The 142,373-nt window shown below is 42.6% G+C and overlaps 5 protein-coding genes across 13 annotated transcripts; 3 read left to right on the forward strand and 2 right to left on the reverse strand.

The window, feature by feature from the left end:
- The first annotated feature begins 4,970 nt into the window (after positions 1–4,970).
- On the forward strand, positions 4,971–40,959 carry NEK9 (NIMA related kinase 9). 2 transcript variants are annotated; one of them, XM_068542328.1, is made up of 22 exons: positions 4,971–5,329; positions 7,522–7,699; positions 9,412–9,467; positions 10,015–10,085; positions 11,702–11,807; positions 13,467–13,598; positions 15,163–15,273; positions 16,363–16,427; positions 18,714–18,764; positions 19,220–19,412; positions 21,083–21,227; positions 21,876–22,076; positions 22,967–23,013; positions 24,198–24,353; positions 25,709–25,817; positions 26,324–26,485; positions 30,047–30,217; positions 30,939–30,998; positions 33,391–33,599; positions 34,512–34,673; positions 36,194–36,403; positions 38,434–40,959. In XM_068542328.1, exons 1-22 carry the CDS (start codon positions 5,111–5,113, stop codon positions 38,554–38,556), a joined length of 2,937 nt encoding a protein of 978 aa, XP_068398429.1. In that variant the 5' UTR covers positions 4,971–5,110; the 3' UTR covers positions 38,557–40,959. The 2 variants fall into 2 exon arrangements, with proteins under 2 accessions (XP_068398429.1, XP_068398436.1); XM_068542335.1 differs by having other exon boundaries at positions 34,512–34,625.
- Positions 40,960–43,752: 2,793 nt separating this feature from the next.
- ZC2HC1C (zinc finger C2HC-type containing 1C) lies at positions 43,753–52,101 on the reverse strand. 2 transcript variants are annotated; one of them, XM_068542343.1, is made up of 3 exons: positions 51,942–52,101; positions 49,673–51,020; positions 43,753–44,642 (listed from the first exon to the last, which is right to left on the reverse strand). In XM_068542343.1, the coding sequence occupies exons 2-3, from the start codon at positions 50,999–51,001 to the stop codon at positions 44,379–44,381; spliced, it is 1,593 nt and encodes a 530-aa protein (XP_068398444.1). In that variant the 5' UTR covers positions 51,002–51,020; positions 51,942–52,101; the 3' UTR covers positions 43,753–44,378. The 2 variants fall into 2 exon arrangements, with proteins under 2 accessions (XP_068398444.1, XP_068398445.1); XM_068542344.1 differs by lacking the exon at positions 51,942–52,101 and adding an exon at positions 51,871–51,934.
- Positions 52,102–52,135: 34 nt separating this feature from the next.
- On the forward strand, positions 52,136–66,862 carry ACYP1 (acylphosphatase 1). 2 transcript variants are annotated; one of them, XM_068542352.1, is made up of 3 exons: positions 52,136–52,413; positions 58,274–58,371; positions 65,783–66,862. In XM_068542352.1, exons 1-3 carry the CDS (start codon positions 52,251–52,253, stop codon positions 65,996–65,998), a joined length of 477 nt encoding a protein of 158 aa, XP_068398453.1. In that variant the 5' UTR covers positions 52,136–52,250; the 3' UTR covers positions 65,999–66,862. The 2 variants fall into 2 exon arrangements, with proteins under 2 accessions (XP_068398453.1, XP_068398459.1); XM_068542358.1 differs by lacking the exon at positions 52,136–52,413 and adding an exon at positions 57,662–57,866.
- Positions 66,863–67,702: 840 nt separating this feature from the next.
- MLH3 (mutL homolog 3) lies at positions 67,703–96,455 on the forward strand. 6 transcript variants are annotated; one of them, XM_068542369.1, is made up of 13 exons: positions 67,705–67,799; positions 69,170–72,521; positions 75,204–75,302; positions 76,004–76,089; positions 76,828–76,932; positions 77,892–77,964; positions 83,487–83,558; positions 84,843–84,954; positions 85,962–86,121; positions 92,810–92,833; positions 92,939–93,017; positions 94,934–95,085; positions 96,055–96,455. In XM_068542369.1, exons 2-13 carry the CDS (start codon positions 69,233–69,235, stop codon positions 96,175–96,177), a joined length of 4,374 nt encoding a protein of 1,457 aa, XP_068398470.1. In that variant the 5' UTR covers positions 67,705–67,799; positions 69,170–69,232; the 3' UTR covers positions 96,178–96,455. The 6 variants fall into 6 exon arrangements, 5 of the variants coding, with proteins under 5 accessions (XP_068398473.1, XP_068398481.1, XP_068398499.1 ...); XM_068542372.1 differs by lacking the exon at positions 83,487–83,558 and having other exon boundaries at positions 67,704–67,799; XM_068542380.1 differs by lacking the exon at positions 77,892–77,964 and having other exon boundaries at positions 67,704–67,799; positions 76,828–76,889; positions 83,458–83,558.
- Positions 96,456–105,649: 9,194 nt separating this feature from the next.
- Positions 105,650–112,149, reverse strand: EIF2B2 (eukaryotic translation initiation factor 2B subunit beta). Its single transcript, XM_068542412.1, has 8 exons — positions 111,929–112,149; positions 111,689–111,809; positions 111,400–111,548; positions 110,282–110,445; positions 109,224–109,319; positions 108,451–108,588; positions 107,332–107,398; positions 105,650–106,229 (listed from the first exon to the last, which is right to left on the reverse strand). The coding sequence occupies exons 1-8, from the start codon at positions 112,089–112,091 to the stop codon at positions 106,072–106,074; spliced, it is 1,056 nt and encodes a 351-aa protein (XP_068398513.1). The 5' UTR covers positions 112,092–112,149; the 3' UTR covers positions 105,650–106,071.
- Between the last annotated feature and the right edge of the window lie 30,224 nt (positions 112,150–142,373).

Here is a 142,373-nt window from a genome sequence, read left to right on the forward strand (position 1 = left end):
TAGGTTCTCATTAGTTATATATTGATATTTTATATATAGTAGTGTATACATGTCAATCCCAATCTCCCAATTTATCCCTTTCCCCCTTGGTAACCATAAGTTTGTTTTCTACATCTGTGACTCTATTTCCGTTTTGTAAATAGGTTCATTTGTACCTTTTTTTTTTTTAGATTCCACGTATAAGCGATATCATATGATACTTATCTTTCTCTGTCTGACTTACTTCACTCAGTATGACAATCTCAGGACTTCCCTGGTGGTCCAGTGGGTAAGACTGTGCTCCCAATGCAGGGGGCCCAGGTTTGATCCCTGGTCAGGGAACTAGATCCCACATGCATGCTGCAACTAAGAGTCCACATGCCGCAACTAAGACCTGGCGTGGCCTAAACAAATAAATAAATATTTTTTAAAGTATGACAATCTCTAGGTCCATCCATGTCACTGCAAATGGCATTATTTCGTTCTTTTTGATGGCTGAGTAATATTCCATTGTATATATGGTACCACATCTTCTTCATCCATTCATCTGTTGATGGACATTTAGGTTGCTTCCATGTCCTGGTTATTGTAAATATTGTGAAATTAATTTTAATAATACATTAAGTTTAATATATCCAAAATAGAATGTCAACAATGTCAATATAAAAATGTAAAAATGACAGAGATATCTAACAATCTTTGTTCCATATAAATTCTTTGAAATCTGGTTTGCATTTTACAGCTACAACACATCTTACTTCAGACTAGCCACAATTCAAGTGCTCAGTAGTTTCGTGTAGCTAGTGGCTACCACATTGGACAGTGAAGCTATAGACTTTGCTAAGTACTTTGGTGGTTTCTTTAATATTACCAGTAACTCTATGGCCCCTGGAAATCATCCATTCACAAGTGAGAACTTCTGCTATATAGCATCCTAATTATTCACTTGTTAAAATATAAAATGGAAATACTGTTTTTTACCGGAAGCACTTTAAAATCAGTTATACCTTTAAAATGGTGAGTATTTCTGGACTTATGAATATTCAAAAGTCAGATATTTAGTTTTGTTTATATCTAGTACAATGAAGTACTGAACTTGAGTTTCTGTTTTGTATTCTCTAAGATGGAACAGGACATTTGTTAAGCTTTTTATCTATGCATTATAACTAGAACATAATATCAGGCTAAACAAGTTATAGAAAACTGTCTAGTTCCATATTGCAAAGATGCCAGAAAAGTGAATTTTTAAGCTTTGGCTGAAACCTACTCAGCTTCTCTGAATGAAAGTCAGCACTTCTAGCTATAAGTAATTGTTTTTTCCATTCAACTCAAAATTCATTTATTGATCATCTGTTCTATTTAATGTGCTGAACCAAACTCTGGAGTAGACCCAGATAAATAAGCAATACCTATCCTCACTCAAAGTGCCTTCTCATTAATAGGAGGAGGTAGATGGAATGTCCTCTCTCCAGCATGATCTCCCTACTTTCTTTAGCCACCACTGACTTAACATTTTGGACATTCCTCCAGGAAGCCTTCACTAAGCCAGCTAGTTTGGCTTGGGAGGGTGCCCCTCCTAAATGCCTTTCTAGAAGATTGTACTTTCCTTATAATAGCACTTATGTACGGTTGTAATTGCCTGTTTATTTGTCTGTTATATGGATTGTAAGCTCCAGGAGAGTAGGAACCATGTTTATTTTGTTCTCTTGTAACCCAGCACCTGGCGCAAGTTGGTACTCAGTGTTTGTTGGATGAATGAATTGAAAGTTGAAACCTATCTGTACAATCTAAGAACCCCAGAATGAAACCAACAAAAATTTTAACAGGGGTTATCAGTCAGTCAGTCTTGCATTTTGGTTTAAAAAATGTTATATATGTATGAAATAATAACGACCTGATATTCTTTCAACAAATAATTTTTAGGCCTATAATATCAAGCACTTTTCTAGGCACTGATGATACATAGTTGTGAACAAGAGGGCAAAATCCAGCCTCTCATGGAGCTTATATTCCAATGAATGGAGATAATCAATAAAGTAAACAAACAAGACATCAATTTTATAGATAAACATTGTGAAGAAAATAAGGAGTGATGTGATCTGGTGGGAGAGCTGTGTTACTTTGCATCAGATTGGCTGTGAAAAAGAGATAGAGGTTTAGTTAAATACAAGCACAGCGTACATAGATCATCATGAAGTCTGGTACAATAATAGAAAAAATGGATCCAGATCAAGGAGGACAGAAGTCCCTTGTACCCTCCTATTCAGACCCGAAGTGGAAGGTTATGCAGAGTGTAGGATATCATACTTTAAAAGGAACATTGATGAACTCTAGAAAGGTCAGGGGAATGTGAGCTCATTAGCTCTCATACCCTTTACCCCATTCTAGCAATTCTCTTCCTCCTGTATTTGCTGTCACTATCCACCTAAAAACCTAGATGTGAGTCTCCCGGACTCAGATTTGCCTCACCAACCATATCCTAACTGAGCACAAAGTTCTAAATGTTCCTCAGATGGATTTCTTAAATCTGGGCCCCTTTTCCACTCTCAGTGATAGTACCTCAGCGCTTGTCTCCCGGCCTCCAGTCTTTGTCTTCCATATTGTCATGAGAGTTCTTTGTAAAGTATAGCTTTGGTCTATGTAAGGTGATCATATTGGTTTTTGTCTGTGCTGGGCACATGAGCAAAAGAAGACTTACTAATTATGCGGTGGGGGGGGGGGGAGGTATAAATTGGGACATCCCCCAGCAAATCAGGACATATAGTCACACAAATCATATACCCCCCTGCTTAAAAATCTCCAATATTTTCCATTGCCCACAGGAAAAGCCAAATTCTCTAAATAAACGTTTGAGGCCTTGTCTTCTGCTTCTACCCCACATATGCCATGGCCTCCGGCCACACTACCTTCTCTTAGCCCCCAAACGTCCTGCTCTCTGAAAGAGAGCTGGAGCCATGTTGCTGGGTTTGACTCCCAGCTCCCCTCACTACATATGTAACACAGAGCAGGTTACTTAACCCTTCTCTCTCAGTTCCTTCTGTAGAATGGGAGTACTATGAGGATTAAATGGGATTATACATAGAAAACCTTTATTTTTTTTTTAATATTTATTTATTTAGGCTGGGTCCGGGTCTTAGTTGCAGCATGTGGGATCTTTGTTGCAGCATGTTTTAGTTGTGGCATGCTGGATCTTTTTTAGTTGCAGCACGTGGGCTTCTTAGTTGCAGCATGCATGTGGCATCTAGTTCCCCCACCAGGGATTGAACCCAAGCCCCCTGCATTGTGAGCGGGGAGTTTTACCCACTGGACCACCAGGGAAGTCCCAAGAAAACCTTTAGCATAGTGCCAGGAACATAACAATAAATGTTAGTTGTTATCTCTGTAGGACATATTCCCACAATTTTATGATTAAAAAGTAACCTTGGGGCTTCCCTGGTGGTGCAGTGGTTAAGAATCCGCCTGCTAATGCAGGGGACACGGGTTCGAGCCCTGGTCCGGGAAGATCCCACATGCCTCGGAGCAACTAAGCCCGTGCGCCACAACTACTGAGACTGCGCTCTAGAGCCCGCGAGCCACAACTACTGAGCCCGCATGCCACAACTACTGAAGCCCACGCGCCTAGAGCCTGTGCGCTGCACACAACAAGAGAAGCCACTGTAATGAGAAGCCCGTGCAACACAACGAAGAGTAGCCTCCGCTCACCGCAACTAGAGAAAGCCCCGCGCACAGCAACGAAAACCCAATGCAGCCAAAATAAATAAATTAATTTAAAAAAAAAAAAAGTAACCTTGGAGATGTAAAGTTGCCCAAGGTCGCATAACTGATGGAACATGTTTTTCCACTGTATTGCAATTCTTTTAGTGACTTGAGGGCAGGGAGCACCTTTGCAGGTTCCCCACCTCCAAATACAGTATCTGGCACTTAGTGCTCAAAGAATGTTGCATGAGGTCAGTTGGTCAAAGATTTGGAAAGACACGTGGAAGGAGAATGTGAAATCTGGAAAGAGTGTCAGGAGAGTTGACTTAAAATATTCTTGAAGTTATGTGGAAGATGGAGGGACCCAGCGTAGTCCTGGGTAGTTCTGGAAGAAACAACTGGGGCCACTGATTGAGATGACAGGAGGCAAGTATTTCCGCTGGGTGGGGGGGGTGGGGGGGAAGGTATAAATTGAGGGGAAAAGGTATAAATTGCTTACTAAACAAAGAGCGCTGTGCGATGTTGGAAGGGACTGTTTCTCCCGTCACTGCCCTTGAGATAGGCCTGGCGCCCATATGAGACTGGATGACCTCTGGACATCGAAACTGTCTGAGCCTAGAGTCTGTCATACAGAGTGAAGTCAGAAAGAGAAAAACAAATACCAAATACCATATGCTAATGCATATATATATGGAATGTAAAAAAAAAAAAAATGGTACTGATGAAACTAGTGGCAGGGCAGGAATAAAGACGTAGACGTAGAGAATGGACTTGAGGACGTAGGAGGAGGGTAAGTAGCATGGACATATATACACAACCAAATGTAAAATAGATAGCTAGTGGGAAGCAGCTGCATAGCACAGGGAGATCAGTTGGGTGCTTTGCGACGATCTAGAGGTGGGGGATAGGGAGGGTGGGAGGGAGGATCAAGAGGGAGGGGACCTGGGGATGTATGTGTGCATGTGGCTGATTCACTTTGTTGTGCGACAGAGGCTAGCGCAGTATTGTGAAGCAGTTATACTCCAATGAAGATCTATTTAAAAAACCCAAAACTGTCTGGGGACCTGGCCAGCAATCAGGGGAGGGGTCTGCAGACCCGTCGATGACGCCCTTGCCCCCGCCAGAGCCACTGGACTCCACGCGGTCTCCACCAGGCGCCGCCAACCCCGCCCGAGGCCTCGCTTTCCCAGCCTGCCGGGAGGAAAAGCAGCCTTGCCGCTATGCTAAACGAGCGACCAGCGAAAGCGGAGGAAACCCCGCCGGGCCGGAAGCACCCAGAACTGCTTCCGGGTCAAGGGGGAAGGAGCCACCATGGACCCTGGCTGGGTGGCGGGGTGGCTGGGCTGACGGGGCCGCGGGCTGGCGTCTGAAGCGGGAGAGGCACAGCGCCGTCAGCGCCGCCCGGGACACGCAGGCGGGTCCCGCGGCCGCCGCCATGTCGGTGCTGGGAGAGTACGAGCGACACTGCGATTCCCTCAACTCGGACTTTGGGAGCGAGTCCGTGGGTGGCGGGGACTCGGGCCCGGGGCCCAGCGCTGGTCCGGGGCCCCGAGCCGGCGGCGGCGCGGCGGAGCAGGAGGAGCTGCATTACATCCCCATCCGCATCCTGGGCCGCGGCGCCTTCGGGGAGGCCACGCTGTACCGCCGCACCGAGGTAGCGGCCCCCGGCTCCGGCCGCCCCCACCCCGCCTGCGCGGCCCTGCTCTCCCTGCTCGTCGTCCTCGCTTAGTGTTAGGGCCCCGCAGGGTATTTGTCTCGGGGTCTTCATCACTCGTTCAACTCTCCACTAGGAGTTCGTTAGAGCATTGGTTTTACTGACTGGTCGTTTTTGTTTAAATCAGGCAACTGAGCAAGTCATTGAACCTTCTCTGAGCCTTAGTTTCCCCATCTGTAAATTGGAGTTAGTGATAGCTACGTACCTTAAACGTAATATTTATTTTTTAAGGTTATTTTGAGAATCGAACAAAGATACTTTGCAAACTGTAAATTAAAGTAGTTTATGAATGTGAGGTATTGTCAAAACTTCCTTCCTATTGTGCTGTACAGCTCTCCAGGGTCGAGGTGGAGAGGAGGGGATAGCTTCAAAATTCCCACATCCGTGGCAGCTCCCCTGCCTTTGCCATATCTTTATGTTCAGATATGAACACGCAGTTGGAGATTTTTCTTGAAGATCATGGGGAAGATTGTAACGTGTTAGTTTCTTCAGTGATTATCCAGCAGCGTTTATGCGTGGGAAATACTTTTTTATTTTGGTATATTCTAAGCCATTAGTTCTTAACTTTGGGAGGGCTAAGGACTCCTTTGAGAATCTAATGTAAACATGCCCTCCCCCCAGTCCACTACTGCACACATACAAGTCCTTTGAAGAGATTCGTGGATTACTGACCCTCAAGTTCAGAATGTATACTGATTAAAACCCTATAGTGGGGAGTCTACTTCCAAAAACTAATCATAACAGGGTTTGATCACTAAAGTCTTAAAACTAGTTTTAGAACAGGTAAGCATCAATGAGAACTTGCTGGGGTTGCTGAAGGTGATTGATCTATCAGTGATCTATCTGTCTGCAGTTCTGGTGTGTGTTCCAAGGTACTTTTAAGGCTAAAAGATGGAGGAGGAGAGAGGTGGTTGCAAGATTAATGTATAATGTTAGAGTTACTGTTAGTATTCTGTTTTCTTATTTGTACTCAAAATATGGGAATGAGGAGATGAGCTTTGGTATTCCTATTTTATAGTTAAAGAAACTAAGATAGTATATTTAAGGACTTGCCCGCTTAAATTAGAAGCAAATCCTGGGCTAGAATGGCGTTTCACATCTCCTTGTGCATGCCTTTCCATTATTATCATGTTGAACTTGATTACCAAGGTTCTTGTAAGTTTGATTGCGCTTTCCCTAAAATTGCACAGTATTATCCCTAACACCAAATGTTTATTACATCTGTGAATTTACAGGGGTATAATTAGAAGCAGCCCTTTCCCTCAAGAAGCGTGTATTTCATTGGGAAGACATGTTAGTCTTGTTAGTGACAAATAGCATTTAAGTTGTATGTGTATATAAGGGGAAAAGAATGGACAAATATTTTAGTGTGTGAGCTCTGAAAATTAAGGAAATGCCCAGTAGAAGGTTCATTGATCTTCCCCCAAAGTTTCAAAGGCCTAACGAAGCCATTCTAAAGGATAGGGAGGGTTATTTAGGTGGGGGTGCTCGCGGGCTGGGGAGCAGTATCTGTAAATAATTAGAGATATTATAAAACGGAGTGAATATTGGGAGCCACAGGTAAGTCTTCATGAATAGAGGAAAACGTGATAACATAAAAGTGACAGTAGAAACAGAGTTGCAGAATGGGACAGGGTGAGGAAACTGAACTCAGAGCCCTTAGACCTGGCTTATTCTTATCCAGAAAGGATAAATGAAAATCACTAGAGAAATCTAAATTTATAAAATTAGAGGCAATTTTAACGTTTCTATTTTACAAGAAACTGTGGTCAGCCATAGGTAACCATTTTCCTGTTCTCTTTCTCCAATACAATCCTCATCATGACTAGCAGTCTTTCATAATGTCCCTCAATGGAATCTTTGAGACCTACCTCCATCCCATATTTTTTACCTGGAATTGACATCATGTAAATTAAGTGTAGAAACAATGTAACAGCATCGTAATGCTTTCCCAGGCCTGCAGTAAATTATGTTGCTTGGTTGTATGCAGAACCTTTTAAAGTCTGTTCATGTTTAATGGAAAAAAAAGGAGTCAGTCTAGGAAGTCTTCTTTCTAGGCTTACAGATCTGGGTGTGGATTCATTCTCTGCCAGGCGCGAGGAAAACATGATAGCTCTATTACTGTGTTACAGGATGACTCATTGGTCGTGTGGAAGGAAGTTGATTTGACCCGACTGTCTGAGAAGGAACGTCGTGATGCCTTGAATGAGATTGTTATTCTGGCGCTGCTGCAGCATGACAACATTATTGCCTACTACAATCACTTCATGGACAACACCACCCTGCTGATTGAGCTGGAATATTGTAATGGTAAGGTAGAATTCAGTGGGACTTCCTCCAGTGAGACATTCTTGTGCTTATACTTACCTTAAGGGGGAGAGAAAAAGAAGATGCATATACAAAGAATAAGAACTTTAAATGGATTTCTAGAGTTTAAGAGAAATAGTTCAGGCCCTGGAGAGTTTTGAAATGATCTACAAAATGAGGGGAGGGATTTTTCCCCTGCATACTCAAATTCTCCTTTGTGATGATAATTCCATCTTCAAATTACTTGTTCAGTTGAATTTTACATTCATTTTTCAAGGTTTTTTTCCTTATGAAATGACATTAGTCAGGCATTAGAGACGTAGCATGGTTTGACACTTGATATAATATATAATGAAGTGACTTGATATATAATGAAATCTTGTAGGTAATATTTATTTATATTGACTTCAGCTAAAGCCATCCTATTGAAAAGTGGTTCAAAGATCATAGCTGACTGAAAATGAAAATGATTTCTTTGAACCCTTTTGCTTGTAAAATAGCAGTATAGCCTGTTTGTTAAGAAAATAGACGCTGAACCCATCTCCTAAGCTTCACTACTTTTTAGCTCTGTTATCTTGCATGAGCAACTTAACCTCTCTGTGCCTCAGCCTCCTTATCTTAAGTGCGCTTGTTGATAAGCAATAGTTACCTCCTAGGGTTGTTGTATGAAATGAATATGTAAAGCTCCTAGCATAGTACTTGATATGTAGCAAATTTTTGATAAATACTGTACAAGCTATTATCCTTATTACGTAAGAGAACCCCCAAAGCCCTTTCCTGAGCTGCATGCTAAAGAGGTCCCAGCATATTCTTGACTTAAATCTCTTAAGAGAAAGCTCCTAGACTTCTAACTTTCTTACTGGATTCTTGTGTACCATGATTGTTCCTTTGTTCAACCCTAAATGTATGAGATTATATTAGAAATTTTTGAAGTAGCAGAAGCCTCAAGTAGCTAACTTCCTTTGTGGTTAGGAGGAACTAGAACGAATGGTGTATTTATTGAAACTCTGAGTTACTAAATTGCAAGGGGAAAAAAGTTGTGAAACTGAACCAGGACTACAGTGTAAGTTACAGCTGCAGGTAGGAAATAAAATGAACCATCATCATTTGCAGTCTGTATTACTTGATAATGAAAGGGAGAAGCAAATTCAGACTTACTCTGCAGGAAGGAGTTAGTGAAGGGAGTAATGATTGGAAACAATCTAGAGTCTACCCTAAATTTTGGGAAACCTTTTCAGCGTGAAGTGGAAAGAAAAAGAAGTTGATGATATATACCTATATATACAAAACATCACATCACAGCTGTAACCCAAATGTTCTAATAGTCACACTGAGAGAGTTGTTACCAAAATATTGCAGATTCCCTTAAAAGGAGTTTTGGAAAAGAAAATCATCTGATTTTGAAGACTTTCAAAGTAATTTTATAAATTAGGGTACTATAGAAAGTGTCTTTACTCTCATCGTTTCTAAAAATGCTGTACTTCCCGTTTTCGTATTGAGTCTCTTCTGTTAGGGAGGGGAATCTCTGAAGACTATTTCAGATATAGTCCTTGACAGATGGGAAGAATTTTGTACCCATGTACCCAAGAGCTGAGAAAGAAGAAGGGGAATCTTTGAAGAGGAAGCAGAATCCTTCACTTACTGTGGCACCTGTTAAAATCCTAGGAGCGTTGATCTCTATTGAGCAATTCAAACCTGTTTCTTGTTTATTGCAGGAGGGAACCTATATGACAAAATCCTTCGTCAGAAGGACAAGTTGTTTGAGGAAGAGGTAATTCATATTTCTGTGGAAAGAAGCTAGAATTGTAATGTTGTGATTCTTGCATTCTAGTTCTGTATTTACTCTTACAACAATGAAGAGTGTTTTTTTCCTTTTATTCAGACTCCTTCCAGGCTCTGATTGATATTCATGAGAAGGGAAACCTCTAACAAGGAAGCTGTCTATAGCTGCTTCCTAAATGGTTTACCTCCACATCATGATTCTCTATGAGCTTTCTTTCCTGGTTCTATTACTGCATACTGGTATGCCCAGTTTTCTATACCTTTGCATTCTTCCTGGATTTCTTTCCACAAGTCTGCTTCATCATACTATATAACAATATTGGAACTATTTTATAATGATCTGCTTTTTTTTTTTTTTTTAAACCCCTTCCACTTTTCTTTGCCTACTCAACCTACAAGCAAGAAATGTCAAGTCATGTTGAATCATAACCTCTGGTTGCAGCTTCATTTGTTTTGTGTGTTCGAGTGTGTGTGTTTATTTATATGGTTTTTTTGGTTTGTTTCCAGTCCAAGTATAATTTATATTTTCTCTGCAGATGGTGGTATGGTACCTATTTCAGATTGTTTCAGCAGTGAGCTGTATCCATAAAGCTGGAATCCTTCATAGGTAATGAGTGAAAGAATGTGGGATGTATTCCTTTCCACCAATCCAACCCTCACCTTGGGTACCTCCCATCAGCACTATTATTTTCTTGATTAAGCAGTCAAGGCTTTTCCGTTGATATAATTTAGGAAGGAAACAGTGAGTAATGAGGGGCGTTATCTTCACTTCCTAAAGTTAAACTGTTTGTGATCTAGGAAGAACCTCCTCAATAACTAAGTACTGCTCAGTCATCTCTTTAAGAAGTATTTTAGAGGTGAGTTCATTAATTCATCAGTAAAGCCTAGAAAGCCACTATAAAAGTGGTATTAGATTGGTTGGAACTCATAGTAAATGTTTTCTCTGAGCAATAAAATGGGCAATTGTTTTTAATTTTATAATTAAGTCTTTTAATTTAAGTAAAAAGGGCTTCCCTGGTGGCTCAGCGGTTAAGAATCCGCCTGCCAATGCTGGGGACACGGGTTCAAGCCGTGGTCCGGGAAGATCCCACATGCCACGGAGCAACTAAGCCCGTGTGCCACAACTACTGAGCCTGCGCTCTGGAGCCCGTGAGCCACAACTGCTGAGCCCACGTGCCACAACTACTGAAGCCCATGCGCCTAGAGCCCGTGCTTCGCAACAAGAGAAGCCACCGCAATGAGAAGCCCGCACACCGCAACATAGAGTAGCCCTCGCTCACCACAACTAGAGAAAGCTCGCATGCAGCAACGAAGACACAATGCAGCCAAAAATAAATAAATAAATAAATAAATAATTTAAGTAAAAAGCTTACGCATTTTGTACAATTAAGTATGCAGTTTTACCAGAGCTTTGGCCAGGGGAAACAGCTTTCTATTCACTTCTAGCTATAGGAGAGAACCATTATAAGAACATTTCCACGTCATTATACCCTGCTTAAGTGAGTCATGGATCATTGTTAGAGATTAATGTTAATACACTAGCATTTCCCTTTTTATTGGTTTGTCCATGCAGTTACCATATATTTCTTGATAGCTGTCAAGTGGCTACAGTTGTGTATTGTTACTTTCCTTTTGACAAAGAATATTGTTCTGTTTTTTTCACATCTTTCAGTAAAGGAAGCCAGAGTATGAACTAGACACAGTTTATTTGTGTTACTTATGGTCAGTTCATGTTTAGAAAGATAGACAGTGATTTTATTTAGGTGACCTACATAGCCTAATCATTTTGCTGCTGGGATGTGCTATCTCTTCTGTTCTCTTGCCTTAACAAATTTGAAACTTTGGCACCAACCAAGTGTTAAAATTGCCTTGATAATCACTTATTTCAAGGCACAAGTGTTAATTGAAGAGGCACCTAGGGCACCATTTTTTTTTTTTTTTTGGTCTGACCCTCTCAACTTTTCCTAACGACTTCAGTGTTTTGAGGGACATGCCTGTGCTGCAAAGCCATGGAGGATGAAGTTAATTCTCTGCCTCCACTCCCCCAAGTCCCCTTCTCAATGTTAAAATGTATGAGAAAGTGATGACCACTCTTTGGGATCCCGTAACAGCCTGAGCAGTGGTAACACACTCTTTTTATTTTGTACTAATTTTGGGCGGGAAGGGGGATGAGATAAAATAGTTGAGTATATGGGTTTAACATACAGCATCTTTTTTTTTCAGAGATATAAAGACATTAAATATTTTTCTGACCAAAGCAAACCTGATAAAACTTGGAGATTATGGCCTAGCAAAGAAACTTAATTCTGAGTATTCCATGGCTGAGACAGTAAGTATGTGTTATCCTTGACTTGGTTGGTTTTGTTTTGTTTTGTTTTTTGGTGGCGCTGCGCGGCATTTGGGATCTTAAGCAAAGTCCTAACCACTGGACCGCCAGGGAATTCCCCCCCGACGTAGCTTTTTTCTTTTCCTTTCCTGCACTGTGAGATATAACTATACCCCCTAAATTTTGCACACTTTTCTCAATATTTTTGCAAGTTCTCCATACTTATAAAGCAAGTCTTCAGTAGTCTTTTTCCTGGACCCACTAACAGTCATTTACATGCTCAGGTGTTTTTTCAAGAGCCATTGTCCACATAACAGCTCTGACATCATTGCCCTTTCCAACACTGACTAGAGACTTTTCTAAAAGCAATAAAATACTTTACCATTTTTTCCAGCCTAGGATCTTTAGTAGATTTCACTTTATCTCTCATTTAATGTTTGTTTTTAGGGTGTTAGACATCTCTTGTGTTTCCTTTGAGTTTTTTCTGGTTCAGAAACCCTATATTACAAATAAAGGCTGATGCCCAGAGAACAATCTCATCTTTAATATGATACACACTCTGAACCGCAGAGCTCCCTTCTTACCTGATCCTATGAAAGACCATTTGTGAAGAGTAGACATAAGCTGATCTTTAAAGACAGTGATCTGACCCTTCTAGGACTTATAAAACCCAATTATTACTCTTCTGGTTTCACAATGCTTTGTCTTTAAAAGAACTTGAAAATGTAAATTAATAAAATTAATTTTGTCCTGATGATTATTTTTGATAATGTTGAGATGTGCCTGCAAGCAATCTAGAAACATCCAAGGATACTGATAGCCAAGGTTGGGAGTCGGCTTCAGGGACTCAGTTTGCTTGTATGACGGTGCCATATTGAGTTTCTGAGGAAGTAGTCATGTTGTTGCATGGATTTTTCTCATCAAGAGTAATCCGATAAAACCAAGATTTAACTTTTTTAAGCCAGTTAAATGCAAAGAAGGAACGATATGAAAATGTATAAATGCCATGTAAGCCATCTGAAAAACTGCTTTGCCTTGCTGATGAAAGATGGCTATCAGTTTTATTAGAATTTCCAGGGTACTCATTGTCTCTCATCTTGGGAGAGGCTGACCTCCATTCAGGGCATTTTTTTTCCTTCCAACACGTTCTTGAACTCAGAAGGTCTTTTTAAATTTGGAAGAAATTCACTAGCTGTGTTAGTATTACAAATGTTAAATTGAGCCATTTACAAAGTTTCACTACTTTGCATTTCAGTTAGAACTTTTTATCCGTTTATTCAATTATCATCTCCCCACTACCAGTTTTTTTTTTCCAATAGTGAACTTTTACCAAGTATGCTTTTTACAAAATCTGTGAAGTCTTCAGTGGGTCTTGAATGCCTGAATCCTCTGTGATCCAGGAATCACAGAGCTTTTCTGTCTCCCAAATTACCATAGGCCTTTACCACAGAGATTGTCCCTTTATAATTGGCCCAAGAGATCTGATATGAATAAGATTTCTCCTCATAGTGGCATCATCTCATAAAAACCATTTTGGGATATGCTGATGAATGTTTTGTAATGGTTATCACTAGTTCTAGGAAATTTAATTTAGTTGTTGAAATATTAATATAGTTACCTCAGAAAAGAAGTCATTTTTTGATTGCTTTCTTTGTTGTTCAGCTTGTGGGAACTCCATATTACATGTCTCCAGAGCTCTGCCAAGGAGTTAAATACAATTTCAAGTCTGATATCTGGGCAGTGGGCTGTGTCATTTTTGAACTGCTTACGCTAAAGAGAACGTTTGATGCTACAGTAAGTTGATGTATTATCCCTGCATTGTCCTTGCAAATGGTACAGCTTGGTTGAGAGAATCAACTTTATCTGTGAGCTTCTGATTTCTTGAACAGAAATCAGCTGTAGGAAAAATAACCAGTATTCAGGCACTGGCTTAGTAGTGTATTACTAAAATTCTATAGACAAGATTTATTTCCAACTTGAATTCCCCACTGAAATAATCATAATCAAGTAGTTTGAGCATGGTCCTTGAATCCGTTGACTGTAGTTTTAAAACTGGCTCTAGGATCGACTGTGTGATGCAGCAATTTAGATAAGCCATTTCATTTCTTACGCTTCAGCTACATCGTTTTATAAAAGCTAAGGCAAGTTATATAATACTCATTAAAGTGTTTTGATCTTTTTTTATGAAAAATTACACCCTGACTCTTACTAAAGATTGCTACTGTTTTATAAACAACAAATCCCTTTAAGTCTCTTTTCTTCTTAAGTAAAGCCCAGTATAAAGCAGTGCTTCTCAAACTTTAATATACATTGGAAATCACCTGGGCATCTTGTTAAAATGCAGACTCTGTTTTAGTGTATCTGGAGCGAGGCCTGAGATTCTGCATTTCTGACAGACTCCCAGATGATGCTGATGCTACTCGTCCATGGATCACAACCTGAGTAGCACAAGTGGATTCACATCCAATATCCTCTGCAAGCCAGATGTGAGAACTTAGGCAAATCACTTCATCTCTTTCATCCTCTATTTCATTAGCTATAACAAGGGAAAAAATACATATTCCTCTCATAGAGATGCTCTGCTAATGGATATGAAAATGCAAATGTAAGATAATGCAGAATTCTTTGGCCTTTTATGAGACCTGTTTATTTTTCTGAGTCCTGAAGTTTATTCTGATCTATCATCTAGTTCTCTTAAATAACATAGTGGAAGGAAAATGAGTTTTGGAGTCAGATAGACTTTGGTTGAAATTATGCCTCCATTTTTTACTATCCGTGTAGTCTTGGGCAAGTTACTTTACGTCTCTGAATTGGTAATGATAACCTTGCATGTTGTTTGCAAGGGTTAAAAAACATATGTGCAACTTATGTTTCTATTGGTCTCAGTAAAGGTGTGGTGGCACTGTTATAATAATTTCTTATCATTATGAACTTATTATTCATTGCCTTGTCTGTTACAGCAGAGTATCACCTGTATAACCATTATTAGGATATATAAATTAGGAGGCAAATTAGTTGGCAAAGGACATACTTAAAGCCAAGAAGCATAGCTAACCTTGCTTTCCTTTTTCTTAGGATTCAGTTGAAGGGTCAGATTATAATATACTCTGAGTATTATTCTATTGGTCACATAGTCATACCCCATGTTGGCCAGTTGGCTTCATTATCTGACAGCAGTAGTGCATCCCTAACCATTTCTTGCTGATGTATACCAACAGTTGTAAAAAGAAGTCAGACCCAATTCAGAACTATTGCCATTTCTTTATATGATAGTCACAGACATCTCAAAGCCCCTACTGGTAGATTATAATGTCACCTTTATATAACCAAGGACAATACAATAATCATTTTCTCATAGAACCCACTCAACTTGTGTGTGAAGATTGTACAAGGAATCCGGGCCATGGAAGTTGATTCTAGCCAGTACTCTTTGGAACTGATCCAAATGGTCCATGCATGCCTTGACCAGGTAAGCGTGACTTAACATATTGATTTCAGTTCAGTGCTTTCCCTTCCAGCCTCAGTGTTTGGAGTATGGCATAGATGAACCTGCACAAAACCACGTCCACTTCCCCAGGGTAGGATGTATTTGTGGCTATATCCGGGAGAATAGGCATTGGCAGTTCATGATAGTTGTGTGCTTCAGCCAACAAATTCTTCCTTTACTAATTTGCGAAATGAATTTACCATCTAAATTGTGCTCCATTTTTTATGATCAAGATTAATTTTTTAAAATTGATTTTATAAAATAATAGAGGTAATTTAGAATTCCTAATGTGCAGAATGTATACAGTTCTAAATGTCACAGTTGCCTTGCAGTGCAGTTCTAGGTCAGTATTATTCAAAGGTGGTCCAGGAGCCACAGGCATTAGAATCGCCAGGGGATGGGGGATTTTTACAAGAAGAAAATGAAGATTCCTGGGCCCCACTCCAGACTGACTGGATCAGAATCTCTGTGGATAAAGCCCAGAAATCTTTATTTGTAACAGGTACTCCAGGAGATTCTTATGTACTATGTATACTGAAATTTGAGAACCACTGCCCTAACAGTTAAAACAAGTGAGGAAGGTGCATTCTCATTCACATATAAGTGTTGATGATAGTGAGCATGAAGCATGGAATGTGACATAAGAAATAGGTTTTTTGAAACAGAAGGATGATATACAGTGATCTTTGAATAACAAACCTACAGCCTTCTAAGAGGAAGTAAATGTGTCTTTAGATCCCATTTTGCCCATTCCATTTATTTATTTATTTATTTATTTATTTATTTATTTATTTATCTAAATATTTATTTATTTATTTATTTTGGCTGCACCAGGTCTTCATTGTGACGTACGGGATCTTCATTGCGGCATGTGGGCTTAATTGGGGCACATGTACTCTTAGTTGCGGCATGCACACTTCTTAGTTGCAGCATGCATGCAGGATCTAGTTCCCCAACCAGGGATCAAACCCGGTCCCCTGCATTGGGAGCATGGAGTCTTACCCACTGGACCACCAGGAAGTCCCTTGCGCATTCCCTTTAAGTTAAAACTAACCCACTGATACTTTTTAGGATCCTGAGCAGAGACCCACTGCAGATGAACTTCTGGATCGCCCCCTTCTCAGGAAACGCAGAAGGTAAAGAACAAAGAAGTTGCTACATTTTCTTTCTGTAGATGGCTGACTGACTATTAGAAGCCTGACCAGAGTACTACAAAGAGAGGGTGGTGTTTCCTGACTTTGCCACTCTGCTGCTATTTTCTTCCAACATCTCTGCTTTCATTGCTTGATGTAGTTCCTGACTTTCACCTCCTTAACCTGTGCTACTTTGTTCTAAATTGATACTGATGAGACCCTAGAGCCCTTCACTCCTCCCCATCTTCTGTGAGTTCTAATCTAGAGTTTGGGCACTAGAGTGTAGTAATTAAGAGAGGAGGGCTCTGGACTCAGACATCCTTATGTTTGTATCTGAGTTGTGTCATTATCTTTGTCAAGTTATTTAACATCTCTGTCCCTTAGTTTTCTCTATAAAGTGAGGTAGGGTGAGGATTAAAGGAGGTAATGCATATAAAGTGCTCAGCCCAGGGCCTGGCACAAGGTGCTCAACAATTGTTGGATAGTAGTGTGGGTTTGGACCAGGCCTTTGCTTTTTAGTGCATTTGTTTAGATGGTAGATTGCAATTGGATGGGTCCTCTTCAGATACCTTTTGCCCGTTTCCTGTAGTCGAGGTTGATTGATTCCTGACAGGTTATTTCCTGAGGTTTATTTAGTGTTAAAGGTCTCTAGAGGTAGGAAGAAGGTCCTTTATCCCTCACTTTTTGTAGGAGGCTTCAAACCCTAACTCAAAGGAAGAGGTGTTCTTCATCCTTCTTAAATGCTCTAGTCTCTGTTTCATCCTATTATACTATTTTTGCCTAACAACCCTTCTTCCTCCTCTACCAATTCTTTGTTTTTGAGTCTTCCCAATATTCAAACATGCACTGTGCTCTTTTTCAAGTGTTGCCCTTAGATGCATTAAGTGTATACCTAATTCCATAATCTCTGCTGTTTGGTCAGTAACCTTTATTCTGTTGTATTAAATTAATCTTTTCTGGTTCTCCAGTTGATCTCCAGCCAGTGTTTTAGTGCATAGAATTATGTATAATACTCCAGATACAGCACTGTAACCTTCCATTTATGTTCTATTCGTATTCAGGCAATATCACCCTCTAGGGCTGGTTAAGCATATTCTAATTCTTTATCTGGCTTATTTTCCAACAATATAATCACTGTTTAAATCTCTTATTTAAATATTTCCATTGATAATGCAATTTTTATTGAGAGAGTTGGAGATTTACATGTAGTACTTTGTTAGAACTTTGTTCTTTGATGGAAAAACAGAAGACAAAGAGCTTTCCAGATAAAGCACAGACACAGGGAATTGTGGAAGTATTCAGGAAGCACTAAGTCCTGTTTGGCTAGAGGTTCTAGACCTGGCGTTCTCAATAGCAACACCTCAGGAACTTTAAAGAAAATGCTGATTCTTAAGCACCACCCCAGGTCTTCAGCTATAATTGATTTAGGCAGAATGAGAACCCTGAGTTAGAACATGGGAGCGGATACAGGGAAGGAAGGCTGGAAAGGTAGGCAGAGAATGTTGAATGCCAGATGAAGGAATCTGTGCTTTATTCAAGGAATAGTACGGAAGTGTTGGATATTTATGAGAGGGCAGTTCATGTGATGAGAGATGCGCCTTAGGAAGAGTTATTTAGCAGTACTAATATCAGTGTTAAATCAGTATAGGACTGATTAAAGTGGATTAAAACTGTGGTGAGACCAATTAGGTGCTACCACAGCCCAGTTGGGAAGTAAAGCTGCCCAGAACCAAGGTGGTGAGACTGGGAAGGAGACGTGAGTAAAAGGGCATTGTATAAGTAGAATCTATAAAACTTGAATATTGAAGAAAGGAAGACAGCTGAGTCCAAAACCACTGAAGTTTTAAACCTAGTTCACTGGGAGAATAGAGGGTGCCCGCTATAGAATTAGGAGAGTCAGAAAGAAAAGCTGTATTGGAAAAAGATAATGAGCTGAGCTTTAGAGATGTTGAGTTTAGGGAGTCAGTGAGCAGACTAAAGGAAGATGTCAGCAGGTTCCTAAAATGAACATCAGAGGTTCTCAAGGCTCTCTGGTCCGGCCTGGAACATTCCTCAGAGACAGAAAACAAATGGCCCCAGACTACTGGCCCCCTTGTATTTAATGAATTGTCTAATGCTAGGCCTATAGAACTGTTTCAGTTGTATCGAAGTACTTTCCTAAAAGTATTGTAACCTTGTGGGAGGCATATGGTTTATAGAAGATTAAGTCTGTGAAAGGTTTTAAAGAGACACTAGTGCAATATAGGAACCTATTATTTCTCTCATGTATCTTTGCTTTTCTTTTGGTAGAGAGATGGAGGAAAAAGTCACACTGCTTAATGCACCTACAAAGAGACCAAGGTAATGCTCAAGAGACTCTTGAAAAGTAATATATCTTAAATTACCACCAGGGGGTCTTTCCTTCTTGGGTCTGGACATTGTTTGATCCCAGTAAGAAGCCTTTGGCATCCTTTCAGAAGGCAACATCTGCTTAAATGTCAAATAGTCATGTCAGAGAAAAAGAAAGCTATAATTTTACCCTCATGCTAAAGTGGACATCATTATCATGATGAATGTTGAAAAGTTGAAAAGTGTAGGTGTTATGGATCAGACTGCTATCTGATCTGGCTGAGCTGTGATGAAGCCTTAAGGCAGGAATTGCAAAGCCTGCTATGATAGAGGGTTGAAATAAGTTGTCGAGAAAGAACATACTTTCTCATACCATAATTGGCAGTTCTCAGGGAAAAGACTGGAAGCATTTTTCTTTGATATAATTTTTATGTTAAATGTTCCTTTGTTCTGGGGGTTGTCGGCAGGTCAAGCACTGTGACTGAAGCACCCATTGCTGTGGTAACATCCCGAACCAGTGAAGTCTATGTTTGGGGTGGTGGGAAATCCACTCCCCAGAAACTGGATGTCATCAAGAGTGGCTGTAGTGCCCGGCAGGTGTGTGCAGGGAATACCCACTTTGCTGTGGTCACAGTGGAGAAGGAACTATACACCTGGGTGGTAAGTGAAAGCTACGTACTTTAGAACAGTGACGTGCGCCTCATTGTTTACTGGGCCCAGGATGTCTAAGAATTTTGTTGGTTGAACATGTGCTGCAGAAGTGGCAGCATGGGATGATGGGATGTAAGCTCTTTTGAGAGTAGGGATTTTGTCTTTTTAGTTCACTGATGTATCCCCAATGCCTGGTACATGTTAAGTCGCTTATAAATGTTTTTTGAATGAATGAATGAAAGAGAGAGAAAGAAGGAGAGAAAGAATTAAAAGGCTTGGACTCAGGAGATTGGATTGTCATTTACCACTGGGTGATTTCAGAAGGTCAGTTAATTACTCTGTTCTATTACCATGCATTTCAGAGCAACTCATACCTGTGAAATAGCTTTGTAAACAAATGAAGCAGTGTACCATGTCAGGAAAATTCTAAGACCTCCGTCAGTGATTGAAGGTGGAATATCTTGAGTAGAATTTTCCTTTGTTCACCTCTAGATTCTATCCTCTCTCTCACTTCGAACAAACTGCCTCTATTTGTTGTCTCTTTTCTTATCTCCCACTCATTCCTCATTCACCTACAGTGCAGCTTCTATCCCTCCACTCAATTGAAACTACTCTTGACAAAATGACCTATAAATTGTGAAAATAAAACAGATAGGTACACTTGAGTCTTTGCTTGATCTCCTGTAGTATTTGACATAGTTGGTCACTCCCTCCTTCTTGAAGCCTGGTCTTCCCTTGGCTTCCGCAAGAGCATGTTCTCTTGACTTTGCTCCTGTCTCTTCCGCTGTGCCTTCTCAGGCTCACTTCAGGCTGCTTTTTCTTTACCCGACCTTGTCTTACCTTAGGTTCTCGGTTCTTCCCACTCTTCCTCCTTCCTGCTCTTCCTCCTTCCTGAGGGAGCTCATTTTTTCCAGTAGTTTCAGATAACTTCTCCATGAGGACAGGCTTTATCCCCAGTGTGTGACAGAGTAGACACTCAACTATTGGATTGAGAGAAAGAATGAGTGATTTGGCCTCTGTTATAGAGTTTTAACTTGCTGTTATTTCCTAAAATCCTCTCACTTAAAGAACTAGTTTCTGGGGGGCTGCCAGAGGTGGATTGAAATTAGTGCCTTTAAAAACATTTGTGTAAGGACTTACAGTTGAGTTATTGAATGGGAAGAATTACTTATGTCTTTAAAACTGTTGAAAAGTCATGTAGGACTATTCTCAGTGCTTTATAGCAGCGTCTTTGATGTAACCAGATTCCTTATGATGGTTACGTATTTCAGGGAAACTGTGACCAAAATTTGTAAAACTTTTATAAGGATTTCCAAGAGGCTGTACTCCTGTAAAAAAACAATCAAATTAGACTGCATACAGAATTTTTTCATCATCACCCATAATTAAATAGACAGTTCACCTTAGACTTGAAGAAGAAAGACAAAATTGAGAATGGGTCCTTTTAAGGCCCGATGGATATCAGTCTGGATACTTTAAAAATCTTTATCTGTTGGCAGGGGTTTTTTACTATCTACCATTAAAAGGTTTAATCCTCTTACCTTTTTTTTTTTTCCCGTTTCTATATTTCCAACTGATTTTTTTCCTACTGTTTTTCTTAATAAGAAGTGATATTAAAGACTAGATTAAAGATTTGGCGTGAAAAGTTTAAAACTTCACAAGACCTATTTATTTCACAGAACATGCAAGGGGGTACTAAACTCCATGGTCAGCTGGGCCATGGAGACAAAGCCTCCTACCGACAGCCAAAGCACGTGGAAAAGTTGCAAGGCAAAGCTATCCATCAGGTGTCATGTGGCGATGATTTCACTGTCTGTGTAACAGGTAAGCCAGCAGCAGAAAGCACCCAGGTGCATTTAATGTGGGGTATTTTACTTAATTCTATGCAGTTTTAGTTGGGATTTTACAACAAAAGACAGTATCCAAAGAACCAAAGACAGTGAGCAAATATTATACACATTAATAACAACATGCCCAACTTGCTATAGCATTAGAGTAGTGATGAGCAAGGAGAAGGCAGATGGATAACAGAGAAGAGGTGGGATTAGGAGAAATATATCATATGTCCCAGTTGTGGGGGGAGCAGAAATAACCTCACTACCTAGCCAGGTGTAGATAACGCTGAATCAGGAATTGGGAGCTCAAATTTAGTTTGGGTCTTGCCATTACTCGCTTTATGATTCCTTGGTGCTTCCCTTTTTCTCTGTAAAATAGAGATGGCCCCGGTAAAATTTTAAGCCTCTTTAATATATCATCCCACCATTCTTTTTTTAACTGTTACTGTAACAGTACACATGACCCCCTAAATACCAACAACTCTAGGTTTGATAGACAGTCTATCAGATTTCTCTGATATAATCATCCCATGTGAGCTCATTGGCTGAGGTCATCCTCATTCCAGCCCTGCCCAGCTTTCTGATTAGACAAAATAAGTCATTCCTTTGATGGGTTCTGCTTTCCTTCCTTTCACAGATGAAGGTCAGCTCTATGCGTTTGGATCTGACTATTATGGCTGCATGGGCATGGACAAGATTGCTGGCCCTGAACTATTAGAACCCATGCAGCTGGACTTCTTCCTAAACAATCCAGTGGAGCAGGTCTCCTGTGGAGATAATCATGTGGTGGTTTTGACACGAAACAAAGAAGTCTACTCTTGGGGCTGTGGTGAATATGGTAGGTGTAGCCTTGACTCTGTCCACTTATTTCCAGGCGGACAACCTGACCTCATGCTTGTGTGCCTCTAAACACATCATGCAGCCTCTATTTAAGAAGTGTTAATTCAGTAAAAGAGAATCTTTTTTTTTTTTTTTTTTAATTTGTTTTTGGCTGCGTTGGGTCTTTGTTGCTGCGCGCGGGCTTTCTCTAGTTATGGCGAGTGGGGTCTACTCTTCGTTGCGGTGCGTGAGCTTCTGATTACGGTGGCTTCTCTTGTTGCAGAACACGGGCTCTAGGTGTGTAGGCTTCAGTAGTTGTGGCACATGGGCTCAGTAGTTGTGGCTCGCGGGCTCTAGAGTGCAGGCTCAGTAGTTGTGGCGCACGGGCTTAGTTGCTCCGTGGCATGTGGGATCTTCCCGGACCAGGGCTCAAACCCATGTCCCCTGCATTGGCAGGCAGATTCTTAACCACTGTGCCACCAGGGAAGTCCAGTAAAAGAGAATCTTATAGAATATTTTCATTGGGAAGGAAGCACTCATTTTATTTTATTTTTTAAGTTGAGAGGTATAGTAGATTTTATTTTATTTTCTTTTTTATTTATTTATTTATTTGGTTGCACCAGGTCTTAGATGCAGCAAGTGGGCTCCTTAGTTGCTGCTTGCCAGCTCCTTAGCTGCAACACGTGGGCTCCTTATTTGCAGCTCGCGGGCTCCTTAGTTGTAGCTCACCAGCTCCGTAGTTGTGGCATGCGAACTCCAAGTTGCAGCATGCACGTGGGATCTAGTTCCCTGACCAGGGATCCAACCCGGGCCCCCTGCATTGGGAGCGCAGAGTCTTATCCACTGCACCACCAGGGAAGTCCCTGGAAGCCCTCATTTTAATGATTTTCTTTCTTATGTGTGTCTCAGGAAGGCTGGGTTTGGATTCAGAAGAGGATTATTATACACCACAAAAGGTAAAATCAGAGGCAACTTCTTCCTAGAGCCTATCTAGGTCACACAGACTCCAGTAATATGTCCTCTTTACCTGACTCCTCATATCAAGGTGTTTATCCCTGAAATATTTCCTATCTGGGAGACTGACAATCCAGGATTCCTAATTTAGCACTATGTGGTCTTGTCATCTGACTAAATCATCAAAAGTTGCGAAAGAAGATGCAGCCACTGTGGACACTCTGGAGTCACATCTTGCTTGGGGATGAGCACTAAAATCAGAATGTATAATGAAGAAGTCACATCAAGCTAAACACACCCTGGATGGGAAATATTGGAAAGCAATAGAGTATCCCTTAACCCAGCACAGCCATTTCCCTTCCCCTTTCCACAGTTGGATACCAAATGAAGTAGTTGTTTGTATTTAGGGGTCATATTGTATGAAATGTAATATCTAATTCCTCTCAGTACTGCAAGAGCTGGCACTGTAAGAGCTGGCACGGGAGCTGAAACAAGCAGAGAGAGCACGGTCACATGCACCGTAGGACACAGGCTCACCCACTGTTCACTATTTACAATGTTTATTTACATTTTAAAAATTAACATATATCTGTGGGACCATTCTCAATCAATAGGATTCACAGCTATTCCTCTTCTCCTGAAAAGACTATAGGAGAAGGTTTGAGGTTTGAGTTTTCAGGTTTCACAGACATCCATCATGTCCCCCCACCATTCTTCAGCCCTGTCTAGTTAGCTGCAGAGGGATGTGAGCCTTCAGAAGTCTTGGCTGCTGCCTCAATCCTTGGTCACCTCACTTATTATATGACCAGACTGGCACCCCACAGGGCTACTGAGCTTCTTCTATAACTATCATGGGATCTCTGCATCTCAGAGGGCTAAATCAGTAATAGATTGAAGCTTCTCTTTTCCCAGTGTTTTCTGAGAAGTCTTCCTAAGTAGGACCTATTGCTAAAACTTTTAGCTGACCTGGAATTGCCTTCTTTTACTTTATTATAAAACTTGAGCTCCTTGTTGAAAACAGTAGCCTCTAAGCTGCTGGGCAAATCTGAAGAAAATAGAGCAACCTTTATTTCCTTGTAGTCATTCTGCTAAATGCAGAACATCATTTTTTAAAGAATTTGAGGGTTTTTCCCTAATACAAGTTATGTTTGGGAGATTTTTCTGATTTTTTTTTTTTTTCTTGCAGGTGGATGTTCCCAAGGCCTTGATTATTGTCGCAGTTCAATGTGGCTGTGATGGGACATTTCTGCTGACCCAGTCAGGCAAAGTGCTGGCCTGTGGACTCAATGAGTTCAACAAACTGGGTCTGAATCAGTGCATGTCTGGAATCATCAATCATGAAGTGAGTACCCCATTTGGTATCCTAAGTACATCATCAGAACTTCTCTAGGTTGGAATTTCTTTGGAAATGCTATTACTGGTTTGTGACCGTGGAATTTGACTTAAGAATAAAGTGACGATCTCACAGACCTTATGTCCAGTAAAGTAGCCAGCCACAAAAGTGTACATACTGTATGATGCCCATTATATGAAGTTTAAGAACAGGCAAAATTAACTTATGATGGCAAAAGTCAAAACAGTGGTTACTTCTGGGAAGAGGGGCATAGGTGTTAACAGAAAGGGTAGGAGGGATCCTAGGGTGATAGAAATGGTCTATATCTTGATCTGGATGGTAGTTTTACATTTATATACCTTTAGAAAAATGTATCAAGCTGTACGATATTGTATAGTACGTTATACCACAATAAGTAAAGTGACTACAAACAATCAGTGATGGAATTCAGATTCTACCTCATCACTGAAGTAGGTACAAGAAAATTAACATTATGAAAAGAAACATTTTTCCATGTATCACCTCTCTAGGGAGTTTTTATGATTACTCTCAAATCACTGATCCTATACAGGCTTATTAAATGTAATTACCATTCAACTCCTTCAAGAATGTCATAAATTCGCCACTGATATTAAGTACTAGTCCCCTCTTTGTGTTAGTATGATGAGTTTTTGTCATGTTCTAAAGAGTCATATTGAGACAAGTTTGCTGTCTCAATGGAAAAGATAAGAATTTTTAAGCAATCTCTAAAGTAGTGATTGTGAAATGGGAGAGTGCAAATTTGGAGCAGGTCTGGGGAGGGTGTCCATGTAGTTTGAAAAGGCATATTCAGAATTACCATTAATTGATTTGGGTTTTGTTGTAACATTGTGTTTGTTGTGAAATTTTAAACTTACATGGGAAGATTTATTTTTATGCTAATCTAAAGGGAACGTGGGTTTTAACAAGTTGAGAATGTTGTAGGTAAAATTAGATCACAGTAAACTGATGGGCTGGACAGAGTCTTCAGGATTTTAATTCCTTCCCCTGCTTTTGTTAGGTATGTCGATGTATAACCAAGACAAAAGTCAATGATTCTATCCTTATATAGATGCCTTCTGGGATGGAGAGTTCATGTTTTGCATACCCTAATTTAGGAATCTTAAAACTTTTGTGGTCAGAAAGTCCTGCCTCATACTAAATTCTCCGATTACATATTGAGCTTATTTCTTCTTTAATCTATTGGAGATGAAAAGCTACCTGGCACCTTCTTAATAACATGATTCGCTTGAAAGGCCTTTTGGTTACCACGACAACATTTTCAGCCTGTTTCCCCTCCATTTTTTACTTCATGAGTCTTTGCTTTGTGTTCTACCTTGTTTCAGGCATACCACGAAGTCCCCTACACAACCTCCTTTACCTTGGCCAAACAGTTGTCCTTTTATAAGATCCGTACAATTGCCCCAGGCAAGACTCACACTGCTGCTATTGATGGTGAGTTGATGTACGACTGTGTACACAGGCCTTAGTATTTCAGGTTCTTTTATTCTATCAAGTAGTAGCTCTTCTTAACTATATGTACATTCTCCTGATTTCCCCCCATCATCCAGTATTATCTTATTAACAAATTGGGCATTCGAATAAATGTTTTGTTGGTAATCATTGTAAGTATATAATCAATACATTCCTTAATGAGAATGCCATACCTATAATTTCTGGCAACTGCTATTTGTAATTAGCACCATCTATAAGTTTTCTAAGTTAAATAGTACCCATTTTCCACATTTAAAATAGAATATATAATATTGAGTCACTTCCTGGGTCTAATTGGTCATAGTTCTAGATGCCCTAGCTGCCCTAGGTCCAGGATTGTGTAGCTAGCTTTATATTTGTATACTCTAACAACCAGAAGCTAGTCTATGGGACTCTGCATTGTCTGCATTTTCCCTCTGTTTCATGACCCATTTGTACCTGGTTATTTATTTTTGCTTCTGTCTCAGAGCGAGGCCGGCTGCTGACCTTTGGCTGCAACAAGTGTGGACAGCTGGGTGTTGGAAATTATAAGAAGCGTCTAGGAATCAACCTGTTGGGGGGCCCCCTAGGTGGAAAGCAGGTGATCAGAGTCTCCTGCGGTGATGAGTTTACCATTGCTGCCACTGATGGTGAGTCTGTACATGTTATTTCAGGCTTTCTGGATAGATGGCTAAATTTTAATTTTTGCTTGCAAAAGAGGTGGACTGGTTATTTGTGTAGCTGGATCATATGTTTACTTTTTTATCTGTGTTAAATTGGTGGCCAATTTTTATGCCTGTGGAGCTTCATTAACTTTTCATGTGTCCAACATAGTGATTGCTGTAAAAAGGTCAGATTTCTAGAAAATGGCAAGTTAGTACTCTTAAATCCCTACTTTTTTTACTTTAACTTTTTTTGTACAATGTTTTAAGAATTATTAAATACTTATACATATACCTTGCCCAGTACCATGTTGGTTCCAATAAATGTTGGGTGGCTAGAGAGGAGAACAACATAATTTAACCTTGCTCCTTGGTTGGGGTCAGCTGCACTGCAGTGATGTCTTTAGGGACTGCTAAGGCTTGAAGGGCTATATACCATGTGTTTCTCAACTTTCTGAATTGGTCTAATGGAATTTTCTTCTCTCTTTCCTCTCAGCTATTTCTTCTCCTCAGCATCCTGCTCCTATCACCACTTCTTTTCTGCAGCTTCTGCTAGCCTTCACTCTCTTTCCTCTTTCTTGTGCTTTCATTTTTTCTTTTTTCTCTCTTCCTGTATCACCTTCTAAACTCTCTTGATTTTTGTAGCCACTTCTTTCTTGTGACTAGTGAACAACAAAAAAACATATTTCATCTTCTTATCTTTTGACTCATTTTGGCTTTTTTTGTTATTGCTCATGCTCTGGGATGTCTTTGTTTTCTTTCAGTCTGTGCCTGTCACTTACACAAGAGAGGTCCAGCGATAGTGTCAGATAAGTGATCTGTTACCATATTTAATTAAGTGAACCAGCCTTCAGAGTAGCACATTAACCTTCCCTGCTTGTCCCAAAACAAGTGGTTTTAGGGAACAGACTGGTTAGTTCAGGCTAGATAAATGGAAATGGTACCTAGAAAGACAGAATCAGGATGTCACTGAGGATTAAAAATAGTATAGCAAGTTCAGTAGCACTTTCTGACAGGGCCTCAGAGAGGTAATGTTTCTTCAGTATCTGTGTACTTCTCAAGTTAAACTTCAGAATGACGAGTATAGAGTTAGACTCTGTGTCTGGGCATATTACCTGTTGATAAATGTTCCTCTACTCCTCTGAACTGTACTTGATCACCTCATTCACATGGCAGACATAAACTGAGTGCCTGCTATGCTCCAGGTCCTCCTTTAGGCTCTGGGACTGTAGAAGTGAGTCTCAGTAAAGATAGAACCATCACATGATCCAGCAATTCCACTCCTGGGCATATATTCGAAGAAAAGGAAAACAGTAATTCGAAAAGATACATGCACCCCAGTATTCATAGCAGCACTATTTACAATAGCCAAGACATGGAAGCAACCTAAGTGTCCATCAACAGATGACTGGATAAAGAAGATGTGGTACATATATACAATGAATGGGATATTACCCAGCCATTACAAAGAATGAAATTCTGCCATTTGCAACAATGTGTATGGACCTAGAGGGTATTATGGTTAGTGAAATAAGTCAGAGGATGGCAAATACTCTATGTTATCACTTATATGTGGAATCTAAAAAATAAAACAAATGGATAAGTATGACAAAACAGAAACAGATGTACAGAGAGAGTGAGAACAAACTAGTAGTTACCAGTGGGGAAGAAGAAGTGGGGAGGGGCAAGATAGGGGTATGGGGTTAAAAGATACAAACTACTATGTATACCATAAATAAGCACCAAGAATATATTGAACAGCACAGGAAAATATAGCCATTATTTTATAATAACTTGAAATGGAATATAATCTATAAAAATATTGAATCACTATGTTGTATACCTGAAACTAATATAATATTATAAATCAACTATACTTCAATTTAAAAAAAAAAAAAGTGAGTTTCAGAAAGCCCCTGTCCTCAGGGAACTCACAGTCTAGTAGGGTAGGGGAGACATACGTATAAACAGATTAGTGCAGTCAGGTAGGTTCAGTGCCATGATTGTAGTATCCAAGTCTAAAGCCTGGAGTGTCCAGGGCTCAATCCTTCTCTCCCTTTCTTTTTTTTTTTTTTAATATTTATTTATTCATTTATTTGTTTGCACCAGGTCTTAGCTGCGGCAGGTGGGCTCCTTAGTTGCAGTTCCCGGGCTCCTTAGTTGCGGCATGTGAACTCTTAGTTGTGGCATGCATGTGGGATCTAGTTCCCTGACCAGGGATCACACCCGGGCCCCCTGCATTGGGAGCGCAGAGTCTTATCCACTGTGCCACCAGGGAAGTCCCTCTCCCTTTATTTTCTAAGTGAGCTTATTACCTTAAATCCTCCCTGAGCACTGATAGCTTTAATTACCGTACCTGACTTCTAGACTCACTGGTTCAACAGTCCCTTGATTTGGATGTCTAAAGATAAAGTGGCTTTATAGCCCGGTCTTCCCAGGTTGGTCCTGATTCATGCCTACTGTCCGGGCTTAATCATTAATAGCACCCCCTTTTCATTAAAAAATGCCCTGATTTGGATAAGAGGTAATGGGCATCTCAAACAAACTTACTGTATTCAAAATCAAATTTCCGATCTTCTGTTCAAACCTGTTCCTCCTGCAGCCTTCCTGTTTCAGAAAATGGCAGCTCTATCCTACACCCCACATCCCATCCATTAGCAAATTCAATAGATTATCTTCAGAATATATCCAACCACTTTTTACCATCTTCACTATTACAACTGATCTCCCTGCTTCCATCCTTGGGCCCCTGCAGTCAGTTCTCCTCATGGTAGCCTGGGGGATCCTTTTAAATACCTACTGTTCAGAATCTCTACTAGTTTCCTATCTCAAACAGTAAAAACCAAAGTCATTGGAATGGCCTGCATGACCCAGACTTCAGTCACCCCCTGACCTCTTCTGTGGCCACCGTCCCCTCCTTTACTTTGCTCCAGCTGCAGAGGACTTCTGTGTTGTGTTTGTGATACATACTTTGCACTTTGCTATTCCCTCTGCCTGGAAAGCTCTTCCCCTAAATATCCACCTGGTTCTCTCTCACTTCAATCAGGTCTCCGCTCAAGTATCAACAAGTACTTCTCTGACTACCCTGTCTAAAGTAATGATACCCTACTATTATTGTTTATTTCCACTTTTCTTTATTGTTTATCTTCCTTCTTAGCACTTAATGCTACCTGAAGTAATTTATTTATCAGTCTCTGCCCACTAGAATGTCAGTTCCACAAGGGCAGCAACTTTGTTTTGTTCTCTGCTCTCTTCCTAGCACTTCCAGCAGTGCCTGTCATGAAGTAGATGCCCAATAGTTATTTGAATGAATGACCAAAAATGTTGAATGAGTGAATGAATGGATAGCAGTATGTAGGAGCGGTGGTCATTTTTACCTGGGTGGCATCAGGAGTTGTTTAGGCTTTATATAGGGGAATAAATAGCTTTCCCTTGTTTTATACATGGTGGAAAATCTTTTTAGCTCCAGGGCATAAAGATGGGGAACCCAGAAGAGTTGGGAAGCCAGTGTTCTGTTCAATTGTCTGCTATTTAATTTTTTTTGTCTAGATAATCACATTTTTGCCTGGGGCAATGGTGGTAATGGTCGCCTGGCAATGACCCCCACAGAGAGACCACATGGCTCTGATATCTGCACTTCATGGCCTCGGCCTATCTTTGGATCTCTGCATCACGTCCCAGACTTATCTTGCCGAGGCTGGCACACCATTCTCATTGTTGGTAAGGGTTCCATATGTGTTGGTTAGGATGGCTTTGACAGAGGATAGACCCACATCTAAGTTACTGGTGGTCACATTCTGGCAAACAGAAGTGTCCTGAAGAAAAGAAGCTACTCGTGTAAGTCTTCATAATTGTCATTGATACCATATCTAGTGGTAGGAATAGAACATTGTCGTTTGCTGTCTTATGATAACTTCAGGCTCTGCCCCCCTCGCTGTAGAATTTACTTCTAGTAGTCCACTAATTAGTTTATCTGTGCTCATGCTTTTGTGAGAAACATACAGTACACCTTTAAAAAGAAACTAAATCATAACTGCTTTCTGCATAAAGATTCCTTTGTTATGAACAAATTATAAAGGTCTGTGTGAAGGTTTACAAGTTCATTCTTTAGGTCAGTGGTTCACAACCTTGGCTGCGCATTAGAATCCCTTGAGGAGTTTTTAGAAATCCCATTGTCCTGACCAATTAAATCAGAACCTCTGGGGTGGGACCTAGGCATTTCTACTTTCTAAAGCTTCCCAGGTGATTCCAAAGAATAGTTAAGGTGGAGAATTGCTACATAGTTGAATATAGTTAGAGTAGCTATTGGTGCTTGGCTTGTAATATTTATATCTGGTATGAGAGATAGCAGTTATCTCCTAGATTAACTCCCTGTCCTAGGCTGTCACTTTTCCTGTCTCTGGCTGTAAACAATGCTTACCTACTGAATATTTTTCCTCAGAGAAAGTATTGAATTCTAAGACCATCCGTTCGAATAGCAGTGGTTTATCCATCGGAACTGGTAAGTAGCAGTATCTCAGGTACCAGTGGTTTTCTGAGGTGTGAGTCTTTGGGTTGAATTCCATGCAGCCTCCCAAAAAAGGAAATAGGAAATATCTTTGGGAAATGAGGAATACAGTGATCAAGAGGGAAGGTCATAGTTTGGTAGATTTCACAGTAAGTTATGACTTTTACATTGCGGTCAGAGGGAGAGTACATCTTTGCCACCACACATGTGGGAGTAATTATGTGGCTTGCCCAACATTGTATTGTGACTTACGTACTGTTTCTTTTCTTACAATGCTAGGGGCTATGGGTTCTGTCTACCCTTTACTTCCATAGTGTTCCCAGGGGTATTCCAATCTATAGAAGTAGTCCTTCAGAATAAGCTCTTAGAATTAAAAGTTGGCTAAACTTTCAATGTAGTTGGGAAAGTCAGCCCAAACCTCTCTAATACTTTTCCTTTGGCTGCTTTCTTCATGGTTCTCTTATTTGGGGCCATGCTAGGAAATTGAATCTGTGTTCCTTTTGGTTTTCCATTTGCTAGAGTACCTGTAGTCTTTGATGTCTCAGAACTGGATTCTGATATTTTGTGCAATCAAAACAGATGAAGACCCAGAATGAAAGCAGACTAATCCTCCAAAAAGACAGTTGAAAATCTGATCTAGACTTGTTGAGCTCTAGTTTACACAAACACACATCATACCTTTTATTAGTTTCCTTTAGTAATCCATTGCTCAGCATCTGTTTGTGCATATTAATATCTGTCACAAGTGATAAAATACCTTTTTGCTAAGCACAGCTGTTATATTACAGCTCCGTTTTACTGGAACAGTATTTAAAGGAAAAACATAAGATTAAAAGCACATGTCCATTGTCTGGAAAATATAAACTCTGTAAGGGCAACGATTTTTGTCTTTTTTTATTCAATAATTTTATCCACATTGCCTAGAAGAATGCCTGGCAAATGGTAAATGCTCAATAAATATTTGTTGGTTGAATATGTTATAACCATCCAGTGGAATATTATATGTGTTAAAATGAACAACATGTACAAATATTTCCATAATGTGAAATGTAAAAAGCAAGTTGCAGCAGACTACATGCCTTTTTATAAAGTTCAAAAACAAGCAAAATAAATAGTATATTGCTTAAGGATACCTAAGTATGTGATAAAGTTTTTTTTTTTGCAAGAAGAAATGAAAAATACAAAATTAATCAGAGTAGTTATATGTAGGTAGGAGGCCAGAGAAGGAAGGAATTCACAAGGCAGATGGAGCAATACAGGTAATATTCTTGTTCAGCCCTGTCCCATAGCTCTTTCTGCAATAATGGAAATGTTCTATGTCTGTGCTGTCCAGTATAATAGCCACCAGCCACATGTGGCTGTTGAGTAGTTGAAAAGTGGCTCTTGCGACTGAGGAACTGAATTTTTCATTCTGTTTAAATTTAAATAACCACATTTGGCTAATGGCTACCGTATTGGAAACTAATTGTACTTTCATGTAGTAGATGCATGTATGGTTATTTTGTTAGGCATCAAACCTTACACATACGTTAAAAATAGTCTTAATGTGTATGTCAAATGTAACATAATTTTTAAAAGCCATTTAAAACAAAAAAGCAAGCTTGAAAGGTTATTTTGGCATCTACAGTTCTGCTGCTTCGGTAGGATCACAGTGTGGCATGGTCAGTCCTCAAGCCAGGTTAGCTGGTGATCATAAATAAGCTTTTACATTTAACTTTAGAATATACCACGCAATTTTTTTTTTTTTTTAGCTTTGGCAAATTACTTTCTTAGTTATATTTTTCTTTGGTCCATATTAAAACTCAGTTTCATTTCCTGACTGTACATCAACTCATCTTCATTAAATGTAACTTGGAATATGCTGCATGATATTTAAAGAACCAGCCATCATATTTTTTAAATTCTTACGAATAGTCATTAAAGAATTTAATGAATTTAATGGTTGAGGACTTCTCCATTCAGGTGTTTTCCCGGAAAGGGAGTTAATGGTGAGTTTATCTGGCAACTTTAAGAGGTGTTTGGCTCAAATGTGAAAAAGCTTTGTATATAAGATGAACCTCTATGAAGGATGTTGGAGTCTGGGTATATCTGTTAAGGCATGGATGCTGTGGTTGGGGTGAGTATTCAGTAATGCTGTAGAACATTGATAATCTGCTGTGGACATAAGGATAAGCAAGTTTGGAAAGTAGAAGTGAATATTGCTATAAAGATACTGATACACAGTACCTTGTATAAAACTAAAAATTTAGTCCCAAGTATCTGACTTACACTGTTGCTGTTCTGCTTCACGCAACTCTAGGAACCTCTCCAGGGGTCGGTGGGGCTATCAGATGGTAAATCTTGCTGCATAGCAAAGCTTTCTATTTCTGTGCTGTGTATCTGTCAGTGGTTCAGAGCTCTAGCCCAGGAGGTGGCAGCGGTGGCGGTAGGGGAGAAGAGGAGGACAGTCAGCAGGAATCTGAAACTCCTGATCCAAGTGGAGGCTTCCGAGGAACAATGGAAGCAGACCGAGGAATGGAAGGTTTAGTCAGTCCCACGGAGGCCGTGAGGATCGGTAGTGGGGCCAGCAGCTCCTGTCCTGGCTGGCTTCGAAAGGTAATTCCTTTGGTAGAGGTACCTCTGTAGGGACTAGAAAGGATCTGTTTCCCATGTCCTATCCAAGCGTTTTGCAGCAGGCATCTAGGTTTCTGATTTCTACCTGAACCGAAATCACCAAATCTCTAGTCCTTTTTCTTCCTGACAAGAAAAGATATAAGATGTGCTCATACCTGTATTACTTAAATGAATGGAAATTAATGCAACCTTCCTTGAAGGCAGTTTTTATAATGCATGCATGCAAAGATTAAGCTTCTAGATTTTGTACTGTGGTTCTTAGAAGTAGAATATTGGGGCAATTGGAATGCCTTATGGTAGAGAAATGCTTTAACAGTGGTTTCTATGAGTGATGGAATTACTGGTGATTTTTATCATCTCCCTTTGCCCATCTGTATTTTCACATTTTCTACAGTCAACATTTATAGTTAGAGAAATTTTAAATTTTTTATCCGCCCCCCCACCAAAGAGAGAACCTGTAGATTTAAACCTCCCTCTATAATAAGATTAAACTTGATAGCTACATAGGAATGTGAATGGAGGAAGCAGCACACAGTTCTATCTAAAGCTTTAGCCTCAGCCTTTAGCAACCTGGCAGTTGGCCTCACTGCCATCACCTTAGAGCTTCCCAACTTACTGAATAGCCTGTGTAGACTGAGTGTGTTAGAGAAACATGTCAGACACTCCAAAATGTTCTTGGATTTGAGTTTGAATTCGCTTCACTATTCACTCCTCAGAGGAAGGAAGGAATGGCAGGATGTTGACAGGTAGGGCGAGCTATGTTTTAACCACAACTGTCCTGCTCCACTAGAGGGTGCTGATGTCACGACAGAGTGAAAGCTATAGCAAGAAGAGAATTTGGGTGAAAGTAAATGGCTCAAACAGAACTGATGAGATTCTTTCTCTTATACATAGGAGCTGGAAAATGCAGAATTCATCCCTATGCCTGACAGCCCATCCCCCCTAAGTGCAGCTTTTTCAGAATCTGAGAAAGATACTCTGCCCTACGAAGAGCTACAAGGACTCAAGGTGGGCTCTGAAGCTCCTTTGGAACACAAGCCCCCAGCAGGAGCCTGGGTAACTGAGCTTTTGCCTTTAAATCACAACTAGGTAAACAGTGGCTGTAAGCTCTGCCCAGTTCTCCTGGCCTCACTGTCTTCCCCTCTAGCTTCATTGGTTTCCCAGCTGCCCAGCATCAACTCATACTGTCTGTTCAGTAGTGCTTAAAGCCTCTACGCAAGGCTAAACTGATTTCTGTGGAAAAGTATCTACCCTTTCACATTTCTGACAGGCCCGCATCTTTCTATACCAGATGATTGTCTTTCTTTTCTCTCTGCCTCAGAAGTACCAAAACTGAAATTCCAAAATTCAAATCCAATTTTTCATGACACTGCTGGGGTAGGTTGGAGGTTCTAAATGTAAGTAAGAAATAATACTTGTAGTCTGCTGGGGGAGCAATGCATGTATACCTAACTTTGGTAGAAATCAAATTGTGGTAAATATCTCAATAAAACTGTAAACCAGGGATCATCAAACTTTTTCTAAAGGGCTACATAGTAATTATTTTAGGCTATGCGGACCATACAGTCTCTTGCAACCATTCAATACTGATATCGTAGCACAAAAGCAGCCAAAAATAATGCATAATGAATGGGCATGCTTATGTTCCAATAAAACTTTATTTACAAAAACAAGCAGTAGGCTGGATTTGGCCCGTGGGCTATCATTTGTTGACCCTTCCTATAAACAAAGTACAGTAGAAGAAGGGAGAAAAATCCAGGCTAGGATAATTGAAAAGCTTCCCAGAAGAGGAAATAAAGCCTTTGAAACTTCAAGGTAAACATTTTAATTCCTCTGTCAGTTAGCCGTCTTGAATTGTTTTGGCGATCCTGTTTACTGAACACCTCTTAAATCTCTTCTAAAGTGTGATCCACTACATTTCATGAATATTGACCCTTTTGAATCATGGTGTCCTCACTGTGATCAGAAAGACTTGTTCCATCTGGGAAGATCCCGCATGCCGTGGAGCACATAGAGTAGAGTGTGCCACAACTACTGAGCCTGCGCTCTAGAGCCCGCGAGCCACAACTACTGAGCCTGTGTGCCGCAACTACTGAAGCCCGCACGTCTAGAGCCCATGCTCCGCAACAAGAGAAGCCACCGCAATGAGAAGCCCGCGCACCGCAACGAAGAGTAGCCCCCGCTTGCCACAACTAGAGAAAGCTCGCGTGCAAAAAAAAAAAAAAAAAAAAAGACTTGTTCCAAACCAAATTGTGCATTCTCTCACTTCAGCATTTTAAATCGGAAGATATCAGTGACTTTAAAATTTTTCACAAAGTTCTCCAAAATAGATGATTATTCTTTTACCTTACCGTAATGCAGACTGAGGCACTGAGAGTTCTCTTGCTCTGTTGTGTTAGAGCCAGGTTCTATTGTAATCCCAGCAGTTTTCTGTTTCTCTTCCATTTACTTCGTGTGTATGTGTTTTATATTGTTACTTTAAAAGTAAAATCTGGTAGCACTTAGAGGACATTTGGATTGGGGAGCTGTAGCATCCGGGCAGAACCTCCTATGACCCTTTTCTCCTGTCTCTCTAGCCACCTCGGCTGAACCCTGCAGGAACATGCGCTGGGAAGGGAACACCCTTGACTCCTACCTGTGCATGCAGCACTCTGCAGGTGGAGGTTGAGCGACTGCAGGGTCTGGTGTTGAAGTGTCTGGCTGAACAACAGAAGTTACAGCAAGAAAACCTTCAGATTTTTACCCAGCTACAGAAGCTGAACAAGAAATTAGAAGGAGGGCAGCAGGTGAGAGCATTAAAAGAATAATTGAATTTCTAATTCTGTTTTGAAGAATCACAGAAACAAAACACCAATGCCTGAAATAGGCTTACTTCTTTGCAAGTACTTACCTTTTGATGATGTAACGTTTGTAATTAATCCCAGATGCTTGGTCCTTCTTCAGGCACCTGGATTGAATCATTTCATCACCTAACTTCCATTGTATTTTTGTTACCTTTGTTTTTTCTTCTACTTATTATGAAAAACTTTAAACATTACAGTTCAGTGGACACCCATACATCCACCATCTAGGTTCAACCGTTGTTAACATGTTGCTGTAATTATTTCAAATGTGTCTGTGTCTGTGTATGTGTGTATGTTTAAAATATGTGTAGGTATTTATGTGTGTATTTGAAATATGAGTGTGTGTATGTGCGTGTATTTTTTTTCCTTTTTCTTTTTTTGCTAAACCATTTTCAAGTAAATTATGAAAGTCATGACATAGCCTCCCTAAATACTTTATTACACATATCTAAAGATAAAGATGTCATTCTTCTGGAGAACCACAGTACTATTATCACAGTTAACAAAAATAACACTAGTATTCTCAATTCTCATCTAGTACCCTGTTGATACTCAAATTTTCCCAGTTTTCCCATAAAAATGTCCTTTATAACTGTTTTTATTAGACCAGAAACCAGTCAAGAACCCCCTTTTACACTATTATGTTTCTCATTTCTTTTAATCTAGAACAATTCCCTCCATCACCACTCCTACCCCCCCTTTTTTTTTAACATTTTTAAATTATTTTATTCAGTGATCCATACTTCCCTCACTGATTTGAAAGATCACATTTAATATATTGTAAATATCCAAATACACACGGGTTCATTTTTAGGCTCTCTGTTGCTTTGAGCTATTTAATTAGTCCTATTTAAAATACTAGAGTTTTGAATGTCTTGATTCCCAGTAAGGAAAGTCCTGTGCTCCTTTTTGTTCTTTTCCGGGGTTACATTGGCTATTTTTGCACATTGCTTCTTCTATATGAATCTTAGAATTCCTCAAAAGTGAAGTTTCTCAAAACTCCCTTTGGTATTTATATTGGAATTTATTAGATTTGCTTTGAATTGTATCTTTATTTGAGTAGAGTTGACATGTCTGTAATGCTGAGTCTTCCCAGCCTTGAATAGTTATTTATTCAAGTCTTCCTTTATGTTCTTACATAAAGTTTTATCATTTCTTAGAAGTCTTGTGCATTTCTTTTTGGATTATTGTTGTTGTCATCTACCCCCGTTTTTTAAAAAAATTTCCATGGCATTGGTTTGTTGAAGAAACAGGGTCAGTTTAACAGAATGTCCTACATTCTGGATTTGCCTTATTTTCCTGAGACATTGCTTATCTTATTCTTCTGTCACCCTGTCATTTCTGTGAACTGGAAGTTAGACTTAAGGCTTGATTAGGTTCAAGTTAAACATTTTTGGTAAAAATACTTCACCAGTGATGCTGCTTGCGTCGTTTTTAAAGGGCCATAGTATTGCTCTATATAGAGTGAACTAGGTTAGGGAAATACTGTCAACCTTGGCTTTGCCATTTACCAGGTTTATGTGTTTGGACAAATTACTTTGTTTCTCTGAGCCCTGGTTCTCACCTGAAAGAAGAAAATAGTTGTTGTATGGTTGTTTTGAGGATTAAATGAAATAATGTCTATGAAAGTACTTTGGAAAGTAATATACACACTTGAAGTAAGCATGGAGTGATTGGCAGCTGTAGGAGGGAGGAGGATTGTTTTGCCTAGGGCTGTTTGAGTTCTAAAACTGAAGAGTTCTGCATCCCAGAAAATCCTGCAGTCCTGGGCAAATCACGACACTTGGTCACCCTACCTGCAACAAATGTACAAGTGTGGACTTTATCTAAGGTCCTATTATTAAGGTAGTAGTATGAGCTCCTCACAAAACCATGGCTACACATTCTTAGAGGTCGGCATTGAAAATCTAGTCCTGAAATGCTGTAACTAGGTGGCAATGTTGTTAACCTGGACCTGTGTTTTATCTGGACAGGTGGGGATGCATTCCAAAGGAACTCAGACAGCAAAGGAAGAGATGGAAATGGATCCAAAGCCTGATTTAGATTCAGATTCCTGGTGCCTCCTGGGAACAGACTCCTGTAGACCCAGCCTCTAGTCTCCTGAGCCTGTATAGCCTCCAGGAAACTGGAATCCAAAGACCTTCACAGCACACTTACTGAACGCAGAGAGCGCTTTCCTGGCTTCGTTCACTTGCAGACAAGGAGCGGGCGGCGGAGGCTCTGAAGCACTTTCCATGTACACTTGGAGAGTAGCATTGCCTATTAGATAGGATCTAGGAGTGGTTTTGTGTTGGAGAATGGAAGGGCCCCATGGCCCTGGCTTTGTCCTCAGTGACTGCCATAGCAACAGCAGCTCTGTACCTCATCTGGTGATCCCACCTTTGAAGAGGAGACACAATGCTTACCTTAATTTTGCTGGTAGCAGCTTACATCCCACTCACCATTTTCGCCATTAATTGGAAGCTGCCTTGGGAATTCAACACCAGGCATTGCACCTCTGGGTGGAGGAGGTTAAAGTGTAAAGCTGGAGTGGGCTGGAACCAGGTGTGGCCCATCCAGGGTCATCTGGAGAGTGGTGAAGTGTTCTAAGCCCTCTCAGGAGCCTTAGTCCAGGAAAGTATGTCTGGTGGAGTCAATCTCCGGCTTGTTTTCGGAAAGTTCAATTATTTTGTGCAGCTAAATGCTTGAGGAGGAGCAGTGGGCTTAGATTGCTTTTCCTCTGAGGGTTGAGTGAGACTTCTTCAGTGAGGAGTAGAGAAAGAAGGGTAGGTCCCTCCTCGTCACACAGCAGGAGTGTCAGGCTGTGGCCAACGCAGGGTGGGATTTCCTAGCTTTGGAAGATTCCTCTGAGAGATGAGGCATCTCATAGAGAATTGAGTCTGTGGGGCAGTAGGAATGGACTTCAGAGGAAACCGTGAGGGGAGGTCCTGCTTCAGCTGCCTCTACTCGGTGTCTTCGAGAGGGCCAAGAGTGACTGAGTCTTCTGCCCCTGAGAAGACTTCTTGTGCCTCTGCCTTCATGGCTCTTAGGGTTCTAATCTTGACATCAGCAGCCCCAACCACTCCCTTTCTGTATGTCTAGTCAGTATGTTTCCCCTTTTGGTGTTTTATGAAGCCATATCAGTGAATCTGTATCATCTTTCCTACTTGAGCGGCCCAAAGCCAGCCCCCAGACCAGGCAGTCCCTGAAGCCTAGCAGAACAGGAGGAGCCTGCCAAGTGAGAGGAATTTGGCTGAGAGCTCCCTTCCGATCCCCGTGTCTTCATGTCCTTGTAGACAGGAGCAAGCTAGCTTTCCCAGAGAGAGAAAGTGTCCTAGAAACGTTTGATGGCTTCACTTAAGGATGTGAGCATTGTGTTTCCACCTAGCCTTTAGTATTTTGAGTCACAGGAGCTGCCTTGATGAGTCTCATATTCTACCTCCCTAGAAAGAGCTAAATTAATTTTTGTTTCATTTTCCCCAACCAAAAAATGAATGTTTGATATCTATTTAATATTTTGGAAGGACCTGTGCAATGGAAATTTTGCCATTTCCCTAAACCTGGTGGTGTAAAGGCTGCTGCTCCGGGAAAACCCCTCAGCTGGGGATGGGCAACTCTATTCAATGGGATCTTCTTTGGTTTAATATTCCCATTGTTTTCTCAATTCTGGGAAGCCTAGTACAATGGTACTAATGTAATCACTGAAGCCTTTTCTTAAAATAAGGGAAGGGGCCAACCCTGGATTAAAGTTGCAAGTTCTGGGGACTTGGGGTTTGCAACAAACCCTAACAATGGGTTTTGATTCATCACGTAAATGCAACTTTGATTTTTTTTTTTTTTTAAGGACTGACTGGCCTTTCACGTTCCTGTATCCCTCATGCTCACCATCTCAGCAGGCCTGAGAGGCAGGGTCATTTTGGGTGTTAATCATGAGTATTGCTTCTGCCATGGAACCGAGGAACATGGGCACGTTGCTGAGACTATGGGATGAAAGTGAGCACTGAAGGGAGGGTGAGAGCTGGGCTCTTGGTCCGGAGGGGAAGTCACTCTCTAGCAGTGGAACGCTGGGGTCGTTTTCTCTAGCATGTTCCCTTGGGAAGTCTAGGTTTGCTGTTAATCTGGCTGAGAATCTAAGTTCTGTGCCTTAGAGACAATTTGCACTTTCCCAAATTGTGCCTGGGATAGCCATATGATTTTTCCCACCAAAAAGCTACGCAAACAGAAACCAGTTCAAAGGTGGTAGCCATGCATCAGATAAAAAGTAAAAGGTGAGGCAGCAGAAATGCCTTTGAATGGTTTTCTGTAGCTAATTCTCTTAAATTGCGTCCTACTTTTCTTTATGTAGTGCTAGGTGTTTTAAGTTTTCCAGTAGTATTGCTTTTGAGTTATAGTATAACCCGAGTTACCCCTCTGCTCTGACATTGTTGCTGAAGAATTAGCTTATTGTTAGCCAGATGTTTGAAAGGTTGAGGGTGGAGTGGTTTGACATTTCTGTTTTAAATAAACATTTAAACTCTCAATCAGTGCTATGCCTCAGTGAGCCTACGCATGGACCTTAGTCACTAGGGATAAAACACGCAGACTCTAGGCCTTCGTGAATTTTTGATTCAGTGAGTCTTTATATAAATAAAGAAATAAATGGTCTTGTAACAGAAACAATGCAAGGGACATTTGCACAGAAAAAATCTTTGCTTCTTGCCAGTTTCTTTTTCTTACTAATAGAATCATTTTTGCTGCTACAACTTTTTTCCCCCCAAAACTTCTAAAATATAGTGCTTAAAATGCAGAAGGAGAAAAAGATGAGCCATTAAAAGAGGAAGGGTCATGTCTTGTACTTATCTCCACAGTGGGCTTTTTCAGGTGATACTGCCAGTTTATGTTTGTAAAACTGTTTTCCCTCACAAAGGCTGAACTGTATTTGGTCTCCCTGGCATAGCCAAGTTGTAACTTCTCTTGGCTGAACATTTCACTGAAGTTTAGAGCAAGAGCAGACTTAACTCACATTTCATTTGATTTTGCCGTATATTTGGAAACATTCATAATAGAACAACTCTGGTGCAAGGATGTATTGTAAATGAATTATTTCAAATGAGCATCCTTGGGCCTCCAAAGAAATATTATTCATGATAGTGTCAGGGCAGAGGGGGCTGTAGTCAGGACTACGAAACAAGTTCCTTCCTGCCGCAAAGCAAAAAAATCATTTATTGCTTCAATGATTAACTATGGAAATAAACATGCTGATCACTAAACCTCACAGAATTACGAACATTAGGGAGAAAAACACTATCACATCTCTGCTACCTCCTGTGTAGTTGTGAAAAGTGACAAACTGATGACCTAAAGCAAATGTTGGCCAAAGGTGCTGTGCTGCATTCAATACACTGCATATACTTTTTAACGAAGTGAGTTTCACCGTAAGATTTTTTTTCATTGCTTAACCTTTTGAACTTTAAAATTTATAGCATCTACTTGCACTAAAGGTTCTTGGATAAAGTAGTATAACACACGGACATTAACAAGCAGCATTTATTTATTCTCTGTCATCCTCTGCTATCTAGGAAGAGACGTAGATAGAAAAAGGTTCTTCTTCCCAAAGATCCGATCAAGCTAAATTTAAAAGGCTAATAGATATTCCTGATATAATCAAAGGCCTAAACATGTTGAGATCAAAGGGAACACTATGGCATTGACGTTTGTTCCTCTAGCAGCATAAGAAAGCACTCCTCACACACACAACAATTGTTCTCCCTGGAGGCCCCTGGTCTGTGACCTTTATAACCATCCAGGGGTTCCAGACCAGGCAGGCAAGGCAAATAAGTGAAGCACGCCAGGCGGGGCTGTGGTGATCTGCGTGCTCCACCCCATCCGGAAGGAGCAACTGATTCTAAAGCCCACTCAGTTGGTGCTATATAGGGTTGCAGGCCCAGGGTTTCCAGAACTTGCAGTTTTTCAAAAGATGCTCCATATCCCAATTTTTTAATGTCGGATTATATATATATATTTTTTTTTAAATTTATTTGATTTATTTATTTTTTATTTTTGGTTGCGCTGGGTCTTCGTTGCTGCACGCAGGCTTCTCATTGCGGTGGCCCCTCCCGCTGCAGAGCGCGGGCTCTAGATCGCGGGCTCAGTACTTGTGACGCACGGGCTCAGTTGCTCCGTGGCACGTGGGATCCTCCCCGCCCAGGGCTCGAACTCATGTTGCCTGCACTGGCAGGCGGATTCTCAACCACTGCGCCACCAGGGAAGCCCCGGATTATATTTTTAATACTATGTCAGTCAAATAAAACATACCTGCGGGGCAAAGCAGTCCACAGGCTACCACTGTGTGACCTTGGCCACCACTCATTCTAGTCACCTATTGCTTTTACCATCAAGTGTGAAACTTAAAGTGGGTACCTCATGAAACTTGACTGGAGAATGTATATATTGGGTTAAATATCCAGTGTCTCTCTGAGTTTTCTTTAAATGACCAACCAAAAGCCCTATTATGTGATACCTCTCTTTCTTTGTAACAGTTATGAAGAGCATAAAGCAATATATGCTGTTTTTTGAAACATACGATTTTTTTTAGCCTAGTGTCTAGCAGCTTCACAGCTAAAGCCTTAAACTTGCATATCAAATTGGTCTGATCTGTTAGCCCAGCCACTGAGCAGAAGCTGCAGAGGAAACGGAACAAGAGTGAGTGGCCATCTGTAGTTTAGTAAATGTGGTTTTGTGGTCTGCACAGTCCCCTTTGCCCAGGTCAGGTTAGGTGATTTTTCTCCAGTGTTTTAAACTAACAATTTGAGTGATGCTCTCAGGACAGTAATCTTACTAGTATTTCAGATCTGTTGTGTTAGCTTCATCCTACCTGAACTGATATCTCCCCCATCAGACATGACCTTATCACATCACTTCTCCCGTTTGACAAGTCTAAGACTCACTCATTTTATTATTTGTTTAATTTTAAATTCCCCAAACCCATTTATTGAAGGCCTAATTATGAAGGTTACTTGCAGTAGGCACGATTCTGCCCAGAGAAAATTTTAGATCTGGTATCTTTTCCTTCAAAGTTTAGTTTCTAGAATAGAAGTTTACTGTGATGTGATCAGCAGGGACATGTGACACCAGAATGTCCCAGGTTGCTTTGATGGTACATTTTGCTGCTTCATTTTAAAAGTCGTTAAACCAACCTGATTTGAAAGCAGAGTGCTAGCAATAGCTGAAACTGAAGTTCCTTCCTTCCTTTTTTTTTTTTTTTTTTTTTTTTTGGACATATGAAATCCATTAGGAAGGAACAACTACAGAGACATAGTGTGCTTTCCCCCATCCCTACCCTGTAAAGTATTGTACATAAAGATGAGGTTCCCTTTATTACACAGTACAACATGGGGAGGGTTTAGGACATACTGGCGCCTGAACCTTCCATACTTGTATTGACTTTTGGCCAGGACCATGTATTGGGGAGGTCATTTGTCTTACAGCAAAACTGTATTTTTTATAAGATACCATGATCCTCTGATACCAACGAGCCAACTTCTTGGCAAGAACAAGAGGAGTTAACAGAAGCCATAGACATACATGTAGAGGCAGCGGCAAGAAGGCACAGCAAATGCAGGCACTTAACTAGCACAAACCACAATCAGGCTTGCAAGAAGAGAGCTTTAATGTAGCCTACTCGCTACTCTTACGTGTCCTCACCCATCAGTTCTTAGGGCAATAACATGAGGCACACCAGCCGGAGGCGGTGATTTAGTGGGAAGCTGAGGCTTCCTGTTGCCTCCTGCTGCTTAGCAATGGGGCTCGCTCTCTTCACCGATTTCAGCTCTGCAGGCAGACCTGGGAGATGTAAAAGTTGTAGTTCTTTCTGCTCTGCATCAAATTAGTCTACTCCCATTTACTGCTGAAGAGAAGCAGAGCCTTCTGGACTATCGAGGAGGTTTCCACTGCTGTCTGCTCAACTGCAGTGCTTCCTTGGAGGCAGAGGGCGGTTCCTGATGGTCTTACACTTAGGAATGTGCCACTCTGCCACCTTGGGAGCAAAGTGGCGGCTACAGTGAGGACACTGAATATAGTCTGGATTTTCTGCAGGCAGGATGGGAGGTAGGTCGGAGGGGTTTCCACCCTTGGCAATTACCTGCTGGACCTCTCGAGCCTGACGGAGGGTACGGATGAAAGATTCGTGCTTCTGTTTCCAGTTGCTCTTCCAAGGAGGTTCAGCCTGTAAGTTGAAGGAAGACTGATCATTTAACTTGGTGTCTATCTCATCCCCTTCCTGAGTCTCCGTTAGAATGACAGGAAATTAAGGTCAAAGAGAACAGGAAAGAAGCAACAATGATAACTGACTTGCCAGAGTGGAGGCACTTAAACCAGCCAACACCCAACGCCCCCGGGGCTGCAGACTGGTTCTGGTCCGCCACCTGTTAGGAACCGGGCCGCACAGGAGGAGGTGAGCGGCGGGCGAGCGAGCAAGCGGAGCTGCATCTGCTGCTCCCCCATCACTCGCATTACCGCCTGAACCATCCCCCTCCCTGCCCCATCCGTGGAAAAATTGTCTTCCACGAAACCGGTCCCTGGTGCCAAAAAGTCTGGGGACCGCTGACTTAAACTAAGGGCCTGCAAAGGCGGATAGTACTGAGAGGCAAGCCGTACTTCCCAGCAGAACCCCTGAGAGGCTCAGTGCTTGGAAATACAGGTAGTGGGAAGGGGGAGGTACAGGGCGGAGAACAGGTTGGCTCCCAGGGCTCCTCTCCACCTTGCACATCCAAGTGTCCAACACTTCCAGCACCCTCTCTGGAGAAATTGAACCAGACAGGTTTCAGACTCAGGACATCCAGGCACAGTGGAGAACAGGGTTAATCTAGGGGCTGAAAATGGAGATTAAGGGCAAGTGTACACAATGTATTGTGGAATTAACTGTCAGCTTCCTTCCCCGACTCAGCTCCCAGAGTACCAGACACAGGTACCCTCATAGGAGGCAAGGGAATGGGAAAAAGGATCAAGATGGAAAGTAGAAAAGATTAGAAAATTAGGAAGTCAATCTAGAAAGTCCAACACTGACTAACAGGAGTTCCAAAAACAGAAAGCACAAGGAGGAAATTATTAAAGAAAGAAGACAATAAACATTCCTAGAAATAAATATCACTATTCTTGAGATTGAAATGGCCTACCCACTATCCAACACGATCATTGTAGAATTTCAGAATAAAGAGAGAATCCTATAAGCTTTAAGAAAACGAAAAAAATCTATAGGTTTCATATAATGGAGCAGAAATCAAAATGGTATTAGATTTCTCAACAGTAACATTGGATGCTAAAAGCTAGTGGGGAAATGCCATAAAAGTTCTAACAGAAAATAATTTTCCAGCTAGAATTCTCTACCTGGCCAATTCATCAATCAAAAATAAAGCTATTATATAGATATTTTAATTCATCCCAAGACAAAAAATATGCCTCCCATGCACCTTTCTTAATAAAGCTTCAGCAAAGCAAAGAGTAAAGCAAGAAAAAGGAAGACACAGGATGCTGGAAACAGGAGAGAAGCAGAGAGAAGTTCCAAACAACAGGTCTGCACCAGGCCTGGAGAAGAACCAGTCTGGACTGGAGCAGGAAGAAAAAGAATGGTGGGATGGAGGTTCCAGAATAAAAAAAAGTCAAACTGATAGAAAAACATTAACAGGTGTCTGATACTGGGCAGATCATTCAGGGGAAAAAAAATAGAGTTAGGTATGTAGGAAACCAAGCAAATTAAAACATGGGTCAATTATTAACTCTGGGTGCATGTGGGCAGGGGCAGAATCTGTTCACTCAGCAGTGAACAAAATTTATGTGGTTATTATCACATAAATAGCTGACTACTGGTTTAACCCAAAACTGTGATTTCACTACAATGGAAGGATAAGGGAAGGAGAAAAGTGGGAGGAGAGGGGATATGAACCCAGAGTGTCCATAAGAGGAGGTCAACGGATAATGTGCAAAATTGATAAATCAAGCAAATAAGTATATTATTTAGAAATATGGAAATGCATACCAGAAGAGTCATCTATCAGAACTGCCTGTGGGAGCTAGATGAGGGGCCAGAGAGGGATGAGGCAAAATACTGTTGATCTGCATTATAGGTCACTTAGTACTACATGATTTTTTAAATGTATTCAAATACTGCTTAGATGAAAATAAAATTAATTTTAAAAAGAAGAAAAAAGAAAGCAAGCAAGTAGCTGCTTGGTGATGAATATAGGAAGAGTTGTTATCAAAGGAAAAGGAAGGATCCATCAGGAAAATCTTACTGAAACAGACAAGGCAAGAGAATCAGAGTGTTAGAGATGGTATCTAGGAACCTTTAGAATTGAATTAGGGGAAAGTTCCTCAACTATATGATACTTATACTTTAATTCTTCATTGTATTGAAGTTTATTCAATTAACACTTATTAATCACAAAGCACAAAGATATAGTCTCTATGCTCAAATACATAAGGTCTAGTAGAGAGACAAGAGTATGAGTCTGCTGGAAGTTATGTGAATATTAAAGGATAAAAGAAAAATCGCCTGTTCTTGCAAGTACACTGAAGGAATAACAGAGAGACACAAACCACTCAGCTTACAAAGGCACAAAGCTTTGGAATAGAACTTGGGACAGTCCAAGGAGAGGAGTCCATCTCAATCCAGATCCTTTCTGCCTTGATGTCCTCAATGCAACATATTTCCTCAAACTAGTTTCCACAAAGCTAGGGCATCTGATCTCAGAAACCCTTTCTTTTTTTTTTTTTGCTTTATTGCTACTGTATTTGGGAATTTAAGAAACACAAGATTCTTTTAGGTTCTGGCCAGAAATAAACCACTATAGTGGGACAGAGAATACCCCAGTGGATTATTGGGTTGACCAGAAAGAAAACAGGAAAGAACAGAAACTGATGATCATATCATTATCTGCAAGGGCAAAACGTTGACTTCTCGTTGGAAACCGGATTTCAGGGAGATGGTCGCTAAACATGGAAAGGACTTTCTTGTAGTGATCTCCCATATCGTACTGAAAGAAATAACTAACTGCAAAAGACTTCTCTTAACAGCCACCACATAAGCGTGAGTTTTTAAAGGCCCCGCAAATACACACGTAAACTGTAAAGTGCTAATGGACAAGAGGTGCTAGCGTGGCAGTGGGAGGGTTGGAAGGAAATGAAAATAGAATAACACTCTCATAGTTTACGAGACTCAGAGCTGGACGGGGCTTTGAGATCATGTGGTCTAGGCTTTCCCACATTTTGATCATTTGCATACCACTTTCACTTCATCCCCCTTACTATTTTTCTTTAAATTCATGATTCCTAGAAATCAAGGGCTTACTATGTTTTACTTTTCTAATACACATTACAATTACTGAAATAAAAAATGCATGTCAGCATGCCACACTTTGAGAAACACTCATTTACAACCCCAGTGTTATAACCTTGACAAGGTGGTAGAAGCTTCACCAGACAATCTTCTCCAGATCTGACTGTCCAAATGTGCCTATGAAGTTCCCCCAAATGTATGGAAGTGTCTCAAAGTCACTTTTTACAACATTTTTCTGCATCTAGGAATGTTCACCAAAGATGAAGTCCTCTAATCCAGCAATCCCACTTCTGAGCATATATCTGGAGAAAACCATAATTCAAAAAGACACATGCACCCCAATGTTCATAGCAGCACTATTTACAGTAGCCAAGACATGGAAGCAACCTAAATGTACATCAGCAGAGGAGTGGATAAAGAAGATGTGGTACATATACACAATGGAATATTACTCAGCTATAAAAAAGAATGAAATAATGCCATTTGCAGCAGCATGGATGGACCTGGAGATTGTCATACTGAGTGAAGTAAGTCAGACGGAGAAAGACAAATATCATATGATATCACTTATATGTGGAATCTAAAAAAAAAAAAATGGTACAAATGAGCTTGTTTCCAGAACAGAAATAGAGTCACAGACGTAGGGAACCGACTTGTGGTTGCCAGGAGGTAGTGCTGGGGGGGAATAAATTGGGAGATTGGGATTGAGATATATACACTACTGTATATAAGATAGATAACTGGACTTCCCTGGTGGTGCAGTGGTTAAGAATCCTCCTGCCAATGCAGCGGACACGGGTTCGGGTCCTGCTCCAGGAAGATCCCACATGCCACGGAGCAGCTAAGCCCATGCACCACAACTACTGAGCCTGCGCTCTAGAGCCCACGACACAACTACTGAGCCCACGTGCCACAACTACTGAAGCCCGCGTGCCTAGAGCCCGTGCTCCGCAATGAGAAGCCACTGCAATGAGAAGCCTGCGCACCGCAACGAAGAGTAGCCCCTGCTCGCCACAACTAGAGAAAGCCCGTGCGCAGCAATGAGGACCCAACACAGCCAAAAATAAATTTTAAAAAATAAAAATAAAAAATAAAATAGATAGCTAACAAGGACCTACTGTATAGCACAGGAAACTCTACTCAATATTCTGTGATGGACCTATATGGGAAAAGAATCTAAAAAAGAGTGGATATATATATATATATATACGTATAACTGATTCACTTTGCTGTACACCTGAAACTAACACAACATTGTAAATCAACTATACTCCAATAAAAATTATTTAAAAAATAAAGTCCTCTAACTTTAAGGTGTTTACGCTGTAAATGGGGAGAAAAAGAATTCCAAACAATTGTGTTTCATGTATTTACTAAGAAGGTATATCAAAATTAGCCAATCTTGAAAAAATAGATACAGTTATAGGAGTGGTAGCAAGTCCTAATCTTGGGAGGTAGCAGAATATATTGCACAGAGCGAAGAATTCTCTCAGGGTAGTGAAATGCTTCATAATATTTTTCTTTATATTTTTCATTCTCTTAAATTTTCTAAAGTAAGTGTTTATTACTTTTATAATCAAAAGGACATATATTTTTTAAGTCTAGATTTTTGGAGTAATTCTGACCCAGATTTATATGCTGACTGTCATTTAAGACTGTTTGTGATCTCAAGCAAGTTAACCTCTCGGACACTTGATTTTTGAACTGATAAAAGATAATGAAATCTTCACAGGGTTGTGGTGAGGATCATATGAAAAGCTCCCATCACTGTGACTGGCACACAGTAGTAATCAATAAATCAAACGTTAATTCTCACTTTCTCCCTATATGACACATGAAATTTTTTTAAAGAAAATGGATGAGGATATAAGAGGCTCTTAAAATGATCCCCACTCAAGGCAAATCCATAAGGCCCTTGTTACCTTGACTGAGGCTGGTCCCTTCCAGTTCAAGTACTGCTCTAGTTCTGTGCCCTTGGCCCGGGCCCTGGAGGAATCAAACACTTTCCTCTTGGAACTCTGCATCCTGCGGCAGACGTTGGAGTGTCTCTCCAGCCTGAGCAAGAGAAACTTTCGGCCACAGTGGCTGCACTCGCCCAGTTCTGGCTCTTCAGTGGAACAGCTGGAGCCCGAGGAGTGTGGTGCCCTAGACAAGCTAGAATTGCTGGTGGACCTCCGCAAAGCACTGAGTGGCGCTTCTGAAGCTTGAGAAAACGTCTCCTTCAATCGCCCTGAGAATCGGTCTCGGATGTTGTTATTGCTTGCCACCAGTCTTTCCCTTTTGAGCTTCTGAATTCCATAATCAGAGAACTGGAATGGACTAGAATTTTCTTGAGACCGTCCCCAAGTTTCATCCTCTCCCGTGTCTCTACTGAAGACCTCCTCAGACATGAATTCTGGGGAGAAGATAGGTTTGTATGTGGTATTGCTGTTGCCTTTAACTCTCCTCCTGGGGAGTACCATTCTCTGTAGCTCTCTTTTTTCGTTTTCCTCAGCCTGTTCTTTTTCCTTCTGGATCCTTCGGAGTTCCTCCTCTGTCTTCTTCAGCTTTTCCCTCAGAAAAGTCTCTTTTCTGCGGATTTCCTCCTCTAAATTCTCCCCTGCAGCTTCTAGTCTTTGGATCTGCGTCCACTCCATCCTATTGGGGTTTGCCATGACCCTGTCCTCCTGACTGGCAGCAACTGTACCAACCACAGATGAATTCACCCAGTTCCTTGAACCAAAGCTACAGTATGAAAACTTTCTTGGCTCAGGGGGTCTTGGAGAGACATTCTGGTTCCCATCAGTGCCAGCCTCATCTGTACTATGGGGCTTCCGATGAAACACAGGTTTCAGTGGGTATGCCCGGTCCACCCCAACTCGCTTCTTCGTAAAGGAGATGAATTCCTGGTTATTTGCTTTGGGATACCGGGATTGAGGGCCTGGTGAGTAAAACAAACACTTTGCTTGGCCCTGGGGATTGCTTCTTGAATCTTGCTGGCTGATTCCAGCACAGCGGGGATAGGAGTAGCTCCGGGCTTTCGTGCAGGTGTTCCATTTGGGGTGAGTGTAGAGATTATCCAGCGTCAGCTCTTGGTTGCTCAAAAGCTTCTGCTGGAAATTGTTCCTCGGGTGCCCCATAGAGGACCGCTGGGAAGAGTCACCTTTTTCAGAGGGGTCTTGCTTAGCTGAATGGAGCTCTGGAGCTTCCGTTTTATTATGTGGGAGCATAATGCCCAGAGGCAGAGGCAGTGCCAACTGGAGACCAGCCATTCAGGGCATGGACTGAAGCCTAGGGGAGATTTAAACCAGACATATGTGAGGAGTTTGTCTGAGGTTCACCTCGGCTGCTAAAGTAAACTGTTACTACATTTGTCCTACCCACATTTTCCCTTAGACTTTTTAGGGACAGTGGTGCTGGGTCTGCCAGAGCTTTCACTCAATAAACATTTGGTGAACACTTATTATGTCTTGCGGGTGCTTATTAGGTCCTGAGGATAGAAAAAGGAATGTGATACAGGTGTTCCTGTCACCTGGCTTTCCTTTGCATCAGTACCAGCCTCTGCCATACACAGCATACTCCGTAGCAGGTGGAAAGAGCTATTGGATTGAAAGTCAGTTTTTAGGCCTGTGACACAGGACGAGCAGCTTCCCCTCGCTGGCTCCAGTTATTTCACCCGTAAACTGAGGGGTTCTCTCAGAGTTACAGGACTCGAATTTAGGGACCTTAGGACTCCGAGTCTAGCCCCATCATTTTATAGGTGAGAAAACTGCGGCCCATTGGTAAGTGACTGGCACAAAGAGCTCTCGGGGCTTCCCTCCTGCCGGAACAATGCTTGACCCCAAAGAGCACAGCTGCTGCAGCTCAGGGCCTGCAGCAGATGCCTGGCTGGCAAACCCTCACCCAAGGAGTCCCCGCGGCACAGACGTCAGAAGGTCTGTAATCTGAGAGGCGGGGACCACCTGATCTGGCCGCCACGGGTTTTAGATCCGGAACGCCTAAGTCGCATTCTGTCCCGGAGGGCTCAGCCGGGAAGCCTCTACTGGAGACTCCGCTTTGGGGACAAGCCCTCGCTCTTCAGTCTGTCGGGCCCTTGGGAGGTCGAGGTGCTGACCCCATGTCTTCCCGCCCTTCCGCGTACCTGAGGCTCTCGAGGACAGCTCCTACTCAGGGGAAACCCCAGGACTTAGTTTTCCTGACCCCACACCCTACCTCCACCGACGGCCGCGCAGGCGCTCTCAGCCTCTGTTTTTTCGGTTGCCTGGAGACGGGAGAGCGTGGGCGCCCAGCCCCTCCTCGCCGCGAATTCCACGGTGGGTGGGTGGGTGAGGCGTGCGCAAGCGCAGTCCGCACACCACCGGGCACCGCCCCGGGCGCGGGCGCGGTCGACCGGAGTGTCGCTTGACCCGGTGTCCCGCCAACTCTGCAGCTCCGTCCAGCTCTTCCCTTAGGGGACGGGGGAATGGGGTGGGAGAGGCTTTTCTGGGGCTCCATCAAAGAGCTTGGATTTTTCTCAGAGCGATGGTCTCAGATCCTGGGGTGTGCCCTTCTCTGGCAAAAGACGGAGCGCCTAGATGTGCCCTCAAGTCATTCTGCCGCAGGCTTCCGGTGTCTGCCCCCTTAGCGGGAGTGGGCCTGCTGATAGCCTTTCTTAGCACGTTCGGCTGCCTTGTACGGGCCCCAGGTACGGCTGTATACTATCTCTCCATGCTTTTCCTCGCAAATAGTTTGTAGCTTGCGTCAAAGTTTAGCAACTCGGCTAGGTTTTGCTACGCAGAAGGGGGGAAGTTTTTGTAGCCAATCTAATTTTTTTGATATAATGTTTTACTCTCACGTGGTAGCTCTGGCCCTCTCTTCTTAGGGCCCAAGAATGACTCAGACAAGTGTAATGATAATAAAGTTCACTATCAGATCGAAAAGGCTCAGTATAGCCTGGTTTCAGCGCTAAAGATACTCCATAACTTGCTAACATCAGAAGAGAGTTTGTCTTCATACTTAAATTCATTTGTGTAAGCTCTTTGGAACAGGCAACTTACTTTTTTCCCTGTAACTACTTAAAAGATTCATGCACATGGAAAATAATACAGACAGCAGTGGTCGGTGTTAATACTTCAACATGTCATAATACAGCTTTTACATGTTATAAAGAAATGCCTTGGTGGTGCTCCAAGGCAGTCCTTTTATGCCTTGTTTTCTTTCCTAGTTGACTCTCCACTGCCTTCTCTATGTATGCATTTCCAGACATTTCCCACTCTTCTCAAGGTCCCAATTATCTCAGCATGGGGCTTGCCTGTCATCAACTCCAGAAGCTCCCCTCCAGCCTGGCAGAATTTCCCAGGGTGCCTCCCTCCGTCTTGACTTCTTTCCCTCTTGTTTATGAGGAAGAAGAATCTTTGTCTTTCCTTGAGTTCTCTTGACTTAGTCCCTTTCAGTACCCTCCAGGAATTGACTCACTTTACCCCTGCATCTTGATAACTTCAAGTTATATCTATCCACACACTCTTCTGTGGTTTTAAAATATGCTTAACTTTGCCCTGCAAAAAAAGCCTCATTTCCCTTGACCACACCTTTCACCTTAGGGTCCCATTCCTTTCTCCTCTTCTCCACTTCTTAATAGAAAACTGTACATTTCCTGCCCCCACTCCCTCGACTCCCCCTCATTGTCCAGTCCATTGTGGTCTGGTTCCCCTCTGTCCGCTTTATTTAACTGCTAGGCTACCAGTGACCTTCCAATGACCCTAAAGACAAAAACTGCTATTTCTTCGGCCTACTCATTTGACATTGATTTTTCTCTCCGTTGGAACTCTCTCACTTGCTCCTGTGTGCCTTCTTGGTTTCTTCTTTCATGTCCTTGCATTTATGTCTTTTCCTCACCTGCCCCCCAAATGTAGATGTTCTCCAAGGCCCTCGTATTTCTCATATAAATGTAGTTTCAGACATTCTCTTCCTTAATGATTTCAGCCAAATGCTGAAATTTCAGGTCTCACCTATGTTTAAATGATATCTAGCTTAGTTCTCTCTCCTTAATTACGGACTCAAATTTCCTAATTCCCATGTAGCACTTGCACATGAATGTTCCTCAGGAACCTCAAACTCAATATGACTGAAAACGAAGTTGTGAACACCTCCGCATTCCCCAATCTACTTCTCCAGTGTTCCCTCTCATGCTGAAAGCATCAGTTATCTTCTACTCCTCCCACTTTGTCACCCCCTCTCTCTAACTGGTCAGCAGGCTCTGTTGAAGTTGCTCTGCGATGTCTCATATATGTCCCCTCCTTTACATTTCTACAACCCTAGGTGAGTTTCTTCCTCACTTCTCACTGGGATGGCACCACTCTCCTAACTGCTATTCATCTGCTCCCCAAACCTATCCTTCTGGCTGCTGCCAGAATAATTATCCTGAATACTTCTGACCCCATAATTCTCCTACCCAGTGGCTTCTTCTTTACCTATAGGATAAAGTTGAAACGGGTAACTTAGCATGGTATTTCAGCTTGCCAGATTAGGTCCAGCCTACCTTTCCAGTCTTGCCTCCCCAGAGGCTAGCCCAGGGCATCTGAACCTTGGCTGTGCTTTAGGACTACCTGGAAAGCAATTTCTGGGAGTGAGGCCTGGGTATCAGTATTTTACAAAGCTTTCCCCAAGGTCCTAATGTGCAGCCAGGGTTGAGAAACCCTGGTCCAGCCACACCTGACTACTTGCTCTTTCTTACCTCAGTGGCCTTACTCCAAGCTCCACGTACTGGGAGGTGGCGGAGCATAGCATTCATGGGAGTAGGTTCTGTACTCACACTGCTTGGAACTAAATCCCAGCTCCATCACTTACTGTTTGTGGTTGTGTAACCTTGGGTAATATGTTGGTTCCTCCAAGAATGCTTTCCCAGTCTTCCCAGCCAGAATGAATCTCTTTGCTCCTTTGTGTTCTCATAATATTTTCTGTCCTTGTTATAGCACAGGGCTGGCTCATGATGAGCTCTCAATGGATGCTTGTGGAATTGAATTAGCATGTTGTGCATTGTATTGTCATCATTTGCACGCGTATTTGTCCCTTACACTAAATAAAAAACTCTTTGAGGGCAAAGATGATATACCATCCATCTTTGTATATCCTGCAGTGTATATACATAGTAGATACTCAATAGGTTAATTCTACAGAGAAACTAGTTTTTAAAAAATAAATTTTAAATAACATCAGCCAGTTACTCTGTTCAGCATTATTTTCAAATATTACCAAGCGTAACAATTCAGTTCAGCTTCCCACCCCACTCCCACCCCAATGCCAGCACTGAGGTTATATGATTCTCCAGGATCTGGATCCTCACTTTGTAGTGGGGAACTAATGGAATAATGAATCTCCATGGCTTCCATTGCAAAGCCATCTCACCTTGCCAAGTCTGCCAACCTGGCATATTCACAAATGGAGTCTTATGTTATGAAGGGATGTAAGGTTCACAAGCACTCCAAAGAGCAACAATAAACACCACAGTTTTCCTTCATACACATTCTTAATCTTAAGGGTATCTGTATTCAAATGCCTTCAAGGTGACCCTACTTTTTTTTTTAATTAATTTTTATTGGAGTATAGTTGCTTTCCAGTGTTGTGTTAGTTTCTACTGTACAGCAAAATGAATCAGCTATACATATACATATGTCCCCTCTTTTTTGGATTTCCTTCCCATTTAGGTCACCACAGTGCATTAAGTAGAGTTCCCTGTGCTATACAGTATGTTCTCATTAGTTATCTATAAGGTGACCCTATTTTTTTTTTTTTTTTGCAATTGACAAGGAAATTTAGTTTTTTCTGAGATATACATTTTAAAGTAATAACTAGAATTATGACTTATAACATTATACCAGAACATATAAGATTTTTAGAAATTTCACATAATGTCTGAAACATTTATATTAACATATTTCCATACAGGTAACCCAATGAAAGTTTAGTATTCGTTGTTTTGTTTGTTTGTTTTTTTATACTGCAGGTTCTTATTAATCATCACTCCCATACAAATCAGTGTATACATGTCAATCCCCATCACCCAATTCAGCACACCACCATCCCCACCCCACCGCAGTTTTCCCCCCTTGGTGTCCATATGTCCGCTCTCCACATCTGTGTCTCAACCTCTGCCCTGCAAACCGGCTCATCTGTACCATTCTTCTAGGTTCCACGCACATGCGTTAATATACGATATTTGTTTCTCTCCCTCCGACCCACTTCACTCTGTATGACAGTCTCTAGATCCATCCACGTCTCAACAAATGACTCACTTTCGTTCCTTTTTATGGCTGAGTAATATTCCATTGTATATATGTACCACAACTTCTGTATCCATTCGTCTGTCGATGGGCATTTAGGTTGCTTCCATGTCCTGGCTATTGTAAATAGTGCTGCAATGAACATTCGGGTGCATGTGTCTTTTTGAATTATGGTTTTCTCTGGGTATACGCCCAGAAGTGGGATTGCTGGATCATATGGTAAATCTATTTTTAGTTTTTTAAGGAACCTCCATATTGTTCTCCATAGTGGCTGTATCAATTTACATTCCTACCAACAGTGCAAGAGGGTTCCCTTTTCTCCACACCCTCTCCAGCATTTGTTGTTTGTCGATTTTCTGATGATGCCCATTCTAATTGGTGTGAGGTGATACCTCGTAGTTTTGATTTGCATTTCTCTAATAATTAGTGATGTTGAGCAGCTTTTCATGTGCTTCTTGGCCATCTGTATGTCTTCTTTGGAGAAATGTCTATTTAGGTCTTCTGCCCGTTTTTGGATTGGGTTGTTTGTTTCTTTAATATTGAGCTGAATGAGCTGTTTATATATTTTGGAGATTAATCCTTTGTCCGTTGATTCATTTGCAAATATTTTCTCCCATTCTGAGGGTTGTCTTTTCGTCTTGTTTATGGTTTCCTTTGCTGTGCAAAAGCTTTGACGTTTCATTAGGTCCCATTTGTTTATTTTTGTTTTTATTTCCATTACTCTAGGAGGTGGATGGAAAAAGATCTTGCTGTGATTTATGTCAAAGAGTGTTCTTCCTATGTTTTCCTCTAAGAGTTTTATAGTGTCTGGTCTTACATTTAGGTCTCGAATCCATTTTGAGTTCATTTTTGTGTATGGTGTTAAGGAGTGTTCTAATTTCATTGTTTTACATGTAGCTGTCCAGTTTTCCCAGCACCACTTATTGAAGAGACTGTCTTTTCTCCATTGTATATCTTTGCCTCCTTTGTCATAGATTAGTTGACCATAGGTGCAAGGTGACCCTATTTTTAACAATCATCACCCACAACTCCCCTTGACAATTCCCTTCTCCCAAAAGAAATTCATGCAACTTGGTCACTTGGCTTAGATCGACTGATTCAGTTGTGATTATGGGTTATTTTGCTTGTGCTTGTGATTGATGGATTGATTGCTTTAGATAAGCATTGTTTGTAGTTTTCTTAGTAATGTAGACTCTGGTGGGCCGCTTCCAGAATCACAAAGGGAGAAATAACCTCCACTGGGACCTCCTATACACTTATCTCCGCTGCTACCAATTCCAGACTTAGGCATGACTCAGAATTGGAGGAGAACTGAGAAAAAGGGCAGAAAAGTTGTATGTCTTCTATTTAATTTGTTTGTTTGTTTGTTTATGATGTTTAGTGTTTATCATCTGTCTCCAGAATTTAATCTCCTCCGGTCCAGGGATCCTTTTTGTTCATTAACGTATGTCAACCACCTAGAACTGTGCCTGGCACACAGAGGCTCTCAGTAAATATTTACAGGATGACTGGATTTATCTCAAGTGTTTCTTCGTCTTTGTCTTTATCCCCGCGAGAAAATGAAAAAAGGCGTGCGCTTGGTGACCGAGGTGGGGTGAGGGCTCGGTCTGCAGTACCGTAGCCGAGACCCTGGACAGATCCCGCCCCCCTGCCAATCGGAGGCTCTGGAGCTACCAGACACTGGCGTCCCGAAATCCCACCCTCTGGGCGGGCTCTGGGCTGAGCGCTCCGTGCGTGATTGGCCAGCGGAGGTGATGGGCATGAGAGACAGCGAAGGAGGAGCCGCGTTCTAAGCTACCGGGCGCGGCGGTTACGCAACCGGGGGAACCGTTGGCCTGGTGGTCTCCGGGGTAGTCCACCGGAGAGGAGGACGAGGAGGGTGAGCCTGGGACAGGGCCCCGGGGCGTGCCCATCAGTTCGATTAGCCCTAAAATATTAATAGGAGGGCATTCTGGTAGGGGCGCGGAAGCCAGGTTCGCGTGGGAAGAGGGAGGGATGGAGAGGGAGCGGGACCGGGGATGGGTGTAGGGAGGTAACTGGATAAGCAGGTAATTGCCCCAAAAGAGGCCTCTGTGGGCTCCCTTGCCCGGGTGTCTTCCTGTTAACTTCACACACCCGCGCTTACACGTGACCGCTTACTTCGAAGTACTGGCACCTTAAGGTCAGGGAGAGGTCACAGTGGTTAACGATGGAGAGGTGTGTGTGTGACCCTTTCTGCCTCAGGATTGGGGGCCCGGGAGTAGGATAATGAGTCCTTTACTTTTCTGCTTTCATGGTCTCTGACAGGTCTGAGCATGAGTATGGCAGAAGGGGACACTCTGATATCAGTGGATTATGAAGTTTTTGGGAAAGTGCAAGGTGTGTTTTTCCGCAAGTACACTCAGGTATGTGGCTTACAGGTTTTGGGGACATACCTAGGTTATGAGCATGGGAACAAGAGACATGTTCCTGAAAAATATGCATTGGAGAAGCTTTCTATTTGGTAGCTGGCTGGCAAAGAGGTGGTTTGTAAAACAATGGGTATGAAAATGCTTTGCAGTGGGTAAAACACAATGCAAATGGAAACTTTGTCTACTGTTACTATTGGTCTTTTCTAACAGTGGTACTTGAGTACCTAGACACATATGGATGAGCTTCTCTTTTCCAAAGGGGAATAGAGGGCTTCCCCAGTTCTCCCTGTTGTGGCATCATCAAACCAAGTCACAATTCTTGTAGGAAAGTTAACATTGATCAAAGAGATGGCATTTAAGTGAACCTGTGACATTTAATTGCTTGCTCTGCAGCTGCTGCATTTTCTTCAGACCTCTTTCCTTTTTCAACCTCTCCCATTCCCCTATGTAATTCCTTTCCACTCATTTTAGCTTTTAAAGAACAATTACCTTTTCCAAGTGAAGCTTTTCTAATGAAAATACTTTATCCATTCCAGGGTAAGTAATGGTAACATTAAACATGGAGCCTGGTATTCCTATTTGATATTAGGGAGTAGTTGAGGGGATGAACAAACTATTGACAGCCTCTGTCTTAATATCACTAATCCTCCCTCAATGGGCACACACAGATGCAATCTCAGTTTGCCTTCTGTCTTCTATAGAGGGGTATCAGGCTATTGCCTTCCCAATGTATCTCCAACCCCAAAGATACTGAGTTAAGACTGCAGAACTTGCCACGTGTCACATTCCTGGGACTGTGGTACTTAAAATTCAAACCTGAATCTTTGAAATATGAATGTTAAATATCACTATCTCTTTTTCCAGTTACTTGCAAATCATTTCCTCCTGTTTCATGCTCATATATAAAGTGCCTGTTGGAAAAAAAGAATTACTGAAAGTCATAGCAAGAGCTATGTTCCAATTAGCTTTGCTACCAATTATGTATGGTAAGTTCCTGTGATTTAATAAATGGAGGTGGCAGCCTCAAAGATTAATTAAAGTTGTTGAGCGAAAAGGACCAGATGGCAGTATACTCCATCTTTCTCTACTGCGCCTCCCACCCTTCAATTTAAAGAGAGAATAAAAGAATGCAGAAACACAAATATTGATTTGGAAAACTGCAAGGAAAATGTCATCCTTTTTTCCCCTTAATTAGACTTGTAGCTTATTCTTGACTACTTATAATCATTTTATTATATGTGTTCATTTTAACAATTATTTTGTTTTGCTACAGTCTTTTTTTTTTTTTTTTAAGATTTATTTATTGATCGATTGCTACGTTGGGTCTTCGTTTCTGTGCTAGGGCTCTCTCTAGTTGCGGCAAGCGGGGGCCACTCTTCATCGGGGTGCGCGGGCCTCTCACTATCGTGGCCTCTCTTGTTGCGGAGCACAGGCTCCAGACGCGCAGGCTTAGTAGTTGTGGCTCACGGGCCTAGTTGCTCCGCGGCATGTGGGATCTTCCCAGACCAGGGCTCGAACCCGTGTCCCCTGCATTAGCAGGCAGACTCTCAACCACTGCGCCACCAGGGAAGCCCCTGCTACAGTCTTTTTATGTGTTGATATCATCTAGCCTCTTAATTAAATTCCATCACTCCTAGAATGAGTGATGAGAATACTTAAAGGGATTTTTTTTAAAAGTTGGAATATAATTCACATTCCATAAAATTCACCCTTTTGGGACTTCCCTGGTGGTCCAGTGTTTAAGAATCCACCTTCCAATGCAGGAGACATGGGTTCAATCCCTGGTCGGGGAACTAAGATCCCACATGCCGCGGGGCAACTAAGCCCACTCGCCGCAACTGCTGAGCCCGTGCACCACAACTACAGAGCCCACGTGCTCTGGAGCCCGCACGCCACAACTAAAGAGAAGCCCGCGCACCGCAACGAAGAGCCCCTGCGCTGCAACGAAGATCCCGCTTAAGGCAGCTAAGACCCAACGCAGCCAAAAATAAATAAATTAATTAATTAAATAAATAAATATTTTTTTAAAATTCACCCTTTTAAAGTGTATAATACAGGTCTTCCCTGGTGGTGCAGTGGTTAAGAATCCGCCTGCCAATTCAGGGGACACAGGTTCGAGCCCTGGTCCGGGAAGATCCCACATGCTGCAGAGCAACTAAGCCTGTGCACTGCAACTACTGAGGCTGTGCTCTAGAGCCCACGAGCCACAACTACCAAAGCCCGCGTGCCTAGAGCCCGTGCTCCACAACAGGAGAAGCCACTGCAATGAGAAGCCTGCGCACCGCAGCAAAGAATAGCCCCTGCTCGCTGCAACTAGAGAAAGCCCACACACAGCACCGAAGACCCAATGCAGCCAGGAATAATAATAAATAAATAAATAATAAATAAACTTATTTTTTTTAAAGTGTATAATACAGTGGTTTTTTAGTATTCATAAAGATGTACACTAATTCCAGAACATTTTATCACCCCAAAAAGAAACCCCACACCCATTAGAACTCACTCTTCATCCCCCCAGCCCCTGGCAACCACTAACCTCATTTCTATCTCTATGGATTTGCCTATTCTGGACATTTAATATAAATGGAATCATACAATATGTGGCCTTTTGTGTTTGGCTTCTTTCACTTGACATGTTTTCAAGATTTATCCATGTTGTAGCTTATATCAGTACTTCATTTCTTTTTATGGCTGGGTAATATTCCATTGTATAGGGAATTCCCTGGCGGTCCAGTGGTTAGGACTCGGCACTTTCACTGCCAGGGCCTGGGTTCAATCCCTGGTTGGGGAACTAAGATCCCACAAGCCTCGCAGTGTGGCCAAATAAATAAATAATAAAATAATTGTTTAAAAAAATATTCCACTCTATGGATATAACACATTGTATATATCCAGTCATCAATTCATGGACATTTAGGTTGTTTCTGCTTTTTAGCTGTTATAAATAATGATGCTGTGAACATTTATGTACCTGTTTTTATGTAAACATTGTTTTCAATTCCCTTGGGTATAGATACCTAGGAGTAGATTGCTGGGTCACATGATAACTCCATGTATAACTTTTTGAGGAACTGCCAAAGCAGTTTTCCAAAGCAGCTGCACCATTTTACAGTCCCACTATCAATGCATGAGAATTCCAATTTCTCCGAATTGTCAACAATTGTTATTGTCTGTCTTCTTTATTATAGCCATCCTGGTGAGTGTGAAGTGGTATCTCATTGTGGTTTTTTGTTGTTTTGTTTTGAGGTATCAATGAATTTAAAAGGATTTCAGTCATATAAAGCATGTTCTCCTATGACCATAATGAAACTAAACTGCCATCAATAACAGAAAACTGGAAAATTCCCAAATATTTGGAAACTATAGAACACATTTTTTTTAATTGTGGTAAAATAATGTAAAATTTGCCATTTTAACCATTTTGAGTGTACAGTTCAGTGACCTTAAGTACATTCATATTGTTGTGGTACCATCACCATCATCCATCCACAGAACTCTTTTCATCTTGCAAAGCTGAAACTCTGTATTCATTAAACAATAACTCCTGATTTCCCCCTCCCCTAGCCCCTGGCAGTTACAGTTCTACTTTCTGTCTCTATGAATCTGACTACTCTAGGTAATTCATATAAGTAGAATCATATAGTACTCGGTTTTTTTCCTGACTTGCTTATTTCACTAGCATAACATCCTTAAGAGTCATCCATGTTGTAGCATCTGTTCACATTTCCTTCCTTTTTAAGGCTCTGTAATATTCTGGGGTATGTGTATACCCTCATTGTGGTTTTGTTTGTCTTCTAATGATTAATGATGTTGAACATCTTTTCATGTGCTTATTGGCACATGAAAGAAGATATTTCTTCTTTGGAGAAATGTCTCCAAATCCTTTACCCATTTTTTCTTAAATATAAATTTATTTATTTATTTTTGGCTGCTTTGGGTCTTAGTTGCTGCACGCGGGCTTTCTCTAGCTGTGGTGAGCAGGGGCTACTCTTTGTTGTGGTGCACGGGCTTCTCATTGCAGTGGCTTTTCTTGTTGCGGAGCACGGGCTCTAGGTGCACGGGCTTCAGTAGTTGTGGCACGTGGGCTTCAGTAGTTGTGGCGCACGGGCTCCGCAGCATGTGAGATCTTCCCAGACCAGGGCTCGAACCCGTGTCCCCTACATTGGCAGGCGGATTCTTAACCACTGCACCACTAGGGAAGCCCTTTAATACTATCTTTATTGGAATATAATTGCTTCACAATACCGTGTTAGTTTCATTTGCACAACAAAGCGAATCAGCCACACCCATACACACGTCCCCACATCCCCTCCCTCTTGAGCCTCCCTCCCAGCCTCCCTATCCCAACCCTCTAGGTCATCGCAAAGCACTGAGCTGATCTCCCTGTGCTATGCTGCTGCTTCCCACCAGCCAACTATTTAACATTCCGTAGTGTATATACGTCGATGCTACTCTCACTTCACCCCAGCTTTGCCCTCCCATCCCATGTCATCAAGTCCATTCTCTATGCCTACCTCTTTATTCCTGTCCTGCAACTAGGTTCATCAGTACCATTGTTTTTTTAGATTAAATCTATATGCATTAGCATACGGTATTTGTTTTTCTCATTCTGATTTACTTCACTCTGTATGACAGACTCTAGGTCCATCCACCTCACTACAAATAACTCAATTTCATTTCTTTTTATGGCTGAGTAATATTCCATTGTATATATGTGCCATATCTATGGAAAACAGTATGGAGGTTCCTTAAAAAACTGAAAATAGAACTACCATATGACCCAGCAATCCCACTACTGGGCATATACCCTGAGAAAACCATAATTCAAAAAGAGACGTGCACCACAGTGTTCATTGCAGCACTATTTACAATAGCCAGGACATGGAACCAACCTAAATGTCCATTGACATATCATGGGCAGTTTTTGATTACTAATTCAATCTCTTGTTATAGGTCTATTCAGATCTTCTATTTCTTCTTAATTCAGTTCCTGTAGTTTTTGAGTCTTTCTAGCTATCTGCTCTTTTAATCTAAGTTATCTAATTTGTTAGAATACAACTGTTCATATTATTCCCTTATTATCCTTTTTTTTTTTTTGTAAGGTTGGTGGTAATGTCCCCTCTTTCATTTCTGATTTTACTACTTTGAGCCTTCTCTCTTTTTTTTATTGATCAGGCTAGCTTAAGTTTTGACAACTTTGTTGGTCTTTTTGAAGAATCAACTTTTGGTTTCATTTATTTTTTCTTTCTTCCTGCTTTCCTTCCTTCCTTCCTTTCTTTTTTTCTTTCTTTTTTCTATCTCTATTAACTCCTGCTCTAATCTTTATTATTTCCTTTTTTCTGCTTGTTTTGGATTCGGTTTGCTCTTCTCTTTCTAGTTTCCTAAGGTGGAAGTCTAGGTTTTTGGTTTGAGGGTACTTTCCTTTTAGATTGAGACTAGAGTTGGTGATTATATTCTTTAAAATGTTTCCAGATGACCATCCAAGCAGAAATATTATTATGAAGGAGAATTAGCTTTTTGGAATTTTCTTAGGAGAAAACACTGCTTACTTGTTTAGATATATATTCAAAACTGAACGTGACTCAGCAACATTATGTTATCATTTAAAAATAAAAACAGGGACTTCCCTGATGGCACAGTGGATAAGACTCCATGCTCCCAGTACAAGGGGCCTGGGTTCGATCCCTGGTCAGGAAACTAGATCCCACATTAATGCTACAACTAAGAGTTCGCATGCCACAACTAAGGAGCTGGTGAGCTGTAACTAAGGAGCGCACCTGCCACAACTAAGACCTGGTGCAACCAAATAAATAAATAAATATACATATATATGTGTGTGTATATATATATAAAATAAGAACAGAATCGAGTGCACAAATAAAACCCATAGGAAATCCCCATTCTCAACACCAAAGTTGGGAGTGTTTTGTTCACTCTCAGAGTTCAGATAAATCACATTGCAATTTAAAATTTAAATAAATTAGTTTTGAGCAGTACTGTTATAACCTCCTGCTCAAAACTCAACACAATCATTCCTATAGCTAATTACCATATAAGGTAACTAAGAACTAGGGATAGCCCATTCCCCTAGGTTAATATGAAGTAGAAGAGTGCCGTTGTTACACAAAGTCAGCTGGATGTGGAGTCTTATTCAAATCCATTCTCTGCGTTCTTTTTTAATGCCACAATCTACAACACTCAATCATGCTGTAGGTATCTCTTATTTTTCTTCATTCCTTAATTTCCTCTGTATCCTTTAAATTGTTATTTATTTGACCAAAGTCTCTTTTGTTCATTATGCAAACATGTCTTTGCTTTGAACGTAACTGATTTGATGAATACTTCAGATCCTCATCAAACAAATTTTGCTGTGCGTAACATTTTCTTTGGCCAACTCCAGCAATTTCCCATATTTACTAGGTCACTAGTCTGGCATTTGGACATGCAATCAAGTTAACTCCCATTTTCTTTTGTAATCTAACCCCTTCTGTTTAGATAGAATGTAACAATCAATAACTTTTATAATATCCTTAATTGGAAATTTTACAAAAATAAAATTGCCTCTAAAACATTGCTACCTTTCCCCAATTTTCAGTCATTCCACAGTTAAAGGAAAGAACATTGGAAAGTCTAAGAAAAGAGCAACTACAGTGATTAGATGATTTTCATAAGCTTATGCAACATTAAAGACATTGTGATTATTTAGACAGAAGAAAGTCAAGTGAAAACAATAGTTAATGTAGTCTCATGAAACTTTGGTGTTTAGAGGCTGATCACCAGCTGCTTTTTCCTTCTCTAGGAGGATGAGAGAAAGTGGGCTTTGGATGCAACATAAAGACCTCGGGTTAGACAGTTTCTTTACAGTGAGAACAATGGATTGCGTTGCCCAGGAAATTGTAAAATAGTCTCTAATGATCTTTAAAGAGATATTGGACACTTAATCATCTGGATTTATTTAGGTGTGGTCTTGGTTAAAGAAAAAAAGAAGGATCAAATAGCTTCATGCTTTTTCTATTTAATATACCCAGTAGATTCTTGATTAGGAGATGGAGAATGAACAAGATATACTCCAGTATCCTAACAACAATCAGCCTTAGGGAATCATTTTGAAAGCATCTGATTTGGTCTTAAATCTTTAGTACTTAACCAGATTGACGACATAGTGAAAAATTCTGGTGCCTGGTTTTATAGGGTGGAAGAAGGAAATGGAGTCAAGTGGTCAACACTGCATGTTAAGATCAGCAATGAGATTTTCCTTGCTGTAGTTCTGTTTTGACTGTTCTGGACAATATCAAATTAGTTTCAGTGGCTTGATTCTAGGCCAAGATTCTGGCAAGAGATTGTAGTCTAATTTTGTTTTGTTCAATCTCACTGGATTTCTCTCTCGTCTTTTTCTTTCCCTTAGGCTGAGGGTAAAAAGCTCGGATTAGTAGGCTGGGTCCAGAACACTGACCAGGGCACAGTGCAAGGACAATTGCAAGGTCCCACCTCCAAAGTACGTCATATGCAGGAATGGCTTGAGACAAGAGGAAGTCCCAAATCACACATTGACAGAGCAAGCTTCAACAATGAGAAAGTCATCTTAAAGTTGGATTACTCAGATTTCCAAATTGTTAAATAACGGTCTGAATTTAAATTTTCCAAGATACTCAGTGGTTTCGTTTTTTTATTTTTAATAGAGATAGAATTATTGTGTTCAATATTAGAATTTGTCAGTAAGTTATTTTAGTATCAGATATTTGATAGTTACTGTATATTATGTGTATGATGGAAGGATTACAACTGTACACAATTCTAATCAATAAAAACACAGAACCTTCCATGTAGGATACTTATTTTCTTTTTGGTAAACTTCATTGTGGGCAAAATAAGAGGTATTTACTTAATAAATATCTTTGGGAAGAGAATTTTGAGGTAATTTAAAGAAGTCTGAAAGAAAGAGCAGTTACTTTTAATCATTTCTTTTTAATAGTTTCCATGAGCTTTTCTTCAGGAAATTGCACCTGATAAGAACAAATACCACAAGTTCAATTTGTTAGCTGTTCAAATGATATTTTGGACTAATTGTTTTTCATTTTCTGGAGTTTCTGCTGTCATTCCTGTCCTCTGCGTAAGGAATTCACATAAATTGATGTTATGGGCTAAATTATCCGCCCCCCCCCAAATTCATATGTTGAGTCCTAACTCTGGATACCTCAGTATGGGACCACACTTGGAGACAGGACTTTTATAGAGGTAATTAAGGTTAAATGAGGTCATTAGGGTGGGCCCTAATCCACTATGCCCCAGTGTTCTTATAAGAAGAGGAAATTTGGACACAGCCCTGTGTGCACAGAGGAAAGAACATGTGTGAAGACAGAGGGAGAAGACAGCAATTTTACCAGCCAAGGAAAGAGGCCCCAGAAGAAATCATCATTTCAACACTTTGATCTCAGATTTCTAGCCTCCAGAACTGTGACAAAATAAATTTCTGTTGTTCAAGCCACCCAGTTTGGTACTTTGATATGGCAGCCTTAGCAAACTAATACAAGCAATAAGCATTTTGCTTCATCAGACTTAGATAATCTCCTGATTTGGTTTAGTCAGCCATTAAAAAAAGTATATTTCAAATGCTTATTGGGTTTGACAAGTTTGTCATAAATTCCAATTTTTTAAAATACAAGGTTTCAATGAAAACAGGACAAAGCAAAAACTGAAGGTTGGTTAACGAGTCCCAAAACACCTATTCTCACAATGCCCTTAGAGTTCCACTCTCATTCCACTAGAAAAGAAAGCTGCGGTGGTATTGGGAAGATACCAAAAAAGTCAGTGAAGGGAGTCTTGTCCTCATCTGTAAATTAAGAATAGAGCTATATAGTTTCTCGGTCTTTTCCAGCTCTGAAATAATACTATAGATCTCTAATGGAAGGCTTTGGATTTATTAATTAATTGAGTACCTAACATAAGCCAGGCACTGTTCTTGCCATGGGGATACAGCAGCAAACAAAAATAGACAAAATCCATACCTTCATATAGCTTACATTCTAGTGAGAGAAGATAGACGATAAGCAAATAAAATATATATTGAATTAAATGGTAGTACGTGCAAAGGAGAGATGAGAGAAGGGGAAAGAAGAAAACACAAGTAAAAATTGCTAGAAACAGCTTTTCACGCCATGCTAAAACGGGATAAGGATTGAGAATTCGGGGTACTAGTGAGAAGAGACCTCGGCACACATGAGTACCGAAGTCGGGAACACCTGGTGCGCATGCGCATTGGGGTGTCAGGGACGAGCGGGTGTTCTTGGCGGGGTAGCTGAGAAGCGCATGCTCGCGGGCTCGCGCGTGCATGAGCCTCGCGTGCACGAGCCTTGCGAGCCAACGTGCGCGCGTCCGGCGTCCGAGGCGGTTGGTGTCAGGGAGCTGTTGAGGCGCCATACGAGGTGACTTGGGGAAAAGCACGCGACGGACGGATGATTCCGGGAGCTCTTCTACCACTAGAAGGGCCCTGGCGACCGCTGCGGGCTAACTTTACGGACCGGCTGCGCAGGGGCTCCGGGAGGCCCTCTGGCCTGCCTACAGCTGGGCGCCCGAGCCTGGGCAGGCTGGGGTTTCTGGTTGCCAGCTGGGGGAGGGGATGGGGGTGGAGCTTGGGTCTGGCGGGGTAGGCGGCCTCCGCCCTGCTCCCCGAAGCTTTCTTATTATCTCAGAACCCGGATGGAGTCGTCCCATTTGTCCCAGGAGCCCTGAAAGGACTGGGATATAATCAGGAAATCGTTGAGTTGGGTAGCAGTCGGAATACTTATTAAGCGTTTACCTCTCATTTTTTGCCGGCTGCAAAGTTCATGATGTTAGAAATCATCAGATCGGCAATTATCGCTCTGATTTTACCGGGTTTGAAAAACTAGCCCTACCACTTGCGAGAGGTTTCCCCCCCCCCCCACCACCATGCTGCTCTCAGCTGTGAAGGGAGGGGACCTTTAATTGCACTATAATCTTATTTTTTTTACCTGCCAGAAAACTTAAAATCAAGTTTAAACAGCCCCTTGCCATCATGATTATTGCCAAGGTAGTTTGAAGCCATCTGTGAAGACCAAAATACAAAATAATAGTAAGGGCCTTCTGAAAACTTATCAAAGTAATACATGAACAAGATTTAAAAATCAAATGCAGAACGGCTTATAATGACAAGGAATTTTCCTGCCCTATCCTTTCCCATTCTTAGTCTGTTTCCCCTGAGATAACTACATTTAGCCAATAATAATAATTATTAATCTCTTCTTGACATAATTTGATTTTATTTTCTCTTGTTCCTTCACCCTAGTTATTACAGTGTCTTAACACTTCATTATAAGTTTTTTCTAAAAGTCATGGTTATTGTGTAATGTATAAATGTTATGAAACTAGCTTGGACTTTTTTTCATGAATAATTTCTAGCTAATGTTTCTTAGCGGAATTTAGGCATCTGTTTTTGGTGAAGTGATTAGCATTTTGAACATGTCTTTGCAGGTCAACTTCAAGTGTGATTCTGATTTCACTTTAGGGCATATGGGATTTAGAGAGGAGCAGTAAAAATTATGAAATTATGAATGCTGTTTTGGATGTTAAATCCACTGCACCAAACAAGAGCTGTGTGATCTGCCTAGAGATCAGAGCTATAATTTGTTTTGTTTTGTTTTACAATGTGGTTTAGTAAGAGATTTCATTTACCTCAAATATTTCTTTATAAAGCTTGAGAGAAATGGTTGATGCCATGTAACTCCGAAGCTTTAAATGTGTGTGTGTGTGTTTTGTTTTGTTTTTCCTCCCATAGGCAATTATTTCCAGTCAGAAAAGGGAACCAGTGCCTGGCTTTCTCACCAGCTTTCTACCTGCCATGATCAAGTGCTTGTCAGTTGAAGTACAAGCCAGGTTGCGTTCTGGTTTGGCTATATGCTCCTTAGGCCAATGTGTTGAGGAGCTTGCCCTCAATAGTATTGATGCTGAAGCAAAATGTGTGGCTGTCAGGGTAAACATGGAAACCTTCCAAGTTCAGGTGATAGACAATGGATTTGGGATGGGGAGTGATGATGTAGACAAGGTGGGAAATCGTTATTTCACTAGTAAATGCGACTCTGTACAGGACTTGGAGAACCCAAGGTTTTATGGTTTCCGAGGGGAGGCCTTGGCCAGTATAGCTGACATGGCCAGTGCTGTGGAAATTTCATCCAAGAAGAACAAGTCAATGAAAACTTTTGTGAAGCTGTTTCAGAATGGAAAAGTCCTGAAAGCTTGTGAAGCTGACTTGACTCGACCAAGTGCTGGGACAACAGTCACCGTATATAACCTATTTTATCAGTTACCTGTAAGGAGGAAATGCATGGATCCTAGACTGGAGTTTGAGAAGGTTAGGCAGAGGACAGAAGCTCTCTCACTCATGCACCCTTCCATTTCTTTCTCTTTGAGAAATGATGTTTCTGGTTCCATGGTTCTTCAGCTCCCTAAAACCAAAGACATATGTTCCCGATTTCGTCAAATTTATGGACTGGGTAAGTCCCAAAAGTTAAGAGAAATAGATTTTAAATATAAGGAGTTTGAGCTTAGTGGCTATATCAGCTCTGAAGCACATTATAATAAGAATATGCAGTTTTTGTTTGTGAACAAGAGGCTAGTTTTAAGGACAAAGTTGCATAAACTCATTGACTTTTTATTAAGGAAAGAAAGCATTATATGCAAGCCAAAGAACGGCTCTGCCAGTAGGCAAACGAATTCAAGTCCTCGGCATCGGTCTAACCCAGAACTCCATGGTATATATGTAATCAATATGCAGTGCCACTTCTGTGAGTATGACGTGTGCCTGGAGCCAGCAAAAACTCTGATTGAGTTTCAGAACTGGGATACTGTTCTGGTTTGCATTCAGGAAGGAGTAAAAATGTTTTTAAAGAAAGAAAAATTATTTGTGGAATTATCAAGTGAAGACCTTAAGGAATTTAGTGAAGAAAATGATTTTAGTTTATTTAGTGCCACTCTTCAGAAGCAAGTGTCCTCTGATGAGAAGTGTGACCAGGTCAATTTCCAAGAAGCATGTAATAATATTTTGGATTCCTGTGAAATGTTTAATTTGCAATCAAAAGCTGTGAAAAGAAAAGCTCCTGTAGAAAACATAAACACACAGAATTCTAGGGATTCAGAAGTTATCAGAAAAAAGACAAATGATTCATTTTTGTACACTTACAAATCCGATGGGCCAGCCCATAGTAAAATGGAGTCATCTTTACAAAACGAAGATAGCGCTTGCTCAGAGTCAAGGATCTTAGAACAAGAGACAGCTGAAGCATCAGAATCAGGAGCAAATGAGAAACATAAAAAATCTTGCTTGGAACTTAACTCTTCAGAAAATCCATGTGGAACCAGTTCAGAAATGTTTGCAAGCCCTTTTCAGACACTTTATCACTTTGAGGGGAGTGGAGAAGGTCTAGAAATACAGAAAGTAAGTACTACTGCTGATGGCATGGCTGCCAACATCCTGAAAAATAATAGAATTCAGAATCAACCAGAGAGATTTAAAGATGCTACTGAAATGGGATGCCAACCTCTGCCTGTTGAGACGACATTATCGGGAGCACATGGTGCTCAGAGAGAAGAAGAGAAAAGAAAAAAAGAACCTAGTAATTGTGGAAGAATAAATGTTTTTAGTTATGGGCAAGTTAAATTATGTTCCACTGGCTTCATAACTCATGTGGTACAAAATGAGCAAACTAAATCAACTGAAACAGAACATTTATTTAAAAATTATGTTCAACCTGGTCCTGTGAGTGCCAAAGAAACATTTGGAAATAGAACACGCCATTCATTTGAGACTCCAAACACCAAAGATTTAACCACCACTTTAAGTAAAGAATTTGCTCAACTGCCCAACAAAAGATTGTGCAGAACAAATATAAGTTATGGGCTAGAGAACAAACCTATAGCAACTTATAAAAATTTTGCTGTTTTTCAGGAAAGTAGTAAAAAATCGCACACAGGTTGCTTACTACCTGACGCATCCTCTTTCTCTTGGGGTAGACATGTTTCAAATGGTACTAAGAAAACAGGTAAGTTGATTTGTTCTGCCAAACCCATAGTTCATAAGAAGCTAAGCTTAAGTTCACAACTAGGATCTTTAGAGAAGTTTAAGAGGCAATATGGGAAGGTTAAAAATCCTCTGAATACAGAAGTGGAGGAAAATATCACTTTAGAAATCACTACCAATCTCAATCCTCAGGTTGAACCTGACATTCTGTGGAAAGACCAAAACCACTTAGACAACTCTGGTATTTGTAAACTCACTACTGTGAAACATGATGATTCAAATAGTAGTTGTCAACCAGTAAGTCACATGTTTTATTCAGAAAAGTTACCATTCTCCAAGGAAGACAGTTGTTTGGAAGAACAGATGCCTTGCTTAAGAGAAAGCCCTATGACTCTACAGGAGTTATCTCATTTTAACAGAAAGCCTTTGGATGTTGAGAAGTCACCTGAATCACTAGCCTCTAAATTATCCAGATTGAAAGGCTCCGAAAGAGAGACTCAAACAATGGAGATGACGAGTCATTTTAATGAACTTCCACAATCAGATTCCAGTAGGAAAGACAGTGACTTGTCCAGTGGGTTAACCCTAGATTCTTGTAAGTTATTTAAAAATGAGCATAAAAAACCAGAGAGTGGCAACATCCCAATGTCGGACTCTGTCACACAGGGTAATCCCGTCAATAAAGACAGTGAAACATATTCTAACAACAATACAACAGAGAACTCTGTGATGTCAGAAACTCCTTTAGTACTGCCCTATGATCATTCTACAGTTATCGGTAAGGATTCAGATGTTCTTACGGCTTCAGAACAACAGATTGGAAGTCCTGACTCTCCGAGTAGAATGTTAGTGAGTCACGGAGAAGATTCCACAGCTGGCCAAAATGGAACTTGTTGTCAGAGTGAGGAGTCTATAGCAAGAACTTGTTCTGAAAATGAAGAGTCGAACACATGTTCTTTGGATTGGCAGCAGCATTTTGATGTAGCCCTGGGAAGAATGGTTTACATCAACAAGCTAACAGGACTTAGCACATTCACTGCTCCTACTGAGGATGTTCGGGCTGCTTGTACTAAAGACCTGACAACTATGGCTGTGGATGTTCTACTTGAGAATGGTAAGTATACGGTGTTCGCTGGCATGGATGCTTTGGAAGGTGGGAATAATGGCTGAGGAGTAAGATAATCATGTTCAAAGAGATTATCTCAGCAGATAGAACATTTTGAAGTTTAATTATAAAATGTATGTGAAAATTCTCCAGGTCTATTATTATTTAAACATAAAAATACAGTGAAAGAATGATACAGAATGGAAGTGTATGTATATGTGTCTATGGGTGTAGGTATGTGCAAGAGGGTGAGACAGTTTTTTTCTTTTAAACATCTTTATTGGCGTATAATTGCTTTACAATGGTGTGTTAGTTTCTGCTTTATAACAAAGTGAATCAGTTATACATATACATATGTTCCCGTATCTCTTCCCTCTTGCATCTCCCTCCCTCCCACCCTCCCTATCCCACCCCTCTAGGTGGCCACAAAGCACCAAGCTGATCTCCCTGTGCTATGCGGCTGCTTCCCACTAGCTATCTGTTTTACATTTGGTAGTGTATATATGTCCATGCCACTCTCGCTGAGACAGTTTTTAATGAAAATGGTGCTATTGATCGTTGAGAAGATCTACAGTGTTTCCCTACCCCACTTTCCCCTCTCTCCCAAACACACAGCTGTCTAAGAAATTTGTCTTTAAAGGCACCTGCAATGCCAGCGTGGTATTTTTCTGGAAGTTGCTCTCTGCAGCTCCCAGGTAAAGGGCCAGAATGATCCTGTAATCATCCTAGGTTTCCCAGGAAAATCTATGGCTCAGTACAGTAGTATATTTATAAACTTTTTTTTTTTAAAGAAAAAAACTTGACCGTAAATTTTGGGGAATATAGTTTAAGTATGTATTTTTATAATCATACTTTTCAAATGTACTTTATTATAATACATATGCTAATAATCTTGATCTGTATAAGTGGCTGTTATTCAGAAAGACAGTAATGTGGCTTTTAGATCAGACCATAAGGCCACATTGGAGCCTAGGCTAGGACTCTGAGTTCCCAGGTCTCAGTCAGCATTAAAAGTGACATTGTTTTGGCAGCGTGTTGAGAGCCAGATGTTGGGAGATGGTAAAACTGATTTCCATCTGGCAATAATCTTGGTTTTGCATCAGGATGATGAACATTAAATGTTCATCTGTATTAAAAGTCTTGAATGTTGCAAAAGAATGTGAATAGTATGAAGGTAATTGCAAATTAACTTGTAATTTCTTCCTAGGATAAGTATCTCTAACAGAAGGCTCTGATTTATTTAAGGTTAAATAAGACTTTTATTTTTCAGTGGTTTCCAGTTTTTTTCCTTGTGAAAAAAAATAATCACTGTAGTAACTTTCAAAGTATTAAATAGAAGAAAACCCTTTTCTTCAGTACTGCTCCTGAGACTAGCAGGCGGCTCATAAAGACACACGTGTTTTTCAACGTATGTAGTTTTGTGCCCTGATTTATAGTGAACGCTTATCGGAGGTAAACCTAAGGCACTGGCACCTCGTCTTCCTGAAACACAACTGCTTCTGATATGGTGACAAAAAATAACTGGATCACGTTAAACTGAGATGGTTGTTGCTAAAACAAAGGGGGGCAATCTTGGCTGCCATACTCAACCTAAACACCTGCTCCTGTTAAACAAATCTAGATGTGTAAAACACTTCTACCTGCTTAACGTCTGCATTAGCAAGTCTTGTGGTGAACTTTTGAGAGTCATGTTAAGTCAGAGATTCATAATGACAAATTAAGTAGTTAGGGTCTAGAAACTAGTTCGAAGAACAGATGGCTTCTGAGCACCCTCCATTCACAGGGAGGGTTACCTTTCTGGAAATGGCTGTTGCGTAGCAGAACAGTAGGACTTGTTGAACCACACATAAAACATCACATGAGATGAACTGTTAAGAGGTAAATTTAATTGCACAGAAGAGAGGATCTATAAAGGTAATTTTAAGGAATAGTGTCAAGTCTCCAAGCCCTGGTAGTTTTTTTCTTTAAAATGTCTTTAACGCTGTCCTTTCTGTTAATAGTGACACAACCTTATTTCACCTCACACTTTACTTTTATCATTCTGAATTTATCTCTCTCCAGTTTTTGTCCAACAGATTTATCTTTTTGAAATAATAGTTTCATCATGTTTTGCCCCCGTTCAAAACTGTCAAATTCAGCATTGTTCCTAAAACTCAAATCTTATCATCCTTCAGATAGGAGGGTAGAATTTGGGCCAGATCTTACTGGACTTTGGAATTTAAGTTGAGAACCTTTCATTCATTCATCTATTCATTTATTCACTCATTTGCTGATCATTCACACTGCTTGGAGCTGCCACATTGCAGATTAACTGGCTTTGCTTTCAAGAGTCCACAGTCTATTAGAGAGGACAGCCATCTAAACAATTGTAATATGATGAGATAAATGTTAGACACATACTGGGCACACACACATATAGAGAGACACATATATTGGGAATAAGAGGCATGTAAGTTGGGGATCTATTCTTCCTCATTCTGTCTGGAATAGATGGATAATAGGACTAAGCATTAGTGCAGATTCCTAAATTAGCAGAATAATTTCATTAAAGAACTTCTGACTCAATCTGTTGTTTAGTAGCCTGCCTTATGTCTTAATTCAGTTTGTGTGGAAAGAGGTTTTACGTAACTTAATTTTTTAATAGTTTATTTTTTGAGTTCAAATGTCTAGATTTTTCTTTTTTATATTTAGGATCTCAGTACAGGTGTCATCCTTTTAGAAGCGACCTTGTTCTTCCTTTCCTTCCTAGAGCTCGGGAAGAGAGGACTGTGATGAGACAGAATAACAGAGGTAGGGGCATTAACAGAGATTGCCAGAACACCTGGTACATACTGTGCCACCTAGCTTAAAGAAAACAAAGCATGGTTGTGTTATTGAGCTTGATAAGTGCCAGCTGTGCCTTCCTGGAACCAGGAATTCCCCACAGTCCTATTTAACAGCAGAACTAAGTAATTCAGTGCATGCATTTAGATCAGAAATTACTTTTCCAGAAGAGGTCAGTACTGTGTGATCATGCAGTCTGTGGTGTCTTGTGATTGAGAAAATGTTTCTTATTTTTAAAGATGAGCTGAGTCCATATTGCATTAGTTTTATATAAGCAAAATTCTGATCTGCGAAAAAAGCTACAGACATTTATCATTTTTCTTTTCTTCATTTCTAAAAATAGATAAGGTATATTTTTACCTAAAAGAAGCGAGGCTACTAATTTGAACTGGTTTTTCTTCTGGACTTGTATTCTGAAATATCTGGTGAAAATAGTTTGGAGAAAAAGCTATAATACCAGAAGATACAGTCATCAAGTTTCATTTAAAAAGTAACAGATCAAAACAACTTAGAGATACAGCAAACACTGCACATTTGCAGAATGTGGGAACAATGTGTCTGATCTTTGGTCTTGAGGCTGCACCACACCAAGCATGAGACACCATTCACCATTCACCCTCTTCTCTGAGGCTCTTGATGCCAACTTTACTTGTCCCCTTTTGCTGTAGCTACTGGGGACGATGCTGTTGGTCCCGAATCACTTCAGTCTTTGTTCTCAGAATGGGACAACCCAGTATTTGCCCGTTATCCAGAGGTAGGTCTGCAGCAATTCTTCTTTGCTTGTTATTTAAAATTTTGAATTTCATTTAAATTGGGTATGGGCATGAATGACTATATTCATTTGTAATTATGAATGGCAAGTGAGCATGTTTCCAAATAATTTATTTGGAAATTAATACTTACTGTAGAGAGGAGGAATCAGAATTCATAGCAGTTTGGAAGCTCGGACACTTTGGATTAGACATGTGTAACCACTGTGTGAATAGTGAATGTGTTTACCACTCTCAGAAACCCTGACTTGCAGCTTTGGCAAAGTATTTAGGGTGGTGGTAATAAAAACTGTTATCATTAGATAAAGCAGTGAATCTTCTGCTAGAGGAACAGTTCGCCATTGGACCTGAGTGTGCATCCTCTCCTCAGTGGGTTATCACACAATGTGCTTTGTGTGTTGTAATACGGGTGTAGAGTATATGAGCATTTGTTACTGATTCATCAGTTAAGATGTCCTTAAGGACTTGCTCATGAAGCGCAGGCAAATTGTTATTCTGAAAGTATTGGTGTTTGTCAGTAATTTTGTGTATAAACAAAAATTATTATTTAAGAGTAATAATTCATAAAGCCTCTGAATTTTTATAAGTTCCCTGAATTCAACCCACCTCTAATAGGTTCTGTGAAAATGAATGTTTGTAAAGCACTTTGAGATCTTTGGTAAAACAGTTCTGCAGACATAAAAGATTACAATGTAAATGACGTTTGTTCTGGGTCTTTCTAGGTTGCTGTTGACGTTAGCAGCGGCCAGGCTGAGAGCCTAGCAGTTAAAATTCACAACATCTTGTATCCTTACCGTTTCACCAAAGAAATGATTCACTCGATGCAGGTAAAAGATTGACTTTAAAATCTCATTAAAAAAAAAAAAAAAAAAAAAAATATATATATATATATATATATATATATATATATAAAAAGACCTAAGCTAGACTAACTCTTGTGAAATTGGATTTATTTGATGATATAGACCATCCTGGTCAAGGCACATGTGTTCTTTTTAATCTTTCTGAAACTTTTATCATCAGAAGAAAAAGCGAAGGATTAATTATAATTTCAAAGAAAAAAGTGTCCTTTTTAGTGTGAGCAGGTTTGGAGGGATGAATTATGGATTCAGGCTCACAGTTTCAAGGATTATATATTGACTTTCTATATTGACAATAATTTGTAAATCGACTAAGTAATGTAGAGACATTGTCCTTAACTGTGCAACAATGCCCCTTTTTAAATGACCCTCTATTGTATGAGGCTACAAATGATATGGCTTAGGAGACCCCAGATTGAGGAGTTCCATTAACAGAAGCGACCCCTTCTCTCATCTGCTTTTCTAGTTTGCCCTCTCTCTACACCACTCAGGCTGTCTTCATCTCCTTATTTTCAGTATGGAAACAAATTAGGAGGTTAGACCGATCTAGGCAGAGCAGAGCCACCAAGGTCTGAAGCCACCGGTGGCTTTTAACTTACTGCTTTAACGGACTAGCTCCTACAAAATGGGTTTCCTTGCTTTTGCATGCATTTTCCAAATTTTTTTCAGACCTATTTGTTAGCAATCTCTGGTCATATTATCTGTTTCCTTGTAGTCTCTTCTTTTGTCTTCTGATCACTCTACTTGCCTATTCTTTTTTCCTTCCTAATGACTCCCTCAGGTTCATCCGCACCTGTCCTCAGTCTTAGATATGAATGTTATAATGCAAACAACTTTAAATTAAGTACAGTTTTGTCTCTCTCTATGCAGATATGCCTTTGTTAATCTTTATTTAGTATTGTATCACTTATTTGAATGTATGGCAGGTTCTCCAGCAAGTGGATAACAAGTTTATTGCCTGTGTAATGAGCACTAAGACTGAAGAGAATGGTGAGGCAGGTAAGAATGAGGTTTAGCCTCAGTAACCAGCTGGTCTTCTTTTTTTTTTTTTTTTTAATTTATTTATTTATTTGTTTGGTTTTTTTCATTTTTGGCTGCGTTGGGTCTTCGTTGCTGTGCGCAGGCTTTTTCTAGTTGTGGTGAGCAGGGGCTACTCTTCGTTGTGGTGTGTGGGCTTCTCATTGCGGTGGCTTCTCTTGTAGTGGAGCACGGGCTCTAGGCGCGCGGGCTTCAGTAGTTGTGGCACGTGGGCTCAGTAGTTGTGGCGCACGGGCTTAGTTGCTCCACGGCATGTGGGATCTTCCCAGGCCAGAGCGCGAACCCGTGTTCCTTGCATTGGCAGGCAGATTCTTAACCACTGCACCACCAGGGAAGCCCCAGCTGGTCTTCTGACAGCCTCCTTTTAAGGTTATTTTTTTATATACGATACAGTTTCAATGATTTGGACAGATTAGGGAAAACCAATCTAAATTAATATTATGAAACAACACTTTTAAAGTACATTTAGTTTTATATACATACACATAGACATGTATATACATGTTAAACTATTAAGAGTGGTTACCTTGGGAGTGAGAATGGAAATGGGCAGAGGGGAAATTTCATCTTTTACTCTTTAAAATATTTTATAGTCTTTGACTTTTTAATAATGTTTTAATGTGTTCCCTTTATAATAGTAGAAAGTTTATATGATGAACTCTGATAGATTTATCAAGAGTTACATGTAACCTCTTGGTGACCTGCTTTAATAAAACAACAACAATTTGTAAATAATAACATTAACTCATTCAACAAATATTGATTGAGTGCCTATTGCATGCCAGGGACTGTGCTAGGGATACAATGGTGGGAGAAAATATACATGCAAGAGAAACAGATAGTTACACAAACAATTAAAATTTTAACTCTAGTGTTATGGAGGAGAGAAACAAGATGCTGTAAGAATCTATATTGGGAGATTTGATTTAGTAGGGAGGTCAGGGAAGGTTTTGTGGGTAAAGTGAGATATGTAGTATAAGTTAACTAGGTAAGGAAAGGAGGGAGGAGTATTCTGGGCAGAGGGAATAATACGCAATTTGTGCTTTCCTCTCCTTCAGTGATAGGAAGCAGGGCAAGCCCTTCCTTCTGTGAGAGCAGGAGACAGGCTAGACAAGTAGGTTGCAGCCGGATCTTAAAGACCAGTTACAAGCTTTGTCTTCGTCCCAGCACCAATTGGAAACAACTGAAGGCTTTTTGTTTTCTTTTGTATTGTTTGTTTTCGCAGCGGCACAAGTCACATCACATTTGCATTTTTTTTAAAATTAATTAATTAATTTATTTATGGCTGTGTTGGGTCTTCGTTTCTGTGCGAGGGCTTTCTCCAGTTGCAGCAAGCGGGGGCCACTCTTCATCGCGGTGCGCGGGCCTCTCACTATCGCGGCCCCTCTTGTTGCGGAGCACAGGCTCCAGACGCGCAGGCTCAGTAATTGCGGCTCACGGGCCTAGTTGCTCCGCGGCATGTGGGATCTTCCCAGACCAGGGCTCGAACCCGTGTCTCCTGCATTGGCAGGCAGATTCTCAACCACTGCGCCACCAGGGAAGCCCCACATTTGCATTTTGAAAATACTGCTCTGGCTGCAGTGTGGAGCCTAGAGCGGGTGTGGAGATGGAGTCCCAGTAACTGCAGAGAGACTGTTAGGAGGATGTTGCAATATCTAAGAAATGATGGTTAGCTGGGATCAGGGTGACCTAGAGAGAAAGATATTTACGAGATGAAGTCAGCAGGACTTGGTGATGGATTGGATATGGGGAAGGTATATCATAGATGACTCCTGGTTTTCTGACCTATGTAACTGAGTGGATGATGTTGCAGGACGAGGCTGGAGAAGAAGCAGGCAAGAAGGGTGAAAATCATGAGTTCAGTCTGAAATCCCTTTGAAATGTTCAAGAATGTGTCAGGAATATTACAGGTCTAGGATGCGAGAAGCATTCTGACATGGAGATCTAAATCTGAGTTGTCAGCATAAAGTCGGTCACTGAAGTCGTGTGTATAAATTTTATCACCTAGAAGAAGAGTGAAGAGTGAGGAGGGGAAGAGATATTCTGAATCTAGAGTAATTCCGCCATTTAATAGCTGGGTAGAAAAGGGTGAACCAGCAAGAGAGATTATGAAGGAACAGAAATAGGAAGAAAACAAGCAAAGGTTGTGTTGCAAAGCCAAGACTTTGTACTAAGTGCTGCCGAGAGGTTAAGATGAGGACCAAAAATATCTGTTAGATTTCCAGACAGTGGAGGTCAGGGACTTCAAATGAGAGCTGTTTCAGAGAAGACATAGGACAGGAGAGACTCCAAAATCTGTGACATGGAAGAGGGACTAAGGAGAGTGAGGGTGCGAGAAGGCTTTTTTTTTTTTTTTTTTTTTAACTGGGAGACTCTCGAGCCATTTACAAGGAATGCTTGATCCTGTCAGGTTCTGGAAAAGGCCTGAGTGGCTGAGTCCTGAGCACCACTGGAGGAGTTGGTTCCCGATGGGTAGACCTGCAGACGAGAACTTCTAAAGTTTGAAAGCAGTTCATTCTCTTTGTATTTCAAAATATTCTTTTTTATCTTGTTTACAGTACAAGTTTATTTAGTAAATGTCATCACAGATCAAAGGTAAAGTAACCAAAAGTTTTGTCGTAATTATCATAAATATAGAATTAGTGAAGGTCAAATTCTAGTAGTCTTACTACTAGAAAGTGAATAGATTGTTTTCTAAAGTTTTGATTACCTGGAATTCTTTGTTGTTTAATACCAAAATCTCTACCAATGGCACCTGAGATGGGTGTAGCCACAAAATCTCCAGATATTTAAATTTCTCTTGAGATTCTGGATTGTCACTGTATTGGTTAGCTGCCACCAAGGAGTATTTTTATATAAAAAAATTTTTCTAAATCAAAATATAAGTATTTTTATTGTTGCTCACAAATACCAAAAGCAACCTATTCCTATAATTGACTTACTTTTATTTTAATATTTGCACATCTTTTTTAATGGTTAAATATATTATTGTTTTAAATTATTGTGAAATTAATGCCATATAATGGCATTTTTTATTGCATGTTTCCACCTATAATAAAATTCAGTTGTTCAGTTATGATCCTCTAAAGAATAAGGATTCAGCGCTTCCCTGGTGGCGCAGTGGTTGAGAATCTGCCTGCCAACGCAGGGGACACGGGTTCAAGCCCTGGTCTGGGCAGATCCCACATGCCGCGGAGCAACTGGGCCCGTGAGCCACAATTACTGAGCCTGCGCGTCTGGAGCCTGTGCTCCGCAACAAGAGAGGCCGTGATAGTGAGAGGCCCGCGCACCGTGATGAAGAGTGGCCCCCGCTCGCCGCAACTAGAGAAAGCCCTCGCACAGAAACGAAGACCCAACACAGCCAAAAAAAAAAAAAAAAAGCATTAACCTAACATTTAAAAAAAAAAAAAGAATAACGATTCATTCATTTATTCTGTAAATATTTATTGAGTGCCTGTGATGTGCCTGGTGCTATTATACATGCCAGGAATATAACAGACAAAAATCCTTGCCCTGATGAAGCTTCTATTCTGTTATTTTGGAATATCAAAAATACAGCTCTGACATGAGTAAATTACCTTCATATATTCTGCTTCATTCAAGGAATGGAAAATGTCATGAACATTTTGTAGACTATATAAATCATTCCTCCAGAGTCAGGTGCAGGATTGATTTCGTAGGGTCCCTGACTCTTGGTAATTCACATTGGCTCAGGTTTTGAGTTTGAGGTTACTCCCTCATAATTTATTATTTATTCCATTGTTCTGCCCAATACAGGATGTTCAGTATTCATCACAACCAGCTGCAACTCCTCCTATCCTCAAAGGAGTTTAAAATTCAACATTTTGGGGCCTGTTCTGTGGTTGAACATGCTGTCAGAAAAATTATAATCTTTTTATTTTTCAAGTCAGTAGCTCTTACACCATGAATTTGATGGTGTCATACAAACAATTTTTTTAATCTTTCGTAGAAATAGGAAAAACAGGCATTATCTAGTTTGATCAAATTCAAGAGGAGAACTTTTCTTTCAATATAATCAGTAACAATAAACCTCAACCCCTTGGCCAAAAGTAATAAAATTACAAGCTAAAAAGATGTACGGATGTAATTGAGAATCAGTCCTTCTGTCAGTGAGAAAGGGATTTATTTCCCTGTAGGTTTGGCTTTGGGGTCAGGACATTCTGCTTCTCTCTTGCACCTGAGAGTGTAAAGCCTTGCTACTCAAAATCAAGGTCTGTAAATAACGTCACCTGGGAGTTTGTTAGACTTGCACAATCTTGTGTCCCACCCCTAACCTACTGAATCAGAATCTGCATCTTTATAAGATCCCCAGGGAGAGTGGCATGGACATATATACACTACCAAACGTAAAATGGCTAGTGGGAAGCAACTGCATAGCACAGGGAGATCAGCTCTGTGCTTTGTGACCACCTAGAGATGTGGGATAGGGAGGGCGGGAGGGAGGGAGATGCAAGAGGGAAGAGATATGGGAACATATGTATATGTATAACTGATTCACTTTGTTATAAAGCAGAAACTAACACACCATTGTAAAGCAATTATACTCCATTAAAGATGTTAAAAAAAAAAAAAAAATATATATATATATATATAATTGAGAAGTTATCACAAAAAAAAAAAAAAAAGATCCCCAGGTGATTTGTCTGCTGTTCAAAGTTTGCGAAGCCTGAGTCTAAAGCAAGGCAAACTGTGGCCTGGGGGCCGGATCCAGCCATAACCTGTTTTTGTACAGCCAGGGAGATAAGAATGGTTTTTACTTTTTTTTTTAATTGATGTGTAGTTAATTTACTGTGTTACATTAGTTTCAGGTATACTACATTTTTAAATAGTAAAAAAAAAGCAAAGGAAGAGTTATATTTTTTGACACATTAAAATTATATGAAATTAATATTTCAGTGTCTGTAAAAAGTTTATTGGAACACAGCTACAATATTCACATGTCTATGGCAGCTTTGGTTCAGAATGAATATTTGAGTAGTTGTGACAGAAACCATGTGTCCCAAAAGCCTAAAATATTTACTGTCTGGCCTTTCACAGAAAAATAGTGCTGACCTCTGATCTAAAGTGTAGTAGAATGCTTCATGGGTTCTGGGGTAGCTTGCAAATCAAGGTCGGCTGATTATAAAATGTGTGGTTTAATGATCCTTCATTGTATCAAATTTGAATTAATAAAGCAAAATCAGTATTTAAACATTAAGAATGTAGGGCTTTCACCATGTTTTAGAAATGAAATACTAATGAACTAAAGAGTTTCTCATCAGGGATACATTTGTTGTAGTTTTTCCCATAACTTAAACTTTTTAGGAAATCAAAGATACAGTTGTTACTGCTCAGTTTGTATGCTTCTCTTATGCTCACGTTGTTAAATAGTTTGAATTAAGCTTTTTCTCCCTCAACACAACATGATTATTTTAATCTTGACCTGAGAATTTGAAACCCGGTGGTGCTTGCTGGTCTTCTAGGTGGAAACCTGCTAGTCTTGGTGGACCAGCATGCTGCCCATGAGCGCATCCGATTGGAGCAGCTGACCATTGGTAAGGATCTGCTGAGGACTAGGAACGATTCGAGACTCCCCAGCAGAATTAATGTACCTGAAAGAGTTTTTCTAGCTGTGACTGTTGTGAAAAAAGATGAATTGTACGTTTTAAAAAATGAAGCTGAAAAAAAAAAAAACTATTAAAAAAAAAATGAAGCTGAAGCCTGCTGGTATGGCTTCTTTTATAATTGAAAGAATGTAGTAGTTCACTTTACTAATTCAAAGATGTGGGTCTTAACACATGGTCAAAGGCATATTTGCTGTATCCTTATCATCAACCCTAAAGATTAGGCTACTTTATTACAACTTTCAGCACAAAGATATGCCCCTCCACATGCCCATGTGATCTTGGTTTACCTTCACAGTTCATCAGGCAGAGACTACCAAGCAGCTCAGAAGGCCCAATATATTGTTTTTATTTTAAAATTTAATTTGTTTTTGAATAGGTAGTATAATCCAATAGGCTCAAGTCTGAAAGGTACAAAAGGGAATAAAATAAGGTCTCTTTTCTACCCTTGCCCTTCATCCAACCTAGTTTCTCTCCCCAGAGGCAACCTGTATCACTCATTTGTTATGGATTCTTCCAAAGTCAATATGTGCTTTTTAATCTTTGCTACCCATTTTTCTCATATGAGGCAGTCTGTTCCCCAAGGTGTAAAATACCAGGAAAAATCTTTACTGCTGTGGTCACGTAATAAAAAACCCAAATGTTGTAGAGTTAGGTGAGGACCTAGGGAGGTATTTCATGGACAAATAGCAGTGATGTTACTTCCATGTTCACTTTTCCTTATAAAATGAAGACCTAAGAGTTGGGAAAGATACAATAAAAAGTGTTAGAAAAACTTTCTTGCTGTAGGCCCTGGACCATTTGAGAATAGTACTGACTGATTCTCTTCAGAGCCTGGGAAATCCTTCTGGAAGAATGAGGGAGCCTTCTTGAGCCCCTGGGTTGTGAAGTAAACCCCTTTTATCTCCCCAGTAATCCATATTAGTCAGCCTCTGTTACTGAAACCACATTTGTTGACTATCTACAGGAACATCGCATTGTTCATTTGAATGTAAGATTAAGTCTTATATTTCTTATTTAAGAAAATACTGCTAAAATGAATAAACAAACTAGATATTTACTAGTTTGACTTTAATAATGGAAATTCAAAGCCTAAAACTGAACATTGAACATGCTGCTAAGCATTATAATAATTCCATGACTGTGTCTTCATTTTTATCTGAATCTGGAAGACTTCACTTTCTGCTCTTAACCCATTCATCTTTCTCTCAATAGGTTCCTATGAGAAGCAACAGCCACAAGGCTCTGGTCGAAAAAAATTACTGTCTTCCACTATAAGTCCTCCACTAGAGATAACAGTGACAGAGGAACAAAGGAGACTCTTATCGTTAGTACCACCATGAGGTTGTGATGTTGCTAATGTACATTCTCTGGCTAGGGTATAAGCATAACTATTGTTCCTTATCTCAGTTGAGGCACTGAGACCAAGAGAGGTTACATGACTTGTTCAAGGTCATAACAAGTTTTAAGTGGTGGAGCAGGCACTCAGATGCAGGTCGTCTGACTCCAAATGCTGTTCTTTCCACTATATCACAGCTATTGAGTATAGGATAGAGTTTCCCTGATAATTTTTTCCAGCAGTTGGCTTAGAGTACTCTTACCATGTCTTGGAATGGTCAATATTTATGCTGTGCTGTTTCTGAAAGTGAAGTTACTGCAGTAATTGCTTCCATTCTGCTTTGCCTTGGTACATTCTAGATTCTTAGTTTTTGTTACCATAATCATACTGGGAAGAAAGTAAAACACCGGGCCACAAGGAGGGGGCAAATCATATAATGAGTCACAAGATAGGACATTTTCCTACTTCGGGGTGGCACAAATTATTGGAAATAAAAAAGAGAGAATTGTCTCTAAATTTATTTAAGGTTTGGGAATATGCCACTGCCAATAAATCTTTTTCCCTGGGGTATAATTTATATTAGAGGCAGATCCATTTATTTACATCCCGTTAATCAGGACTTCTCAGTTCCTCCGGCTGTTAATTATCTCCCTGCTCTTAATGCTGATTCAAAACATTCTTAGCCCTTTTATTTGTGCCAGACTTCTTTAAGTGCCAGCAAGGAGAAGTTAGCAATTCCTCAGTGAAGAATAAAAAATTTAAGAACAAGACATAGAAACAAATTGATTCTCTCAATGGAAAAGAGGAAAAAAAAAAAGGTTACTGTAAATCAAAAAGGAAATTTGATAATAAAATCTAAATAAACAACCATAAGTGTGAGAAAAATAGTGTAAGTTTTAAAGCTTGTGGCAGCTTTTGAGAAACTATCAAGTATTTGGAACTGATACTGAAATGTGAATGAAGTGATTCTTTTACATTTGAGCTTATCTCTTTAGGTGTTACCACAAAAATCTGGAAGATCTGGGCCTTGAAATTATATTTCCAGACACTAGTGATTCTCTGGTCCTTGTAGGAAAAGTACCACTCTGTTTTGTGGAAAGAGAAGCCAGTGAACTTCGAAGAGGGAGATCTACTGTGACCAAGAGCATTGTGGAGGTAAGACAGCTGCAAAAGCTGAGAAAACTGCTGAGTGCTAATAACCTCCTTTGTTTAGAAATTCTCTATATTCATCTTTTATTCAACAAGCATTTATGAAATAACCTGCTGTGTGCCAGGTGCCAGAGATTCAAAGATGAATTAGCTCAAGGTGAGGGAGAAGGACATTTAAATAATTATACTATAATGAAATTTGGCCAGCAGAGGTATGTTCAAAAGTGCTATGGAAATACAGAATATTTACTGTGCCCAGGAGGGTGGAGGTCATGGAAACTATCACAGAAAAGCATTTGTTTTTTTGTTTGTTTGTTTCAGGAAAAGTCTTGTAGAACAGTAGGAGCCTGCCAAGTACAGAAGAGGGGATAAGGTCATTCTAGACAGAATAACAGATATCAGAGACTTGAAGCAGATCCCGTGCTTAGGGAACTACCAATACACATGGCTCGAATTAAGATACACACAAGGTAGTGGTGGGCCTAGATGAGGCTAGATAGGTGGTTAAGGCCAACTCATAAAGGGATTTAGCATATTCAGCTGAATAGTTTGCATTTCATCCTGTAGGCAGCCAATGAAGAAGAGCAAAATACACTTTAGCACTGCATTTTAAATACTTTACTTACGTGTTTCATTTTTTTAAAACAATTTATTTTGTATTTGTTGTCTTTTCTTTCCTCCTTTCCTGTTTTCTGTTAGAGTTTTCTTTATTTCTCTTTTTTTCCCCTCTACTGGTTTAGAAGGGGAATTTTAGCTTGCATATATAACACAGTTTAAAGGTAATTTGTTCTTCTGTTCTCTTCATAAACCGTACACAAACCTTACCACCCTTTCTCTTGTACCACTTTTCTCCCATCTTCCATTTTATTGCCTATTTTAATTCCACCTTGTCTTTAATCCCCCGGTAGACCTTAATTTTATAGTAAATGTTTATTTAGCTTAACCAAAATGTTTTCCATTCTTTGTTTACTATTGCTTCTTGCATCCTACTTATTCTTTGTGTTCAGTTTTCTTTTCACTGAAGTAAATCTCTTAAAAGTTCTTTTGTTAAGAGTCCAGGAATAAAATATCTTTGAAAACATCTTTATTCCACCTTCACATTTGCATGATTGTCTAGCTAAAAATAGAATTCCATATTCTTATTTATCCCTCAAGCATTTCAAAAATATTCTGTTACTTCTGACATTCTATTTTTGCTACTGAAGTCCATTGTCAATTTTATTATCATTACTTTGTAGGTAACCTGATTTTGTCTCTGGTTGCTTTTAAGATTTCTCTGTCTTCGGTGTTCTGCCATTTCCCTATGATATATCTTTGTGTGGATTTATTTTGATTTCCTTCTTGAGATTCATCTTACGTATTCAATTTGGAAAATATAGTTATTATCACTTCAAACATTGCTTCTTCCCCCCTTCTCTCTCTTGCCTCCTAGAAATGCTATCAGGTGTCTACTGGACCTTATCATTCTATTCTCCATGTCTTTTGCCTTCTCTTTCATGTTTCCCATGGTTTTATCTCTCTGTGATGTATTCTGGGAAATTTCCTCATTTATCTTCCAGTAAACTAAGTTCACTCTTCATCTGCTATTTAATTAGTTGTTTAACTTGTCCACTGGGTTTTTTATTTCAATGACTATTATTTTTTCCAGAAATTTTATTTGGCTCTTTCTCAGATCTATCTGTTCTTTTCTCATGGTGTCCTTTTTTATTCATTGTGGTTTCTTAACTCCTTCTTTAGCTCTTTCTGTTTGGAGCACAGGAAAATCCACATCAACTCAGTCTATCATTTTTTCCAGAAATCTGAATTACCTTAGTAATATTTAAAAATAAAAAGTAGAAGATAGATTTAGTGGATAAAGTGTGGGATACATGGATATAGGAAAGATTTGAGGTAGAGAGCAGTTGAGAGGCTAGTGCACTGGTGCAAGTAAGACAGGATGAAGATTTGACTAAGTCAGTAGCAATGGGAATGGAGAGGAGGGACATATTTGAAACATAATCTGGAAGGTAGAATCAAGAGGACCTGGTGAGCAAGAGAATATAAAAGAGATAAAGGAGAAAAGATAAGTAATGATTCTGAGGGTTCTCACTCAGATGACTTAGAGGGATTGTGCCGTTGACAGAAAAAGGAAACAGAGGAGGAGAAGTACACCTGGCTAGGGAGTGAGATTATGAGCCTTAGTTTAGACACATTGAATGTGCCTTCAAATGGAGATGTCCAGTGGATGGACAGACTTTGAGATCTAGCACTTGGGAAAGAAGTCAGGGCTGTAGTATCTATTTGGGGGTTAACAGTATACAGTTGGCCCTTGAACAACATGGGTTTGAACTGTGCGGGTCCAATTATACTCGAATTTTTTTCAAAAAATACACACTACACTACCACAGGATCTGCGGTTGTTTGAATTCCCAGATGTGGAACCGCGTCTACAGAGGGCTGACTGTAAGGTTATACAAGGATTTTCTACCGCACAGAGGGTTGGTGTCCCTAACTCCTGTGTTGTTCAGGGGTCAACTGTATATATTTTGATAATATCAGAAGCTGGAGAAGGGTCTAACAGACGTGCGATTGTTCAGGGAGAATATGAGGATAAAAAGAGAGCCAAGCATGGAGGCTGTGGAACACCAGCATTCAGGGTGTATATGTTTTGGCAAAGGTCCGGAAAGCTACTGCTGAAAAGAAGAGACTGTAAAGGATGATTGAAAATATTTGGTCAGAGAAGGAGGAGGAAAAGCAGGGAAAGGTAATATTGCCACAGCCAAGGGAAGTTTTAAGCAAGAAGGGAATGGTCAACAGTGGCCGGAGAGTAAAGCCTGAGGAGTTGGATTTGACTGTCGGAGGACACTGCCTGCCTTGTGGAATCTGTTCCTAGGGGTGGGCAGGGCGTCAGGAATGCAGGAAGGGAGAAAGGGGAGCTAAGGAGCCCTCTCTTTCCCGGACTTCGGCTACATACCGAAGAGATGGGGGCGACAGCTAAAGGTTAAGGGTGTCAGGAAGTATGGGGCAGGACACAGGTGGAGGAAAGGTTTTTGTTTCTTTTCAGATGGGAGAGACTTGAGCATGTTTGTAGTCTAAGTGTGAGAAGACATTTGAGAGGAAGAGGCAGCTAACGTGCCAGCTTTGGGATCATCTTGACTTTACCCTTCCCAGAATTGCCCTTTGATCAGACCACCTCTGCTTGGCTTTCAGCAGCGCTCTTTTCTCCCAACAGAGCTTATTTTTTCCAAGGCTCCTCCTCCAAATTGTCTTAAATCCAAGAGATAGGATCGGTTAGAATCTTTTATAGTAATTCAATCCTTAAGTATTTAACGAGAAAATTATAATGAAAACTTTTCCTAAAGTGACTTCAAAGAGTACTGGCAAGAAGTTTACCTCAAACTGAAACAAGGCTTATGGTTTCAGCAAGTCTTGATTATGTTAAGTCAGGCTGATCAGGAGAGATTTTGTTGATTCTGAAAGAAGCTGGAACAGTTCTGGTATCTTGAAGAAGAGGTAGTTACTTGGATCTAGCAGTTGAAAGATCACTAAGACATCTTTCTATGAAGTTCTATCCTCTAGCCTAATGAATGAGCCTTTTAAATATTAAATTATCTAGCATTAATGTTCAATTTGAAATTGAACATTTGAAATATGAAATGAATAGAGAATAAGATCCGTTTCCCCTTCTGCATGCTTACAGACTGATGTTTTACAAGTCCCAGATATATAAGCACAGGAGAGAATAGCAAAGAAGTTAGGTTTGATCTGTATCCACACTAAACTTTGTTAGTGGGTCAGGTATTATGAGACATCTTTCTATTTAGGTTTGTTTGGGGAAATAATGTGGCTTTTAAAAACTACATAGTATCTACCAACTAGCTCTTGGTAACTGTGCTCATTTATAAGTATGGTGGACTCGTCTGTAAATGAGGCAGAGAAGAGAATTTTCTTTTTTTTTTTTGAAGTTTTAAACTTTTAAATTCTTTTTATTTTTTATTTTTATTTTTTTATCAGAATATAACTGCTTTACAATGTTGTATTCTGCTGTACAATGAAATGAATCAGCTATATGTATACCTATATCCCCTCCCTCTTGGACCTCCCTCCCACCCCCCTCCCGCATCTAGGGCATCACAGAGCACCAAGCTGAGCTTCCTGTGCTTTATAGCATGTTCCCACTAGCTATCTATTTTATGCATGGCAGTGTATATATGTCAATCCTAATCTCCCAGTTTGTCCCACCCTCCCCTTCCCACCCCCTGTGTCCATATGTCCGTTCTCTACATCTGTGTCTCGATTCCTGCCCTGCAGATAGATTCATCTGTACCATTTTTCTAGATTCCACATATATGTGTTAATATACGATATTTGTTTTTCTCTTTCTGGCTTACTTCACTCTGTATGACAGACTTTAGGTCCATCCGTATCTCTACAAATGACCCAATTTCGTTCCTTTTTATGGCTGAGTAATATTCCATTGTATATATATACCACATCTTCCTTATCCATTCATCTGTTGTTGGACATTTCGGTTGTTTCCATGTCCTGGCTATGGTAAATAGTGCTGCAATGAACTTCGGGTTACATGTGTCCTTTTTTTTTTTTTTTTAAAACATCTTTATTGGAGTATAATAGCTTTACAATGTTGTGTTAGTTTCTGCTGCATAACAAAGTGAATCAGCTATATGTATACATATATCCCCATATCCTCATAACCCCTTCCTCTTGAGCCTCCCTCCCACCCTCCCTATCCCACCCTGCCCATTTTGAATTATGTTTCTCAGGGTACATGCCCAGCAGTGGGATTGCTGGGTCATATGGTGATTCTATTTTTAGTTTTTTAAGGAACCTCCATACTGTTCTCTATAGTGGCTGTATCAATTTACATTCCCACCAACAGTACAAGAGGGTTCCCTTTTCTCCACACCCTCTCCAGAATTTATTGTTTGTAGATTTTTTGATGATGGCCATTCTGACTGGTGTAAAGTGATACCTCATTGTAGTTTTTTAAATTTACTTTTATTTATTAATTTTTGGCTGCATTGGGTCTTTGTTGCTGCGTGCAGGCCTTCTCTAATTGCGGCGAGCAGGGGATACTCTTCGTTGCGGTGCGCAGGCTTCTCATTGCAGTGGCTTCTCTAGTTGTGGAGCATGGGCTCTAGGCATGCGGGCTTCAGTAGTTGTGGCTTGTGGGCTCTAGAGTGCAGGCTCGGTAGTTGTGGCACATGGGCTTAGTTGCTCCACGGCATGTGGGATTTTACCGGACCAGGGCTCCAACCTGTGTCCCCTGCATTGGCAGGTGGATTCTTAACCACTGCGCCACCGGGGAAGTCCCTCATTGTAGTTTTGATTTGCATTTCTCTCATGATTAGTGATGTTGAGCAGCTTTTCACGTGCCTCTTGGCCATCTGTATGTCTTCTTTGGTGGCATGTCTATTTAGGTCTTCTGCCCATTTTTTGATTGGGTTGTTTGTTTTTTGATACTGAGCTCCATGAGCTGTCTGTGTATTTTGGAGATTAATCCTTTGTCTGTTGCTTCGTTTGCAAATATTTTCTCCCATTCTGAGGGTTGTCTTTTTGTCTTGTTTATGGTTTCCTTTGCTGTACAAAAGCTTTTAAGTTTAATTAGGTCTCATTTGTTTATTTTTGTTTTTATTTTCATTACTCTAGGAGGTGGGTCAAAGGAGATCTTGCTGTGGTTTATGTCAGAGTGTTTTTCCTAAGTTTTCGGGAAGAGAACTTTCTGAGTGTGGTTTAAAAAAAGTCTATCATGTTGTAATCTTAGGAAGCTAATTTTTTTTTTTTTTTTTTTTTTTTTTTTTTGCCACACCGCTTGGCTTGTGGGATCTTAGTTCCCCAACCAGGGATTGAACCCAGGTCCCAGCAGTGAAAGCTCTGAGTCCTAACCATTGGACCACGAGGGAATTCCCAGGAAGCTAATTTATACATAGCCATTTCTAGGAGTAAAGAAATCCTGTGTTTTCTTATAAAGAAATTATTAAATGTGCCATATCTCAAAACAGTTTTTAACCTCCAGAGGGTAAACAAATTAGTAGCATGAAATAGTGTCTGCTTTAAATTTCTTTAGTGCTTTTGTAAATATTAACATCTGCAGGGATGTTACTATTGAAAAGGCTACCCTAGGGACAGAGATATGCAAAGGAGGAGAAATTTCTCAACAGAATGCCTCAGGGAGTAAGCTTTTTGACCTGAAGGGAATTGTCACACAAAAAAAATGCCTGTGGGAACTAAGTGACTACTTATTTTTATGATATTTAAACAAGTGTTTTACTGAGTGCATAGTTGTATTGACGATTGTTGTGTATTTATTCTGTTTATGTGCAGTATTAAACATGTTCTAGCTAAGATTATAAATGCAAACAGACAGCCTCTTAGTGAGAAACCTCCCTGATATTCAGTTGAGGCATTAGGCTACCAGTTATATAACCTCATGAGTTGATGAGCTATCTCTGGAGAAAGCTTCAGTAGCTAAATACATTCTCCATTCAGTAAGAGTTCTTTCAGTTGTCTTGGTATTTCGTATTCAAAGTGCCTTACAACAAATAAATTATTTGCACCTAAGTGGTATATTGCTGGAACTCTTTTCTTCAAGAGGCATATTTTAAAGAAGAAAATTGGAATATTTTGTAAATTATCAAAGGGCAATTATAACATAGCAATCGATTAATGCCTGTTTTCCTTTTTCTCCTTGTAGGAATTTATTCAAGAACAAGTGGAGGTAAGCTTTTCTCTTATTTTGGGGTTTCACACAGAGACACCGCACACAGAAGGCTCCATTGTCCCATTTGCTTTTCCATTAACAAAGGATGTGTTTATGCATTAGCTACTCCAGACCACAGGAGGCATCCAAGGGACTTTGCCACTGACTGTCCAGAAGGTGTTGGCATCCCAAGCCTGCCATGGTAAGACTCTCGACACACCAGCTATTGAGTGCCTTTGCATGCTGTGCGCTGGCAGGGTTCAGCATTTATGAAAGAAGTAGAAGACACAATTATCACCTGCCTCTTGGAGGGCTCAGTTTAGATCAGGAAACAATACACTAAAAATGAACCCTAAAAAATTACTTTTACAAAGCAAAATACCACCATATATGTTGGACCATAATGCAGACTGACTTATATGAGTGGAGGAGTAACTGCATTTTGAGTCAAGTTTTGAATGAGCTGAGGGACATGGATTCAGAGGAAGGGAGAGTTTACTACAGGGGAGGAAATAGCCTGTGCAGAGATCCAAAGGCAGAAACAAATTAGTTATATGAGGAGCAGCAAAGAATATCAGGAAATTAAGCTGGTGAGGAAGCATAGAAACCTAGAAGGTCACAGCAAAACCTTTAGACTTTATACAGAGGGCAAGAATCATTGAAGGTTCTTGAGTAGCGCAATATGATAAAATATAGAAAAGGGTATTGTAGGAACTTACTTTAGGGATCATGACAGCCAAAGAGTCCCCTGCAACTATCATTTGACCATGGTGGGGTGTCCACTCCAGACACCCTCCCTCCATTTGATCTCTCCCCATCAACCTTCTCCTCTCTTCACTTCCTGTCTTTTCTGGCTTTGTAACCTCAGTCCCTCATTAGTTTGTCTCCTATAAATATCACAAACTCCTTCCCCCCTTTATCCTATCTTTACTCCTCGTATTACTCCATCCCCAATTTCATCATCTCTGCCTTCAGAGTGTATCTTAAATGTCTCCGATGTGATCAGTTTCTACTGCTGCCTCCCTAGTTCTTGCCACTGTTGAGTCCTCTGACTTAGTCTCCCCACATCTATTCTGGCTCCCCTTCAAGCCATTCTCCCCTCAACACCCAGAGGAATCTTTTTGAAACATTCCTCTGAGCATGTCATTCTTCTACCAAAAACCTGACAATGACTACCCATTGCTCTTAGGATGAACATTTTATTCTTTACCGTGGCCTGCAGGGGTCTTCATGGTCCAGCCTCTGCCTGCCTCTCCAGTTTCTTCTCACATCACTCTCCACCTTGCCCTTCACATTCCAGCCTGCTTCCTTGGTCTTGGTCTTGTGTGCTAAGTTCTGTGCTTGCCTTTCTCCTCTGTCTGAAATGCCCTTCTGCTCATTCTTCAATTAGCCATGTTTTTCTTAACCTAAGATCTCAGATTAAATATCATTTTGTCAAGAAAGCCTTCCCTGACCCTCCTAAACTGGGTTTGGCCTTCCGGTTATATATTCTTTGATATTCTATATTTTATAGTACTTATAGTTTAAACTATTGTGTAACTATTTGTTTAATGTTTGTCTCACCTATTAGATTGTAAGCATCATGAGGGTGGAGGGCATCCACCTCATTCACTGCCTGGCATAGCTCCAACACAGAGTATATACTTAATAAATATTTGTTGACTGAGTGAATTAATGTATGCATAAAGGCAGTTTCTGACAATATGAGAGTTTAGAGTAGGAAGATTATGCTAGAAATAGAAAAAAGCAGCAAATAAAATGGACACTGTAGGGAAACAATTAGAGATCTTGGTGATAGATTGGCTCTGGATGAAAGATGACCTTGATTTCACAAACCTAAGAAGTAGGCAAAAATATTGCTCTTGCCTCTTTGAAAAAACTCTGAAGGCAAAATCCTAACAAGTTAAGGAATGCCTGCTACAGGGATTAGACAGACAGTGACTCCATAAGGAAAAGCTGAGTGCAGGTTGGTCCTGAAGCCAATTTCAAGCAGTATTAAAGTCACATGAAAGAAGCCTCAGAACCACGTTGCTCTTCCAGATATTTGGCTCTGACCCAGGGCCAACACCGGTTTCCCACCATACACACCATACCCTCTTGTTTCTGTCTTTTGTTTAGGGGCCATTAAGTTTAATGATGACCTGAGCCTAGAGGAGAGCTGTCGCCTTATTGAAGCTCTGTCCTGGTGCCAGCTGCCGTTCCAGTGTGCTCATGGCAGGCCCTCCATGCTGCCGTTAGCTGACATTGACCACTTGGAGCAGGAAAAACAGGTAGAGCAATGACTAACAGGAGACTAGTTCCTATTAACCAGATGTAATCTGTCTTAATCCTTTCCCAATTACGAGAGTTTTGAAAATATGCATTGGAAGTTTTCTTGGAAGTCTCACCATTTCATCTTCTAGCTCAAATTCAAAATGGAGTTTAGGCTGAACTATCTCATTTTACATATGATGCCTTTGTATTTTTTAAGTTTACCACATGTACAGACTGATGTATCCTGAACATTTGTTGCCTACGGGCTCTAGGTTTGATAAGATGCAGAAGTTCTCTCTGGGGCCACAGAAGGTTGGTAGAAACACAGCAAATTCACTGCTGGCAAATGTAGCCAAAACAGCCAGTTGCTTGATAGTGCTTACTGGAAATGGTAGCCATCTCCAGGGATCTCTAGAGTAATGATTTGAGGACCTTCAGGCAGGAAACCAAGAAACCAAGCTTAGGACATTTTCACATTATGCTTTGACCCTGATGGCTCAGCAGTCCAGGAACAATGATGTGGATAATGCAATAAAGGCACCGAGTGGTTTAAACTAAAGAGCATTTTCTGTCCTTGTTATAATCTTAAATGAAACAGAACGTGAGAGCATAATAGGAGTGTCTACGTTGCCGCTTTCCAAAATCTTTTATTTTGCTTACCTTTCCTGTCAAGGGCTACAAAGTCTTTTCTTGCATGGAGTTTTCAGGTACTAATGTTTTCTGACTCATCTAGTACATTTTACTCCATTAAGAACTTTTTGTTTCATATGACAGTGAAAAAAATGAAAAAAGTTTTGTTTCCATTCCCGAACAGGTGTGCCCCTAGACTGAGTTTTCAGTCCCAGTTATCCTAAGGAAGTCTATAGTCTTTTCCGAATCCAGAAATTAGAAATCAAAACTGATTTGAGTAGCCATAATTAGGAAATACTTATATGCTCCTTGGCTTTTCATACTGCTAATTGGAGTTATTCTCTTTCTTCCCATAGATTAAACCCAATCTTGCTAAACTTCGCAGAATGGCTCAGGCCTGGCATCTCTTTGGAAAAGCAGAAGGATGTGACACAGGGCAAAGCCTGCAGGCATCCGCGCCTCCTTGTGAGCTGCCATGAGAACAGAATTATTGTCTCTAAGGAACCGAAGGGATGCTGGCTGTAGGCCTCTGGGCAGAGTGTGAGCAGCAGGCACTGGCAGGGTCTTGACTGAATGGGCCCAGGGCACCAATCAGCATCTCCGTCTTCCTTGAGCAGATGATCCCTCCAGTTAAGTAGCCGGATGGAATTCAAGCCTAAAGACAGTTCATTCATTGGCATCCATGGACACTGGAGGTTGCCCTATAATATCTACTTTTTGTAATTTATTTGGGGATAAAATCTAATGATTAATTGTCTGATTGTCTGGTTGTTTGTGGGGTTTTTGGGGGGTGGGATGGGGGTTTTTGGTTTTGTTTTGCAATTTTTTTCCAGCCTCATAGTTTGCGCTGATGTGATCTACCTGATGCTGAACTCCCAGGGGTCAAGCCTGCCTTCCTAGACCTCCCACAGCCTGCTCCCTCAGCCCCTCCTCCCCCCCCAGCCTCCTCCACTTCCCTCTGCTGCTGCTTTACATTCTGTATCTCAGCCTTAAAGAGTTTCTCCACGCTCATTAAAAACGTGCCGGGTAGTCTTCCACCAGGCCTATAGTTGGATTATTTTAAGGATAAAAACGACTGATAAAGAGAAGCAAGGACCAGGATGGAATAGAGCAACTGTAAAGCACTGCTCCTCGTTCTTTGTTTTATTGCCTCCTTAAAACCCTTCAGGCAGGCGCAAGCCCACAAGGGGCGGTGGCTGGAGCTGGCGCCCCAGGCGGCCCACAGCTCCGGAGCCGCCGCCTGCCCAAGAGGGGAGCTGTCAGCTCCAGCCCCGCTCTGTCACAAGCGTGTTGATCATATGAAAATTCTAGAAACGGGTCCCTCGACAAGACATCTAAACATGTTGGGACTGGATTTGTGGGGGCTGTACACGTGGTGACATAATGAAATTCCAGATTCAAGTGGATGAAAAGGGGACGAACGTGGACACCAGTTTTAAGATTTGGCTGTGGTTCCGATTGCCTCCAGCCGGTGAGCCACCCCGTGGGTAAAAGGGAACCGGCAGAGGAAGACTTGACCATCAAAACACGGACATAGGGACTTCCCTGGTGGCGCAGTGGTTGAGAATCCACCTGCCAATGCAGGGGACACGGGTTCGAGCCCTGGTCCAGGAAGATCCCACATGCCGCGGAGCAGCTAAGCCCGTGCGCCACAACTACTGAGCCTGCGCTCTAGAGCCCGCGAGCCACAACTACTGAAGCCTGTGCGCCTAGAGCCCGTGCTCCGCAACAAGAGAAGCCACTGCAATGAGAAGCCCACGCGCCGCAACGAAGAGTAGCCCCTGCTCGCCGCAACTAGAGAAAGCCCATGCGCAGCAACAAAGACCCAACGCAACCAAAACTAAATAAACAAGATAAATAAATAAATTTAAAAAAAAAAACCCACGGGCATAGCCAAGGAACTCTCCTTCCTCCTGTGGCTGCACTGTTCCCTGCTGGCTGAAGGTGCAGCCCAGGCCGCCCTGGAGGATGACACAGGGAAACAAGAACCCAAGGGGGCAGAGGCGGAGAAGAAAGGAGCCCTTGGCAAAGAAGCCTCTGCCAGGTCGTATCAGCTGTTTGCTTCCCCTTTCCCACAGTAAAAGAGCTATGGGATACCCACATGTTCTGTTCACAGTGTGGCTCAAATGCCAGCAAAATACACAGTTTAATTGTTCTGAATCCTGTGGTTTCTTTCAGCCCACATTTATCACCTTAACCCAGTTCATGTATATTTTGAATTATGTATATGATCTCAAAACTGAAATCAACAATGAAGTCTCAAGTTCTGGTAGTCCACCAAGTGCCCAAATATCTGATTTCACCTGAATCTATTTTGGGGAAGATTTCCAATAGAATGTCTTGGTCTGATCATTTGATAGAACCAATTATTGTACATAAAACATATTTGCATATATATAAAAAATAAAAGAATGTAAGACAAAAAAATAAGCCCCCTTTCAGAGACATATTGTTCATATCCCAAACCAGTAAAATGGTGAAAGTACTATGCACTTGTTTTAGAAAACATTTTTTTGTACTTAAGTATCTCTATGTGAAAGCAATCTTCATATCAAAAATGCAGCATTTATTCTTTCAACCTAGCCAGATATATTCTCTACACTTTTTCAGGAGATAAATGTTATTTTGGTCCCTTTCCAATTGTATCTTGGTTTCATTACATATGCCTAACTAATGGCCTCGTAATTTCATTTGGGACCAGGACTGACCTTTCTGCAGATGCTTGTTATGCCACTCTTAATCCGTACTTCCCCCACCTTTTTAGATGACTTGATTTCTGGTTAATAATACTTATAAAAGAAAAAGAAAAAGCAAAAAAACAGCTGGTAATGTTTTTTGCATCTGGGATGCCATACGATGAGAAAGATGTTGCAATGAGAATATCTACTTTTGTATTTCCTGACCAGCCTGCTCCCACTGGCCTTTGTAGCAAATGGAATGATTTTCTTCGTTTTTTAATACAGGAAACAAATTTGTGCTTACGGGAGAAAAATTCGTTTGCCGGCAGCCCTGCAGTGAATCTTACGGGAGTGATGAAGTAGTGCATCCACAGAAGGTTTAGGGAAAGCCTTCACTAGTTTTCAAGGGGAGCCTCGTAGATCCTTGTAGAATTACGTAATTGGAACCCTGAAGAATAGGCACCACTGGCCTTTATTCTTCTAAATACGTATAAGTGGTTTCATAGACTGGGAGGTCTAGCCTTAGAAAGGAGGGTATTTTCAGGGGCTCAGCCTCCAGGCCCGGTGGGGTGCCGTGGCCTCTGGACCTCTGTATCCCCTCTCCAGAGCTACATGGAGGTCAGCTGTCCTGGGAGGTTTTTTTGTATTATTATTATTATTATTATTATTATTATTATTATTATTATTTTATTTATTTATTTATTTATTTATTTATTTATTTATTTATTTATTTATTTATTTATTTATTTATTTATTTATTTATTTATTTATTTATTTATTTATTTATTTATTTATTTATTTATTTATTTATTTATTTATTTATTTATTTATTTATTTATTTATTTATTTATTTATTTATTTATTTATTTATTTATTTATTTATTTATTTATTTATTTATTTATTTATTTATTTATTTATTTATTTATTTATTTATTTATTTATTTATTTATTTATTTATTTATGGCTGTGTTGGGTCTTCGTTCCTGTGCGAGGGCTTTCTCCAGTTGCGGCGAGCGGGGGCCACTCTTCATCGCGGTGCGCGGGCCTCTCACTATTGCGGCCTCTCTTGTTGCAGAGCACAGGCTCCAGACGCGCAGGCTCCTCACGGGCCCAGCTGCTCCGTGGCATGTGGGATCTTCCCAGACCAGGGCTCGAACCCGTGTCCCCTGCATTGGCAGGCTGATTCTCAACCACTGCACCACTAGGGAAGCCCTGTCCTGGGAGTTTTAAAAATCTTTTTAGGTCAGACCAATCTGTACGATTAAAAAAAAGCATTACGATACTTCTTATAATAGGGTGATGGGGTGCGATTTCACAAGGTCTTGCTAATAATCTCAAACCCCTGTGTTCTTGAGAACAGCAGAGGACTAGAAAACGTTCTCCAGAAATCATGTAACCAATCATCCTGCCCAGCCTGACTCTAGCAATGCAAGAGATAATTATCCTATCTTAATAATTTATGAACTCAGTAGCATGTATCAGCATAAAACCAACCAATTAGCCAGAAATATCTAACATTACTTTTATTGCCTGTTAGGGTTCTGTTTCATTCTGTTTTGTTTTTTAACTCAGGTGCCATAAGAGCAGAGATACATTTAATCTTCAAACACATGACGGTAATCATTAACACCTATATGGTGTTTTAAGGTTTACAAATAATATTTGCATAACTTATTTGAATTTCTTGGCAACCCATGAGATAAGGCGGTATTATTCTCCCCATTTTACAAAGTGGGAAAGTAAGTCTGAAAAATATTCTCTAAGATCACGTAGCTAATAAGTAAAGCGGAGAGTGGTATCCAAGTTTTCTGGCTCCAAGAACAAGAATACTAGCTACCATTTTTTTTTAAGATTTTATTTTATTTTATTTTTAATATTTATTTATTTCTTTGGCTGTGTCGGGTCCGGGTTGTGGCACACGGGCTCTTCGTCGCGAGCTCCTCTAGTTGTGGCATGTGGGCTCCAGAACGTGCAGGCTCAGTGGTCACGGCACACGGGCTCCGTTGCCCCGCGGCATGTGGGATCTTAGTTTCCTGACCAGGGATCGAACCTGCGTCCCCTGCATTGGAAGGTGGATTCTTAACCACTGGACCACCAGGGAAGTCCTGATACTAGCTTCCATTTACTGAGGGCTCACTGTATACCAAATGCTTTGTATACATGATCTCTAATCCTTACAACAGTTCTCTTAGGAAACTAGTATCTCTCTCTTGCCGTTAGACTACTAAACCTCAGAGATGTTAACCGGTTTGCTGAGAGGGAGAATTCCAGCCCAGGTCTGTAGGACTTCACACTGCACACATTCCCATTATTACCCACACTGCCCTATGTCTTTTTAATTTATTAGGGATTTATCAGTTTGTAAACTTAGTGGTTTAACTGTACTTGATTCTGGTTAGCGGAGGCTTTGTTAACTTGAGAGTAAAACTTGAGAGATGAGATGTGTAACGAAGCCATTCTTAACAAGTTCCTTTGTCAGAAACACTCATCAGAATTGTATTGAGAAATAAAGGTGCATACCGTCAAGAAGCTTAGCTTCAGTCAGGGAGAGAGACAAGGAAACTAATGATAGACTAGGTAACTTCCTCTAGTGTAGGAATCACCCTGAGTTACAGCTATGTCTTTATTACTGAAATAAATGGAAATTAACAATTCTACCATCAGAATTAAGACTATATAGATGGCAATAGGAGCTAGTATCAGAAAAGCTTAAGGCAAAGCTTAGAGTGTAGGCTAGAAGGAAAAGGAGAGTCTGGGGAGGGGGCTAGGGCAAAGTCCAGAACCCACCTGGGGATCTGGAACGCCATGAGTAGTTGAGAACGGAGAGGGTCTAGCAATCAGACGTCAGAGCAAGGCAAAAGGTCAGACACAAATGGACAGCTGGGATCTGAGCCTAACAGATAGTAAAAGAACAAGGCAACCAAAACAGGTCAGAGCAGGAAGGGGCCCAAGGCCAAGTTCTAGAGATGTGCAGGGGGCTGCGGAAGCCATGCCAAGCAAGAACAGATGCAGCCCGTCAGTTCCTAGACGGCACTGACAACCAGGCTCAGCCGGAGCTTCAGGTGGGGGCCAGTACCGGCGTATCTGAAGGAAGGGAAGAGCAGTTTCTGGCACAAAGAACCAGACTCTCCCTACCTGTTTTCCACTGAAGTGCACCTCCTTCCATCAAAACCCTTCACAATGAGAACTGACTGGTATGTTTGCCACTGTATATCGTGCCAATTTTCACCCCTTCTCAGCAGAAGTTGCTCATCAACAGTGAGATGGCAAAAAGGTGGGCTCAGAAGAGAGGAAAAGCAAGCCTGGGAAACCAAAAATCTGGATAATCTGCACCAAATAAACCCTTCCTTCCTTCTATCTCTCCATGTATTCATTTATTTATCATTCAGTAACATTTAGTGAGTCCCTTCTAAATGTACTGAGGCAGAAACTGTGGAAGAGATAAAGAAAAAAGAAGTTATCTTATGGTTTAGGATTTTTCAAGCCCTTGAATCACTTTCATCCCATGCCCATTTGTCATAGAGCACTCAGTCTTATCCAGAAACATCTGATAACGTTCAGGCAACCTGATCAAAGCCTGTGGGAATCTGAGTGTCTTACATATTGCAATCTATCGAGCCAGCAAGCTAGCATGACTCAAGTAGCGGTGTGAAGAAGCTGGATTTGGCCAGACTTTCCCTGTACAACTTGCCTGACTAAACAACTTGCTCTAAGGAGCATCCAATCATGATCAAAAAAAAAAAAAAAAAAAGGTAGTTTGGAGTTAGCTACTGCTATTAGTTTATCATTACTTAAGTATTTCATGACCTCTCTTTTATAGTAGTTAACTGCAGAATTTTACATATAAAGTATGAATCTTTGGAACCTTGTCAAGTTTTTAAGTAGTTTCCTTCTTCTCTAGGCAGGTCTTAATTCTAAATGTAACTAGGGACTTCCCTGGTGGTGCAGTGGTTAAGAATCCGCCTGCCAATGCAGGAGACACGGGTTCGAGCCCTGGTCCAGGAAGATCCCACGTGACGCGGAGCAACTAAGCCCGTGCGCCACAACTACTGAGCCTGCGCTCTAGAGCCCGTGCACCACAACTACTGAGCCCACGTGCCACAACTACTGAAACCCGCGTGCCTAGAGCCTTGATCCCCAAGAGAAGCCACCACAATGAGAAGCCCGCGCACTGCAATGAAGAGTAGCCCCCGCTCGCTGCAACTAGAGAAAGCCCACGCAAAGCAACGAAGACCCAACACAGCCAAAAATAAGTAATAAATAAATTTATAAAATTAATAAATAAATGTAACTAACATGCCTGCAAAAACACTACTGAAAGGCCTCTTCTCGTCAGCACAATATTTAATTTAAACATTAGGCGATCGTCGTTTCAAGTGCGGTTAGGCTTGAAGGCAGCCCTCTGCTGTGTGTTGTGAAGACTGAAAGCTTAGACTATAGCTCTTTATTGGTTGTAATCGCTTAGCCATTGCACAACATCCTGGAACAACTGTTTGGTGAATGAAAGGATAATCCAAAGCAAAGTAGACGAGATAAAAAAACACTTCCAAACCACATTTCAAAATAGCTCCTTTGTGTCAACTAGATGCATGTCTGCAGAGGGAGTTTTTGCAAGGACAGGTGGATAGTGTACGGCCTGTACAATAATTACATCACCATCTGGTACTATCTTTATGGCAAAGCATTCTGATGCACCGAGTTCTACATATGCGGTATTACAGAGTCATGGAGCTCAATGGTGGAACTGTGAGCCTGGCAGCCTTCATAAACCCAAAGACTGCTGCAACAGATTACTTTGAGAAGTGGTTTTGAAGCACATCTGTGAAACTTATGATCTTGCGAGTACCAGCATTTTTTTCTTTGAGGTATCACTTTACACTTCAGTTTTTCTTGGTAAAGTATTTTTCAGAGACTTCTCTTAAGAGGCTATGTTGGGAATTTCTATTCCTTATTTGAGTTCCAGGAATTGTGCCTTTCCTGCCCTCCGTCCAAATTGGAAGACATAAACCGTGGGAAAAAGCGTCTTTACAACTGTATTGAGTAAGTGATCTAACTTGGTTTATTTAGCATATTCAGGAAGACCTCCACATCCATGGAATCCTCTATTAATTCTCCAAGCTACAGCAGTTTTTAAATGAGCTTCTGGATTCTGCTGCAAAAGCAGGGGTGGGAGGCAAGCCCAAACAAAGGCTGATAAGGTAGGAAGCTGACACAAACGCCTTAGCTTCTCCCTGTTCAGAACAGGTTCTCCCTTTCCAATATTTACTCTTCCTCAACTGGGAAAAGGGAGAGAGAGAAATAGAAAAACTAGACATATAAACAGCTTTGTGGGATTTACTTGACTGAGGTTCTAAAGAGTAGGCATTTGTGCAGTTCTGTTCTAGGCACTGTAGTGTTGACCAAAGAGACAGCCTCTACCCTGGTAAACTTCGTCCATCTCAGTTCTGCCTGGGCAGGATGTTGGTGCTAATTTTAGACCCAGAGACCAAGATGCACAAAGGACAAGCATCATAAAGCATTTTTGGAGCCAGAAACAGATTTAAGTTCCTTGACTCACTGCTGCTCTTACTCCAGAGCACATGGTCGTACCCAAGTGAGCTGCCGTTAAGAATTGGTGCCTTCAGAGGAGACAATCGCTCGAAATTGGTAGCTATAAGCCACTTCACTGAGAAAGCGTGGGGTCTTAGATGCTTTAAGAAATAATTGACAGAGACCTAAGTGAGCCAGGCTCTTCTGTGTCAGAGAGCTTTTAGGTCAGTCCTTTAGACTGACCCTCTTCAGTCTTGCCTTTTCCCTGTCTCAGGGAAGATAAGAGTCCTAAGGAAAAGATCTGCCCATGTCAAGTAGCTAACAGAGAGTAGAGGCCTTTCCCTCATCGTCTACCTCTGGCCAGTGTTTATCAAAACAAGGTTATCAAATGCCCTGTTAAAATCCCTTGGGTTGCTTGTTAAACATGCAGATTCCTAGAACTTCCTCCCGTACCTCATAGACACTGCTACAAGAGGCAGGAGGCCGGCTTTGTGACAAGCATCCCAGGGGGTTCCCCCTGCACACTCAGTGGACCTTGGACCCCTGTTTTGGACCAAACTTCCCAAACATGGCATCCAGATAATCTCGATAACCTGGGGAGACTTTTTGAAAACAGAATTACTAAAGTAGTACACATAAAAAATAGAAACAATATACAAACACACTAAATAAAATTAGAAGCTGTCCTCCTTCTTGCCGTTTGGTGTTATTCTTCCAGACTTTTATCCTATGCATGCATATATTTTGTTTTAAGGAAGTTAGGGCCATGTCATGCAGATTGCTCTGCATCTTGTTTTCCCAGCTTGATTTTGGTTTTATACAGAATATAAAATAGACTTGCTTACAAATCTATCCCATTCATTAACACAAGGGTCACCACTCAGATGCCTACAGGGGTTCGGCAGACAACATAAATGAGTTTAGTGGACATGGCTTGGAACTGCAGAAAACTGGGGGTTTTCCATTTAATGGAATTAGAAGCTACTCAACTATAGCCAAATGCTGCCATTTGGGAATGTGGGCCCAGAGTTGCCAAATCTTCAGGAGAAGCAAGAAATCTGAATTTGTTTAATGTGTAACCTCCAGATTTTAAAATACTGGTAAATAATTCAAATTAAATACTAGAAGAAGCAGCCAAAATGTCTAATCCGGACACTGGTCTCAAGCCGCCCTTTGAAACCTCTGTTGCAGTGTATACATAATGTTCCATGGTACATCATACTTATTTTAAAACCTGTCTTGTTTTTAACGAACAGAATACAAAATGCTATATTGCTGGACACTTAGGCTGTGACGTTACAGCTGCTACAATGGATACTCTTGTCTGTGTCTTTGTGTGCTTATAAAAATAATTCTAGAAGACTCAAAATTGCCCTGGAAAAGGTTGTACCAATTTACAATCCTATTAACAGTACACGAGGGGTTCCTTTTCTGGGGCACTCTAAGCAGATTCCCACGTGCCATCCCAGAGATCAGATGCAGTAGGTCTGGGATTGTATATTTTCTTAAACTCCCAGATGATTCTGATGATCAGTGATTTTGGAACCATTGTCTTGGATTATTAACAAGTTGTTTGGGATGAATTCCAGTCAATTATAAAGGAATCATAAATACTTTCATCTGCATTTCTGTTTTAGGCTGTTACCTCTGATTATTGCCCGCTATGAAAACACCAAAGGGCTCTGCTGCTGCTGTTGCAGGCACTTCAGTCAGAGCAGGACAATAAATAAACCAACTCAGGAACCTTCGAGCAGCTTTTATTGGCACAGCCTCAGAAAAGGCGTGGCAGTCATTTCTGAGCAAAAACCTGTAGCCCAGCAAGGTCTTCAGTGTTGTGTTTAACACACCACTGAACCAGAAAGTTTAAGTTCCTGAAACAGACGCCCCAAGTCACTAAGAGGCTCCAAAATCAATAGGTCAAGAAAGGCAAAAAATAGTCCTGGACCTGCTGCTCTGCTGAGACCTGAAAGGCAAAAAATAGTCCTGGATGTGCGTCCTGGTTATAGGATGACTGAAACGGCAGGGAACATTATCAGTATCAAGTTTTCTCAGCTTGACTCCAGATCACTCCCCCATTACAAGGAAGACGTGTTTCAGCCGTGGCGCTGAAGTCTCCACTCCATTCTGTGTGTGCCTAAGCAGCTTCTGCTTAGGACGCGTGGTGGTCATAGGACATGATCATCAGGATGGTAGAGTTCACTCATCAGGCGATAGATGTAGGAAGGTGCATTCCCACCAATGTTGGAGATAAAGAGGGTAATGAGCTCTGGGGGGACGTAGTCAAACACAGGGCAATGAACACTGACCTTCTCCAAGATGTCCCCTGAAAGGTAATCACACGAGCAAAAGATAAAACCAAGGCTCCTGTTCTAATAATTAAATATCTTATAGATTCTAGGCTCAGTAATGCAAGTATACTCGCCACCCCAAGGAAGGGAAACTGCAGCAACATGCAAACCAGAAGAGATGACTTCAGATCATGATACACCCTATGCTTATAACTCTCTAATGCCTTTCCATAGATAACCCTTAGAGTAATATTCAAATTTGGGATTGCAACCTTCAAGATCTGGCCCCTCGCCACCGCCCTACACTAATTATAGTTCATATTACTCTCTCTCTTGCTCATCCTTCGTATTTGTTTTCTTCCTAAAACATCCCATGACCTGACATATTCTTGTCTGTCTTTTGAAACATAATGTAAACTCTGGGGGAGCAGGGCCTATCTGTTATTCACTGTTATATCCCTAGTGCCTGAAATAGTGTTGGATACACAGTGGGTTCTCAATAGTCATAAATATTTCTTGAAAGAATGAATGTTTGGATAAATGGTGAAGTTATTCAATTTCCAAGAAGAATCAGCACCCCGAGTACTATGCTTTGCTCCAAGAGGGTGTTAAAGCCCATGCGAACTGTTGATGAGGCAGCAGGCTCTTTGAGCAAAGCTGCCTTCAGAATATGTGAGAGAAATGGACCCCAACACACAAAGGTGTCCAGGCTACAGGCGAGTTTCAGAAGTAACATTTCACAGCCTGCTTTCTTTGGCAGTCACCTTACAGTACCAAAATGACTCCCTGCAGCAGCCGAAAACAAGAACATTTTATCATTGGGTTGTCGCCTGTGTCTGAAACAACTTTCAAGGCCAAACCCAGTCAGTGCTGGGTGATCCAACCCGCCATGGCCCCAATAACTCAGCCAAAATATATTAGTTTTAGAAGAAAATGAACATGGATTAGATCAGGACCCCAAGCACTCTAAGCTGCTAAAGAGAACAGTCCCCACAAGAAGTATGATAAAAAAAACACAACCTGACAGCATTCAATCCCATTGGCCACCAAAACCAAAACCAAAAACCGAAACACACATACACAAAAACCCAAAACACACAAGCGCGTGTGCCACATACATTCAAGCAACTTCTGTACCTTCTGTGAAAGGCAGGACTTCTTCAGGAGCCACAAACTTGTGAAATGAATCTTCTTCATTGGGGAACTGGAAAAGAATTAGGGAAAAAGAAAAAAAAAGAGAGAGAGATCTGACACTTCCACTTTTAGGTATACACCCAAGAGAAATAAAAAACATACATCCACAGACGTTTGATTACAAAGGCTTACAGCAGCATTATTCACAAAAGCCAAAAGGTACAAATAACGCAGATGCTTATCAACAGATGAATGGATAATTAAATTGCGGTATATCCATGCAATGGAATACTATTCAGCCACAAAAAGGAACAAAGTACTGTGCTACAACTCGGATGAAGCCCCAGAACATTATGCTAAGTGAAAGAAATCAGAAACAAAAGGGTCCATATTGTATGACTCCTTTTATGTGAAATATCAAAAATAAGCAAATCCATAGAGACAGAAAGCAGATTAGCAATTACTAGGAGATGGGGGAGAAGGAGGAATAGGGAGTGATTACTCAATAGGTACAGAGTGTTTTTCTGGGATGATGAAAAAGTTTTGAAGCTAGAGAGTGGTAGTTGCACAATGCTGGGAATGTAGTAAATGCCACTGAACTATACAATTTTAAATGGTTAATTGTATGTTATGTGAATTTCACCTCAATTTTTAAAAAAGTAAACACCTATAGATAGGCTGATACGTTCAAAGCAAGTAGCTTCTATCACTGGTGAAATTGCTCTTCACCTTAGTAACTTCTTGTATTCAGGCTACAGAGGACAGTCCCTGGAACAAATAAAACCAATTCTATGTTTCTAGTTTCAACTTACTTGGCACTTTCAGAAATGGTGTCAGCAAGTGGTGGCAATGTAAACAAAGGGCCTTCCCCAACTGCGTATTGTCCTGACCTTACAATTTTGACTTACTGAAGCTGACAGGTTGTAACTATCAATGGCTTTTCCTGGATCAAGACTTCTGTGGCTTTTTCCAGCCTCAACTGGGTCTAATCCATTGAGTAAATGCAGACAAAGAGAAGCCCCAGAGTGAGAAGGTTGAAGGCCCAGAGTTCAGACCTACACCTTGACTTCCTTCTGTTGGCTAGAGACAGACGAGAGACCAGCTGGAGACGGACAGACATACCTGTGGGGAAAGCTTGAACATAGGTGCACAGACGATGAGTGGGGTGGAATGGTGTTTTGCTGCCAGTGCTAGAGTATGAGTTCCTGTCACAGCTCTCAGGGCACCGTTGGCCAGGATGGTCTTTGTGCCAATGATCACCTTTGGGACAGGAAAGAAAATGTGAGCCATCCTGGGAATAGAGCCTTAAACAGGCCATTGGGCACAAGAGCCTGAATGCTCAGCCTCAGTCTTGGTGTACTGGGCGGGGGGGGGGGGGGGGTCACACACTGGTACGCCCAAGGGAAAGGGAGTCTAGGCTCAGACCACAAGTTCTAGCATAAAAGTGGGTTTGCAAGGGAAGAATGAACATAGTACAGGACAGGAAACTGCAATATCTACTGTTCTTAGCCCTGTCTTTCCTGGAAATCTATCTGTCATACCTCCTGAGAAGCGGGGAGCCTTTCTTCCACCATCCACCAGCGCCAAGCTCTCTGAGCAGAAGTGAGCAGCCCTTTACCAGATCCCTAGCAGCTGACACACTTAACTTATTCCCACTTATTTCTTTTCAATGCTTTAACCAAAATGAGGCTCCTCCAAGTGAGGAACAATGATTCAGATAAAGGGGGAAACAAAATCAGTTAATAGATTAAAAAGGCCCATGTATGTATTTTTAAAAGGTGCTAGAAACTTTCCTCTCTTCTCATGGATATTGGGGGTGGGGTGGGGGTGGAGAACCAACATTTTAGAAGTATAATCTTCATGAATTCGACATACTATAACCCAAATACACCCACCTTGTTGACTCTTGACATAACAGCAAAAATGGCAGCATCCGTCATGACAGTTGTCTCAATACCTGTTTTGGACAAATTGACTGCCATCTCATGACCCTGCAATAGGAGAGAAAGGCTGATGCTGGGAGGAAGAGTGAGAGAGAATGAAAGAGCTCTGGGGGATTCTGTGATACTGGACATATCCAACGCGCAACTTCCAACAGATAACTAACTCATCTGGTAGGTATTCTCTGGGAAGCGGAAGGAAGCCCAGGGGACTCTAATAAATGTTTATTACTCCCCAGCAGCACTAGGACAGCCACAAAACTGGAAATATGACTTGCTTGCATAATCCAGCAGAGCTGACAAGACAGATCCTAGCTCATTATTTTACAACATCCTTGCATCCTTACATATTTCCTTTTTTGGAGACCTACTATTTACCTAAAGATTGAGTGAGGTTAGACCAAGCATCAGTCATCCTCAAGGTAATTTACCCTATTTTGATGCCTAAAACAACCAATATTTATCTTTTCTTGGGCCTAGCAGCTCACCCAACTTTCTTTTTTTTTTTTTTCTTTTTTTACCCAGTTCTATGAAAACATTTATTGAGCCTTTATTTTACAGAAGTGAATATCACTGACTCTCTCAAGGAGTTTTTAGGAGAGGCATATATATAAAACTCTAACATTCAGTAATAGATATAATAATAGAGGTACTGAAGTAGGAAGTAGTATAGAGCTAGAATTGATTCATTTTCTATTGGAAGGGTTGGGGAGAAGGGGGAGAAGAATAGCCGTGAAAAACAGTTTCCCAGAGGAGATGATATCTAAACTGGGTCTTGAAGGTTAAAAACAAAGGTTTCATTCTTTATATGGTATGAAAAATATGTCACCTAACTTTCCTAAACCAATGTTTAAGAATGTTAACAGGATGAACAACTTGAAAATTCCCTTAGTGTTTTACTTTGTCTTCTCACTGTGCCTTGCTTATCAATTCAAAGATGGCATGGAGCCCACCTACGCCTCCTTTATTCTCTCATTTTAAATTTTTCTTAGCAACTCCAGCAGTCCCCGTACCTGACAAAAAGGCGCACACTCTGCCACGATGACATGGAATTTCCTCTTTCGGGCAGCCTCTTTGAGGAAGGCCTCCACTGTTCGGGAGAAGCCAATGGTCATGATCACCTCATTGGAGTGGATGTGCTCCAGAGCCTGGGCTGCGATGTTCTCCGTTGTCCCTTCTGCAAGAAGCCAGTTTTTCAAGGAAAATATGACACTGCCATGCTACAACACAGACAGACACGACAGAAAACAGAAAGGGATGTACGCCCTTCTCTAGACTGCCCACCTAGCAGACCCTGGTAACATGTGGTCAATGGACTTAATGTAGAATGTCACCTTTCCTTAAAAGCCCTGCTCCTCCATGATCTTCCACCTCCCAAGTTCTCAGTCTACCCTCTTGCCCAGCAGCACCCCTATTCATCAACTTACTCCCCTCGCCCCTGCCAGGTCCCAACACCAGCTCTTTACAACTGACTTTGAAGACAATGAATTTAGGCAAGAAATGGTCCAATTTGGGAAATTCTAAAGTGCTGAGCATGGGGTAAACAGAGCTTCCCCCTAAAAGAACTCCTCCAAAAGGTGGCCACAACACCTCCACCTGACAGGGAGGCCATGGCAGAAAAATTGGGGGGGGGGGGGAATTTGGAAGCAGCAGCTCAGTGCACAGACAGACCCGGCTTCTTCCTCCCCTGGGAACGCTGATTGCAATAAGTATCTGCAGTTCTCCCCGGTCACAGAGACAAGGGGGATGGAGGTGGCCTGTGTGTATGTGTATGTATATGTATATGTGTATGTGTGTCTGTATAAAAATTCAAGAGGAAGTTTAGTGAAGGAGAGTCTATCAACTGTGGTTTTCGGGGGTTCATCTTCTTTAAAATAAAAATAAAGCTCTTCCCAAATAGAGTCTCTGCCACAGCGGATTTGCAGTCGATAAGGGGTTAGTCTGTAAGGAAATGTAAAGAGGGTTATCTTAGTCTGCCACCTATTCCAACCCTTCCTAATCAGGATGAGGGCAAACTTCCGAGAACCAGAGGACTGGTTATCTCCCATCTCTGCTGATGAACAACTTCCAGGGTCTTCTGTTCCCTCATCTGCCTGCCACCTGTCCTGTCCACCTAGGGATCAGGACTCACCCAGTTCCACAAGCAGCTCATTAATTGCTTCAATGATGTTGGACTGGAGTTGAGCATAATGGGAGCGGAAATCCTCGCTCAGGCCCCCGGATGTCAAGAGTTTGTGCAGGGACTCCTGCTGATCGCTCTCGTCGCTGCGTCCGTGGAGTCTATGGAGGCAACAAGACCCAAAGAGGGAGGTGGGGAAGAGATGTGGTCATTAAGGCAACAACAGCTGCTCAGCTCCAATAAAGGCTCCATGCAAAAAGCGTCACTGGGTCCAACCCCCGGCCCAGGACGTGGGCCTGACCTGCCATACTCCTCCCGGATGATCCTGAGCACTCTCCGCACCATGTTGCCCACGGTGGTCTCCGAGGGTTGAGCGGCCGTCATCCTCCGGCCTTCTCTGCGGATCAATTCCATCAGCTCCCCTGTCGTCCAAAGAGAGAGGGTAAGCGCGGCAAGGGCGCGGTAGGGCCTGGGCGACTTTCCGCCCGAGGATCGAAAACGGAAAGTGGCGAGGGAGGCGATGGAGCTAGGCCTGCCTCACCTGCATTGCTCCAGCGGTGGTCCATGATGATCCGGCGCAGCAGCCCCAGGGTCTCCCGGGCCATGTCCTCGGAGCTGTGCCGCCCGCCGCCCCGCTTCAGTGCCTCCACGAAACTCTCGATCCTCTCGGACAACTCCGAGTCCTTGGCCTCAGCCCCCGGCATCTCGAAAGGAGCCGCCTCGCCAGCGGAATCCACACCTGCACGACCTCCAGGCTTGCACTTCCGGGGCAGGAGAGGTCGGCTTCCGCTCTGGGAGGAAGACTCCAGTTTGGCAGCCGGCAGGGCCACGCCCCTCGCTGCCACATCCCGCCCCGCCACCTGCCAGAGCCAATCAGAGACTTGGAGCTCGATTTGTTCAGTTACGGCCGAGCGCCCGCGCGCCTCCGAGGTTGGAGGAGCGGAAGTGACCGTTCCTGCCTCCTCAGACGCAGAAGACCTCGCAAGTGAGGCCTCAGGAGGGTGGCTAGACCAGTTGTTGTGGAAACAGCCAGTCTGAACGTCCCCCACCACTACCCGAGGCTACGCTGGAGAAGTTGCCGCCCTCCTTCCCGTTCCCTCAGCTCCGGTGACGGCCCAGCCTCCAGACACAGACGCTCAGAGTGTGCGTCCAGGGTCAGCTACCCCATGGGCCGACGCCCCGTTATAGTGCTGTTACACTGCGTGTTACTGGTTCGTTTGCGCCTCTGTCTCTCTAATAGATTGAGCTCCCTGAAGGCAGGGACAATATATATATATATTTTGTTTGTTTGCCTTTTCCTTTTCAACGTCTAGCACGCATAATATACGACGGAGGAATCGGGGATGAGGAGATCGAATACCCACCAATAAGGAGATTCAAAGTGGGAGTTAATATGGGAGCAAAGATGATGTCCTTCCATCTGGACAGATTACAGAGACTAGAGAGTATAACATAACACCAAGAGCTACCATTTACTTAAAGCTTACTAGGTGTTGCACACTGTGTGTGAGTTGTCTCATCTAATGCATCTCTGTGAGGTATGTCCTCTTATCCTCATTTTACAGATCAGGAAACAGAGCCACAGAACTTAAGCAGTTAGTAAGGGGATGCGTTTATATTTAAATCCAGGTGTGTCTGAACCCAAAGTCTGTGTGTAATGAGAATCTCTAAGTATTTCCTTAAGATAAATCCTTAGAAGTGAAGTCCTTGGGCACACACATTTCTAAGACTGTTGTTACAGTTGACAAATTGCCCTCCAAAAAAATATATCAATATGAAAATCAGACAAAGATAGTACAAGAAAAGAAAATTACAGACCAGTGTCCCTCATGAATGCAGATACAAAGATCTGCAACAAATTATTAGCAAACCAAATCCATCAGTACATAAAAGATTAATGTATAATTATCAAGTAGAATTTAAACCTGGAATGCAAAGCTGTTTCAGTATTTGAAAATCAATTTGAGAAACCATATTAATATTCTGAAAAGTAAAACCACAGGATCATATCAATTGATGCAAGAAGCATTTGACAAAAATCAACAGCCATTGAATTAAAAAAACACACACAAAACCTCTCAGACAACTAGCAGTAGAAAGGAAATTCTTCAGCATGATAAGGGGCATCTACAAAATCCTACGCCTAACATCATACTTTATGGTGAAAGACTACTTTCTCTCTAAGATCAGGAACAAGGCAAGGATGTCCACTGTCACTACTCCTATTTAATATTATACTCAAAAGATCTAGCCAGTGCAATAAGGCAAGAAAAAGAAATTTTAAAAACATACAGACTGGAAAGAAAGAAAACTGTCCTTATTAACCGAAAACATCATTGTCTACATAGAAATTCCCAGAGAATCAACAATAATAAGAAAAAACCTCCTAGAACTAATATGTGAATTTAGCAAGGATACAAGGTCAACACACAAAAATTTATCATATTTCTGTATACTATTGATGAATAATCAGAAACCAAAATTGAAAACATAGTAGCTCCCAAAAGCCATAAAATATTTGTCAATTTTACTGTGTGTTAAGTTTAAAATGTCCAAAAAATTCTATGAGTTTACATGCTTGCTGGCACTTATGTTCTGGCCAATTTTGGATATTGTCATTATTTTTCCAGGTATAAAGCCATTAAAAAATAAGGTACGTACTATTTTAAACATACAAAAGAATATGTGCGCATGTGTATATAGTATGTATATGCAAGTTATGAAACTTGACAACAAAATGAACACCCATGGGCCCATCTGTCAACTTGAAAACTAAAAATCTCAAATTCATAGACACAGAAAATAGAATGGTGGTTGTCAGAGGCTTGAGGGAGGGATTATTTATTGTTTAATGTTCAGAGTTTCAGTTGTACAAGATGAAAGGAATTCTAGAAATGGATGGTTGATGATGGATGTGCATTTATATTGTACAACAATGTAAGTGCATTTAATGCCACTGAACTGCACACTTAAGGGTTAAAATGGTAAATTTTATGTTACGTGTATTTTACCACAATTTTAAAAAACAATTTGTGATATTTTAAAAAAACACCTAGAATACTGCCAGTACCATCACATCAATGTGGGTGCTATTCTCCTAACCCATTTCCCTGCCTTCTACCACACCCAAGGATAACCACTAAACTAAATTTTGATTGATATTCCTTTGCTTTATGAAAAAATAATTTATATTTACAATCCCTAAACAACATAGTGATTAATTTTGCTTGTTTTGGAGTTTTTTTACAAATGGTATTATAATGTAATCTTCTACAAGTTGCTTTTTTTTACTTAGTATGACATTGCTAAAATTCATCCATGTTGTTATATGTATCTGTAGTTCTCTTGTTTGCACTGCTGTGTAATGTTCCATCATGTGACTATACCACAATTTATGTATTCATTTTCCTTCAACAGATATTTGGGTTGTTTCCAATCTTTTTGGGGGGGGTGAGAGAATATAAACTATAAATATTCTTTTGTATATCTTGGCATACCTACAAGTGGAACAGCTGGGTCATAGGCTATGTGAATAGTCAACTTTACAAATAGTGCTAGTATTCCAAAGTGGTTAAATCAATGTATGCTCCCTCCAGTAGGGCTTAAAGAGTTCTAGCTTACCAACACTTGGTATTATCAACTATTTTGGGGGGTAGGGGTGGAATCAGGTGGATATAAAAGGATATATCATTGGAATCTTAATTTGTTTTCCTGATTACTAATGAGGTGGTTCTTTTTTTTTTTTTTCCATATGTCTATTGGCCGTGTGTTTTTTCTCCTTTGTGAAATATCTACTTGTGTCTTTTACCTATTTTCTTTTGGTTAAAAAAAAAAACTTTTTCTAATAGATTTGTAGGCGTTCCTTATATATTCTGAATACTAATTTTTTTCTTAGTTTATGGCTTGTCTTTTTACTCACTTTGAGATGTCTTTGAACAGAGTTCTTGATTTTAATGTGATTAAATGTATCAATCTTGTCTTTTGTAGTTAATGCTTTTTGTGTTTTACTTAGAAAATCCTTCCCTAATCTAAAGGCATAAAGATAATCTCCTGTATTTTAAAAATTGCCTTTACATATAATTTTGAATTACTTCCTATGTAGGATAAGAGCTGGGATCCAATTTTATTTTCTTTTTCCATTCTTTCTTCAGTGATTTCCAGTGCTACCATTGTACTATGTGAAGTTTGTATATTGTGTGAGTCTGTTTTGGGGCCCTCTATTTTGTTCCATTGCTAAATTTGCTTATCCCTGAGCCAGTATTACATTATCTTAATTACTACTGTCTTATTTTTTGAGAAGTCTTGCTCTCTGGTAAGAAAAACTCCCTTACCATATTCCTTTCTTTAAGAGTGTCCTGACTAGTTTTGGGCCTTTGCTCTTTCATATATATTTTAGAAATAAATTGTCTATTTCTCAAAAAAAAATCCACTCTATTGAGATTTTGATAGACATTGCTTTAAATCTCTATATCAATTTGAGGACAATTGACATCTTTAAGATACTGAGTCTTACTATCCATGAACATGGTGTATATCTCTTCTTATTTAGGTCTTCTTTAATGTTGTCCAGTAAAATTTTATAATTTTCTCCATTTAGGTCTTGCACATCTTGTGTATAAAATTTATTTCTAGGCATCTTATATATTTGTCACTATTGTAGATGATTATCATTCTTTTTCATCATTGCCAAATTGATAGAGAAAATACAGAAGCTCCTTTTAATTTTCATCCCTTTGCTCATTAATCAAGATGAGCCTTTTTCATGTTTATTTACCATTTGCACTGCTTCTCTTATGAATTACTGGTGCATGTGGTTTGCCCATTTTTCTAATATGATGTATAGCAGACATTCTGGTTGTTCATTCAATATCCTTTTTTCTCTTCCTTGTTAAAAAGAACTGATTTTGTTTGGTTTCTACCCACAGGGAACTGATTTTGTGTGGTTTTACCTTATGAATAAATCCTGATTGGTCTAAGCCAATCATAGTAATTCCATTCTACTTTTTTTTTTACAGATTGGTGTAGAATAACCCATTTTCTAGTCAGTGAGATGTAAGGAAAATCTGTTTGGGACTTCCTGGAAAGGTTTCCCTGTTCTTAAGAGAGAAACAGAGAAGACTACGTAGTCTCTTCTATTTCTGGACTCCTTGGATGAGATTCCTAGAGTTAATGCAGCTATCTTGTGACCATGAGGTCTTAAGACTGAGGATAATGTTAACATTCTGAGGATTTCAGAACAGAAAAACAGAAAGAGCCTAGACTCTTGATAGTGTCAATACTTAATGGATAGTTTACATATATTAACTCTTCATCCTTAAAACAATCCTTTGAGACAGATACTATTAATATAACCATTATCAAAAGAGGAACCTAAGGCATAAATAAGATAAGTAACTTGCTCAGTGTCACACACTCAGTAAATGGAAGGGTTGGGATGTAAACCCAACAATCTAGCTTCAGAGCCTGCACCATTAGTCTATGTATCGTGGTGCCTTTTTTTTTAAAGTTGTGTGAAATCGACAAATTCAGAAGTTGCCCTGCCTTTAGACTTCTTATTATATGAAGTGATAAATTTCTCTATTGCTTATATAATTTTAATTGGAATTTTCTGTCATTTGCAGCCCAAAGCATCTTGATTTTGGGTATTTATTTTTTCTAGTTGACTTATAAGATCTATTTATATATTAAGGATACCAACTGTTTGACTGCAATTTATGTTGAAATATTAGTATTTTTAGAAACTTTGCCCAATTCTCATATATTGCTGTGGGATTGTAAATTGAAACCTTTAATAGGACAATTTGGAAAAAAAAAAAAAAAGCCAAAGACTTTAAAATGTTTTTTCATACCCTTTAAACCAGCATATTTATGTCTAAAAATTTATCCTAAGGAAAGGCACAAAGATTTATCCACAATATTTTTCACTTTATTACTTATAACACAAAAATAAGAATATTCCTAAAATTCAAAATTAGGAACTTGTTTGGAAATTATAGTACGGCCATACAATGGAATATCATGTTTTAGAAGAATATTTAATGACATAGGAAGTGCTTAATGATAAGGAGAATTGTTGACAACATATTGTTACGTTTCCAGTCACTCTGGAAAATAGTTTGGCAGTTCCTTTCAAAACTGAAAATGGACTTATAATGCAACCCAGCAATTACACTCTTGGTCATTTATCCCAGAGAAATGAGCACTTATGTCCAAATAGGAAGTTGTACATGAATGTTCATAGCAGCTTTATTCATGATAGCCCCGAACTGAAAACTACCCAAATAAATGTTCTCCGATTGGTTAATGTTTAAACAAACTGCAGTACATCCATACCGTGGAATACAGCTCAGCAGTAAAAAGGAACTATTGGTGTATGCAACAACTTAGATGAACCGCTAGACAATTACACTGAGTGAAAAAAGTCAATCTCAAAAGTATACATACTACCTAATTCCATTTGTGTAACATTAATAAAAAAACATAATTATGGAGATAAAGAGTGGATTCATGGTTGCCAAGAGTTAGGGATGAGTGGGGGGATGGGATGGGTGTGGCTCTGAAGGCATGACAGAGGATAGTAGAACTGAGTTTCTTGATTGTGGTGATGGTTATGTAAGGCTACACATGAGTCCATGTATAACTAGTGAAATCTAAATAAGCTCTATGGACTGTACCAGTGTCAATATCTTGGTTTTGATACTGTACCACTGCTGTATAAGATGTTACCATTGGAGGAGGCAAGGGAAGAACGCATGGGCCTTGGTGTACCTTGCTTTCAACCTCCTGTGCATCTACAGTGACTTCAAAATAAATAAACGAAAACTTCATGAACCAGGATTTATAAAGGAAAAACATGTATTTAAAAGAAAATCATAAAGCATTACATTACTCTAACTGTAATTGTTAAATGACTCAGTGCTAAAATAGATAATAAAAGAGACTTTATTTAAGGTCTGCAATTTTTCAAAAAGGCAGGATGAGAAAATAGTATAATTGGTGGGATCTCAATTTCATTTAAAATATTTATATATGTTATTCATATAAATTATAAAAATACACACACATATATACTTACACACACACCTATACACACACACACACACATATACACCAAGTATCATTATCTACATGTCTACATATACCTATATCTATTTTTCTATATGCAGGTGTGTGTGTGTTTTTGTATGTGTGTATAAATGACGTATACCAAGATGTTAACAGTGGTTATCTCTGGGTATTATGGTTACAGGTTTATCAGAGACCCCTAGTTGCCTCAAAAGCCATTGTTCTATGGTAATAGGGTTTTACCTGGGCAAAGAGCCACCCAGAAAAAAGACTACATTTCCCAGTCTTCCCAGCAGGTAGATGTGGCCATGTGACTACATTCTTCCAATGGGATGGTATGGATGTGTTGTGTTGCTACTTCTGAGAACCTTCCCTAGGAGATAGCCATCATGGGTCCTTGGCCTCTTTATCCTTTTCTCTTCTTGCTGCCTTTCTGCTCTGCTAGCTTAGATTATGAGGATGCAGGCCTCACTGCAGGGATGGCAGAGTAGTGAGCTGGAAGGAGCCTGGGCATCCTGAGGCCTCTGTGGAGCAGAACTCCCATGCCAGCCTGGACTTTTGGACTTCGTGTAGCTTTGAGCAAAATAAACTTCACTCCTGTTTAAGCCATTGTTATCTTGGGGGGTTCCTCTCACTTGCAGTCACACCCAGTCCTAACAAATACAAGAGTGGTTTTTATTTTCATTGTGTACTGTTCTGTATTTTCCAAAATTTCTGCAATAAACACACCCATTTATAATCAGAAAGAAAAGTTATTTGTAAGAAAAAGAAAAAAATCCTTCATCAGGCCCATTCTCTCAATGAGTATGATTATGTTAACCAAATCTTCCAGGTTTTCCCAAAGGATCCCAATCTCAAACATTCTGGCTAATTGTCTGCATAATTATCAAATCACAGTTTCCAAACTTAATTTGGAGAATAAGGTGATTATGATGATAATTCTCAAGTAGGGGGAGGGAAGCCGACCAAAATATTTGTGTCTTTCTCCTCCTATTCTAAAGAATCTCCTTTAGGCCATCAGATCACTTCCTTTTCCTGAAGGGCTTTGACTCAAGGCTTGGGCATGTGAATGCACTACTGTTTTTATCCCTCTCTGATTGTTTTGGTGGATAAGTCATGTCTCTACGCAACCTGAGAACAAGTGCTATTGTAGTGGACACCTGTTGTTTTTGTCTGCCCTGCACCCCCTTTCCTTTGGGAACTGCGCCTCCTCATCCCATGTCATTCAGGTGAAACTGTCAATCCCAGGGTCTCCTGGTGCCCAGCATGGCCCCTCACCGCAGGGATGGCACACCACCCAGGTCTGGTCAGTCACCCACTTCCATGATGGCTGGTTTTGCAAAGCCATTCAGTTCTTCCCTGTGATTTGCTATACAGACCTGGAAGAGAGCAGGTTTCTCTCCTCCTCATCTGCTCTAGGGAAGTTGGCTTGGACTATCAGTGTGGCCAGCTTTCCTGCGTCATGGAGAAAAGCTTGTCTGAAGGAGAAAGTCAGGCAGCTGCTCCAGGAGAAGCAGAAGCAAGCAGAGCCAAGTCCTAGAGCGAGAGGGGAAAGAGCAAATGGAGCGTGAAGGTGGAGCCACCCTTGGACTTCTCAACATATTCCCCTTTGGCTTAAATTGTTGAGTTGCTAGAGCCTTGACTATGTTTCTCTTTTGTCCTCCAAGGGACCCAACCCTATTCTCAGCTAAGGTAGGAGTTTATTATTATTTGATTGATTCTGCTAGACTAGAAGCTAATCTTGGTCTAAATGTGGATTTATATTTTTTGGAAACTGGCTCTGTTCTTGAGATTCCCTGGCACTTAAATGTGGTTCGTTGCTAGGAATTTGGAGGGAACTTCTACTGACAGACACAGTGGTAGTCCCAGAGCATGTGATTAGAAAAAACTACTACCACTATTGTTATTAAGACTGTATTAACAGTTGCTCTTCATAGAACAACATATTCAATAGGCAACAAATATTTATTGAGCATATAAATAAATATAAGCACCAAATTGCATATTGGAAAATAGCCCCTGTAGCAGGGGAGACTCAATAAGCACCAGCATCCCTTACACTTAGAGGATCTTGCCTTTTAGTTAAAGATACTCGTATTCCTTATCTCTTTTGGTCTCTAAAGAGCCCTAGGAAGTGGGCTGGCTCTGGCCAAGAGATCAGTTATCCCGCAATTGACAGGTCCATCCTAAGTGAGAATTGTACCAAGCACATAGATAGACAAAAACAAATAGTCTGTGATCCTGGGGGAAAAAATGTGGAGACCAAGGCCCACAGTTACCCTCTTAGCTATGGTAGCAGTGTAATGGAATGTTAAATGTTTAAATGCTTGGGCTTGGAAGTCATGTAAATCTCAGTTGAAATCTTAGGTCTGCCCCTCCGAAACTGAGTGATGTTATCTGTCAGTGGAGATGATAATAACCGTGACGTTTGATAAAGGGTAGTGATCTTAAAGATTTAGAGACATTGTACTACTATTGATCTTTAAAGCAGTAGGTCTGGATACCCATACCCATAATCAAGAGAATTTTTTAAAATCTCCAGTAAAACGTGATTCTGATGTACTTAGAATTTTGAAGACTAGATAGTCCAGACAAAAATAATGCTAGCTTTTATTTCTGTAACTCCTCTCTTCAAGAATGAATCAGTTAGTATAACTACCTGAGAGTATTTCCGAACAGCTACAGACCTTGCATGATGGGGCAGCCCAGTCAGGAAGCCTGGGTCCTGGGTGCCGGCACTTCCTACCACTTTTGGGGCATAAATGACACTTAGCAACTAACCTACGGGCAGAGGCTGCTGGTGGCCTGCAGTGGCCCAAGGCCCACCGTCTCCCATCTGGCTCCCCTCCTTCTTTCCCTGGAATAGTTTCTATCCCTGGTTTGAGGCCTGTGGCCAGGAACATCCTTAACGACAGACAGTGATTGTCTAACTGCAGAGGGTAGTTTGATTAACTGGTTCCTGACCAGAGTGGAAAAAGGAGAGGCAAGGAGGTTTCTCAAGCGTGCTGTCTACATTGTGCAGAACGTGGCAGATGGGGAGAACTGAACTGAGTACTGAGATCAGAAGATTCTTTTTTTTTTAATTATTAGTTTAAAAATATTTATTTATTTTTGGCTGCATTGGGTCGTAGTTGCGGCACGCGGGATCTTCTTGTGGCACGCTGGCTTCTCTCTAGTTGTGGCGCACGGGCTCTGTTGTTTGTGGCACGTGGGCTCTCTAGTTGAGGCGCGTGGGCTCAGTAGTTGTGGCACGCAGGCTTAGTTACCCCGCAGCATGTGGGATCTTAGCTCCTCGACCAGGGATCGAACCCGCATCCCCTGCATTGGAAGGCGGATTCTTAACCGCTGGACTGCCAGGGCAGTCCCAGAAAGTTCTTTCTAATCTCAGCTAATTTCACTTCTTAGGGCTTGAGTAATAAGAATCACAGTGTCCTCCACTTACTAAGCACCTACATTGTGCCAGAGGCTATGTATTAATTACAACGAAACCGTCCAAGTCTCTACAAGGTAAATGTTAACTTCTTCATTTTACACTGGAGGGCACCAAGGCTCAGAGAGGTTAAATGCCATGCCCAGGCATATAGCCAGTGAGACAGAGCTTAGGTTCTAACCCAGGTTTGTCTTCTCCAGTGACTTCCACAGTGCCTCCTAATTCCACAACGTCTATACCCTTCATGTTAGAGTGGGAGGAATGGTCTTTACGGGTCAAATGGGCCAGACTCCCACCAGTCCCTGAGGTCTTCAGGATGTTGGGGATATAAAGCTCTGTGTCCCTACCCTGTCACATGAATAAGGAGCCAAAGGATGAGACCGGAGCTGATGCTGAGAAGGCTGAGTGGCAGTCCTCTGAGAGCTGTGCCCCAGCCTTGCTAGGACGCCCTGCGCACACCTGAGAGCGCTGCGGGGTGGGGAAGGGAATCTCCCTGCCAGCCCCTACCCGCTGAAGGGAAACCTGAATGGAAACCTCCCAGGGCTCACAAGCCTAGCCTGGGGTGGATGCATCCTTGGAGCCCAGTGGCCAGTCGCACCCCGTGGGAAAGCCTTGGCCCTGGCCTGCCTGGGAGCCACGGTGGTGCCGCCTTCTGCCCACGGCTTGGCTCAGCGGGTTCCCAAGTGGCTTGACTTCCTGCCCCCCTCTACCACCACCCCTCACAGCCCCCAGGGGGCCAGGGAAGCCACTGGCAGAGTTGGCTCTCAGTCCCCAGGCCTCCCAAAGCCCTTTCCCCCTACACCTTGGAGCCAGGTTTCCCGCAGCGGAGCAGGAGGGGAACCTCCCATCTCCCTAGGTCTCTTTAGGGCTGACTGGCCCCATCCCTACTCCTTCTGCTGCACACTGAAGCAACACTCTGGGCTGCAATAACAGAGCTTTGGGTATGGGCTGTTGTTTTTGCAGCTGGGCTGGGGCGGAGCAGCAGCAGGGAAGGCTTCGCGGGTACCGACCATCTGAGAAAGCCCCGAGCCCCGAGCCCGCATTCCCACTAGGGCTGGGACAGCCCCTTCAGGCTAGCAACTGTACTGTTCCTACAGAGAGGCCCCTGGGCAAGGCTCAGAGTGTGAAGGGAAGGCAGAGAAAGAGGCCAGCCCGGGGGGAGCGAGAGCTTAGGGGAGACCCCGGGCCGTCTCTGAGCCAGCCCTCACCCAGCAGGCTGTGCTTCTCCCCTCATTTTTTCCAACTGCAGCTGGACCAAGCCTCCCCCCCACCCCACCCCCGCACACATCTGGCAGATGCTGGAGCAAGCTTCCTTAAAACAAACAGCAAACAAACAAAAAATCTCATTTACTAGGGGCAAACTGTCGGAAACTAAAAAGAATAAAGATCAACCCGTAATCCCTTCACTCAAAAATATTCATTAAGAACATTTTGATGTATTTTCCTATGACCTCTTTTTTTTTTAATTGTGGTAAAATATACATAACATGAAATTCACCATTTTAACCATTTTTTAAAGTACAGTTTGTTTTTAAATGTATATTCATATTCTTTTTAAAAATAAATTTATTTATTTATTTATAAAATTATTTATTTATTTATTTTTGGCTTGCATTGGGTCTTTGCTGTTGCACGTAGGCTTTCTCCAGTTGCGGCGAGTGGGGCCTACTCTTTGTTGAGGTGCGCGGGCGCCTCACTGCAGTGGCTTCTCGTTGCGGAGCATGGGCTCTAGGTGCGCGGGCTTCACTAGTTGTGGCTCACAGGCTCAGTAGTTGTGGCACGTGAGCTCTAGAGCACAGGCTCAGTAGTTGTGGCTCACGGGCTCTAGAGCACAGGCTCAGTAGTTGTGGCGCATGGGCTTTGTTGCTCTGCGGCATGTGGGATCTTCCTGGACCAGGGCTCAAATCCGTGTCCCCTGCATTGGCAGCAGATTCTTAACCACTGCGCCACCAAGGAAATCCCTATATTCATATTCTTGTGCAACCATCACCATCTCCAGAACTTTTTATCTTCTCACATCGAAACTCTGCACCATTAGACAGTAACTGTCCACTCCCCCCAGCCCCTGGCAACCATTCTATTTTCTGTCCCATGAGCAGTGTAGGAAATCCAGAGCCTTTTCCTTCCTTCACCACACATTTAGCACATTTCTGAGCACTCATGTGCCTGGCCCTGAGGAGCCAAGGCTGCTTGTCCATGACTCCTCTTTCCCTAGAGGAAGGTGGAGGCCTCCACTAGCAGGGATTCATGTACCCAACCATCTTTGAGTGCCCTCTGGGCTGGTCTGTCCAGTTGAGGTGACAAGTCGTTAATGGCCATGCAGTAGAGTGACTCAGGAGAGAGCCAGCCTAGGTCTGGAGCCTACTCAGAGAGACTGCAGTGCAGAGCCGGCCTGGGAACAAGGAAGCATCTATGGGGTAGGGGTTCAGGGTCTCCATCCTAGGTGTGGCCTAAGTTTGGCCCAGGACCACTTGGCAGACCCCTTAGTGACTGCTCAGCCAATCCCACGCAAAAGGATAGCCATTTATTGAGGGATTACTATAGGCTAGGCCCAATGACTCCTCTCACAAACCCTAGGCAATAGGTACCTCTATTGTCTCCATTTTACTGACAAGGCAAGTGAGTTCCACAGTCATTTGGTAGCTTGTTCAGGGCACACAGCTGGTGTGTAGTACAGCTGGGCTTTGTACTCAGGTGTCTAACTCTAGACCCTGTGCTCTAGACCAGGGGTCCCCAACCCCCGGGCCATGGACCGGTACCGGTCCACGGCTTGTTAGGAACCAGGCCGCACGGCAGGAGGTGAGCAGTGAGCGAGGGAAACTTCATCTGCTGCTGCCCATCGCTCACATTACCGCCTGAACCAACCCCCCCCAACCCGCCACCAGTCCATAGAAAAATTGCCTTCCACGAAACTGGTCCCTGGTGCCAAAAAGGTTGGGGACCGTTGCTCTAGACTATTCCCATTTCCTGCTTCTTCTCACAGGGGCTCTGCTGGCACCCAAAGGAAGAGAGAGGGAAGGGCTCTGGACCAGTGATGGTCTATGGGGGTGGGATTTGGGTCTGCCCTCTCTGCCCAGCCTGGTCAAATCCTAGACCAGAGACCCCTGGCCACTGGGAATGGGGAGTGCTCTATGCCCCAAGGGAACCTGGGTGGGGCAGGGATGGGGGCAACTGGAGAGGGAGCAGCTGGGGGCCACACTGCACACAAAGAACCTGATTGTGTTGCAGCCTCCGTTGTTTGGGAAAATGAGTATCACGAAGTCATCTTGTTTTGTACAATCTGGTGTCCCAGAGACCCAAAGCCAAAGAAAACATGGACTGAGGAACTGGAGCCAGCAATGCTGAAGCCTGCAGGTGAAGCTGGCCCTTCCGGGGTTGGACAAGGGAGCTCCTGCGGGTTCTCAAGCTGGAACCTGGGTGCTGACACCCAGAGCAGGCTCCTTGCGGTCCAGTCGAAGGACAAGCCTTGAGCTAAGAAAATTAATTATTCCACGGACAGATGGGAGCAGGAGATCTGAGGTGCTCGGAGCCCCCCACTGAACCCCAACCTTGGCCTGCAGGCAGAGGGGCCTCACCACATCCAGGAGGCACTGGAAAAGGCTCAGAGATCCACAGATTCCCTGGGCTCCATCCCTCAGCCTGAGGAACATGCATTGAGATGAGGCCGGTTGGGGGCCGGCCAGGCCTCGGGCGGTCACAGCACCCTACAAGGCAAGGGAAGGCAGCTCAGTGGGAACCCAGGCGGGGAGGGGTGATCTTTTTTTTCCGGAACAGGATTCCCTGTGGGGCGCAGAGCAGAAGTCAGTAGGCTCTAGAGTTCCGGACGTGCCTGTTTGACTCGGCTCAGGTCAAGAGGGCGGCCCACTGGCCTGGCCTCACCAGCCAAAGCCAACACAGGAAATGCCAAGCAGACCTCAATGTCCAGGCACCTAATTTGCGCTGGTTGGCTGGGACCGCCCGCCTCCCCAGCACCACTGGGACTGGGAGGGAGCGATGGCGTTAGTGCTCAGGGGATGCACAGTCTCCAGGCCTGTCCTGGTGGGCCCTCCACCCCGGGGCCAGGAGGAGCCAGGCAAACACACAGGAGACCAGCAAGCAGCGAGAGGAGTCAGGCGTTACCCTGGACGGCGGCCACCGGCTTGTTGTTGGGATCCAGTTTCACACTCCTGCTCCTTCGAGGAGAGCTGTGAGGGGTCACCCCCTCCTCGACGCCCTGGGAAGGAGACTGATGGGCAGACAGTTGTTAACGCGCCGCCACCATGGTGATTAAGGCTGCTGTAATTGGCCTCACAGCCAGGCAGGGGCCGGGCCTGTCAGCCAGCAGCCGCCAGGATCTGCGGAGCAGGGGATGGGGCCACGGCGCAGGGAACAGCATGTGCTATAGCTGTTTGCACTGATCGGATTAGTTTGTGAATTGACATTCAATCCTCCTCGGTGATTTTCTTTCTGGGGCCCCAGCCAGGGCCAGAACTGTGGGGGTGGGTGGGTTGCGGACAGCGGGGAGACATGGGTCTTCCGGAGCTCTTTTTACTCAGGCACCAGCTGGGGCAGGGTGCAGGGCGAGGGTCCGCATCCTAGGTATGGCCTCAGCTTGGCCAAAGTGTATTCTGCAGCCCCTCAGTGACTGCTCAGCCAACCCCGTGTGGAGAGATCTGCTCATCTCTTGCTGGTAGGGCCCCTCATCCCCATATGCCCACTGGTGCCTGGTACCAGTCGAGCCTTGCAGGTGCATTCTGTACTCCCAGGCCCAGCATGGTGCCTGGCACAGAGTAAGTTTGCCAAGGATATTGGCAAAGTGAGTGGATCGGTGTCCTCTTCCCCAGTTGGTCTGAGCGCCTTGTGGGAGAATCTCTGTGATCCCCTTCAAGGTCTGGGTGGTCCTTGTGGGAGCATTTTTCCAGACAGTCTGAGGAATAGAGAGCTCTTGGGCCAGCGGCCCTGCCCCTGCTTCTACAGGCAGCATCCCTTAAGCCATCTCTGATGGGCCGTTGTGCTACACTTCGGCCAAGTTCTTCCTTTTTGCATTAGTGTGTGTGTGCACAAGTGTGCACGTCCATGCATATGGCTGGGGGAGAGTATGTGTGCTGCCCTGGAGGAACACTGGATATTTTCTTTCCTGTACATCCTCTGTGTTCCCTCCCTTGGAGGTCCCAGGCAAGGAGGAGGAAAGCTAGGTGTCTGGTGTGGAGGCCTCTGGGTCATGACCTTTTCAGAGCCTGTCTTATTTACACTTCAGCCTGAGGCACAGGCCAGGCTGGCCTCCCACCTGCCTGTCCCCTCAGTCCCCTCCCTGAGGGGTGCCCCAAGCCATCTGTGAGTAGGAGCTGGTCCTGGCTGCTCAGGGCCTTGGCTGGGATAAGGGGCAGCCCCCTCTCCATGGGAGGATATGCTGGAGGCCAGGTAGCTGGAGCCCTAGAGGGAGGCCCATCAGGTCAGCACCGGTGGGCAGGGGCAGTGGCCAGCACCCACCGATGGTGTCAGGTGAGAAGTGTCCCTTCAAGCCTAGGAATGTATGTGCCCCAGGCACATTGGGGGCTGAAATACAATCCTTCCTTCCCTCTTGCTAGGTTTGGTTTGAAAACCCCTTCCCTGCCAGGTGACCAGCCCTGCCCAGCCCAGGCCTCCAGCACCCCAAGACCCTGAGCATGTGTACAGCATGGGCTCCTGGGGGACACTGGAGGAGAGGCACCACAGCACTCCAAGCTGACCCCGTACCCCTCCCTAGCCTGCTGCTTCCTTCTCATTCTCCAGCCCCTTTCTCCCACCCCAGCCCTTCCTCGGGGGTTTTCCAGTCTCTCTGCTCCATCATATCCATTCTCTGCAGTGAAGGGGCTGGAAGCTGTGGCAGGATGAGAATGAGGCCTGGCTGTGCAGCCTGGGACAGCCATTAAACTGTTCTGGACCTCAGTTTTCTCATCTTTAAAATGGGAGTGAGGAATATCCACACTGTATTTACTGCCTTAGAGGGATATTGACGATGCATTGTTGAATGAAAACAGCAGGATGTAGCACAGAATGCATTGAAAACGGTCTGGAAGGACATCCAATAAATTGTAGACAGAGGTTATCCAGGAGTGTGGGAGTTAAGGGAGGGACAGAGCAGTGAGTGTGCGATTTTTACTTAATATACCTTGATATTACTTGAATTTTATTTCAACAAGTATGTACCTCTTTTTTTTTTTTTTTTTTTTTCTGGCCATGCCACATGGCATGTGGGATCTTAGTTCTCCAACCAGGGATCGAACCTGTGGCCCCTGCAGTGGAAGCGCGGAGTCTTAACCACTGGACTGCCAGGGAAGTCCCCACGTATGTACCTCTTTTGTAATTAAAAAATGTAAGGGTTCTAACTTAAAGGGCTATTGCCAGCTTTAAATGTTAATGTACGTTTGTTGAATGAATGAATGATGGGTGAAGGCCTGGTGCATGTCTGGCTCAGGACCTGCTTCTCCCACCCCCACATCCGCCAAGCCAACTCAGACTCCCCACTTATCCACCTTCTTTTCCTGAAGGGGTTAAAACAGCAGCACTTCCAAAGCAGAGTAAACGGAGTCCAGAAGCCCCTAGTGAGGCCTCAGTGGGATGTGTGGGGTGACATGGAGGCGGCACCCGCCCGGCAGGCCACTAGGCCAGCCCACTCTGCTCAACTCAAGACCTGCTTCCAATTACCCATGAAATCTGAGCTGGAAGAGACCTATTAAAGCCCCATTTAGTTTGATCCCCTGGGGGCCAGGGATCTTTTCCGGCGACATCCCCCTCCTTATCCGACTGGGACTCCAAGCCCTTTGGATGTTATCTACTCCTGGGTCAATATTGTGACAACTCCAGCTGTGACCCAGGCCACCCTGGAGCCAGAGCTGATCCGAGCCTGCTGTGGTGCAGGGGGCCCCAAACCCAGCTCCCTTCCTACCTCGAGGCTCCCAGAGGTAGCAGGCAATCACGGCAGGCTGACCACCTCCTGCCTGAGTCCAGCCCAGCCTCTGCCGCTTGTTCCAGGCTGGTCTGTAGGAACCAGCTTGATGGCTCCTGGCCCACCTGTTCATTCCCACGGGGAGCTCTTATTGGTAGGGACCATCTTTCGCACATTCCCAGTCGTGCCTGGTACAAGGTCCCATGTTTCATAACACCCGTTACATAAGAAATAATAAATAACGATGATGAATGACCTCCTCCCCACATCCCTGAGCTCGCCTGGGTCAGACCTCCCAGGGAAAGCATGGGGTCTCCAGAAGGAGGAGGGGGGAGCCCAGGGTGTAGCGGGCACTCACCCTCCTTCCACACCCTCCCCAGCACCTCTGCGTGTCCTGTCCCACAGCCACTCCCTCAGGAGCAAGAGGAAGCCACCAGGAAAGGCAAGGCAGGGGCCCCAAAGCCCCTCAGAGGAGGGGGACCCAGCACAGAAGTGGTGGCCCAGGGCACACCCTCACGTTCAGTTGGCTTTGGCTCCCTCAGGACCACCCTGGTGGGAGCCTGTGCCCACCGACGCCTGCCCTCTCCCTGCCCTCCCAAGGCGCCCTGACTTCCCGCGGCACCCCTCCCAGTTTGGGCCTCTAAACACTGTTCCTGTGGGTGGAGGCCCAGGGCTACACTCCAGGGACCAGGCAGGCGGGACTGGGCTGGGCCTTTGGGGGTGGTCTGCTGGGAGAATCTGTGGCTTGTTTCCCGAATTCTGGAGCAGCAGGGAGGGGGTGAGGAAGCCACTCTGGGGGCAAGGCTGGGGCAGCCACTTGGAGGTGAGAGGAGGGCAACAGGAAGTGGAGGATAAGAAGGTTTTGGCGGGAGAAGGGGAGGGGAGAGATCTCAGGGGCAGTGTCCAGAAGCGCGCCTGGCTTATCCTCTCCCCACACTCCCCTCTGGGCCCCCTCAGAGCTGCAGAGGACACCCGGCCAGTCTCCTGCCTCCCATCCCCTCCACCACCCCGTGGATGGATATGGATCCTGTTTGGGGGATCTTTGCGGACATAGATTTTGTGGCCTTGGTCAATGAAGGATGCTCTTTCTTTCGGTCTAGCCTAAGCTTCCTTGCTGCATTTTAAACCTGTAGCTCCTCGTTCCACCTAAAGTGGGTTCACACAGATGGACCCTCCCTCAGCATTATTAACCTGTTGCGTTGTTCCTCTAAAGTTCACTCCCCAGAGGAAAGAGGACCATAGCCCTGGCATTCTCCGGGTACTCTGGCCCTGTCACTGTCCCCACCTCCAGTATCCAATATATGCCGCTCCTCACAGGCCCAGGGAGGGTTCCCATTGCCTGGGACAAGGACAGAGCCATTACCTCTTGCTGGACCCTTCCTGAGCCCTCCTAGTCCTGGTTACTGGCTATGTGGGGGACAGGGGTTCCTGAGGGCTGGAGGCCAGGGGTCAGATCACCATGGGGCCAGACCCCTGCCACTCACAGCTGCTTATTGCTATGGCTGGGCGACCGCACAGGAATGCTTCATTTATCTCTGTCAAAAGTCAGGATGCGGTGTGCAGTCCCCTCCTCATGCCCCTGGAAGTTGGGGGTGGGTGGTGCGTGGAAGGCACACTGCCTGGCCTTGGCCTTCCCCAGTACCCGTGGGCAGGGCAGAAGGAAGCACACCAGGACACGGACACCTGCATGCACAGACAGATTCTCCTGCAGATGTGAGCACATGCCTTGTACACACACACACCCACAAAGCACATGCTTTGGCACACGAGCACAGGGTCTCTTGCACAGGCTCATGTGCACACACGTTCACGCACCTGTACACACCCACTTTCACACAAGCAGAGGCACATTCATTCCCACACATTTCCAAACCCACACACAGCTCCCCATGCACATGCTGCCTTATATCTTCCCATGAATGTACGTATATTCATCTGCATACAATGACATATTTCATGTGTACTCACATGGGACATTAATGGAAGGTTTTCAGCTGCTGCTTGATTTACATTATGGAATATATGATGGAAGTTGTTCAAAAGCCATTGGCTCGGGAGAGCATGGGAAGGGGTGGAAGAGGAACCCTGGGCCCCCAAGGGAAGTTTCTCTCATGCCCGTTTGGGAGCCATCAGCCTCCCAGGGCACCAGGAGACCCCAGGCCTTGCAGAGTGGGTAGAATTTCAATAGGTAGGCATGGAGCTGTGTTCCAGGAAGAGGGTCTGGCCTGAGCAGGGGAGTAGAGAAGGGGGAGTTTCAGGCCAAGTTTGGGGCAAGGCTTGGGGATGGCTTGATTGGAGTGAAGGGTTCTCTGGAGGGTTCATCCTAGGGGATGATGCAGCCAAAAAGTGCAAAAGGCCTTTTGCAACAGGGAGCCATGGCAAATGTTTGAGCTGGAGAGTGTCAAGATCAGAGCGGCTCCTTAGGTAGCTTCATTCAGTCAGTGCTTTGTGCTGTGGGAGCCCAGAGTGGGGAAATGAGCGATTCTGCCTGGTACCGATGGGGAGGCGCAGGAACAGCTTCACATCTGACATGGGCCTCCAAGGATGGACAGCAGTCATCCAGACAAGGAAGGACAGGAAGAAGGCCTGAAGCTGAACCTGGCAGCTGGGGGTGGGGGAAGGGCTGTGCTCTTATTCACATGCACCCCGTAGAGCCAAGCACAGATTGTCTTGAGGAACTGAGCTATTCCATCTATGCTGGAATCAGGAGTCCAGGCAGCTATGACCAAGTCTACTGGGACATGCAAAGTGAGGCCAGTGAACAGTGCCTGATGCTACCCTGGGGCAGGCTGACCTGACCTCAGAGAGGAGAGGAAGTATTCTCCTGAATGAGGGAGAGCCATGGGTTGAGGACACAGGAGGAGCCTTCAGGGCCAGCTGGCTGGCCTTCCCAAGGGACCACTCATGTCTCAGGGTCACCCGGATAAAGAATGGGTAGAGTTATAGGGACCACCTGGCTCTGATCCTTTGACACGTCCCCTCCCTTGGAAACCTCGCTAAAGACATTCTAGCCAACCTCCACCCACCAGTTACCCCGCCATCCTGCTGAGATCTGTGGCTGAGAGGCTCAGCACTCCAGGCTCCAACCCCACCATGGCCCCATTTCCAGCCTCCATCTCTTCAGAGCGGGAAACACCACATCCCAGCTGTCTGACCCAAATCCACCTGGAGGCCAGCCAGCTTGGCTGAAATCCAACTTAGGCCAGATCCAGGAGACACTGCTGGGAAGAGGCAAGGGCTGGAAGGAAGCTACAGGGCCAAACCCTTTCTGGGCCCTACCCCGTAGGGTTCTCCCTGGCACACCCATGGGCTTGCCCATTGCCACGTACTTCTGAGCTGCTGGCCCCCTGACTGCAGGCTTTAGGCCTTTCTGCGCAGTCCTAAGTGATACAAGGTTACCATAACAGCGGGTGGTTGGACCCCACCCTGATTGCCAAAGGCCTGGAGGTCTGTCTTTAAGCCCCACTTGGGACAGAAGTGAATCTGCTTGAGAACCCAGAGTCCCATCTTGCAGATTTGAAAGCTTGTCAACAGGCTTACGCAGAGACCCTCACTCTGAGAACAACTCCCTCCTTCCTCCTGGCCCTCCATATCGCCCACCCCCACCCTCAGCCAACAGAGAGCATCAGCAGCAACAGCTGCTGCAGCCCTCGGGGCAGCCTGGGGCCACCACCACCCCTGCTGAAGGTGAAAGGAGGTTGGGCGTGTGCGGTGCAGGGCTGCGGCACCCTCCTTAGTTCTGGGGAGCCGGCACCTCTCATCCTCCAGACACCTGCCCCGTGGGTCCCCAGCCCCTGAGCAGGCTCTGCGCTCCCTTCCTTCTGCTTTATCCTCCATCCATTCAGCTCCCAGCCAGGAGACGCTTCTCTGATGCCCATGGCATCTGGTGCCACAATTGGTCTGCAACGTTCCATGCATATTCCCTCTCTGCTCCTTTTGCAGAGAGAGGAGCCAGATGAACGCAGAGTCAGGGTCAAGAAGCAGGATAGAGACAGCCAGAGGACACAGCCACTGAGACGGTCCTCGAGGACATCTGGTGACAGAAGAAGACACAGAAGAGGATGGCGAGACAGAGGCCCAGGGTCAGGCGACTCCCACAAAGCAGCCCACATGAGGGTCTTCGTGGGTGCTCCCGTGGGGGGGCGGGGCCAGTGCTGAAACAATCTAATTAAGGGCTGGCCCCTCCCAGCTTCCCCACTGCTACTGACCGCCAGGTCTGGAGCTCCGGCGGGGTCACCTGGTGGGCAGGTGGTTAGGGTGGTGAAGGGTGTGCGCTTTGGAGTGAGACACTTAGATCTGGCACTCACAGGCTATGTGACCTAGAGCAAGCGCCTTCACCTCTCCACGCCTCGTTTTCCTCAGTGAAAATGGGTCTGCTGTTGTACCCGTGATTCTTGAGAGAATGGAATGAGTTAACATTTGCAAAGTGTTCAGCAGAGTTTCTGGCACCGAACAAGCGATCTCTAGGTTCGGCTATTATTACTCTCATTTTCTGAGCCTGATTTCCTTGTTTGTCAGAGCGAAATAATAATACATGCATCCCAGTGGCTGTGGGGAGTGAGTGAGTAGATGTCAAGGCGGGGTCCCACTCTAAGCTTGCCTGTCCCGGGGCCAGGACCCACCCCATGTCCCAGCCCCGAGCCTGACTGGCCACAGAGGCCCCCAGGCAGGCCTCATGCCCAGCCAGGCAACAGGTGGCAGGGCCGGCAGAGTGCAGGTGCTCCGCCTGGGGGGCGGGGGGGTGGTCCCTCCAGCTTCCTCCCCACGCCCTGCTTCCCCCAGCTGTTGGCTGGGCAGGCTGTGCCTGGGAGGAAGGCTGGGCGGAGGGAGGCAGAAAACGTGCAGCCGGGGCTGAGTAAGCGCCATTTCCTGCTGCCCCCGTCAGCAGCTTCAGCAACGGTGGCCAGAGGGCGGCTCACAATGCTTGCTGGGGCAGGCGCTCAGCAACGCGGCAGGGTCACTTCCCTGAATTGTCTTGGCCGCCGGCTCCCCCCAGCACACCTGGCAGGCCTGCCTGCCTGGGGAACTGTGGGGCGCCCAGCCAGGCCTGAGAACATCATCCTGGGTGGCAGCCAGTCCCCAGCCCGCACCAGGCCAGGAGGCAGGGGCTTGGCTGGGCATTTGCTCTGGGGTCTGGACACAGCATGAGGCTGGGGCCCACAAGAGAGCCAGGCGGGGTCTGAGTTTGGCCCTAGCCCACTGTGCCCTCTAGCAGCAGCAACAGGAGTGTCCGCACAGGACTTTACACCAGGACTGGACTTGGGCCACTGTCCCTGCAGCCCTTAGTGGCAACATCTCTCACTATCTCGGTGGGCTTGAGGTATAAAAAACCCCAGCAGACACTCAGCCAGAACAAATGCAAACAGCCAATACTCACTTGGAGAACTCACTCGACTGCCCAGTAACCAAGGAAATGTATCCAGAACAAACCTGAGACATGACTTTCCCAGATCTGATGGTAAAGGTGTAAAAGAATGGTGATACTGAGGACTGCCAAGGTGTAGGGGTCTCATCATCCTGGACATTGCAGGGAGGAATGGAACAGCTTTACTGGAACTCGACAATAAGCATCAGAAGGCTTTGACCCAGGGCTTCCCTAGTGGCGCAGTGGTTAGGAATCCGCCTGCCAGTGCAGGGGACACGGGTTCGAGCCCTGGTCCGGGAAGATCCCACATGCCGTGGAGCAACTAAGCCCGTGCGCCACAACTACTGAGCCTGTGCTCTAGAGCCCGCGAGCCACAACTACTGAGCCCTCGTGCCACAACTACTGAAGCCCGCGTGCCTAGAGCCCATGCTCCACAACAAGAGAAGCCACCACAATGAGAAGCCCGTGCACCGCAACAAAGAGTAGCCCCTGCTCGCCGCAACTAGAGAAAGCCTGCGCGCAGTAACGAAGACCCAATGTAGCCATAAATAAATAAATAATAAAATAATAAAATTTAAAAAAGAAAAGAAGGCTTTGACCCAGAAATTCTAGGAATTTAAGGGATGCGAGCAACAAATATGTGTAGACATGCTCCTTGTAGCACTGTTAATAATGGAGAAAACATTGATATTACCTAAATGCCCAACTATAGGTAGATTTGAAAAGAAAAATCTAATCACGCAGCGATAAGTCTTCCCTGGGACCACAACCATTAAAAATGACGCCAAGTAGCAGCGCTCTCAAACTTTCACGTGCACAAGAATATCCCTGGGATCTTGTTAAAATGAATATTTTGATTCAACAGGTCTGGGGTGATACGTGAAATTCTGCATTTCCAACAAGCTCCCAGGGGACGCTGATGTTGCTGGTCCCTGGACCACACTTCAAGCAGCAAGGCTGTAGAATTTTTATTTATGAAAAGAATTTTTAATATGAAAAGACATTACCAAAGTATGATAAAATGAAGAATAGCATGCTACAAACAATATGATGCCATTTTTATAAAAGATATGCATGCATAGAAAAAAAATCTAGAAGAATATAAAACAAAATGTTAATAGAGGTTTTCTCTGGGTGATGCGGTTGGGTGATTTTTATTTTATTCTTTATGTTAATTCGTATTTTCTACAATGGATATATGGTCATCTCTCGGTATCTGCCAGGCACTGGTTCCAGGACCCCCCCGAAGATGCTCAAGTCCCTTATATAAAATGGCGTACGGGGCTTCCCTGGTGGTCCAGTGGTTAAGACTCCACCCTCCCAGTGCAGGGCCCAGGTTCGATCCCTGGTCAGGGAACTATCCCGCATGCCTCAGCTGAGAGCCCCCATGCCGCAACTAAAAGATGCAACTAAAAGATCCCGCATGGGGCAATGAATATCCCACATGCCGCAACTAAGACCCGGCTCATGCAGCCAAATAAATAAAATAAATAAATGAATATTTTTAAAAATAAAATAAAATAAAATGGCATAGTATTTGCATATAACCTATGCACATCCTCCCATATACTTTAAATCATCTCTAGATTACTTACAATACCTAATACAATGGAAACGCTATGTAAATAGTTGTCAGTATGCAGCAAACCCAAATTTGCTTTTTGGAACTTTCTGGAATTTTTTTTACTGAATATTTTCAATCCGTGGTTATTTGAATCCTTGGATTCAGAACCCTCAGATGCGGAGGGCTGACTGTATACTGTTTAGTTAAAACAAAGTGACTGTTTATACCCCTAGGCCACACCCTGAATGTAAGAGGTGAGTCTCAATGGAAGGGAAAGCATTGCTGAGACCAGTTATGAAAATTGCATCCCTTGGTGCAAGAGCCAACCCTGAGCTGAAAGGCCTGGCCAGGCAGAGGCCTGGGAATGGGGTTCTTTGGACCTGGACCAGGAAGAGACTGCAAAGTGTAGGAGGAACCCTAGGTGGTAGGCTTGCAGATGAGCTGTCCTCATGGAGGCAGGTGCAGGCCAGGAACTGAGGCCCCCATCCCAGGCCATTGACACTGGAGGGCAGACATCTCAGGCTCTGGACAGTGACCCATTCCCCTTCCCTCAGTGTTTGTACCTCCTTTGTCCTTCCTTCCCCTGAGTACCCACTGGGACCAACAGGGTGGGAGCAGAGGGCATCAGGAACAGAGAGACCCCCATGAGAAGGTGAATCCTGTTTCAGGGCAGAGATCAGACTCACAGGATGGCTCTTCCAGAACCTCTTCTTCCAGGACCAGCCTCTGAGGGTCTGGGTTTGCTACAATGCAGGACAGGCTTCCCACACAAAGTGATGCTGTGTTCACCTACCTGAGGATGGGGTGACTAGAGAGGACCATCAAGCATTTGTAAAGTATTTTGTGGGGTAACCTGCTGGATGACCTTGCATGGGCCCAGTGACCTTCTCTACATGAGTTTTCTCAGCCATAATAGAGAGGAAAATTGCCCAAAGATCTTTTGGGCTGCATAAGGCTGTGAGCTTCATATGCTTGGGGAAAGACAAAAAAACAACACACAACTCTTTGCAAGTTGGAAAAACATGTACCAAAACTGAGAAGCCTGCCTATCCTTTTTGTTATTTTTCAGAGAGAACATGACTTGAGCCTTCCTTGCCAGTGAGAATCTGCTCCCCAGACATTACACCTACCCTGACTATGATATTGGAATGTTCATTTTTCTATGCCACTGGTTCTCAAAGTATAGATAGCATATGAGATGATCTGGGGTGTGTTTGAGATGATTTTAGCTAGCCTTTAATAGTACGGAGTCATGGAGTAAGAAAATTGTCCCCTTTCCAATTCTCTTTCCATCCATCTAATGAGTTAAAAAGAAAGCCTCAGTTAGGGGCTAATGTGTCTCTAACACCTCATTAACACGTGCTAAATGTCCTTTTTAACAAAAAAGAGCAGACCTTAGGCTCAGAGTCTTCACTGGCATTATTCAGCTATAATTTAATTTATTTTTACAATTACTTTGCTATTTAAGGTAGTGATATAAAGTTTCCTTTTAAAATTTTTTAAGTTAAAAAAATCAGTCTAAACAAACAAATACTAGTGTAGGTGGTATTAGGATACAGCAAGCTTCATGAGTGCGGCACATGGTTATGAAGGTTTTTGGTCCCTGGAGGGATACGGCACACTTGCGGAGAGTGATCCTTCCAATTGACTCTTCTGAGACCCCCTCACCCATCGCTGCTTATACTGGCTCTGGTCTTAGGGGCGACTCCTCAGCTTTTCCTCCTAGTGCTGGTTTTGAACATCACAGGGGCTGAAAGTGTCTTAGTTCTCGGAATCTCCCCCAGTACTACCTAGTACAGGGCCTGGAATAGGATAGATATTCAAAAAGGGCTAAGAGGTCTGAGGTCAGAGCATATGACATATGGTATTTGCCATATCCAAGTACCAACTGGGAGCTGGGAAACTGAGTTCTGGTCCTTACCCCTACGCACATAGCTGTGTGGCCCTGGACAAGTCCCTTCCATCTCCTCATCTGGCTGCTTCACGGAGTGTTTTCAGCACACTAAGTATGTGAAAGGGGTTTGAAATCAGGAAATCTCCATAAGGTTCATTAGTAGTATTATTGGCCGAATCACAAATCCAGTGTCATTCAAAACCTTTTGCATACAGAAAACGAGACGTGAAGATGAGCCTGGAGGAAAAGAGGGTGGTAAGATGGGGTGAGAGGCAGGAGGGCTGGAAAGGGAGGATGCCAAGGACCCTCCTTCACACCCTGATCTAGGTCTGGGAATACCTGGAAACTGCCCTCTGTGACTTTGAGCATAGGCCTCCCTGCCACTGGGGCTCCCCAGCACTGTCCAGCACAAAAAACCTGGTCTTTGGAGTCACGTGTCTAGTATCACATGACAGGTTCCAGCTCCGTCACTTACTGGTTAGGTGACCTAAGGCAAGTTACTTAACCTGTTGGTGCCTCATCATTCTCATCGCTAAAATGGGGCAATGCCAACTCTCAGGACTGTTGTGAGGATGGAGTGAGATCGCACATGTGTACAAGAGACCCGACACATAGCAAGCTCAGTCAATGTGGGTTCCAGAGAACTCCTGCAGGTTCCTGGAAGAAAGATAAGGAAGTGATTCACAGTATATGACATTATCTGGATCATTTGATTCATAACTGGGGAGAATCGGACTCCCCAAAGCTGTTCCGGTCTAAAGCTAGAGCTGGAAAGTTAGAGAGTAAAAGTGCAGCTGTCAGCTCCATCTCCACTCCCATCTCCCACCTTCACTGCATAATACCCAAGGCAGGAGCCAATTCTGCCCCTTAGGGTCTCTTGAGCTATAGATTCGAGGCCCCTGGTATTCTCCAAGATGAGGGGAGCTGGAGGAAGAGGAGGATCTTTGGAGAAGCAGCCAAGTGTTCTTTGACTCATAAGAGAGCCGGGGGCGCAAGGGGCCAGCTGGAGGTCCACTGTTTGTCTGCTGAAAGTTCTGCTAGACTTTCTGTCTCCTCTACCCCTGGGAATCCAACCATAAGAGTAACTAATCTGGCTCCCCTCTGCATCCCTTGCCCCCAGCACAGTTTCCTTCCTGTGCTCTCTGGGAGAAGATGAGAGCTGGGAAAAGAGGGATGCGGCTGGGGAGGCAGGTCCAGCTCAGCTGGCCCACAACATCTGTATCCTTAACCGTGGCCTCCCCATTCCTGCTTCGAACTGAGAGGGGATTGGAGAGCACCAGTTCTCCCCAGGAAGCAGTGATCTGACTCACTCCCCAGGATAAGCCATGGAAGATAGCAGCCTTTTTTCCACAGAACTCATATAGAACTGTGGAACTCATGTTCTCACCTTTATAAGGCAAAATGTGGAATAGCACATGTGTTAACAGAAAACTCCAAAATAATGGTGACTTAAACAAGATGGAAATTTATTTTCTCCTCACATGAAATAATTTTGGAGTTAAATAGGCCAGGGCTGGTATGAAGACCCTGCAAAGCTTTCAGGGACCCAGTTTCCTTCCAACTCATCTTCAAGGTGCAAGATGACTGCAAGGGCTCCTACCATCGTATTCAAGTTCCAGGCAAAAGCTTGGCAGATAGAGAAGTAAGACATGCTTCTTCCTTTAAGGAGACTTTCCAAAGGTCAAACCCCAAACTTCCACGTACACCCAAAAGTCTAAGAAGCCCTAAGGGGCAAGGATTGCCAGAACTTAGTCATAAGGTCATTGCCAGCTCCAGAGATGGCTGGGAAGTGAGCTCTTTTATCTGGGTGGCATTGGGTCCCATCCCGTCTCCTCACACAGCCACTGTCCTGATTCAGGCCTCTCTCAACTCTATGATAAGCACAGATCTGGTCTTCCTGCCTCCAGGCCAACCCTCCACATCTGGCCATATCACTCCCTTGCTCAAGAACCTGCAGTGGCTCCTTGAAGCCCTTGGAATAAACTACAAGCTCCCAGTATGGCCTGCAAAGCTCTTCACAGTCTGACTGCAGACTTCCCTTCCAGCCTCATCTCCAGGTACAGGTGCACACCCTCCGCACCCTGCACACAGTCCAGCCCCACCAGATTCCTCTATGTCCCTCAAATGATCCGTACCTCACCAAGGTAGTCTCCTTGACTACAATGCTCTTTCCACCCTTCGATTCCTGATAAACTTCCATTCATCTTGTGAGATGCTACACAAGCATTACCTTCTCCACGTGAAGCCTTACTTCTGTCCTCTGTGGACCTCATGGAAAGTCTCTGGAACACTCTCTCACATGTCTGAATGCCCTCGAGAGGACGGCCATCTAAGGTTCAGAGCTGCCCACCCGCATGCTACCATGGGTCTGCAGCAGTGGCCTTGGAGGCTTTGCTTTGCACAGACTTAGGATTGTTTAAGACAGCATTGTTAAGCCCTTCCCACTGGACCAGAAGCTCCTCCAGCACCATCGCTGTCTTGGTGTCCCCAGCAGTGAGCCCAGGGGCTGGCACTGAGTAGGGCTGAATGAGCGAAGGACCCACAGAAGACGCAGCTCCTTCTCTCTCCCATTGTAGCTCAGAGCCCTGCCGATTCACCGGCCTGGCCCCCTCCCTCCGAAGTGCAGAATGACAGCTTGACCAAGGACTAACACTCTAAGGGATGACATTAAAATGGAACAGATACGGGCCCTCACAGCAATCCTCACCCAGATCCACGCCGTTCCAATTACGAGATGTTTAGTCTATACTGTCTCCACTGACCTTTCGCCCCATAACAGAGACCACGTCATTCCTGATGAGAACCGAAGCCCCTTGCCACCCCCTGGGCTCCCGACACTGGGGAAACACCGAGCCAAGACTCTGGGTCCTTCGTCCCCTGCCAGCTCTGGGAGGCCGAACGGAGGACAGACTGGCTGCCCAGACTCCGCAGCCTCTGGACATGGTGCTCTGAGGGTGAGGCGTGGGGATGGGGCCTTTGGTTGCTATTTTCTTCTACCTCTCCCCAAGTGCCCCCTCCCCCATCAGGTGCTAGGAAGTCCTTCAGTTACTAGCCAGAAAGCAGGCATGACGTTTTTCCTTTGGGGGAGTCCCTGCAGAAGACTTTTGTCACACTGCCACCTTGACGAAGTGGCTGGGGCATTAAGACCTCCTTCCCCAGGAAGCATTAGGCCCTGGTTCTAGGGCCCATCTCCCTTCCCCTTCCAGCTTCTGGGTGGGTGCCTCCTCTGGGGGAAGGGACGGTCAGGATTCTCAGGCCAGGGAGATCCAATATTGATTTCGATTCCCCATTCCCTACACACACACGCACACACACCAGCAACCTTCTCCCCGCTCTTTCTGCTCCCGTAGCACTTTGCACCTTGACTCTGGTTCTATAGAGGCCAATTCATAATTAACTGTGATTGTCTATGACCTGGGAGCATCTCTGTTCTCTTAGACGAATGGCACAGAGCAGGGGCCCGATGGATGTGGGTGCTCTCTCCTCTCCCATCCTCTCCCACTCTATGGAGAAGGAGGTGTCTGAGGTTGGCTCCACCCCTTGAAGGGCAGAAGAATAACCCAGAAGCCTTGCCTCCTCTGGGATGGCTTTCCTGCCATCCGTGGTAACCACGGTGACCATGGCAAGGTCTGCTTGAAGCTCAGTGGGGGTAATCTGGCCCACCTCGTTCCCCTCTCCCCAGGAAATGATTATAGCAGCTGAAGTTATTAAACACTCACAGTGTACCAGGCACTCTGCTATGTGATCGACTTCCACTTTCTCACTTAAGCCACACAACCAGTCTCTGAGATGGGGTTAGAAAGCTGAAAAGACTTGCCCAAGGTCACATAGCTAGAAAGAGACAGGCTCTTAATCCCTGCCTGACACTGCTTCCTTGTACAGCCTCAGCTAGTCCTTGCCCATCCCTCTCCCTTCTGCTGCTTGCCTGGCACACAAGAGGTACTACACAGGCGGGAGCTACTACCCACCATCATCCCTCAGGCCTCCTTGGTGGAGTGGGGGAGGAGAAGGTTGACCTGCCACCCAAGCCACCCAGCTGTTGCAGAGGCAGGACAGCCCGGGGCTGTCACAGACTCTCCAGTTCTCAGAAAGCTCTGTTCCACATCACAGCCGATTAGTTACAAATTGCTTCCTCTCCTCGTGTATCACTTACACAACAGAGAGAAAGGGGAGATTGTTCCTGAGGAGGACAGTCTCCCTGGTCCCTCTCACCAGGGCAGCTGGGAGACACAATGGGAAAGAGAGGAGGGGCTAGGAGGAGAAAGGGGGAATAGTCACAGGAAATAGGATGTGGAGGGTCCCAGCAGTTGGGAAGGGACCCACTGTGTCCACCCTGGTAGGCAGCAGGCAGGCAGGGCACCAAGGCTCAGCAAGGGTCCTGAGTTGTGAGGGCAGAAAGGGGAAGCAGCTATGGCACCAGCTCAGAGGCTCAGTTCCTGGAAAGCAGCTTGCCAAGGACCCCCAGCTTGGGAGGACAGCCCCTGATTGGGTAGCCGGAGCACAGCAGGTGCCCCGCCTCTGGATTTCTCGAGAGCTGTGGACACCCTGGGATCTGAACAAATGCCCTCCCTCAAAGCAGCTGGCCGGCCCTCCAGCCCGTCTGGTTTCAATAAAGCTCTTCCAGTCTGGAAGAGCCTGGAAGGAAGTTCAGTGTCAGTGTGGCTGCTGGACACGAGGTGCTGGCTGTGGCCCCAGAGCCTCCCTGTGCCCCTGGTGTCCCTTGACTTTGCTGCCGCCACTAAGCTACATCCCTCCGTTAAA

This window comes from Eschrichtius robustus, chromosome 1 (genome assembly GCF_028021215.1).
Source record: "Eschrichtius robustus isolate mEscRob2 chromosome 1, mEscRob2.pri, whole genome shotgun sequence".
NCBI classification, from domain to species: Eukaryota; Metazoa; Chordata; class Mammalia; order Artiodactyla; family Eschrichtiidae; genus Eschrichtius; species Eschrichtius robustus.

What these genes read in the sequence shown, in the direction of transcription:
- NEK9 (XM_068542328.1), top strand. Translation starts at nt 5,111, where the DNA reads ATGTCGGTGCTGGGAGAGTACGAGCGACACTGCGATTCCCTCAACTCG. An exon ending in AAAGCTGGAATCCTTCATAG is followed by an intron (nt 10,086 to 11,701) that starts GTAATGAGTGAA and finishes TTTTTTTTTCAG; the next exon opens with AGATATAAAGACATTAAATA. An exon ending in TCACACTGCTGCTATTGATG is followed by an intron (nt 25,818 to 26,323) that starts GTGAGTTGATGT and finishes CTTCTGTCTCAG; the next exon opens with AGCGAGGCCGGCTGCTGACC.
- ZC2HC1C (XM_068542343.1), bottom strand. Translation starts at nt 51,001, where the DNA reads ATGGCTGGTCTCCAGTTGGCACTGCCTCTGCCTCTGGGCATTATGCTC. An exon ending in AGGGACCAGCCTCAGTCAAG is followed by an intron (nt 44,643 to 49,672) that starts GTAACAAGGGCC and finishes TTCAACTTACAG; the next exon opens with GCTGAACCTCCTTGGAAGAG.
- ACYP1 (XM_068542352.1), top strand. Translation starts at nt 52,251, where the DNA reads ATGGTCTCAGATCCTGGGGTGTGCCCTTCTCTGGCAAAAGACGGAGCG. An exon ending in CTGCCTTGTACGGGCCCCAG is followed by an intron (nt 52,414 to 58,273) that starts GTACGGCTGTAT and finishes GGTCTCTGACAG; the next exon opens with GTCTGAGCATGAGTATGGCA. An exon ending in TTTTCCGCAAGTACACTCAG is followed by an intron (nt 58,372 to 65,782) that starts GTATGTGGCTTA and finishes TCTTTCCCTTAG; the next exon opens with GCTGAGGGTAAAAAGCTCGG.
- MLH3 (XM_068542369.1), top strand. Translation starts at nt 69,233, where the DNA reads ATGATCAAGTGCTTGTCAGTTGAAGTACAAGCCAGGTTGCGTTCTGGT. An exon ending in TATTTGCCCGTTATCCAGAG is followed by an intron (nt 76,090 to 76,827) that starts GTAGGTCTGCAG and finishes GGGTCTTTCTAG; the next exon opens with GTTGCTGTTGACGTTAGCAG. An exon ending in ATTGGAGCAGCTGACCATTG is followed by an intron (nt 83,559 to 84,842) that starts GTAAGGATCTGC and finishes TTCTCTCAATAG; the next exon opens with GTTCCTATGAGAAGCAACAG.
- EIF2B2 (XM_068542412.1), bottom strand. Translation starts at nt 112,091, where the DNA reads ATGCCGGGGGCTGAGGCCAAGGACTCGGAGTTGTCCGAGAGGATCGAG. An exon ending in CCACCGCTGGAGCAATGCAG is followed by an intron (nt 111,810 to 111,928) that starts GTGAGGCAGGCC and finishes TTTGGACGACAG; the next exon opens with GGGAGCTGATGGAATTGATC. An exon ending in TTATGTCAAGAGTCAACAAG is followed by an intron (nt 108,589 to 109,223) that starts GTGGGTGTATTT and finishes CCTGTCCCAAAG; the next exon opens with GTGATCATTGGCACAAAGAC.